Consider the following 144,179-nt stretch of genomic DNA (forward strand, 5'->3'; position numbering starts at 1 on the left):
TTACGACTAAACGGGAGATGCTTGTGGATGCCATGTTACGACTAAACGGGAGATGCTTGTGGATGCCATGTTATGACTAAACGGGAGATGCTTGGGGATGCCATGTTATGATTAAACGGGAGATGCTTGTGGAAGCCATGTTACGACTAAATGGTTTGAGCACTCGAAAAAGTGTACACTTTTGGCTTGGAAACATCTGATCAAAGATTATAATTTGCTTTGCGAATATAGGCTAATTTTTTAGATAATTATTCGGACATCACTTGTCAATCCCATTGAAGTACCAAAGATCGTTAGTTAGATTATCACGAATCAATAAAATTCATTTACTATACAATCATTCTAAGTTTCACGAAGATGCATCTATGGCAGTCGATCATCGATTTTGCATAAACTCGCGTAGAGCAGTGAAAGGGTTAAAATAAGGGGTTAAGTTTTTATTAAAATATGAGTTTAGATATAATAGCTAGTCCTGCTTAGCAACACTGGCTAGATGCTACTTGGGTAAAGGGTATAAGACTTTCTATCCAGTAAATGTTGCAATATTCTGACAGACAAGAAAATAAACATTAAGCACATACCGAGGTGCTACATGTTGCTTGTGCGACGGGTATGGTACTGTATAACACTTAATAAATAAAATCTCACTATTTTAATTAAATTTTATCAGATTTCTACTTAGAGTTGGAACGTAGTGATATCACTCGAGTTGCTTTTATGTTTTAGAATGCAAATATGATACCTCCTAGTTTATACGCCATCAAGTGGTTCATGCAGTGCTTTCTAGACCGGGTAAGTCTATGAGTATTTCTATTGCTACATATGCTGAACTAAATTACCTTTATGAATTTATGAAACCATCTTAATGAGTTCTTACTTTAATCAGAACACGAGAATCATAAATTTAATGGCATCTAATGTTGCAATATTTATTATTACATTATTATTTATTATATTTATTTATTACAAATAATACTACTAGTTGATGTCAGGAGGTTTTGTTAAATTACTGCTTAACGACTAACTTGCACAAAATTTTATCAGAAAGTGTCGGTATTTTTTATCATTTTCGATTGTTTTTGATGTTTGAGGTGATCTGACTGCCAGGACATGTTCAAGATTCAAATTGACAAAACTTTATCACGATTAAAATGCTCAGATCAAGCGAAAGTACGATTATGACATCTATAGTTGCAAAGAGACCGACAGATTATGTACATGTAATGGTTGCAACTGGAACACAATAGCCGATATTAACTATTGCAACTGTAACTAGTGATGTCATTTCGCACGTGTTTTTCTTCTGAGTGTTTTAATAGCAATACATAGCGATCAAGTTTTGGAAATTTTAAACTTGAAACATTGCGGCAGTCAGATAACCTCAAACATCTAAGATAATAAAAAATGATAAAAAGTACTGATAATTTTTGATAAAATCTACTAAATTTTAGTGTAGGCTCATCTTTAAACCGTTGAAACTATTAAAATGTTGTGATGTTTTTTCTTTTATAAGTTATTGTTATTATTTATGTTTTCATACTGGCTGATGTTAAAACTAAAAATAAATGGCAAAACTGAAGGTTGGCTTAACAATGCAAAAAGACCAGATGCAACTTCTGTGATCTGTCAATATCACTGATAGTACCATTCCGCCATTGATACTCACAGACAAAATGGAGAGTAAACTTGATAGGGTTTATTTTGACCTGCTAAAACTTAATTGTCATTTTAACTGCACCTCAAGTAAACTGCGGCGTAATATTATCATCTTCAAGTATGACTATTTTGTTTTTCAATGGAGTGACTGGTCCTGTGGCACTTATCTGTTACTTGTCATTTGTAGTAAGAAAATTCAAAGATATTTAGTCATAAACTTTTGTTACCGCATTATGTATGATGGTATTCCGCTATTGTTAACTTAACCATTACACTGTGGTATTTAAAGTTGTGTTTCTATTGTAAGCACATCTCTAAATGCCAATATTGTAAGTTGTGAACGAATGAATGATGTTTATTATGGAATTTTTGACAGAGGATCAGCTATCCTACTCAAGACTCTATGACCAAATTTATAGCATCTCTTTAAAATCTGATAAATATTGTTTTTATTTTGTTTCTGTTTATGTTACATGGCGGTATAGTTGTACTTAGTATTACGAGAAACATTGTTAGTAAAGCTCTATTTTGAGAAAGCTTTTGGTCAAGTCATTGCTTTGGAACTGCCTTGGTGACTATGCGTATTTTACGAAAACCGAAACAAGCAACAAGGACAGCTGCTGTTTAATTTTCACTACTTTGTTCGTTTTATTGAACGTGTGTTGTATTTTTGGGCTTATCTTGTAAATTAGCATGATTTCAAGGGAGCAGATTAAGGGTGAAGGTGATTGTAAGAGAAAATCTTAGGCAACTGTCATTACACGAAACAGTTTGAAACAAAATGGTAGATAGTAGGAGTTATTCTCTCACAGATATTGAGAGGAGGCGACTATTCAGTCTGTGTAATTATGTTATTTAGCAACCGTGGCTGTTGTTTTGTAGACACCTTTTCCTCTGACCCTTCGACTTTGGGATGTGTTTATGTTGGAAGGGGAGCGAATTCTAATACCCATGGCCTACACCATATTTAAATTTCATGGAAGTGAGTCGTAGTTAATCCTAGTTACTCTCTACATACATTGACTGCTGCACTTATCTCAGCAGCAGTTCTGCATCATCGGTGCCGTCTGTTTTTATGTTTACAGAGAAGTTATTGAAGATGCCTATGGAAAGATTCGTAAGGTTTCTACAGCACGATTTAGAGCAAGATTTTGGGTTTAGTGACGATACAGTTATAGGAAGTCTAGAGGTTTGTCAGAGTCATCTTTGTTTCACATGGAATTGTCTGCTCTTTATTTACGACTGTGCAACTTCTAACCAGTCGCTCTATATCCTCCTTTGAGTAAACGAGCTGCATTGTTATTACAGAATTCCTTCATTTTTCTCAGTTAATCGGGGCTGGCCGTCCCCCACCCGCGAAAGTTGAAAACTTGAGAAATAGATACTAATGAAATCATGACTAATAAAGTAACTTTTTCATCAATCATAACATTTTAATCTTTTTCTTCGGTGCATTAAATAATTTCAAAGGTCAAGGGCATTTAAGAGATTTGATGAAGTGCTTCACAATCACATTGCGCCTTTACACTTCGCAAAACAAAAAAAAAACATGGAACTCTGACGAATTCTATCACAATGGTGCTTGTGGAGTGATCTTACTTGGCCAGAGTATGAGAGAAATTTGTTATTTGTGCAGTTTTTTTCTGGTTTTCTTTAATTTTCAATGAATATTTTTTATCCCACAAATTACTGAAGCCACCAAAACTTAATCATAAAGTAGCAAGGAATTACAAGGTTGTAATGTAAGCGTATTGCGTTGTGTGAGCTTATCAAACTAAATCTTTTGTAGAGTTGTGTTTCTTGGCGTTTCTTTGTTAAAATTATTTTGTTAAAAAAGACTTAACTCATTCGCACCCGACTAATTTCTAGGCGATTAGCCCAAGATACCGCTAATTTTTCAGGAAGTTGCCGTAATTCAAATTACTACTACAGAAGACGGACTTGAGATAATTTACTCATTCAAATTTCACAAGAACCAGCCAAGTCTCTTCTTTCAAATTATATTATATTTATATAGACAACTCATATCTCTTTTATGTAAATTAGTGCCTCAAAGAAGGTAGTTTCAGGAAATCTCCAATTTTGAAAAAATTGTCATTTGCTGAAACAAGGTTAGATTTGCACCATAAATGTTGCAAAATACACAAAGTTTGACTGAAATTACTTATTTATTACACACAATACATAGTTATGAGTATTATTGATACATATGAAGTTAGTCATGAACATGAAAATCATGAATCTCTAACTTTTCCTCACGAGTATCATCCTTCAAACAAAGATTTATGCCATTATAACTCAAATAAAATGTCATAAAAATGTTTGAAATAATAAAAATATGGTCAACAACTCTGTTCTTGACTTTTCAGAATTCATAGACAGCTCTAAGAATCAATATGATCCATTCGAAACTGAAGGATAACGTTAGTCTGACTGCGGCTGGCAGCCTGAAGATTGCATTTTATTTGAGCATAGCGATTCAATTTGGCAAAATTAAAAGTTGATAAAAACTTTGAAACATTAAAAATAATGTTTTAATTTAATTTATGCAGTCTTTCAATGTCTTACCACTTCTGAATCTGCATATTTACTTCTGGAGTTGAAAAAAAATTATCGCGAACGATAGAATTTCAAGTCGGCAAGGTGATTTCCGGTTTTGGTAGATATTGAGATGGGTGTACTAATTTGGTTATAACTTTTGCCAGAGACATCATAGAGGCATAATTTAAAGTTTCTCTGATTGGCCAGACGTTTTTCTTTCTAACTAATCAAAAACTATTTTCTATAATTTGAAAATAACGATGCAAGGAGTCGGTAGATTTCAGACGCGAGTTTACTCGCGTTGGGTGCTCAGCAACGTTATAAATAGGCGAGTTAACTCGCACCTGGGTGCTTAGCAACGTTATAAATAGGCGAGTTAACTCGCGCCTGGGTGCGAATGAGTTTAACCAGAGCATTTCAGTTTTGGTTCAGGTTCATCATGTACAAATTATTGCAGTTGCTGGCTTTAAGATAGTCATGCATCGGTTTTAAACCATAATTCATTCCAGAAGGCTGTTTGAAAAATTTTTTGTTTCTATTCCAAAATGATTTTTTTCATTATAATTAATATAAATAATTTTATTCTTTTTCAAGTCTAGTAAACAACTTTTTGTACAGCTTTATTTACTATTTCACACCATAAATTGTTACCCAGTCTATGACATAGTTTATTAAATTATGAGTCTTTGCTTCTGATTTAGTAATATATAATATATATTTAGTAATATATAAATAGCAGTTTGTACATTGAGCAACATATTAGTATTAACACTACGTTGTGTTTTTATTTTTTTAAAGCTAGAGAGACTCCAGTTAATTGATGCAGGGATATTTTTCATGCTCTCAAATTTGTTCTGTCATGAGAAAGCAAAGGCTAGCATGCACTACTTATGTCAAAAGGTCAAATTGATGCCTCAGTACTGACTATTACAAGCATAAAGAATAACAAAGAGTAACCAATTATTCCTTTGCATGGTTACTCTTTCGTGTGGATTCATTTTTATGCCTAAAGTTGTTTTATATGTTTGAATGAAAGCCTGATAAGATATGTATATCTCTGTAAATCACAGTGTCTGTCTTTTTGTTATATCCTGTGTCCAGTTATAGCAATTAAATTCTACCAATGAAAATTCCGCACGGTGCTGGATTTGATCTCGGGACCTTCAAACTTAGAGGCGGCGAAAATAGCCATTAAGCTACCCGCAATACAATGAATTCTTTGGGCAAATAGTCATTACATTGATTATGATACTCAAGCTTAAACTTTAAAAAATCACTATCCTGCATACGAATGGTCGGAATTGTCTGCTTTTTAGAGTCGTGTGACTTACTTGGTGTCAACTATAAATATAGCATTATCTCCGCTTAGTTTTTGCGTGTTTAGAAAAAATAATGTTCTAAGAAATAAGTGGTGGCCAAATTTGACATGCCTTCTTAGTTTAAAATTCTGTAGCGTATTTACACACATGAAAACCTCGACTTCTTATGAATTTTTGCCATTATAGGTTAGCATTGATAAACGACCTTGGGTGGTGGTGTTATTATTATCCAATCACGGTGCTGGAATTTGATTTGATACTTGATAAAAGAGGTGACCTTTGTGACTGGCATGTAACAGGTAGATCACTGCTTCTCTTGCAGTAATGTAACTTAAAGGTTGACTTGCAACAAAATTCACATTACAGTTATTTGGTATCAAAAGATTCACCATGTCTTACTCTGTTGTGTTGTAAGTGCCAAATATGTGGAAATGTGATTACAAACTCTTAAAAGCTAAAAAACGAACAGAAAATCGCAGCCACACAAGACCGCCGTAGATTGGATTCTCTTTCCAAAACGGCTCAAATGTGATGTAGTTGTGAGAGATGGTTTCTGTTTACACTTTCATGCAACCTTATTCATCGAAATATTTTCACAAATATACTTCACACATTCAATAAAACCATGTCTATTGTTCTTACGCGTCTGTTTTATCGTCATCGTAATGCTGTCACTTTTAGCAGTGATATCTTATAACTTACCGCTACTTTACAGTTTTGTTTCGGCCTGGTCTAATCGGCAAGTCGTAATCTGATCATGTGACCCAATACTTCGCAAATAATTTCTGCAGCACTTTTTGATTCTCACAAGTGACCAACGGGCTCGTCATGATTATCAGACAATGATATGTACTCCTTCAAGCTAAGGCTAAAAAATTAAACGAATTTTTACGGTAAGTTCTAAGATATCACTGCTAAAAGTGACAGCATTACGATGACAATAAAACAGACGTGTAAGAACAATAGACATAGTTTTATTGAATGCCTGAAGTATATTTGTGAAAATATTTCGACGAATAAGGTTGCAAGAAAGTGTAAACAAAAAACATCTCTCACAACTACATCACATTTGAGCCGTTTTGGAAAGGGAATCCAAACTACAGCGGTCTCTTGTGGCTGCGATTTTCTGTTCGTTTTTTAGCTTTTAAGAGCTTGTTATCACATTTCCACATATTTTGCACCTACAACGCAACAGAGTAAGACATGGTGAATCTTTTCATATCAAATAACTTTAATGTGAATTTTATTGCAAGTCAACCTTTAATAAATCATCAAAGCATCTGCTTATTTGTTGAGTTTAAAATGGGAAAACTCTAGCAATAGTTATGTTAGTGCACATTGTTGACAAGTTCAGGATGTTATAGCTGCCTCCCCACTTCATGCAGAAGGATTAAATGGTTTGAGGACAAATGGATACATTTTTAGTAATTGCCACAATCTGTTTAAACGAATTTGTGCTATTGTCTACATTATCGCTTTTATTCTTTTCTATTTTTGTTTTTCCAAATACTAGTATGCTTGAGGCGACCAAGTGGTGTAGTGGTAGTATGCTTACCATTGAATCTGATCCCCTCGGTTTGATATCTGCGCGAGGCAATCTTTTTTCTAACACTTTTAGCATGGTTGTGGATGGACGTACCCAGCTCTTATTATAGTAAAGATAAAACTTTCCTTTTTCTTATTTTTGCTTGCTAGATTTTTGAGCCACTCTGCTTACAAGGGACTGTTGTTGGTACATATTTTAGCCAAACAGAGAAGAGCTGAAACGATCGAGGATGGATGTACCGCCGCCAGGAAATCCAGAAGAGGAACAGCCTCAGAAGCCGTTTGGCTGTGTCACCTACCCGACTGAAGAGGAACTGCTCGCACGGCAAAGTGGGCAACTGCATCTCAATGATGATGTGGTAGGTAATATTTACTAACCAATGTGTGAGTCACTTGTGTTGTAACATTGGTGTAACTATTCCCTGGTATGAAGCACTTGCTTTGCCATTACACAATTATGCAAAGATTCAGCCAATGCAGCAAAAATCCACAATTAATTGCCGATCAGAGTATGATACACGTATAACCAGTGAGCTATGACAGTAAGATTTAAGTGTCAAGGACACTTTAAAGAGCTCGAGCTATTCTTCGGGACAAACTGAGTATAACAAGAAGTTGCCAACCGGCTATTTAAACAAGCAAATGTCGGTAAGCAATTTTAACAAGCAAATGTCAAAAATAATTTATCATCAAGCAATTTTAGCAAGCATTTGTAAACAAGCCATTTTGACAAGCAAATGTCAACAAGAATATGTCAGCAAGCAATTTCTGCAAGTAATTGTCAAAGATCAATTTTAATAAATATTTGTCAACAATAATGTGTCAACAAGCAATTTTTGCAAGGAGTTGTCAATGAGCAATTTTAACAAGCAAATGTCAACAAGAATATATCAACAAGCAATTTTTAACAAGTAATTGTCAACAAGTGCCTATATTACAAGTTGTGAAAGTGCTTAAAGGTTGACTTGCAACAAAATTCACATAATAGTTATTTGGTATCAAAAGGTTCACCATGTCTTACTCTGCTGTGTTGTAGGTTCAAAATATGTGAAAATGTGATTACAAGCTCTTGAAAGCTAAAAAACGAACAGTTAATCCGCCGCCATCACGAAACCGCCGTAGATCGGAATCAGTTTATCTCTCTGGCGTACACAATCCATTTGGTTATTGTTTTGACACATGATGTTATCACACAAATTGAAAGGCCAATAAAAGGCTCATAATAATGCTTTTCGTAGCACTAGTTTATGACGAACACTTTGGGTTCTACCCAGAAGCCCTTATCAAATATAGATGCTCGCCATTTTACAGTTTTGTTTCAGCTTGGTCTAATCATTTAATCATTATCTGATCATGTGACCCATATTTTTCGTCAAATGACGCGACCAACTTCTGCAGCACTTTTCGACCATCACAGGTGACCAACAGGCTCCTCATGTTTATCAGAGGATGATATGAACTCCTTCGAGCTAAGGTTGAAGAATTAAACAATTTTTTTTGGCTAGATTTTGAGATTTCAGTGCTCAAAGTGACAGCATTACAATAATAATGAAATAGACATGTAAGGACAATAGACATGGTTTTATTGAATGCGTGAAGTTTATTTGTGAGAAAATATTTTGAAGATTGAGGTTGCATGAAAGTGTAAACAGAAACCATCCTGTAACAAATACGTCCCATTTGAGCCGTTTTGGAAAGGGATTCCAATCTATGGCGTTTTCATGATGGCTGCGATTAACTATTCATGTTTGAGCTTTTAAAAGCTTGTAATCACATTTCCACATATTTTGCACCTACAACACAACAGAATAAGACATGGGGAATCTTTTCATATCAAATAACTGTAATGTGAATTTTATTGCAAGTCAACCTTTAACAAAAAGGCAATAATAAGGTGTTTCATAGGCAAGCAATTGGTATGAAGCAGCAATATTATTTGAATCGAACTCAATTCTTTATAAATATGAACATCGTTTCAGCCTGAAGTTCATCTCTAATTCGCTCTGTCACATCTCGCAGTCTTATTGTCTCACGAACCAGCCACCTGCATGGTTTTACTTCTGCATACAGAGTTGCTTTGACACTCTGGTCATTTTCAGTTACCGAGTGCTACATATTCAAAAGCTGATAGCATTGTGCTGGGTTGCTTGTGTCCGCTAGCAGAGAATTTCTGTTTATCATGTTGCTGTCATATAGTAATTTCACGCCTACAAATTGGATACTGTCAGGTCTTGGTATTTTCAAACGCGCTTTTTTCCTCTTTCTGATATCAAGTCATTAAACATTGAACTCTGTCAATCTGCCAGTGTTGAGCGACATTTAGGAAACATTTGAAAGTCAGGAACAAGTATTCATTTGGTTGGTAGTTTTTCATCATACTCTGGAACGCATTCAATTAGCCCTGATAGTCACTTGTTATCATTGATGATCGGAAAAGGAACTGCGTTTGGACGTAGCAACCGAGCTTTTTTATGAGCTGCCGTTTTTGAGATCAGCTTATATCCATTGTCATGCAATCTTGAACTTTAAGTGGTCTTTACCAGGGACCACTTGATGTTATCAGGTACCTTTGAAGTTGTCTTCTCATGTAACTAATTATTGGTTTGAAAAAAATGCATTGTACCTGTGGGTCATTTTGTGAGTTGAAAGTAAATGAAATTTTTAAATATCTTAAAACAATTATTTCAGAAAAATCCCTTATTGCACGTCCAATAGGCTTGAATAAATACCAAGAGGTGTTAGCGGTAAACCATTGTGAGTCCAATGGAAGTTGAAAAACCAGCATCTATTAATTTTGAAGAAATCGGCTGTTTTGGTGTATTTCAATCCGAGGAGGAAATCATGTACTGGACTCCTTGTGACACATTAAATCAAAAAAACCTCTCCGTATGTACTGCCCTCCTCGGATTTCACTCGTGTAAAGTTTTTGGTTTCCACATTCCATGGAAGCTGAGCTGAACTATTGCATGTACTAACAATATAACTAGCGTCTGTTCAACTGTGTCTGCTACATTAATTGTATGCTCATAGCTGTGCGGGTTGAGGAAACACTTGGCACCTGGTGTACACCTACCCGCTTCTGTAAACATATGTTAGCATGCCTCCTCTCTATTTTCTCTCTAGAACATTGCAGCATTCGCTACTAAAACCATTTCGTGAGAAGGTAATGACCGCGTACATGCATTGGTAAGAATTTCACAAGCAAATCACCCAACTTCTTCGCTTGACTCTGTTCATGAGTTGCTGTTCAGTTCTGATTAATTCTATAATTTCTACCGTGTGAAGTTTTTCTCTCTATAGACGTGTGAATAACATTTTAACATTGCATATGCATGCGTGTGTTTGCGTGGCTGTCTTTCCATCCCACTCCCTCAATTTCACTCATTGGCTGTAATCTATGATTTACCATTTAAATTTATAACTTAATTATCGAAATTGCCCTGGTAGGAGGAGATAATTGCACAAATTGTATATCTTCAAATACAAGTACATGTTGAGTTTTTATTGTGGGAATCATTTATCGTTAACAGGGCTGCCCAATTTGTATCTTATTTTTATGTTTGCCATTCATATTTGTTTCTTTGAAAACCTGATGGCGGCAGCCGCGCTGAAACTTTGAAATATTGTCAAATACTACAATATTACTCAGAGTTTGTAAAAGCAGTAAAAATATTACATGGTCACACCTTTTTCTATAATATTAGCTCATAATTTTTTTATCTTTGCAATTTCCATTTCAACATATAATTGTCAATTACTAATCCCACTGCGTAAAACAATTGCCAATTTTTCTGTGTGGGCAGACAACTCTTATTTCCCATCACTCAATCCCATCTAGTCTCCGCCTGTCTCTCACACCCTAAATAACCCTTAACAGAGTGCGTCTCACATTCTTGCTAAGGCTATGGAGTTGCCCTCCTTGCTCATTTTAGATTTTTATTGGCTGGTTAGCAGTAGCAATAGCATAGTAGGGGTGAATAATTGCTGGCTAGCAGCTGTCTCACTTTCGCTCTTTTGGCCAGTTGTTCTAGATAGGTGTAATTGGATGTCTGTTGTATTTCAGTCAGATCATGTACTAGCCAGTTTTTATGTTGTTCTAACTCAGCTTGTTAGCTTCAACATGATTCGCTAGCTTCAAATGTTTCTCCAATTAAATTTTAACGCTTTTTATTGGTCATAGAATTAGCGCTGTTTTTATCGTTAGCAGCACCAGCATGGTAGTCATCGCTACACGTAGTAAGTACGCCTTTGAATCGCCCAAATATGGGTGTGTACTGAATCGGCCTTGTTTTGGAAAAAACAGGTTTTTCAATTTTTGTTCGATGCCGCCTTTAGTGAAACTTGGGTAACCAGTGGTGGCCAATCAAATGCAAGTACTGCTACCAAAGAAATTGCTTTGAAATATTTTCTAAAATTTGTTTAGTTGTTTTAAATAATTAGAAAAGTATTCTTCAAAATAAATCTTTCTAAAGTCTTTTTTATAAATGGTTATAAGTGGACATTTTGTCTCCTTACAATGTCTCTTTACAAGTTTTTATCTGGTGAGCATAATACACTCATTTCCATTGTCATTATAATACATCTTGTCAACCGCTCACAAGTACGGTGCATCCTCGGGTTACGACGTCCCTGTTTTACGGTTTTTTGGTCCTCACGATGTAGACCACGTTTTTTTCGTCCACCTCTCCATATGGCGTTTTTCCACCATACGACATCAACAAAAATGTCTCTTGAAATTCAAATTTCGTCGATGTGCTGAATACATCGAAATAATGAAGATGACGATATGTTATTCGTATAAATCTCTCCCACAACGCCCACAACTGAAAGAGATGTGATGCTCGCTCTCTCTGTCAGTTCAGCGTTATTCGTTATAAGTTACAACGAAAATGAAACCACAAACTTGTGGAAAAACTGAGACGACGACAAAATTAAAGTTTAGTAAAATACATACTAAAACTTAGCTTCAAGTGTCTGTTTAGTAAGTTAAATTTCGTTAAGTTAAAAGTTCATGTTATTAGTCCGCCTCGAAGGTAAGAGCTCCATACAGTACGTAATGTACATACTGCATAGTAATGTTAAATAAATACACTAAAGTTGCGGTAGGTAACTATAGTTACTAAGGTTAATATACTATTTTGTAATAATTTTTAATATGTACAGTACGTATATAAAATTTTGATGTTTTCACCAGGGGTTTGTTTGCAGTAGATACCTACTATGGGTTTCTTTACCACTCTAAATGATATTTTCCCCTTACGAAGCCAACACTGGAACGAACTAATGTCGTATGGCAAGAGGTCCACTGTATGTAATAATTAATACCTCTCACCTACGGGCTGAACAAGCTAAGACCGCATGATCGCATTTAAGCTCCTTACCTGCTATAAATATTTTGTGATCTTTTCACAAGCTGTTTGCCCAAAGAGCTGTTTCAAATGCGCTAAAAGATTTTTGCCTCTCGGAATCATCTTGATCTTGCTACGAGTGGCGATTTCTTCAAAGCTGGTTTGCTGTATTTATTCTGTTGTTGTTTGCCAAGGCATATCGTGCTACTACTTGTAAATGTTTCATCTGACTATATCTTGATTTAACTTGCATTGGGAGAAGTTTGAATGGAGAATTTTTACTTACTTGCTCCTTACTCTGTAGATAAACGGCAATTTTGGCTCAGTGAAACTACGTAACAAGAAAGTGCCAAAGCATCTCGTATCTAATGACAGCTTTCGCAGCCTCTATGACAATCACCCGCATGGCGGAGAACCCGTGCTAGTCCTTCCTCCCATAGACTATGATGCTGCTACCCCGTCAAATGATGCCGCTCGCAGCCTTTCAACGAACAGTCAGCTTAGCGCTGCTATCTCTCCTACAAATGGAGACCAGGTCGTTAACGTCTGCTCTGTGTCACCAGCTGGTGGGAATCGAACTTCTGCGCAGTCAATAACTCCCAAGCTAGTATCGCCAACCAGACAGGCCTATGTGCTAGAGACGCACATTTCTGTAGAGAGCAGCAGTCGTCCAGTGTCTTTTCATCACTCCAGTGAGAGTGCGGTCAGCGATGTGGTAGAACTCCGGCTTGACTTATCCGAGGACGATGAGATGGAGGCAAATCCGAGGACATCAATGACTCACAAGGAGAAACAAATGTTTGATGAAGAGCTCAAACAGACTTTGGCCGAGCACACACGTAGTTCAAGGTCAGCCAGTAGGTCACCAGAGATTGATATTGAGGACAACTCCTCACATATGTATACGAGGAATGCTGGCTTCCGTAGTCGAAACTTATCCCCTCCTGGACCGAGAAGTAGGCTATCTTCTAATGAAACTGAAATACCGGTCACTCATATGTCACCAGAAGCTGAGGCTGCTAGATCTAGTTTTGGTGTTGTGCCCCCTAGCAGGCTGCCTCTACGCGATGTGAGAATACCTGTCAGACATCTGTCGCCTACCAATCAATCTGGTGCAGTATCACCACGGTTTCCTACGCCGCTAGAGAGGCCCGCGTTAATTCCAGCAAGCTTCCCAGTTGTGCAGCCAAAGTCGACACCCGCTCCAACTACGCGTCCATTTCCTGTGCCTCGAAGTAACATCCCTGTCAAAAGTAACTCTAATGTGCGACATCATCGCACCCCTGAACCCGTTACCCAACACACCGTTGGTCTGCATATGGTTGCTCCACCGAGTCCCCAACAACGAGTAACCAAAGTACCCTCCCCTCCGCGACGACAGATGGCTAGTAGCAAAAGTGAGCATTTTTATCAGCATGCTCATCAACCGTCTCCCGCTAAAAGGCCACATGGATTTCATACATTCGGAGGGCGTGATAAGCGAGAAATCCCTAAACGTGGTGTAGCGAGTCCAACATCGCCATCTAATCAAACATTTGACAATTCTCAGGGTGACACCAGGCCTTATGTTATAGCTAATAGTTCTCATCATCAGACATTGCCGACGACTCATCGAACATTTTACATAGTCAGCGATCAAAATAAGCAGCCTAATAGCAGAGGTCCTGCTCGTTATGACTTCAATGAGGATGATAGCTCCCAGCATCCTGTATTACTGTAGTGTCTAGCAATCTCTCATTCGATACACTGAAATATTTAGGTGTTGTCTCCCTTGCTACATTAATTATTTAGATACAAATATCACTTGCACACTTTATAAATAATTGACAGAGGCAGGCTGCCGGTTGTTCATTTTTCAACTCTTTGACAAAAAAAAACATAATATTGGTGCTTCCATTGTGTGGCAGTCACGCGTGAACATTTTCATTGGTACTCATTTGTTCACTCGTATCAGATATATCTTAGAATGAGTTTTTTGCACTGCTGAATTACAGAATCATTACCCGTAACAGTCCAGTAGTGCAATATGGAGAACTGTTTCAGGAGTAAGCAACTCTTAAATTGTACTAGTGTTTTTGGCAAAGCACCGGGTAAATATTGGTATATTAAACACTAGTGCTGTTTTAAATGTTATTTTTGCTAGATATAATGTGTACTATACAGTCAAAATTCTAGATACTAGATTGCTACAAATATATTTAATTTTTTTCTAGTAATTAGATGATGTGCTCAATTGTCTATATTTGTGTGAAATAAATAAAAGTTGTTGGTATTCTTTTGCCAACATTTCCCTACCGACACCTTTGTATTCTTGTATAAAGATGCTCTATCGTTAGTATTTAGGAAAATCGATTACGAAAAAAGAATTTTCGTTGTTTGTCATGGCAAAGAAGAGAGAATTTGAAGTACTAATTTGATGGTACATTGGCTCTTTAAATTATTGTGGTATAATCAAGACCAAATTATACCAAACAGTTGGTATAAATTTATTGGTTAAATTTGTTCTATTCTAATGAATATTATGAAACATTATTTTACTGGATTTTATAATGTATTGCGTGGTTCCTAGATATTTTCTGCAAAATAAGCAACTGCAATCACTACCAACATCAATGGGAAACTAAGCTATATTCTACAGATTGCTCCGCCAACCTCAAGCTAGTATGTATACTTTCACACTTGTTCATCCTTGACATTGTTGGAGTCTATTATATACGTTGGTCTGTTTAATGGCTTTTAAGAGGGTTTTAATGTTCACTGGGTTTATGCATGTGTTGGTGTTGTCCATGGTATCATTTTACATGGAAACTGACTTACATTATCTGTATTTGCCTTCCAGGTTATAACATTACAATATGCAATCAGATAGTACAGGGACCATCTCAACGAAGTTTGTTAAACAATGTTGATTTACATAAATTCTGAACTTTTTAATATTAATGATATATAGCTGTTTTAGTCGCCAGGTTGTGTTGTAAAACTTATCATTTTTCATATGTGAAAATGAATGTCAACTACATTAATATTTCTGAGATTTTCTGTGCAATATCGTTTCTGTTTTATTCAGCAAGATTGGTAAACGAGCTTATATCCACGCAAGTACTACCCAAATCATTGATACAAGACTTTCAAGAAAAAACTTTGATAGTGGCGCTAAGTGTGAGACTATAGATAGAGTGTGACTCTAGTTTGTTCCATAATCCCAAATAATGGGCATCAGGTCTGAGCCCGGACTGTGAAGAGTGTATTACTCAAATATTTCGATAATGTTGGTTTGAATAATTACAAGAATTGGCGAAAACTATAACGAACACAGAAACATAAGTATCAAGACAAAGTTCTATATTGAGGCAATTTTGGATTTTCTATGTGTACTCATGGCCTGTACCCATGAAAAATGTCAAAAAACATCTATCATAGAATAGAACAGGCGATAAACATATTGGTAAATTCGGAGTTATTTTCTACACGCCTATTTAGTGATTTGTGACTGATAGTGTCAGCAAACCCTACCCAACTTAGTTGTTGTCCATTATTTCAAAAACTAGGTTGTAGCAAAAAAGGCCAGGGCTGGTCTGAGCATGACCTCCTGAAGACAAAGCAACACAAATTGAATGGAGTTCAAAGGGCACCTGGCATGAACCAGACAGACTGTATGCGGTTCATCAGTCAACAAGGTAAATAGATTATTGATTTGTTTTGCAGGAAACCAAATGAAACGACTTAACCAGGTACTTTGCAGAATTTAAAATACAATGGCCACTTTTCTTCGGTATTGTTGAAAGTCATAGTTTGATGGAGAAGAACTACAAAGGAGTTTGTGAACGTATATATTAAATTCTATTAAGGTATTATAAGCTATGATTTGTGTTGGAGAGACTCAATACCTAAAAATTAATTTTTTAAACTCAATTGGTGGGATGATTGCATGCGGGTGCCTTATTTAGCTGACGCCCAGGCTATTATAACTGTGTAGGAGGTAGTTTCATAGTTTTCTATGATTTGCAAACCAATCCTTTGCAAAAAGTATTGCTTTGTCATTTATGCAACTCCCGATGGAATTCCAGTCTTGTTTTCATTTTACATAAATCTTTGATATTGTAAAAATATCTTAAATTAAACTCTACCATTATAATATATTTATTTCTACTATATAATCAAGTAATACTATGTTATTAGAAAAAGGACTAAAGTTGCTAGACATATACATTGAGCAAAAGTGTATTCATTGCATCGCTCTTCAAACATCCCCTTCCTTGGTATTAAGAGCTAAGGCATGTATGTGCAGCAGTATGGAGTTATGCGCCCATGATAAGGCAAAGATATTTCTCATAGTTGAGCAAATACATATGAAAAGCGCAAACAAGTGGCTATAAAAAGCACTTCGCAGTGCAAATTGTTTAAACTGGAAACAGAAAAAAGGGGATGTTCTTCTAAAAGATGAAAATTCAGATTAGTTAAATATACAAATTTTAATATTTTAGTGGAACTAAGGCAGCAAATAAGTCATTCTTCTATTAGGTCAAAGGTCATTCCGTTTATCTGAAATATTTGCTAGTGCATATTTCTGATACTCTTTGCTAGAATTCATTTTAAGGTTCAACTTATACTTCAAATGACATAGGGTCGTGGAACCTGAAGGCTTTGAGGCATTTGAGGGTTGACCATGGTAACACTTCTCAAGTTGAAGTTCTTGTTAGTTCTATTGACAGGAAGTAGTTTTGTAGACTGACTTCTTGCAGTGGCATAGCGAGACGTCTGCATATCTAGAGGCTTTTCTGTGTATCCTGACCAAAAGAAATCAATCTTTACATATAGATGTCTTCATTGAAAGTGCTCATTCATTTATACTTTTTCTAATATTTGATATTTTGCATATTGTAAAGCCAATTTGTGGAGTGAGGTGAAATGATCATTAGGTTGATTCTCTGGAACTTGCCGGAGTTTTGAACCCAAATGTTTTAGCAAACAAGGTAAAGCATGGAGCATGTGTGTGTGAAGTTTAGATGAAATCAGCTAAAACATGTGGAAACATACCGGAAACACGTAGACTAACATGTTAGTCCACATGTGGATTAACATGTGTCTGTTAGTTTTCATAAACGCTATGCGCTTACGAAGACTAACAGACACACATAAGAACAAAGTGCCATATTTGTAATTATTAATTTGTACACCGAATTATAAAAGTTTTGACATCATTATTAGCTTGAGAACTTCCAATTTGATGTTCAGCTATCCACAGTTATACCACAATCATTATTGGTGGATCAAGTTTTTGCATTTCATAAAAAATTTCTAACATTCCAGATCGCACTGTTAAATTATTTATGATCATCTCCACCTGTAAGACTGCGATTATGGAGTTATTCTCTCACCTAACTGGTAGGTGGAAGTGTAATCTGATATGGTCTTCTCTTTCTCTAGCCTTGCTTGCTTTTCTGCAACAGCTTCTTTTAAACCCCAATTCGTAGCTTCTCCTGCAATGTGATGGCATGGGACTAAATAATTTATAAATATCTGCTTACATGAAAATGAATCCAATTGGCTTGTCAAGATTAAAAACCATGTTTTGCTGCTTTCTCAGCTTGGTTCATTTTTTAATGTTTTTGCCATGAATCAGTGTACGTAGACTGATCATGTAAATATTTAGTCCATGATACTATGATAGTATAAGGAGCAGAAATATAATGGCGTGTTAGTTGCTCAATTTTGAAATATCAGCTACAGAAAGTTCAATGCTGAGTTATTTATCCCTTTTATAAATAACAGCTACAAATAGCTAAATGATGTGTTAGTCATGCTTTTCATCAACACTAGATACACGTAGTCAAATGATTCATTAGTCGTACTTTTTTTAAACATCAGATACATGTAGCCGATTTGTATGTTCATCATGTTTTTTTCTATACATTAAATACAGATAGCTGAGTAGCGTCTTAGTCATGCGTGTAATCAGATACGTATAGCTGTGTGACGTGTTAGTCGTGCTTTTTGTACACGCCAGATACATATAGCTAAGTGGCGTGTTAGTCATGCTTTATACGCATACTACTACTTGCAATTTATTTAATTACTTTGTCTCCTTTTTGTTTTTTAAACTTCTCAATTAATTCACCTAATAAAATTTTTAATTAGTTTAAATCTCATTAAAATTCTTTTAGTCAGTCACAATAAAATTACAGTTTGACATATATAGTAAATTATTTAAGGTTTTTTAATTAAATGCAGTATTTTATTTTGTTAGCCGCAATCTTCTGCGTTGGGTTTCTGAAACAGCCAATTTATGTCTAGACCTTATGTTATAATATGTTCTAGAGATTGACTAAGCTCTCACCTTGTAGTGGATAATCAATTTTTTCAGGAACCCATGTCATGGTTTTGGCATCCCAGGATCTGACAGGAGGGAAAGCTTGTCGACCTGGTCTATCTCTTTTGTTGTAGTACTCATCGTAAATTGTAATCATATTATTGCTGTAGGCCTCGCCGTGGTGTCCAAAGACCATCTCCTTTGAAAGTCCTTAAATATATCACACAATATTTGCTTGTTTTTGTTTTACACACCGCATGCTGCTCTTAAAATATAATTTGTGATCTATATGTATGCATCTTGTAGTTGTATGTAAATCTCAGTGTTTGTCTTTTTGTTAAACTCTGTGTCCAGTTATAGCAGTTAAAATTCAGCAATGAAAAATCCCCGCAGCACTGGATTTGATCTCGGGACCTCCAGATCTAGAGGCAGCGAACTTAAATATAAAGCTACATGGAATACAATGGATTCCTTGGGCAAATAGTCATTACATTGGTTAAGATTGCTTGAGGTTAATAACTAGCAATGTTGACAGTTACGTGTAACGATTGTTAAGCTGGTCTAAAACGCAATAATGTTCAAGTATAGATTTTAGTAAAGATCTAGCTTTCCAAGTAAATTACTCAAATTCATTAAGTAATTATTCCATTACCCATGCAACACCAGACATTTGGTTATTATATATAGTATGTTGTGCCTTATTGTTATGGTATATATATATATAGGGCATTTGACTAGCATAGGCCCTATATATGTATACAGATGTATATATACATCTGTATACATACAGATGTATATATACATCTGCATGTTTGTAGTCGATTTGGCACCCGATGACTGAACTTGTTATGCCATTTCATTTACCTTTATTGGTTAGGAAGGCATTTCTTCTGACTTCAACATCTGGTCGTGCGTTGGGATAAAACTTGAAATCTCTTCTCTGTGTGGAGTTGTGCTTTTGTGTTGTTCTTTCAAACTGTGCAAGATTTTGATGGCGAGATTTAAACATCATAAAATTTGTGAAATCAGTTAGATTTGATCAAAAACCATAGATATACCATGGATGTAACCAAAAATATAACCGCAGACAACAAAACTTTGTTGCTAGGGTTTGGTTGCTACTAGTTAAATTACATTAAATTTTTTTTAAGAAGCTGTGCCAAATGCATGCCGGCACTATCATTTCTAAGCAAAATTTTCTAAATCAAAGTATTTAGTCAAACCTCAAAATATTATGATAAGGCCATGCAAATTATGCAAATTTTACAATTTAATTTTCTAAAAGTCGATGGCCGCATTAGACGTGATGTCACACATTAAAATCTGACCACCTGGCTCATTACATGATACCAAACATTAAGCCATAGTTATAATTTTTTACTTGTATGGCATCAAATGCTGTGTGGAAAAGCTTAAAAAATATGTGTTGTTTTTAAATAAGATTGAAAATAGAACATTTGATTTATCTTGAAGGTAATTTTCTCAGTAGATAGTCTTCTATTATCTAGGGTCCTTGCGCACAGGCAGCAGGACAGGTCAATGACAAACAACTTTTTTATTGTTATTTCTGTGCAGCTGCCTATCAACTAGGCTAGTTACAGGTTTTATACAATCGGTATTACAGCGGTCCAGCATCTCACCTGTATTTACTGTGTTTTATACAATCGGTATTACAGCGCTCCAGCATCTCGCCTGTATTTACTGTGTTTTATACAATCGGTATTACAGCGCTCCAGCATCTCGCCTGTATTTACTGTGTTTTATACAATCGGTATTACAGCGCTCCAGCATCTCGCCTGTATTTACTGTGTTTTATACAATCGGTATTACAGCGCTCCAGCATCTCGCCTGTATTTACTGTGTTTTGTAGAACCTTGCTTAAAATAAATTCAATAATACTTGAGAGAACAACTCCTACTACTAATTGGGTCCTGCGCTCAATCATTCATGAATTTCCCAAAAGCTCATCGCTAAAGAATTTGAGCTCAAATTCGGATTAACTCAAATGTGGCCCAATCGTATTTCTGAACATGCATTGCTGTGTGCATTATTCATTAATGAAATAGTCCTGATGTTTTGTACAATAACTGGTCATGGACTAAGAGTAGACAGCTTGCGACAGCATTAATATGGAGTCAGTATCTTTGCTAGTTTGTTTTCCAAGTCACTTATGCGCCTGTTTTGTTAGTATTGGCTACTATTAGTCAGTACTAGTACATTGACAATCTCGTGCACTGTGAGGGACCATCAGGTCTAATAACTATACGGACAGTTACTTTGTAATAACCAAGGTGGTGGAGTGGTGCAGATGGTAGTGTGCTTGAGTGCCAAGTGGAATAACTGAGTTCGATTCTCCTGCAGTGCAATCTTTTTTTGTCCCTAATGCTCTTAACGTTAATTCAAACGGATGGACATGGTTTTTATTATAATAAAAGTTAGTTAGTAGGTCCTGATTGTCAGTACAAGTAGTCATTCATAGTGATTAGTTAGCAATTACTAGGCACTGTTATTAGGTATACTTTACTGTTAGCTACTAGATGCTGCTAGTTGCTACTGATTTATACAAACAATTGTGACAAACAACCATCTCCTAAAAGATAAGGGAGACTCACCCTTCCCCTTTCCTCATGCCAGTTTCCAATAAGAACCTTTGGATCGTATCTCTGTTCTATTCTCCAGCCGGGCAAGCCCCATTTTTGGGGGTCATTCATGGCCCCAATCTGAGGTAAACTTGCCATTTTTCTAGCCTATTTAGTTGGTCTGAAGCCTCTTTATTGCTGAGCACAAAGCACAAATAAACTTCACTGATATGCGGCAAGGTTTGTGAGGATGGTCCCTTGGCAACCGATAGCCTGGGAAGATATTTCATGTCGTTGCGGAAGGCTAGACGGTTAGCCTCAAGTACCGCCTTTATCACGCTATTGATTGAATCGATGAAAAGCATGAAAGGAAATGGCTACTATTGTGTTGGCTATACTAGATCTGACTGTGTGATTGATAACAATCTGTCATGCGGAGCTGCGTAGCCTTTCAAATGCTAACATAAGGGCTAATCAGCTGATAACGGTCTACTAGTAGTTGTCTTACACTAGTGTTCAGTTTCGTCTTACTCTGTGCATTTGACCTTGTTATGCTTCAGGCTTTTACGTTTTTAATACATCATATTATATATATTATATATCATATTATATATATCATATTATAATATATGCTATATATCTCATGTTATATGTCATATTATATATATATTATACATATCATATTAAAATATAATATATGCTATATATATCATGTTATATGTCATATTATATATATATTATACATATCATATTATAATATAATATATGCTATATATATAGCATATTACATGTATCATATTATATATAATGTATATTCTAGGCCTATATATCATGTTATAATATATGCTAAATACATCATATTATATATATAATATTATATATATCATATTACATATATACATATTACATATATACATATATATATATATATATATATCAACTACACAATTTTTGGACTAAAGTTTCTTGCAGCAGCTACAGGGTTGTTTCACTCTTGGCACTCAGAGTAAGATGAGCCTGATGAGCGCCAAGCATGAAACAACATAGAAATTTTAGTTTTGAAAGTTTAGTTGAAATCTTAGTATGAAAAATCTTTTCTTAGAAAAATTAGTTTTAACCAAGATATACAACATCTACCATTCTAACTTTTAAATGGTGATATTTGTTCATTTCTGTGTGTGTCCAGCCAATGCATAATTTAGTTATTCGAAAGCTTGAGACAGCTAAAACATATTGTTGAAAAACATTTCTTACTTTATTTGCTACACATTTGCTCACCTTATAAACGGTGGCAGGTAATGGTAGTTGCTATTGGATATGTTTCTTCACCTAATGAGTTTGAGTAACTTAAAGGTTGATTTGCAACAAAATTCACATTACAGTTATTTGGTATCATAAGATTCACCATGTCTTACTCTGTTGTGTCGTAGGTGCAAAATATATGGAAATGTGATTACAAGCTTTTAAAAGCTAAAAAGCGAACAGTTAATCACACCACACGAGACCGCCGTAGTTTGGACTCGCTTTCCAAAACGGTTCAAATGGGACGTAGTTGTTACAGGATGGTTTCTGTTTACACTTTCATGCAACCTCATTCGTCGAAATATTTTCACATATACTTCATGCATTCAATAAAACCATGTCTATTGTTCTTACGCGTCTGTTTTATCGTCATTGTAATGCTGTCACTTTTAGCACTGATATCTTATAACTTACTGTAAAAAATCGTTAAACTTTTTAACCTTAGCTCGAAGGAGTACATATCATTTTCTGGTAATCATGACGAGCCTGTTGGTTACCTGTGATAATCGAAAAGTGCTGCAAAAATTATTTGCGAAGTATTGGGTCACGTGATCGGATTACGACTTGACGATTGAATAGTGCCAAAACAAAACTGTAGAGTAGCGGGCATCTATATTTGATACGGTGATTTCGGTAAAACCCGAAGTGTTAATCATAAACTAGTGCTACGATATTTTTTATAGGGAGCTTTTTATTGGCCTTTCAATACACGTGAGAACATCACGTGACAAGATGATAACCAAACTGTAATGGCAACGTCAGATAAATAAAGAGATTCCACTCTTCGGCGGCTTTTCGTTTTTGAGCTTTTAAGAGCTTGTAATCACATTTCCACGTAATTGGCACCTACAACGCAACAGAGTAAGACATGGTGAATCTTTTGATACCAAACAACTGTAATGTGAATTTTGTTGCAAGTCAACCTTTAAGTAACTAAATTTTTACAATAATAAGAACCATGTATGTCCGAAGCCAGGTGAGAGCGTTAAAAAAAGATCACACTTTACAAGAACTGAACCCTCACATTCAGATGCATGGATGCAAAGCCAAGCACACTACCACTAAACCATGCAGCCACCTTGTAGTCTAAGTGTGCATATAATCATTACACATCATGGTCTCCACCGGTGCACTGGACTGCAAGTGTGTGTATTTTAATCAATCGCTGTTAACTGGACATACGGCTAACACTTCTATTTATATTTATATAAATCTTAGTGTTTTCAACTAGCGGTCTGCATTACACTGGATATGATATCCAGACCTCCAGATCTAGAGGCAGTAGACTTAACCATTAAGCTACATGGAATACAATGGATTCATTGGGCAAATAGTCATCACATCAGTGAAGATACTCCCACTTGAAGCACTTGCTTGGGGTTAGTGACTAGCATAACTAGCACTGTTGACTGTAATGGTTGTTAAGCTGGCCCAAAACACTGGTACAGCTGTATTGTTTTAGTAAAGATTTTAGTAAATATCTAGCTTACCAGGTAAGTTACTCAAATTCATTTGGTAATTATTCTATTACCCGCGCAATGACGACATTCGGTTAGGATATAATTATATAAGTATATATATTGCTTTGTTAGCAATAATTTCATTTTATTTTGTTACAGTTTCCAAATTACGCCATACAAAAATTATAAAACACAGAAGAAGGGGAACAGGTAGTCAATCAAATCAAATAAATAGCCTGACATACATTGTTGTTTAAAATATTTTTCTTAATTAAGAAAGCAGTTATTAGGTAGAAGATTGCTACAGCAGTTAGCGATTATATTTTCAATATTTTATTACTATTATCGTATTATCTCTTGTAAGGTTCTATACTGTATTTGATATTGAGCTTGCCTTTTTCTGTCTATTGCTCTAAACTTGCTCAAATAACAGCAGAAATATAGAACATATATTCCTTCATGTTTCCATTGTTCCAGAACTATATACCCTCAACCAGTTCTAAGAATGTCTGGTACCTGAAGAAAGAATGGCAAAGCAATATTGATACTAATATTATTATTGTAGACAGGTCAAAGGTCGGTACAGTGTGATGGTGTTGTCATGATGTTAATAGTAGGAGTCATATTCAAACTCTGTCATACAGCTATCTCTGCATTACAAGCTTTGCAATAATTTGCTTAATTTTATCAAAGTATGGTAGTGTTTGCATACAAGACTCGGTTTCAGCCATGTTGGCGTTGAATATACAGGTGTAGATAAATCTTAAAGAAGAAAAATGGTAAAGTTGAACATTTGCTTAGAGAGACGGATTAAGAATGTCGGCTTGTCAAATATTCAACTTGCTTTGATACCAATATAACATGTTGTCACTTTGTTTCTTTTTCACTGGAAAAGTTAATAATGAGCATATTGCGGCACTGCTGACACAATTCACACTAAGCTGTACAAATTTCACTCTTTAATTAAACTGCTCATGAACTAATTGAGCTACTTAGCTTCCATATCTGTTTCCATGGTTACAAGCTTTTTAGTTTTTTCATGCATTTCATTTTTAGCCTTCTTGATTTTCAATGGCCAACTTTAAAGTTAAAAGTGTGTTTGCTTACCAGTTTCTATGGTTACAAGCCTGTTCGCTATGGTAAGGGTCTTTTTACATATCAGTTTCCATGGTTACAAGACTACTTCCTTGTTCTTCTGCTAATTTTAGGGTTTATTTGCCGCGGAGTTTCCGTGGTTACATGACTGTTTGCTTGTTAGTTTCCATGACTACAACCTTGCCAGCTAAACTATATTGTTTTTTTATTTACTAGTTTCCATAGTTACATTTGTACAAGGCTGTTTACCTAGCAGTTTCCATGGTTACAAGGATGTTGACTTACAAGTTTCCACGGTTTGAAGTTCACTTGCTAGTTCATTACTAACTCTTGAACCTGCTCAGTTGTCATATTTGTGTTTGTAAGCTTTCTGGTTCCCATAGCTACAGACCAGCTCACTCGCTTGTTGATTTGCTGATTTTTGCGCTTGCTTGTCAGTTTCTATGGTTACATAGCTATTCGTTCAGATTAATGTTTTTTTATTTTTCGGTTTTTTTGGTTATGAGCTTCCTTAGGAAGTAATTACTGCTTGTTAGTTGCCGTGTTTATGAGCCTGTTTTGTCAAGCGCTCAGCTTTGTAACCCTAGCAAGAAGGAATTTACCACTTGGTATAGTATGTCTGTACATTGTCTTATTAACTACAGTGGAATATCAGTTTACTAAACACTAATTATGAATATAATGTATAAACATATATTTCTCTTTTAGACTGAAACGATGCAAAAAACAACGCTGATCGCTTGATGCACAAAAAGAGTTCACAAAATATAGATTAAAGATAGTCAATTGCAAATCAACTTTGGCATCGAAAATTTTATGTACGAGTTATTTTAAAGCATAACACTACATATTGCATAACAGTGTACGTTCAGCCTGTGGCAGGAGTACAGCTCATGGCTTCAAGAATTACGAATAATCTATGTCAAGGATAACCTTGAAATTATAAGTTTTGCCCGGCTATAAAATACGAAATGCAGAATAAGCAGGCTACCTAAAATGTTTAACATGGAAGATTTGAGCAATAAATCACATCGCATCAATAACTGGACAGATTATACTTTTAACAACATAAACGCCATGGAATGAATGTCTTTGGTATAAAAGACATGCATAAAATGCATAGACTTCAGCAATTAGAGTTTAGCTGTCAGCAACAAACATCATTTTTTATAACGAATTGCATAAACCATACTATTGTATAGGCTATTGGTGGCTTTCAAAATTTTTCGTACTAGATATGCACTAATACTAAATTAATAGTCTCATGAAATTCTGAGCAAAGAAATCTTTCATAGTGTGATATTATTAGCGGTTTTGGGTGACCTCAAAACCTTTGTTGCGGGGGTGGATAGGCAGCGGAGCCGGAAGCATGTGCTCTGCGAGGTGCCGAGGGTGTTATGTTAGAGGTGGATGGCACAGCGTTTGGGGGGTTGGAGTAGGAAGGAGGTGGTAGATACCTCTGTCCCGTAGCAGGGTTATAGTAGTTGACTCGGGAGAGTTGTTCGCTCTGGAAGTCTGGTGAGCCGGGATACGATGGAGGAGCAGCTGAAACAAATACAATAAAATGTTTCATCCTGCACCCAAATAAATTGCACAAGAAATGTTCACGAGTGCTACTTTTATTGTAAATAGAGGTAATCCTTAACCTGCATGTAGTTGTGTCGGTTTACAGCAAACAGTAATTTTAAGATTTTGTTTGCACATGCAGTATTCATAAATTGAACATTACATGTACTAGCTTTCTGCCAGTCTAGTGTACCGTGAGAGATCATCAGGTGGCTCAATAAGCACAGAGGATAAGTATGTACATAAATATTCAGAAACCTATGAAGGTGAATGAGTGATGCCATATGTCCTGGGTTCAAATTCACTACAATGCAATCTTTTTTCTAAACCTCCAACCACGGCTTGAGCAGACTTATTATAGACAGGTCTTAGTATAGTAAATACTATTTTAATGCCCGGCGTTGCACGGTAATAAAAAGTTGTTGCATAGAAATTTTATTTTTAATTGGTTAAGTTTATTGACCCAATAAATTTGAGTAACTTGGGCTAGTTTAAACCTTTACTATAATAAGATATGCGACCTCTCTCAGCAGGGTAAAAAAAAGATTGCGTCGTGATCTCTCATGCAATCATGATTTTCAAGCGCACTAGCTGAAGCTTGACGCACATTATTTTAGCCAATCCAATTTCCACCAATATTTCAGAGGAATTTTAAACTGAAATTTTAGTTTGCTTATTTGCTTACTTACTATGAAAGCACTTTCGAAGTGTTTCTAACATTAAGCAACATTAATTAACATGCATTAACACATGAATTAACGCATAAACACATCTGGTAACTTTTTCAGCTAAAGAGATGTTTGTGTTTTGACTAGGGTGAACTCGTTACTCAGGTTCTGGAGTATTCTAAAATTTTAGTTTCAAAGGATTAAGAAAATTTACTTCAGCCTTTGCGATATCCTTAGAACAAAACTTACATAATAAATAACCAACAGTTCTATTGAGTATTCTAAAATTATTGAAGACTGGTATGCTTAGCGGACAGGCGCACGGTGAGAGATCGTCATGAGTATGCGCATAGTTATTCCGTGAAGTGGCAATGTGGCTGAGTGATGTAGCATTTAGCGCACCGGTCCTGCAAAAGGGAATATCTGAATTCAATTCTCGTGGCTTCTTAGCTTGGCTTTGGGCAGACGGACACGGCTCTTATTATAGTAAATATTTCTTTTTTGATCTATGATCATTCTGACATGTTGTTGCTGCTCTGTGATACAGCAGTTTTCACAGCCCACACACTATGTTGAGACACAGGAGCAAGTTGAGACAAAATACTTTTCCTGACGTACCGTAGCAGGTATTGAACCACTGACCTCCTACTTATCCATCCAAAATGCCAAACACTAAACTACAGGTTTTACAGAGATTGAACAGGTCTATTTACAACCATTCTCAGCATGCAATTCACCAGCCGATCTAAATTATAGTTACTATAATAACAAACGTGTCTGTTCGTCTGAAGCAAGCTAAGAGTGTAAAGAAAAAAATATTACACTGCACAGGAGTTGAACCAGGGCATTCAGATTCTTAGGCAAGCATGCTACCAACTGCACCACTTAACCACCTTACTGCATCTAAGAATAATTATGCACATAGTTATTACACATGACAATCTCTCATGGCTCGTGGGATACCAGTTTAAGATAAATTGCCAAAAACATTTTTGCATCAATGACAGAGCCACTAAAAGCCATTTGAATATACTTATTGTCAGGAGATTAAAGACAATTAGAAAAAACGTAAATGCAATAAACTGGGATTGAACCACAGGATGGATTTTTGTTTAGTTTAATTAAGAACATTTACCCAACTCAAAAAAGGTAAGCAAATCTCCTGAATAAACATGCCTTAAATAGAGTTGTGGTTTTGATTAGAAACTCTAAATTACATTGATACTTTGGTAGCGAACGGATTTAATTAGATGATTAAAAATCATCAATGTGCGCTGCACATAAAAATGTACGGCTATACATCTCAGTAGAAAGAGGTCATCACCTTCTATCAGTGAATCACACCTGGCATTACATTGATTGAGTAAGACCCCAAGCAGAGAAAAGATGTTTAGACAGAAATGACACTCTTAAAACCAAGTTTTATCGAAGGACTATCTGTGCTACCCTGCGTTGCCCGGGTAATAAAAAAATTTTTGCACAGAAAATTGATTTGTATTTAACATATAACAACATTTACCATTCTAACTTTCAAACTACATATCATGAGAAAAGTGTTTTGTGTAATTGAAATAATTTAAGAGAGAAAATAAAAACAACTGTAAAGGTTTTCAAACTTTGTCAAACAGCTTTTAAACCTCATATCATGAGAAAAATGTTTCGTGCAGGTCAAATACTTAAAAAAAAATAAAATGACTATAAAAAGGTTTAGATGTAAATGTGAAATAATTAGCAAGTAATAGCTAAATTAAGTCAGTTTTGCTACGATTACAATAAAGGTGATTCGGTAATGATACAATTAATACGAACTGAGAAAATAAAATAAAAATCCTGAATATGTAGAATTAATAATAGCAATTCTTGCATCGAAGTGTGTGTGTATAAAAAAGGTTACTGTTCCACCAACAGCTATCCATCAAAACTTTGAATACGACGATACTGGTACCTCTCGATACCGGTGCAAATGTAAAAATGAGATATCGTACTGTTTTTGTCTGGCCTTTTGTGTCTGGCTCTTGCCACGGAGACATCATAATTGTCCTCATGCGAAGATTTGGCTTTGACCCCAGATATAGTAATTGAACTTTACGAAAAATATTTCTTAACAGGGGCATTGTAACCTGTGGCCGCATCAGTAAAATAATCAGCGTGCATAATACATGTAGCTATAGATGGAATGACACACAGATCCACATACTTGGAGAAATATATATATATTTGATCAAAGGATACTATTCTTTGAAAGGTGCTGCAATTCATCATGATCAGTGATAGTATAATAGAATATGCTGACTTACCGCTCGGGTACCTTGGTACTTCTTCATACATCGGGGGGCGTACAGCTGGCCCGTATCCTGGAGCTACAAATTAGTTAAAAATCATGAAATTGTCAGAGAAAGCTATTTCTTTGTATAGATAATAAACTTTCTCAGTCATCAAAGACCAAGGACTAAAGGTGAAGGACAAATGAGTGGCGAAAAATGAGCATTTTAGTCATGAGGTCAAGAAAAAAGGTATTGAACTTTGCTGATGCCACTGATCTGACCACAGCTGCCGATGTACAATAAGAACACTGTCGACTACAGTCAAGCGATGAAAGCCCTTTAGTTCGATAGCCAATTTAAACTGGTATTGTAACTAAGTGAATGATTCGTTGAAAAAGCTAGAAAGCTTGAAGCTGAAAATGGGAGTGGTTACGCTATACAGTTTACCACAAAATTTAGTAATCTTTGACATGCTGAATTGAAAGTTTCTACGCAGCATTTACCAATAGTTTTTGGGCATCACAAATAAAGCCCTTTGAAGACATTCTGTGTTAGAAAAAAACAGTAAATTTTAAAAATAATTTGGACTCATAAGAAATCATTTAGCAATAGTATAGAAACACGTGCTAGCATGAAACATAAGCATACAATCTTCAAGTTAAAAGCTGGAGTTATTTGAAATGCAAGCATATTTACTTCAGATCTGACACTTCTTACAACAGGAATTGCAACAGCATTCAAGGCAGCCAGATTTTTTTAAAGCTTCATAATAAGAAAGCTTTGTGTTCAGTTTTGGTCTAAAGAGCAAAATATTCTGGGTAACGCATCATAAAATTAAATAACTTCTTTTACTAATTTATCAATCCCAGTTGGACAAACTAGCAACAGACAAGAAGTGATGAACAACTAACTCTGATCAGTTAGCAACGAACCAAAATTACAACTGACAATAAACAGCTTGCTATGAACCACAAGCAACAAACAACTAACATTGAGCGACTGACGAGGAGCGACGACTGATGAGCGACTAGCGATGAGCGATTAACGATGAACGATTAGTGATGAACTACAAGCGATGAGCAACTAGCAATAAATAACTAGCGATGAGCAACTAGCGATACACAGCAAGCGATGAACAACAAAGGGTGAACAACTAGTGATGAACAACTAGCGATGAACAACTAGCGATGAACAACTAGCGATGAACCATTAGCGATGAACCACTAGCGATGAACAACTAGCAATGAACAACTAGAGATGAGCCACTAGCAGTGAACAACTAGCGATGAACAACAAGCGATGAACAACAAGCGATGAACAACAAGCGATGAACAACAAGCGATGAACAACTAGCGGTGAGCCACTAGCGATGAACAACTAGCGATGAGCAACTAGCGGTGAGCCACTAGCGGTGAACAACTAGCGATGAGCAACTAGCGGTGAGCCACTAGCGATGAGCAACTAGCGATGAGCAACTAGCGGTGAGCCTTTAGCGATGAACAACTAGCGATGAGCAACTAGCGGTGAGCCACTATCGGTGAACAACTAGCGGTGAGCCACTAGTGGTAAACAACAAGCGATGAACAACTAGCGGTGAGCCACTAGCGATGAACAACTAGCGATGAGCAACTAGCGGTGAGCCACTAGCGATGAACAACTAGCGATGAGCAACTAGCGGTGAGCCACTAGCGGTGAGCCACTAGCGATGAACAACTAGCGATGAACAACTAGCAGTGAGCCACTGCGATGAACAACTAGCGAAGAGCAACTAACGATGAGCAACTAGCGATGAACAACTAATGATGAACAACTAGCAACGAACAGTTATCGGCAGTTGGAGGAATGAGTATTTAGCGACTAGCAAAAACGATGAGTCATAAAGTGAGTATTTTGTGCAATAATATACGAATAACAAAACTTGCTCGCACCTTGCAGTTCCTACTTGTTCTTGTCGCAATGCTATAAAGAACTAGAACTTACTGTTTTTCCAGGGGGAATCGTCTGTCCCATCAGCCCCTCTTGGAATATTGTGACCAATTTGCATTTGCCGCATTTTGTAATGTCGATATATGCCGATGAAGATTCCAATCCCTATTATAATTATCCATGATACCCCAAACCTGAAATAAAATATAAATAAAAATATAGTTCCTATCATCAAAAAACACTGAAATAAGTAGAACACTATCTTGTACATGTATTTTACAGATTTTCCAACTGGAATGGTATTGTAATGAAAGAGTATATCTATGAATGTGGTAAAATATTTCTATGCCTCAACAAAGCAAGGTTCCATAGTCTCATTCAGATCTGATAGATTTCAGTTACAAATTCAGAGGCCATTTGCCTTTAAGAAACCTTTGTGTTGCAATATCAAAATTTTGGAAATTTATAGCAGTGCAGCAAATAGATGCTATCGATCTAAAGGAATATTGATACAAACTCTGCAAATCTTTCCATCCTTTTGGGCATTGCTTCCCCATGCTATTTGTTCAAGACGCATTAAAGTGACACTGCACCTTAGGTTGAATCTTTATGCTATTGTCCCTTCTGACAAGCACCTGCATTCACATGTCATTGTATCCTACTTATTATTAGTGTGAACTAGAGTCAAACCTCTACATATAAACTTTATTCATTCTAAGACCAGTTTTAAATCTGAAAGCCATTATATGTAACTACAAATATGCACTTTAAATCACTCTCGTTATTTTATAGCCTCAAAACTTATTATAAAAATAACTATTGGAGATAATCACTGATACAATCACTAAATCATAATCACTAAACAGATAAAACCAATACAACAAACGCATTAACAGGAAAACAAAAAGAATGAAAATTTTAATTCATGCAAAATTTATCAATAAAGGGTTTTTATTGTTACTCTGACGTAAACATGTGAAGATAACTCTAATTTTTTTTAGGTACAAATGTGGAAATGATAAAAGTATGTGGTGTAACTTACTGGGCAAAGCTACCTAATTTGTATTTTTGTTAATTTAAAGTTTAGTATTTACCCACTCTCACCTTTTTTACACAAAACTGAAAGCTTAAAAAAGCTTTGAACAGTTTTAAATTATTCAAATATTTTAAACTATTCAAATACTTGAAAGTTTGACTGTATTTGTTATAGACTTTTTATTTTAGTAACACTAAAACAAAAAGTCTATAATAAATTAGATATTTGCTAATAGAATCTTTGTTGAATGTAGCAGAACAGAGGCAGCATTAACTTACCATATATACCAGGAGTAATACCAGCTGCATCCAGCGTAATACGTGTAGCAGCCCTAGAGCAAGGGAAAGCAAAGTGAAGAACACAGTGAAACATGAAACAGACTCACACGTGACAACAACAACAAATATAGAGCAAATTTTATTTATTTGCAGATTATGGTAAAAGAAGTTGTCCTATCCTGTCAAGTATTCCTGCAAGTCGGGAAAGCACTGCAACCATGGTGACGAGATAACGCTTATTAAAACCAAACAATAATGAGAACTCAACTTTGTATATCTGCAATATTTACCAGATACATATGATATCATTGTTCATACTAACAAATGTCAAAACGTCATTGATAATTTGTTCCGTTAACAAGTCAGCAAAGTCAGCGCCAGGATATGGCTGAAGGACTTTGCTATTTTAATTTTAACAATTTTAAATTCTTTAAACTGTGTTTTACAATCTACATTGTAGCAACCCTGCACCCTATATTTACCCATGTTTACCCTATATTGTTGTTACGTTAGGCTATAATCATAAAATAATTAATCGCTAGTAGGCAGTGAATAGAACTTGTGGAGTTGAACAATCCACTAATACGTCAAAGGTTGCCGTTTGCCAATGCTGTTTAGTTCGACAGCAATTTTACTGTAAAGTGTAATTTAGACTAAGCCGATTAGGTTTCCTTGTTGTCCTAATTGTCCTAACAACTGAACTAGTGAGAAATACAAACGATGAAACAATGCTAGTTGGCAAACTCTTTAGCCTAGCGTAATCGTTTTACCCATAGATATATATACCTATGTATATATATATATAGGTATATATATCTATGGTTTTACCTTTTCAAGTTCTCACAAGTTCAGCTGTAATCTGAGACTAAAATATGACTACAAAGGAACCAAATCAGCTCAGGCTGGATTGAGCTTTACTAGGTATAATTGCTATTAAACAAAACTCATTAGCCTACCATGTCAGACATCTTTAAATTCCATCAAACTCTTCTAAATTTATCAAATGCAAGTCATCTATCGGTTTATAATATCATGTTAAATGATAGTCAACTAAATTTAATGTAAAAACCAGTCGATGTCAGTTCATGACAGCCCCATATGATGACTATCCAAAGTTTTTCACAAAAATAAAAGTTGTTAGGTTCAAGTTTGAAAGATGCTTTTCAATGTTTAACCTCCTAGCCTGACTAGAAAGTTGTTTTTTGACCTTTATTTGGTATTAATATCCTCAAATAGAAATGGTTTTTTATAATGTGCTATTAAAAACATAATTTAAACAAAAGAAAAGAGACAAGTTAGATTGTATGGAAGGAACTTTCCGAATAACTCATATTTTTGTATTTTGGCAGTGAGAGAAATGTAGTGTGTCATTAGGATGGGAAAGCAAGCAGTTGTCTCTCCTTGAAAAAAGATGCTGGCTATTATGTTGTTCTTTTGTTTAGAAGACAGAATCTATGGCCGGTTTTGACTTTCAAAATTGTACAAACCTTCAAATATCAGTTTATATACAGTTTTATCATTATAGACAACATTTAATATTTTTATGTGAAGTATATAAATAAAGTGTTTTGCGATGACTCATAAACAAATAACAGAAATACATGTACTTAAAAACTAAAGCATATACAAAGGCTGACGCTGCAACCTAAGACAGCAAGAGCTGAACTGAAAAAAGCGAACAATTTAACTAACACGGCAGCGAATACATGAACCTTACCAGATGTACCAATGAGCATACATGGATGGCTCGCAGACATAATTTGAGCCTACCAGATAACAGGTAGTTGCCTCGGCCAGCTTGTATTGACTCTGCGAGAAATACACAAGATCTGTTTGCTCTTTCTTTATTGGTTTTCAAATACGGCATGCCGCTGTAGAGCTGTTCTTACCACCAACGGATGGCTACCTGACAGTCACCTCAGATTTGGTTTGAAGAAGCAGTTACAAGATTCAAATCCAAAAGCTTGAAACCGAACAGTTTTGGTTTAGCCCAGCCCAACTGGAACTCGCGTTTGATTGGATGTTTTAGCGAATATAACTCATTTTTAAGTGCAATAAATGAGATATGAGGCACCGTAGTTTGTTAGACAGGAGTTCGTAGAGCTAGGAGTTAAATATTTTTTAATTTAGTTTGAGTCGATTCGGCTGCCATGTGGTGGCCTCTAAAGAATACAAAAACATCCGATGAACAGTTGACTGTTTGAGAGCTCCATTCCCGATAAGACTGCTGGCAGAGCAAGAGATTAACAATTTCTCAACGAGCTGTCTGAAAAGGCTTTCTCCAGCCTGGGAGTTATCGAAAATCAATGTTTTTCATTACCCAAAGTATTGTATTTCCAGATTGCAAACAAGTTAATTTTTAGCATCCCAAGCTCTGCAATTAGCAGGTATTGGCATTCTGTCTCAGAGTAAATGTGTGCTTAACATCAGTTGGCTAATTAAACAAAGCTCTGTCCAGGTTATTTTCCATAAAACGAGCACTTTTTAATAAACTTTCGGAATAGAAAAGTTTTTGGTTTAGTATTTTAGGCTATTTGAGTAAAATGTTTAATTTTGGTCAAGCCGATAATTTTGGGGAAAAACTAAACCAAAGTTCGCCTATTTTTAGATAAATATTTTTGCTTTTCATATTTTCAATTGGGACCATCTCTGAGCTTGAGACACGCAATCCAATAGAAGCAAGATAGCTCAAAAATACCTTTTGCTAGCTCATATCTATTTGTGAGTTTTGTTGTTACAGCCATAGCTTTCGGTAAATCTTTAGCAATCTTCATGAAGCTTGACTGTGAGAAACCCATGTAAAAGCAAAATTTCGTAAAAATATGCGGTCAGGATCGGCAGCATAGAAAGTTCTCTGTATATTGGTGGCAGCCAAACTGCTGCTAATCAAGGAAACTTTGAATAATTGTCAAATTTGTCATTTCGTAAAATATATATTTAATATGGAACAAAATGTTAGCCATTTTCCTTGTAAGCTGACTCAGTCCATAAGCTAGAAAACACACTAATACACAGTATTGTTCCTACAATGGGCTGCAAATATTGTTTATTATTGCCAAATAAGATGCCCATATCAACATATAAACCCTTTTTAGGCTTCTCTCATAAAAAAACATATCATTTACGAAATCGAAGGTTCTACATTTATTGTCAACAATCACACGAAAAATATGCTACACTTACCTGCACACACTGCAACAGAAACGTGTAGAGTAGCAGATTACAAGCAATCGCATGGTCAGCCATTTTGTATCTAGTGTAAACGCTGAGTAAAGTCAATACGAAAGCGAGCTAGTCCAGGACTAGGGTGGCAGACACGCTAGTTATTGATTGGGCTACGCAAGGTTTATAACAACAACATCGCTCCTGGTTGGTTACTGTATATCCTCAAATATTGGCTATCGTTATGCCAAATTCAATCACATCTAAGCTACAGTATATTACATCCATCAAGCTTCCCTTGGTAAGAATTTCACATGAGGGACTCTACTGTGAAGGTGACTGTAATCTTTAGTATTGTGATATTGTTGTAATAGAATACCGGAATAACAATAATTATTAAAATTACCAGCTTTTCAACCAAGATGACCATTGGCTGGTAAACTTGCTGATGGTCCATTCTTTGAATCACCCTCATAGCTTTAATTTTTAAATTCCTAAAGTTAGTACCAAAATTTTTAAGTAGTGAAAACAAAATTGTTCTCCTAGCAATCATTGAATAACACCACATATATTAATATGTACATGTATATTTTTAATAAACAAGACTATTGTGATATAGGAGTTGTGTTCTCTCACTGAACATGACGTGTGGGGTTTTGTTTGGCTGTTTTGTCAACTAAAGACCTTTTCGACTAATTATGTAAACCCATTGTTTGTAGGCTAATGGAACGAGGAATTCTTGTTCCATTGAAAAACTTCTCTAGACAATTGTACAAATATTGTAGAGCTTAGAGCTTTTCTTTTAATTGTAGTAATACACTCTTGGAATAGTTGCACAGCCTGTCATGCGTTTTCCATTTAGGATGCCACATAAAATATTGTCACTAAACACCATAACCAACAAGACGCTGCACCACCAAGTAAAGCAATTTTGATTGTGTAAAGTGTTGGTATAGTTACCCACCTTATTATGTTATGTTACATACCCTCTTATGTTGTGTTACACACATCATCTTGTGTTACACACTCTCTTATGTTATATTACATACTCTCTTATGTTATGTTACACACATCATCTTATGTTACACACTCTCTTATGTTATGTTACACACACTCTAATGTTATGTTACACACACTCTAATGTTATGTTACACACACTTTTATGTTATGTTACACACATCATTTTATGTTACACACTCTCTTATTTTATGTTACACACATCATCTTATGTTACACACTCTCTTATGTTATGTTGCACACACTCTTATGTTATGTTACACACACTCTAATGTTATGTTACATACACTCTAATGTTATATTACACACACTCTTATGTTATGTTACACACTCTCTTATGTTATGTTACACACTCTCTTATGTTATGTTACAATAAAGCGGATTAATAGAGCCACTATTGTGAAATGGGTGGCCCTCCAATGTTAATAAAGAACTGCATTGTTAAAGAAGCTGTAATGGGCTCGTTACATATTTAAAAAGCGACTGGCGTCATCTGGTCTAAGAAATGTACATGTATTTTAATCCAGGCGATTGTTGACCAAGATGAAAAGACAAGGTGAAGCGTGGCACCCACACTCAAGGCAGGCCACCATCTTGGGTAATATAGCGAGGGGTCCGATGAACTCATTATGGGGTGAGAGAAACATGACAGGCAAACACCAGGCTGTATAATATTTGAGTAGAAAAATAATATATAATAATAATAATATATATATATATTATTGTTATATATAATAATATATAACAATTCTAGGAATGAAGAACAAAGAAGAATAAAATATCTTTTTTGTGTGTAATTTTTGTCAAGTTTTGTTCATGTAGGTATGTCGAATGTTATATGATTATTATTATATAATATACTAGAAATTCCACTTTCATACAGCCCACGACCAAAGAGATATTGGAAAAAAAGAAAGGGTACTGATGGTTGAGAAATGCAATATTAGCAGTCAAATTGCACTGCAGTGCAATTGGAGAACTGCAATGGTAGCTGTAATGTACTGGGTGTTATTATATACAACAAATAGCAATAATGAAAGAAAAATATTAAATGTTTATATCTCTCCCCCTGCAATAGGAGAAATGCAAAATTGACCAATATTAAAAGTAAAATGCACTGATATTATTAAAATAACCAATATTATTAATATAGTAATAATATAAAACCAATGCACAATTTTGTTTACATTTAAAAACGTCATAGTTTTTATAATCTCATGAGTATAATCTCATAATCTTAAAATCTCATAAGAATCGTTAGAAAAAAATATCATCGTCATTTCCGTTACTTACACTGCGTTGTACATCAGTTAGAATACCGAAGTACTCAAGAGTCTAAAATGTCAGTTACTTTGAAATCGGCAAAAATGAAACGATTTCAGTACTCCTACGTTAATAACATAAACCTTTGACAATGCTATAGACTGGTGAAATGTGCACGTTTTTTTTTTCGCGAAATGCGCACGACTTAATCGTTCTATTCTCTGTCGCTCGGCGTTTCAATTTCCGGTCTTAACTTTTATTAAACCAAGCTTTTCAAGGGTTTTGTGACGATTTTCGGCCAAATTAATCTGTCTATTTGTGTATAATCCGATCAGATGGGTAAGTTTTAAGAGAATTTCGATAATTTACAAAGACTTGGTAACATATTTAAATAGGTTTGTATGTGTTTTGTATCGTTATTATACTTTAACTAATCTACAAAGCGATGGTTAAATTTGTTGATGAAATTTCAAGACAAGGGTTCGTCGCATTGTTGATGAATAATTTTCGTAAGTTGTGTGCACATGCATTTATCATAAAAACTCTCATAGTTCGCTTCCGCTCATTTGTTCGTGGGAATATATATTATTATATTTGATACTAGGCCTACAATAAATTATGTTTCGATAGTATCCAATTCTATGTACATTTTGATTAGGTAGTAGCTCACAGTAGCAGCATATGCTGGACCACTTTTCAGTTAAAGACCCAGAAACCAATCCGAAACTCTCTTTAAATAAACACCAGAGGTTTTGCCTACCAGGTCAGTTTGCGACAGTCTGACAATAACAGCAGTTCCGAGTCTCACCAGGATCATCATCATTAACCAAAGTAACCTCTTGATGCGGCTCAGTAAGGCATCTAGTGGGCGCTGCCTTAAGGCTGGCTCCCATATACGCCGCCAGCGCGGCGACAGCACTGCAGGCTATCAGTGGTGAAATGTGAACCTAAGTAGTTGCCGGTGGTCAACGCAAGAGTTCAGCGCTGTTCAAATTTCGCGAAAAGCTGCAGGCAAAACCTTTCCAAAAATGCACTGTACAAGTTAAGGTCAGCATTATCGAAACGGCACGGCGAGCAGACAATTTTTATGTGATTATTAGTAATGCAGTGTCATGTGAACAGAAGCCGAGCCTAGCGTCGCGAGTGTTTTGCTGCGCAAGATTACCGCCGGGGTCTCGCAACCGATATGGGAACCAGGCTTTAAGAACTCTTGGCTTTCCATTGGTTTACGTCCAGCAAACAATTGCATGTAGGACTAGGAGAGACACTGATAGAGAGGAAATTCTAATAAAGCTTTGCTAAAACCAATGTATCTTGGAACAAATATTTCTATATAAATACAATGAAATTTGTTTAATTTGTTCCAAAATTCAAAAGTTTAAGATGAGGCATAGCAAACTTATGAAACTATGCAAAAGGCGGAAAGGAATGAAAAAAACAAAATTAACAAGGTGATAGTCAGTACAAAGAGATTTTTGTTGCTTCACTTCAGAGATATGTAAATGTAAGTGTAAACACGTCGATGTACAGTTTCAGATGAAGACATGCAGTGTAACTTACTCTAGCTTAAACTACATGTAGGTAAAATTTAAACTAAATTTGCCTATTATATATATTATACATATTATAATATATTTTTATGTTTATATTTTAGTGAAACTTACTCGAATCTAGACTGGTTGAAGCTGCCTAGCGTTGTGATTTACATATGATAACAGATCTCCAATCAGTTCGGTAACAAGTGGTTGTCTATTTCAGTATTCCTAATAACTATATACCAAAAGCATATGTTAAAGGTACTACAGTACTACTAATAATTGTATGCCAAAAGCATATGTTAGGGGTACTACAGTACTACTAATCATTGTATACCAAAAGCATATGTTAGAGGTACTACAGTACTACTAATAATTGTATACCAAAAGCATATGTTAGAGGTACTACAGTACTACTAATAATTGTATGCCAAAAGCATATGTTAGAGGTACTACAGTACTACTAATCATTGTATACCAAAAGCATGTACATGTATTAAGGGTACTACAATACCGTGTGCTCTCGGGTCGCGATCACCCAGTTATGCGATTTTTTCGCCCTTCGATGTAGAACACACATTTTCGTTCTCTCCATACGAAATATTTTTCGCCATACAAAATCCACAAAAACTTTTCTCGAATTTCAAATTTGATAGGTGTGCTGATTACATTGGAATAACAAATATGCCGATATGCTATTCACTGAAATACCTCTAACAGCGAATGAAAGAGATAAGATGCTCGATCTCGCTCATTTTGGCATTATTTGTTATTAAATATTGTGAAAACGAAACCAAAAACAGGGGATAAAATTTTAGCGATAAAAAAGGTATTTTCAACTATTTTACTATGTCAGTAAAATAGTTGAAAATACACACTGAAAATTTGCTTCAAGTGTGTGTTTAGTAAGCTAAATTCATTCAAGTTAAATTCAACGTTTAGGTATGTTATACGTTTGCCTCGAACGTAAGAACTCCGTACAGTACGTACTGCATTTACTGCACATAGCGCATTGTAATGTTACATTTTATTGCAGATCATAACCTCTGAATACACCAAAGTTAAATATGTTAGGGATACTACAGTACTATTAATTAGTGTATACCAAAAGCATGTTAAGGTACTTCAGTACAACTAATAATTGTATACCAAAAGCATAGGTTAGAGGTATTACAGTACTACTAATTATTGGATACTAAAAACATACATTTCCCTAACTACGTATCATATTACTAATTATTGTTTACCAAAATCATACAATGTTTTTATGCTACTAACTACTACTTAGTGCTATGTACAAAGGGCACATATTAGGGGTTCTACAGTAATCATCACAGCATTACAAAGGCCTCATTTTCATACATTCATTATTAGCTATAGATTTTTGCTGACGTCAGCCCAAGCACAATTAATCTTCTCAATAGTTTCGAGAACACGAGGCTGTTGCTGCTATTACTCTGGAAATTCAACAGTGGAAAGTTCAAGAGAAACATAACTGCTACTTAGGCTGGTGAGCTGAACGTTCAACAAGTCTGTGGAAATATGACGAGATGGATTGAAGCAATATTAGCTTCTACACTGATTGAGGTAAGACAGTCAGTACATCTGTATCATGTTCTAAAGATTACAGGATGCTGATAGCATGAGAGTTGATGATCTAGGTGATAAGGCAGAAATGAGAAAGTGGATTTAGGGCAATGTAAAGTAGACAGACAGCTATATAACTTCAGAGAATTCGTTTTATGATATTGTGAGAATTCATGGAAACTCGAAGAAACATGCAAAAACACAGACACAGAGAAACAAGGAAACTATCCAAACAATGTACTGAAATACATAGATATTACATTAGGCGATGAAGAAGTGCCAAGAAACGGACAGCAGAGATTACAGAACGCAGTCGATTGTGGGTAGACATAGTGTAGGTGCTGCCTCGAGCAGTAGGTTGGTGACTAAACTTACAGTAAGGAACTGATTGGGTGTTGATCATCTTTCTATCACAAACTGTTTGCTGCTGCCAGCGCTACATTCATCTACGAAAAACAACCTTGACCAAATATGGGCACATATATCATCAACCTCCGCGCCCACAGATTTGGACAGAAAAATATTAAAGCTCATTTAAGTTGATAGTTTTTTGTTTCCTTTTATGGATATCTGTAAGTCTTATAAGAAGGTAATAAAAAACACAAATGGAATTGTTATTTTAGCACATTGCTTTGGCCAATACCAGACATCATACCAATAGCCTTCAGTAATGTGAAACATCTTTGGCATTATATTAAGGGGGAGGGGGCTGTCTAGGTTGTCATGCACCACTGAGCGTGGTGCCACGAGAAGAAAAAATCCTTTGGAATGCTTTTCATGAGCATCAGTCATACAGCTCATAACATAACTAAACCACAAGAGAGGTATGCAATGTTGCTCTTTCGGTTAGGAAAATGTTTTGTTATGCACATATGTCAGTTTTCGACCAGATTTTCAGTTGCTAGCAAAAACAATACAACTTCCTTGCTTTAGGAAACAATCTAGACTCTAGAGCATAACTCCATGCCAACTCTTGATAGTATGAATACTTTTACGGCATTTGGATGGCTCAACTAAAATTTAATAGTGGTTTGAGACGTGTCAAAGTTTTTTAATCAATAACTTGACTAGAGGAATCCAAGACTTCACAAAAATGTCAAGGTCAGTCTGTTCAATATAAACACCAATTTATAAATTGCTACAGTTTATTATTTGTGTTCATTGCTCAAAATCACAAAGGCTAAAACAGACATGGAAAATATTATTAAATTCGAATGCACTGATGCCCCTATGCTTTGGTGCAGAAGTTCACGACAACAAAAATTATGTTTTATGGTTATGCTACCTGATATGAACAGTTATGATCACCGTCTAAATGTCCTTAATGCCGATGAGTTAACTTTTTATTAGATATTCGCTGTCTGAAATACTCAGATTGTATCTCCAATCTGCCTGACCACCCACTACATTCCTATATCCCTAAAAAACTGTTACACCTTATACCAAACACCAGCACCTCGCCAATCCACTTTATAGAATAGCGTTATGTAAAAAGGTTTTTTCTTCAATACTTTACTGTTATTTTTTTGTCTTGTTGTCTAAATTGCTTAGAATGGCGTTGACCAGTCAGTGATAATAGAATTCATATCTATCTGTCTAACAAATTCATGCCTGTTTCATCTGGTTATCTCCCCATCAGTACGTTTTACAATCAAACTTGCAGTCCGCAAAGAGAAATAAGTTGCTAATAATAATTTCTCAGTCGATTTTAACATACAAACGTCCTGTTTGAAACATGTTTGGAAAGTATGATTAATAACAAAGTACTTATAAAAAATATTTATTTCAATCATCTAAACATTATCAAAACACACTTCATGTTTTGCTATAATTCTATTACAGTCATATGTACCTCGACGTACGAGCTTGATGTGTTCTGGGACTGAGATCGTATGTCAAGTTACTCGTGTCTCAAGGCACTATTTCCTATATAAAATAATTAAATATAAATTAATCCGTTACCATACTATGAAAAGCCACATAAAACTGAATGTCATGGCAGAAAAACGTGTTTTTAATTATTGTAATTTAGTGCCTATGCTAACGAAGTAGCATTTTTAAGTACCTATTTAGCTGTTAAAATCTGCATCAAAATGTAACATTACTATGTACACTATTGTATGTTTTACCTTTGAGACAGAACTGGTGGCTGATAGCGGTCTGAGAGACTTGACAGCAACATGTTTGGTGCACTAGACTTTTTTGACGCTACGTAACAAAAAATATGAATTTAACTTACTTTTACTTAATCTTTTACTAAACTCACTTTGATTTTGTCGTCTTAATTTTTTATTTTGTTTGCCGCCTTGGCGCTTTTGGCCGGATCGGTGCTATAACTTTTGAAAACTTTTTCGAGGAAAAGGATCGAGCGATGCTGTTATTGAAAGCAGCCTCTCGCATACTTGGCCATATACTTGCCATCGAGAACCGGCTCGTATGCTTGCATCTCAAAGATTACTTGTATATTAAAGAAGAAACTTGCTCAAAACACTGAGTGTATCTCAAATTTTCTCTTTCGTATGTCGAGGTATGACTGTAAATAAATGCAAACTGTCATTTTGTGGAAATCAACCAAACAATAGAATTTGGTAAAATATTTGGTTCCTTTTCTAACAAAGTATAGATGCCTTCTTCATACACTTTAAACTGTGAACTGCTAGAGTGACCTTTTGTATGAACAGACAGCTCAGAAGATCATCAGCTGACCATTTGGGTTCCTTGACCCTAATGTTTGTAGTAATTAGAGATGTTCACCCTCACCTTCAATTGTTAGCCAGTTCCTCAATCTCTTCGCCTGTAAGCTTACACCCAGTCAATGGGTCACTATACTGTTTCACTCTATGATGCAAACATGGAAGAATACACAATTAAAGCAAATAGTCCATGGAAAAAGGTGGACAGATGAGACTAAACGGAATGTTACAATAATTTTCTATGTGGTGCATAGATTTTACTTCAAATATTTAAAAAAACAAAATGCAACCTCTATAAAATTTTGCAGATTCAGAAGATAATTTATTTATTATTTGTTATATTTTGAAGTAATAGTTATTAACGTATCCTTCATGTTTTTGTGACATCATTTTATCATTGTTGGCCATCTTTATAGACAATTTTATCGTTAAAAACATGAAGCTTTTGCAATGAATGTTTGAAAACGATGCTTTTGTTTGCAATTTTTTTTATTATGGTATCAAAACAATACCAAAAAGTACTATTAAATAAAATAAAAATGATCGTTTTCTACAAATATAGCTGCTTTTTCGTGAACGAGCGCATGTGCAAACGGCTTGATGACGTCAAAAAGACGATGGATTAAAAATGCAGTTTAAAAGTAACTGTCGACATCAAAACACGACATCAAATCACGTATCTAAAACAGAAATAAAAGTATTAAAATTTTAAGGTGCTAAATACAATCAACCTAAACACAGAGTCACAGTAAGGAGATCACATAGCATCTTTAAGAAAAACTTCTAAACTTATTTTTATTTCCAAAAGTGGTGCAGTTTCAGCTTCGAATCATTCTAATCATCTCTTTAGTAACGAATAAATTATGTTGCAAAAAATATTTTATGGTAGTTTATGGTTTCCAACCGTACAAGATCGTGAATCATATGAAAAAATATTTATCTAGAAATCACAACAAAATTGTTTCGTACGGTTACGTTCTTCAGCTGACAATCACCGATTTTCCGCTGAAGAGCCCAAAACAAGTTTGTAGTGATTTCTAGATAATTAGTTTGTTCTTTACCTGTATTATAATATACCTTTTTACAGCTGTTTGCTTTGCTGGTTACTCACCCCTCTACAAACATACTTGAGATTTATTCAATCATGAGGCTTTAAGGGCCTTTGTCACAGCGTTGGAGTTTCACTCCCTGATGTAATTTGAAACAAAACAGAAACTGTATACATTATACAAACGAGATTCACACATGACTAGTTATATTGAAATCAAGCATTCAGGGGTATTTAAATTGATGACTTGGTAACTAGATGCACTAACTGGTTATGAAAGTTCAAACAATCTGAATATAGCAGCCGAAGAAAGACAATTCTGACCTTTACATCTTTGTGAAATCTGATGTGCCTCCGATCGTATTACTGATTTGGAAACTCGTACATGTCTCAAACCACTATTAAATTGACTGGGTTACCAATAACGATGAACTGGCACAAAAATTTAGTAGACTATCAGAAAGTATCGCATTTTTATCATTTGCAATTGTTTTTGATGTTTGAGGTGATCTGACTGCCAGGATGTTTTAAGATTAAATTCTACAAAACTTAATCGCTGTTAAAACTCTCAAATCAAGTGAAAGTACGATTAGGTCCTCTATATTCGCAATGACACATGCACAAAAAGTGCGAGTTAGATATTGCAAATGATAAACAATTACCGAAAATTTCGGATAAAATCAACTAAAATTTTTATACGTTCGTCTTTAAAGCTATTCTTATAGCAAAATTAAAGTATTGTGTAGATTTCCCCGATATTTTGCCGAGCATCCTCAACAGCTTATACAGTGTGCACCATTTTGGCGATAATAATTCGCAGTTGCTGATAGCGTGATTTATTTATTTCCGTTTATGACCGATGCTTCGTGACTAGTATTTGATTGAAGTACACGAAAACAAAGAGGTTTCTTTTCGAAAAATGAGAACGCCACATCACGGAGTATTCGCTGATGCAAAGGCGAATAGGTTTGTGAAAGTGTGAACATGGTTATTGCAGATGATCACCGAAGTATTATGGCATCAATGCTGAGATAGTGTGAACCAGCCTTTAGCTGGTTTTCTCTAACCAGATTGTAGCGTAGTTATTTTCGCTAGTTGTCGGAGAGCAGAAATTAGTTTTTTCCCATCATCACAAACTCAAGAGGAAATTTAACTACATCAATCGTTGCATTGAGATTAAACACACAGATCCATGCAATAATGTGAAAGGCAATAGGTAAAAATGCAACTAAAAACCTGTAGTCTACCTGCATATACCTACAGCGATGATCAAGATTATTAATTATTTAGTTATATTAATTATTCATCATTTGTTAAGCATTTATAAGATGAATTATGTCAATATGCACATCAATGGAAACCTACGGATGTTCTACGTAAGAATATTATTAAATATTAACTGATATTCGCTTTTTATCATAAAATTGGTGTAACATACATGCAGCGATATTTGCACAATGTGACCACAAATCCAATAATAAACAAGTTTATATTTGTCAGCGAGAATGGGCGAATTTAAAATGTTTGTTGAACATATATATACATGTAACAATATGAAAGTAAATTGGTGGCCTCTGGAGTATTAGTAACATCTTAATATTTAGTTCACCAGCCCTTATTATTAATCACAGAATAGGATAAAATGGCTGCCCAATAAATAGATTGTTTCTTATGAATAATTTTAAGGGCAGACAGAGTGTCAACAAAACTTCATTCTCTAATATGTATATTATGAATGGTCTGAGAAAGTAAAGGAAGTGAGTTTATGTCATAAATGAAAAAGGAGATAAAAGCAATTACTAGGTCATCCCGTAATTATGATCACTGCTAACGGACTAGTAGATAGGAAAGAAGTGGTAGTCAATTGAGAAGTTTCTAGAACATGTGGAGGTTTCAATAGCCTTTTGGATGTCAGCTGCTGGATTAAGGTTTATTTTTCAGTTAAATGGATGCAATCTTCCATCTTTTCATTCTTTCAAGCAATGCTATCGCCTTAAACAGACCGAGTATGAAATGAGTGGAGAAATCTCAAAGGAAATGGGTCACCAGAATTATCTACGCACAGTTGGCATGAGCCTGAGATCTTGGCTTTACGAAACTATGTATTGTTGTAGGGAAGTAAAGGATTCTGGTGGGTCAACTCCTCAACAACAGAATATATTTTCGCCTCAACAACTGACAATTTCTATGAAACACTCTCTTTCTCCCTCAATTGGTGAGTTCAAAAAGTCTTAGGTTAAGATTGTCTCCCCTTAAGAAAGATAATGGCTAGCTTTTTCTTTGAAAAAAGCTATTGTACAAAAATTGAAGTTGGCTATAAAGCGAGGAAAACCAAACATTCAGAACTATTAAATCATTTATTATTTTCTTATTAAGAATGTTGAGTCATATTGATGTATTTTTTAAAATATATCCAAAGTCAATTAGGAGTATTCTGCCCTCGCGTCATGACCCTCTCTCCACTTGATTGAATTAAAAAAAATTTGACTTTATTGGGGCAGGGCTACTGACGTCTTCCTCAAGTTTTCTGTATCGATTTGAAACTGGACACCTTTTTTGACATCTTGTAGCTGGGCTCAAACTCCTGACCTGTCGTTTGCAGTCCAAGGGCCTATCCTGGTACACCACGGCTGCTCTTCTAAAAATAGCTGTTCTAAAATCCGACTTGAGTCATTCTACCACATTATGAAGTGGTTCAAATCGACCATGATTTAAAAATAGCAATATTACCAGCCTTTACTGTTTGGTCAATGCTGAACAAGACTTTATTGAATATAGCTATCTGTCACTCTCTAACGAACAGAGTAGCTACTTGTATCAACCGTGTACCGATGAAAGCAGTGTCTGAAAGGTGTGTATAGCTTATAACTGCTTCACACTATATCGTCGTGTCACGGTTGTCCTCTCGGTGATAATTCGTCGCCGACTTGCAACATAAACCGATGACATCACTGAGGCAATGCGCATATGTCAGGAAACATTGCAGCTGTCAAACTTTCCTGATATTTCTCCGAGCATTCATGATAGTCTGTGCAATATGCGATGGTGATTACTGTCGAGGGTTGCTTGGTCTATATTTCCCATCATTTTAGTTGCTGGACAAGTATTTCATCATTTCTGCGACTGCATAATGCGAACACATTGTCGCAGAATATTGGCCGATGTAAGCGTGGATGGGTTCGTGATAGTGTGAACATGTTATCACAGACGATCACTGATGTATCGAGCGATTAACGCCGACATACGGAGATATGGTGTGAACCGACCTTTATGAATATGTGTAGGGCTATGATAGGAGTCCTTATTGCATAACTCAGTCAATATAGATTTTTTCTCCTGTGTCCCTCTGGGCCATGCATGGAATTGAAAGCACCGTCACAACTGGCCTTGACTCAGCAGGCGCATGCTATACTCAATTGCTATACTATATATACTATATATCTATATATATATTTCTCACAGTATGTCCGTGTGTATGTTGTATGTCTGTCTGCATTTCGGTTATAGCTATTATTAGAATAACTGCAGCTGGACAACAATGCTGATGCAATTTCATGGAGTACTGGCATTAGAAGCCTAACAGCTTACTGCAATTTTCCATTGACAATGTGCCAGGCTAACAGCTTAAAAGTTACAGTTGTTTGACAAAGTTTTAAAACCTTTACAGTTTTTTTCCTTTTTTCTCTTAATTTATTTCAACTACACCAAACACTTCTCTCATGATATGTAGTTTGAAAGTTAGAATAGTAAATGTTGTTATATATTAAATACAAATCAATTTTCTGTCCAGACATTTTTATTACCCGGAAAACGCCGGGTAGCACAGCTAGTACTATGTATACAGCAATTAGAGTGAGCCATCGCTGATCATAAGAGCCTTGAGGCAGCAGCCGGTACATGAACATTCATACACTAACTAGTAATTAGTACTAACAACTGGAAAAGTGCTCCTCTATCAACCAATTATGATTAGAAGTGATCCTATAACCTTTGGAATGCTGCTGCAAGTGTCATCCCTGTCAGCAAGGAGTGGCTGCCATGCTAAACTATTGAACTAGTTACCTGTGTTTTTAGTAGTTGAAATCATCGTGCCATTTCACAAAGACTTACACAAACGTTTAGTAGATTTTAGCAAAACATATCGGCATTTTTCTATTATTTACGACTGATTTTAATGTTGGAAATGAACTTATTGCCAGGATGTTTCAAGTTTAAAATTGACAAAACTTGATCACGATTAAAATGCTCAGATCAATCAAAAGCGCAATTAATCTATAATCGCAGAGGCTGACAGAATAGAGACTTCGACTTGAATGCAATAGCCAATATCAACTATTGTTATGATAGCAACTAGTGACATCATTTCAGTATGTATTTTTCTTCTGAGTGTTTTAACTGCGATCAAGCTTTGTCGATTTTAATCTTGAAACATCCTGGCAGTCAGATCACCTCAAGCATCAAAAACGATTACAAATGATAGAAAAATACTGATACTTTCTGATAAAATCTATTAAAATTTTGTGTAAGTTCTTCTTTAATATCATAATTTTTTTAAATTTAAATTGTCTGCACGACCAAATTAAGTGAAGGTCACGTGTGTGTAACATCACACTTTGAATAAATAATACATTGAATTTCAACCAAAATCCTAAATCTATGCATAGCCTTAGTTTTTTGGGTAATGGTGCATCTTAGGTCGGTACAACGCGCATAAAACGCATGCGCGTTGTAAATTATTAATATTAATGTGTAATAATGATAGTAATAATATTATATTATTATTCAATATTATATTTATATTTATAGTCTGTTAATAAAGCAGGTCTAAAGCATTACACAAAGTATTCTATTTATTTTCTATTGACCGTTGTATGTGCGTTGTGATGATAGTGTATGCGCGTTGTATCCACAATGTTTGTGCATTGCAAGTGCCTTGTATGTGCGTTACACATACATTGTATGCGCGTTGTATCAACCTAAGATGCACCATTGCTGTTTTTTGTGATTACATTTTAAAAACCCAGCGCAACAATTAAGCTTATTCAAAGAAAGCTCAGCCAACTCGTAACCTTCACACACAAATGTAACTTGTTGCAAAAGCTGCTTTTTATGAGTGAACTATCAAATGCTGGATCAACTATTCTCATAGTAATAAACCAACTTATTCCGTTCTACAACTCGACATAAACTTTACCTCCTTTATCAGTACTGCAGATAATCCATCGTTTTTTTGACGTCATCAAGCCGTTTGCACATGCGCTTGTCCGCGAAAAGCCGCCATATTTGTAGAAAACGATCGTTTTTTAAATTTAATAGTACTTTGTGGTGTTGTTTTAATACTATAATAAAAAAATTGCAAACAAAAGCATCGTTTTCAAACATTTATTGCAAAAGCTCCGTGTTTTTAACGATAAAATTGTCTATAAAGATGGTCGACCACGATAAAATTATGTCATGAAAAAAAATGAAGGATACTGCACAAATAAAACATTGTATTATATATACTATTTTTATATTATATATAAATATAATATATCTAATAATATAAAAAATATATTTATTATTTATATTATATGTATGTATTATATAAAAGATGTAAAATTATTTTAGTAAAGAAGTAATAAATAAAGATGTTTTACTGCCACTTACGTTCGAGAGAAATCAGTGGTTGACATGTTGGATTTGGACAAGGAAAATTTTTTAACTCACTCTTTTCCTTAAACCTAGGATCATGACAACTTAACAATTCATTTAGACAAACTTATAGATGGCTTATGGCCTCATTCTTCTGTGAGAAAGCTAATTGAGGTCTTTTTCTGAACGGGTCTACAAACTTTGTACAGATGCAGCGCATGAGCAATTGTGGTTGGATGCTCTTCCTAACACCATCAATGGTTCTTTCGTGACTTAAACCATTCATCATAAGTCAGCCTCTCAACCGCTGACCCATGGCCGCTAAATTATCGTAGCATTAGTTGAAGAATTTTCAGAATAACGAGTTCCTAGACAGAAGTTTGACTGTATTCGAAGATCTTAAAAAATGTGAACAACTCTAGCTCTCTGTTAGTAACAAACTGTCCTCTTGGCCATCATTTGTCGACTATGTGCTCCGTAAACCGATGACATCGCCGTGACATTGCGGATATGTCGGGGAAAGATTGCAGCTGTCAAACTTTCCGATATTTCACCAAGCTCATCCCCGTAGCAAAAGAATTCTATAATTATTGTTGCTACTGGCAAGGAGTATTGATTTTTGTTAGTGCTGATTGTCACAGCCATTGGAAGGAAGTGGATCGCATGAACGCCTTGCATCAGAAAATGACTCAATGGTCTGTCAGCTAGTCGATAAACCAATAAACTTCAAGGTGATTTGAAATGAGCGACTAACCACTGCCTGATCGTTCCTCTAAAGGTCTGATTACTAGTCACTAAACATCGCGCAGCCTTCCTACCTAGACTACCTGTCACTACCTGTTCCTACTTGTCACTATGTTTCCATGACGTGGTTAATTCGGGAGTTTGTGTCATCCGCAAGATGGGTTTTGTTACGCGCAACCTTTTACCGAATGTCTCATGTTTGCAGAAGATGGAAATGACACTAGCGAATAATGTGCACGCTATTCCATTTTAAACATTTTTTACCCTTCAATCATTCCTATTTCGATTTGAGCAGTTTCAATTGAGCCGATATGACCTTTAGCTTCGAAACCCCTATCTTTTATACAAAGCACCCACGCTAATCCGGAACATCTGAATGTTTTTTGCAACATATTGAAACAGTGCGCAATACTGACTATAAAAGACAAAATTCAGGAGTCAAGGTCGATTTGTTGCAGAGACTCATTTGGTAATATAATGGTAATGAGAATAATCTAATCTAATGCTCTACAATAAAAAAGACAGTGACAGGCCTATGGCCCTTAGATAGGGGTCGAGCCCACAACCAACCTTGAAGGCTGTGATAAAAACGCCCCATAAAAATATTAAATTTTTTTCGAAGCTTTACCAAGTCAACCTTTAATTAAGTCTCTTGAGCCATCGCATTTGTTACTAGCCAATAGCCACTAGAAAAAAGTACTTGATAAGAAAATACAGTCACATCTCCACAAGCAAAGTTACCGTAAAACATTTATATGAAAGCCACCTCTATTTGAACGCCACCTCCAATTGACCACCATTTTGAGAGAAGGGTTGAAAAATTGAGCGTCGTGGGGTTTAATTAGAGGTTTTATGGTAATCTATTCCGATGTTTGTTTCGTATGGTAGACCCGTTGTATGGTGGAACACATTTTTTTATAAGAATACATTGTAACTCGTTTAATTCGTCCCAAAGCTCAAAAGGTTGGTTAAACCTCCAAAGAACATAATAAATACTTAAAGTAATCTTTACTATGAGAAGAACCATGTCTGTCTGCCTGTCCATCTATATGCCTGAAGCCACGGTTCGAGGTAAAAAGATTGTTTTCTCATAAAACTCATAACATATAACATTAAAACAGACGCAAAGTAAAAAATTAGGTAAAACAAATACAAAATTTCAATTACAAGTAGAAACAATAAATTAATAAAGTTTTAATCCGTAAACAAATAGATTTTCTGTCACTTTACCTTAGAGGCCGAATAATGGCTTGAAAATACGTTGGTTCAGTATTGGATTTGGTGATAGATATACGAGTATAGCTTAATCTAATCTAGGCTAAATTTATATCTACTTGATTTATATATTATTATTATTATTGCTGTTATTATTTTTACGTTTCATTTTTAACTTTTATCAGTTTTTAACTTTTATTAAAAACTGTCACATATTCTGAATGTCATATGTTAAAAAATGGCTAAAATGTCACACTAGATGTTGGAAAAAATCGTATGTCAAGGTCATCTAACGTTAAACCGTGTACTTTTGAGTGATACCAGAACCAGACTAAGTACCTAATTGCTATCAATGCAACCAAACACCCGGTGAGAGTAAGAGATGCCTCGGACTACCTGTTAAACCTAAGACCCGTTGTATCACATTGTCCTGCCTCCTTTGTAAAAAAATAAAACAGAAACAACCTGTGGTAACCGGAATATTGAGGTTTGACTGCATGAAAATGATACAAGTGTTCAAACAGCCTTTAAATGCATTCATACTAAATTTTTGACATAAAATGGGCTTCGGTAGATGCCAGTTATTTCGACTTACTGCTCAACTAGCCTTTTGAAAACCCCATACTGTATGGAATAGTCCTAATATTGATCAGTATTGATTATGTGAGTCATGACAAATGCCCAAGCACCAGACTAATAACTACAAGTTGAAGCGGTCCAATTCCTTCAGTGGTAGTTGTGTTCTCTTGACTTAATGCTCCACGTTGACCCAATGGCCAGAGAACTGGTAACTGAAAACTTATATAGGGTCATAAGCTTAGCACTGAACACAACATTCACTTCTAGTGAGTTTTTCCTGCATACTTATTTTGATAACCGAAACACAGTTGACAAAAAATTACAACAGAATAAGTTTTTATTTTGATCGTGTCACTGGTAAACACCCTAAGAGCACAAATAGCAAGTTATTAATTACTAATACTTTTTCAACACCAAGTTCAAAAACCGCTTTCCATGATAAGATTATAATTATAACTTTATAATTATAATTTTTTATAATTTTTATAAATGTAAGTACATAAGTTTATATATAATATATATATAAGCACCTTTATAATTTTTTCAAGGTAAGTATTTAAGTTCTATCTCTACATTCGTTGCAAACTGTTCCATGATAGACATTAACTACAAGAAATAAGGGAATGATGGAATTTCATTTATTTCTACATTTTGCTGCATACACTAGCTTTTCATGAGTTCAGTATTCTTCGAATCATTTGTCTTGCATCACCATAAAGAAATACAATATTTTCTCAAAAAAGGTTTCTGGACTCATAAAAAATATACATGTATTTACTATTTATATGCGTGGCCTCTGACACCTGCACAAGGGTTACTTTAAACTTCTACCCAACAAAGCGTGTGATTTATAAATTATATATATCATATTAACTTTTCATAGCTAAATATGTGAATAACAGTGGTTTTTTATGCCTCAATATAAGCAATATGATTGCTTGCTATCATCTCTAGTCAGCAGGTCAAGGACAGCAGTGGCAAAATTTTTACCCAGTTCACCTAAAACTCAAGGACTGCTTATCTTAGTAAATTTAGGCAGTTGTTTGGTGAGCCGATTGCAATCTAACCACAAACTACCATCCATTACTAGCTATCACACATATAATTAAGCATTATCTTCTCTTACAACGAATTGATCACTATAACGAGGGCAGACAAATCGTAATAACATATTTTAAATGTTACGCCAGCATTTATCTGAGCAAAAATTCTGATAATCTTTTAGTTTTAGTGTTCACTGAGTAAATTCTCGACCTTGACCTTCCCTATTGATAACCTTCCACAGCCCTTGCTAGCCAAAATGCTAGATCAGCTGCCAACAGCGGAAACAGCGCAAAATCCTAGCGTCAATAAGTAACTCATTTCAGGCTTGATCAATCTAATACTTAAGCCAGTCTTTCTCCATTGAGCTTAGTTTCTGTATAAAGTGTAGGTACTATGTTAAATCAATATTTTGTTAAGTGTGTCACTTTGTATCATCAAGTCCATACACTGCCGTTTTCCACTTCTACTCCCAGAGAAAAACGCCATCGCTTTAATATAAATTGATTGTGTTTGTGCAACTACTAGCCAATTCACACGGAGTCAAGAGTTTTATGATTGACTAAATCAATTTCTACTTCAACTGAATCTTGCTTTTCGTTTGTCTAATAACTCGCTTTACATACGTAGAGACAAAATATCATGATTATGATTTAAATGTAATTTTAAAATGCTGTCAGGTAAGCTTTAATAATCTACTTTAATTTAAACTATCGAGTTTTAATGAAAATTCAAGATTAAAAACGCCTTTGCAATCTGAACAGAAACTGCCTTGAAACAAAAAATAAAAACAAGCGCATTCACCAAAAGTAATAGAAACACAAAATAATACATAGGATGAATAAAACAAACTACTAGTGTAGATAAAAATAGTATCAGAAACTAGTTTATATAGAGATAGAAACAGAAACTACCAACTAGTATAAAAGAAACTATATTCTATAGAGAGATAGAAACAGAAACTACCGACTAGCATAATGGAAACTATACTCTATAGAGAGATAGAAACAGAAACTACCGACTAGCATAATGGAAACTATACTCTATAGGGAGATAGAAACAGAAACTACCGACTAGCATAATGGAAACTATACTCTATAGGGAGATAGAAACAGAAACTACCGACTAGCATAATAGAAACTATACTCTATAGGGAGATAGAAACAGAAACTACCGACTAGCATAATAGAAACTACAGTCTACTGAGAGATAGAAACAGAAACTACCGACTAGCATAATGGAAACTATACTCTATAGAGAGATAGAAACAGAAACTACCGACTGCATAATGGAAACTATACTCTATAGGGAGATAGAAACAGAAACTACCAACTAGCATAATAGAAACTATTCTCCCTAAAAGTAAAAACTACGTAACAGAGAGATAAAACCTGAAAATAACTTGGGCGGGAAATACAAACAAAATCTTAATTTAGAGATGGTCTTAGTAACTACTAGCTAGAAAGTGAGATAGAAATGGAACTATGCTATGTGAAGAGCTACTTGTAACAGACACTACTCACTAGAGAGAAATCCAGAGAAACTGCATAAGCAGAGAAAATCTGAGTGTTGGTGAACTTCGGTTCACAATTGGACACCTCATCAAGTAAAAAATATTAGTTTACCAATGTGAGTGTTGTGACAACTTTTTTGAAAGCCAAATACAGAGCAAGATCAGATTAATTATTCAATAAATTATTTTTCAATTGATTGAACTTCAAATAATCATTCTTTACATTTTGCAGGTTGACAGTTCCATTTTTTCTATTCATCATGGTTTTGGGAATCGGTTTCTGGTATCGAAGATACAAAATTCGACAGCATTTCTTATCCGAACAGAGATTAAATAATCCTGCATGCGTGCGTTACAACGGCTCAGTAATTGGTGTTACTATCCCTCCAAATGACAACTCGGCATCAACGCTGCCCCCATCAGCCTACCCAAGACAACCAACTCAACCTGCCAACCATAACATAGGACTACAACCAGAATTTTCTTGCCCACCTTACCAAGCAGAACCGCCTGCTGATGAAGCAAACTTACCACCTTGTTACGAAGATGCTATTAAACAACCGGTTCAAAACTAATGCAGCAACCAAACGGGTATTATGGCATCAGTGACACATTTTATCTGCTCAATCTTCTCTGAAAGTTGTAAATTTGAATTTCTTGGGCAATAGCATGCTTCAATCTCTTAACAGATCATCACCTTTGGCTGACTTAAGTTGCTTCTCAGTAGCTATGCAACTATCACAATTCTATTTTGAGATACATAATTTTATGTTTGTCTATCGTTTTTTTTTCAAAGACGAATTTTTAACAATAATTAAATTCTGAAATACTTTATTTGGTTTGTTATTATTTTTCTATTTTGTGGTGTGCTGTTCCAAGAGTTAACATTAGCCAACTATCAGAAAATGCTATGACTAGAAACTGTTTTATTTATGACTATGGCAAAAACTCAAAGATCAATGTATTTATGATTATTACTAATACAGACCACATTCCATTTGCGATGTGCGCGTCCTTAATGAAGCTAGTTGCAAATCTCCAATATAAAACACTGTTGAAGATAATTAGAAAATGATAAACATCTACGTCAATACATCCCTTATAATATGTCATAAGTGTGTCTGTCTGTTAGTCTGCATAAACACTATGCGCTTCCACATTTCTTTCCGATTTCATCCGAACTTATCACACGTATGCTCCGTGAACGAGCCTGTTACTGTGAACGAGCCTCTTAAACAATCATCTGATTAGAAACTCAAAGATGTACCTTCACATGTATTAAGGACACTTGTCTTCAATGGTCGCCTTCCGCAGGTGGTTGGCGTGAAAACAGTTTAGCGATTTGTGTTAAAAATCTACAAGAATGCCGAAGGCTATCTTGTAAAAAATGAAAGAAATTTTGGGCAGAGCCAGGCTTGACGCTATTCCCTAATAAATTTAGGAATTTATATGTTACATGAACTAACCAACAGCGAAACATGAAACAGGCAGAAATGGTGAGAAAATATGAGTAGTATTTACACATATTTACATTATTTAAAATCTACATGGAATGAATGCTCTTGACAGAAAGAGAAGATAATAATTCCACATAAATTACAGCATAAACAGTAAAGCAGATGAAACGGTCATACCAACAGCATTATAAAAAACTTAACAAAACACCAGATATTATTGCGAGGTCTGTTCAAGTTCATAGAAAAACTTCCAACTGTTGCGATCATCGGAATGACAACTCTGAGATTGATGACAATCATTACGAAAGAATAGAGGTAACTACTGAAAATGAGGACTAGAGTTGACCACTTGACATAAAGTAATTGGGCTAACTCCAGCTGCCTTATATTTCATATCCAGCTATTATATTGTATTCTTCTTTATATGGGGCGGGGGAGAGATAGCCTCAGTGCCTCCTACTTATGTAAGATATCATCGCGTAGCCAACAACTGCTGTAAATCCAAAGAATATTGGGCTACATCTGTCCACATTGTGATATGACGACGTTTAGCTTTGGCCTATTGTTGGGCCCAACAGGTACATTTTCAATCTTTCTCACTACCAACATTCCATCTATAACTCTACCTGCAACAAACAAACAGATGATGGTTAGCGAATGATCTTTTAAAGACTACGTAGCTCATGAAAGATTGTGAGTAGCTTGGTGACTCGATAAAACAATATCATTCGATGTGACAATATATTTCAGTGGATGATTTTATATTTGGTCAGTTTTCAAATCGATATGAATATCGAAGCAGATATTTTATCGTTATATCATTCATTGATTACTGGAGTTGTCTAATATCATTATTGTAAAGAGGGGACAACTCCTGTTTTTCAGCCGACATTACCCTAGGACACTTATGTATTCGTTTCATCTAACTTTCGCGTCTTTGCGAAAGTTAAGACCACCAAACTTAGCTTCCAAGTAGTTGGATTACAAGAGTGCACCACCACTCCCACCATCCTCTCATGAAAATTTCATGAGCGAAACTAAACTATCATAACGAACGAGCGAAAACGCGGAATTAAATAGCTTTGTTCATTGATAGTCTAAGAAAAAAATACCCTACAGGATGAAAATATTTGTTGGTTATAAAAATTCGCGATTTCGCGAACAGTCAATTCCGCGAATTATTAAATTCCGTGAATAATTAGTTCTATTTTTAATTACAAGGGAGAATAACTACTGCATCAAATTAAAAACTAGCTGTTAGGCTAGTTTTTAATATAAATACTAAACGTAGCTGAGTTCCAAAACATTTTTAATATCATTGCCTGGGCTTTGAGCTAACACCATTACCAATGCATCACATTTCTTTACAAAATTATTCAAGGTTGTCACAAGATATGCAGAATGGCATCATCGCAAAAATAGCCGCTAGGCAGAAGTACTAAACGTAGCCGAGTTCCAAAACTTCTTTAAAATCATCGCCGGGCTCGAGTTTTATTGCCATTGCATCAAACTTTACAAAATTATTCAAGGTTTTCACAAGTTCTTCGACATGGCTTCGTCATCGCAAAAAATCTCTCCTAGTCTTTTTACATTGAAATCAACTCCATCAATCTCTAATACCGAAGTTGAGGACGATCATGATTCTGATCTGGACATTATGGTATGTATTTGATTTGCAGTGCAGATACGTTTTTTTCATAATTAACTGCATTAGTTAATTCTTTTGTTTAAAAACTGATCGCTTTCATTAAATACTTCAGCTATTGTTTTTGTACTTCCTTAACACTTATTAATATTTTTTCTTTTTTGTGTTTACTGCAGATTGAGAATGAAACAACCTACTCCAATTACAAAAACTAGAGACAAGTAGTAATATTCATCAAGGCAGGAATATTGGCAGAGAAGCAACCAGTCAACCTAGACCCCTTCATTGACAACACTTTGATGTCGCTGCAGCAAACGTGATTAAATTATATATTTTATTTTAGGTATAGATATATTATAATTTATTACAAACTTGAGTGTACAAATAAAATATTTCAAATACAAATAAAATTTTACAAACGATGAATGGAGTAAATATAAACAGCTTAGTCTATATGGCGGTTGCCTAAAGCAATAAAATTAAACTGATACTCTTGATAAGTGAATACTAGCGTGTAATGGTGCTCTCTGACTAGTTATTTTGGTAATAGCAGCTCTATATCGCTGTCACTGTCTTGGGTAGATGTTAAAGGCGATTCTCTCGCTACTACATGGCTGGTAAGGAAGTTATCATCAGAACTCTCCTCGTGGCTTACTATTGCAAAGTTCTGCCGGTTGGCCAAAGATTTGTGCTCGTAAAGGCGTTTTTGTTCCTTTTTTTAAACAGATATATTCTCCTCGTAAGTAGCTGCAGTCACTTCTACCTCAATTTCCAGACCTCCCTGAATGATTGGTGATCTTCTAAGAATGACATATACCACCCTTGCAGTCATGATGCTTGCATGTATGATGAAAAATTTCTCTCTCACACTAAAACAAATAATGAAGCGGTAGGGATGTAAAAAATAAATATTGCGTTTTACCGAAGAACCAAAGTAAAATTCAACTAATTTAGTAAATGGTTTTGAAAAAAATTCATTTCTTACCACAAATTGTTGGTTCATCAAAGGCCTCCAAATCTATGAATATTCGTAAAAACCTCTGAACGCAGCAAAAAATTTATAGCTTAGCACGATTTACCCGTAGTTGTAAGCTAAATAGAAAACGAAACACGCAATGCTCGCATGCGTAGGGTTAACTCTATTGGTAGACGTAATAGAGTTAACTCTTCATAGAGAGTGACAGATTTTAGCCGCGAATAAATTAATCCGCGAATATGCATGAAATGGCAATTTTTGCGAAATTTAACTCCGCAAATAAATTCATCCTGTAGGGTAGCAGCAAGCGATCAAATTGCATTATCAATATCGGCCACACAATTCTACCTGCGGTTTACAATTACAAACTAGTCACAAATTGAAAAAATTTTTCTTACAGGTGAACTGAACCTGAGGAATCTAATTATGTTTGTTCCGGTGCATTTATTTTTACATCACTATATTTTCGCACTCATCAGAGCTGCGAAATTAAGTTGCAGCGAAATTTTACTCTGTATGCTACTCATGAAACTAAATACTAGTGAAATATAAGTGTCCTAGGGTAACCAATATTTTTTCATACCGTTCATGGTAAAGTCTAACACTATATATCAATAGAAGACAACTACAATGCTCGATATTTTTCAATATTTGATATATTTAGAGACCAAATAATCAAATGTAGGCTACATGCAAAGACACTATGCAGCACTAATTGTGAGTAGCTCGCTGAAGTCATTTAGAACAACTGTGCAAGATTAAGGTATTTGCAAAAATTGCTAGTAGATTTTTCAGATGTGATAACAGACTTACTGAGGCTTTCGCTGGTTAAAAACGGACGGAAAATGCTAAAAGAGGAGGTTTGACAGCAACAAAGTTTATGGGTTTTTTAAAATAAATTTTCATAGGGCAGATGACTTCACAGCAGAGACAAGCAGTTCTCCAGAAACTAATACTTTCAAAGGTACCATATTTATTCGAGTATAAGTCACATTTTCTATGCAAAAATATACCCAAAAAAGTCAGATACACGAATCAATTGTTCCGAGGTATTGCCTTGTTATCGCTTTTTACAAGCTATAGCATGTGACACTCGTACCTCATTAAACTTACCTTTGCTCGTGACTATGACATTACACACGATTAAAATATAGCAACAAGCGTTTCATTTGCAACAATTTCTTGACGTTATCGCTCCTTTTAAACCGAAGGTCGTCGACTTTACGGAAAGACATGAAAAGGAGCGGCAGAGCGTAAATATACAAATTCGGAAAAACCTTTACCAGATTGGAGATAAACAATGTCGGAAAGGATTTTGTGCTGTTTATCATGTCAAATATAGGGGTGCATATATACACGAATAAATATGATTACTACTTTTCATCCAGTTCATTCTAATAGTTACTGTATCCAGTCTGATAAAATTTTATATTTTACAAGAAGGGCAGATGAGATTTGAGTTAAGTGTAGGATCAAAGGCTTTGAACTATTTTCAATACCGACAACATCATTAACCTCTCATTATGGTAATTTGAGGCTCCAAACTACACACTAAAAATCATTTACTACATCAAAATCTTGTACTGCAACTGAATGAAACCGATACGAAAACTGGATGATTGGCCCCCCACATTGATTCTATGAAATCCTTCACCGCTGGTAGACAGCAATGCAAAAGTATCCGATAGTAAAGTTGTTGCTTCAGTGCAGCCACACCGTGGATCTTGTTAAGGTTGTCTATACAATTGACCCATAATCAACACACCAATGATCTTGTACAGGTTGTCTATACGATTGACCCATAATCATAACACCAATGATCTGATCACCTCGATGGTCAGCAATGCTCTAGAGCAAACATGGACTGGCGGCCCACTTGGTAACATACAGCCATCGATATGGTACCACTTTGGGCCTCTACTTTTTGGAACTTACCAAAGACGACGTGCTTGTTATCAAGAAAATCACAAGAAGCGCAAGTGATGAAGAATTGACAGCCATTAGAATCGGGACCGCTGTTAGCCTATAAGCGAGAGAGGGAAGGATGGTAGACGCATCATCAGCATAATAATGGATACTTACCAAAAACACTATCAAGTCATAGCCTGAGCACCAATAAAAGATTTGATCTTGCCAGAAATAGATTCTTACCACAGGTCAACAAGGTCTCTACAATTTAGTTATTGTGCGCAGTGGTGTACACAAATTATCCAGAAATTTACCACAACTCTTCAACAATTGTTAGGGGTATATGACACGCCATACACTTTCCCATGCGCATACTAGTAGGGCATCCGAAATCACCCCATAATGGTTTGGTCTAGCCGAAATGTATTCCTTTTTAGGCCGTGACTATGTACACATCCTCAATCAATGCAAACAATACGAAAGAATTGATAATTTTTCTTTACCTTAAAGCTACAGTCAAATTTAATAATTCGATTCGACAAATTGTTTTGGTATTACTATCAGTGACACCAAATTAATTGGTGGATATGAAAATATTTTGCCTCTTTAACGCACATAAATTACATAATTATTTTATTATATATTTCAACACATCAGAGTCTTGGCTTTCGAATGAGCCTATATTCAATACGCAAAAAATAGAGCTATAAAAAACGGGCTGTCAAAAGTATGTCCTGCAAAAACAACACTTGGTTCAGGTTCTCAAAATGTGATGTCACAATTATCATTTAGCCTTAGGTAGTCGATCCCTTTCGCTGCCATTGAGGCTGCGCTTTTCTGTGACAATCGGTGCTGTTAAACCTAGAGAGCACTAATAATAAACTAGGATTCTAGATAATCAACAATGCCCGGGATCGTGCTAACGCCCGACCACTACAAACACATGTTCTGGGTTAATTAATTATGCTTCAATAAATGTACTGTCGTTGATAAAGGTAATGAAATCACATCGATTAAATTGTGACCTGCGGTTGCGTGGCCCTAGGACTATATGTCAATCGCACTTTCGGAGATCACGCAATGCTTGAAACTAATTAGTCTCAGTCGCGACCCTCAGCATCACAATAAAATGAGAGGGCTAGTGCATAATATAATCGGAAAAACATAGTATGGTGCTTGGAATCTGAGTTATTTATCATAGAAATAATCTGTACATGGAGAACTAATGACACTGATTCCTTTGTCATCTTCATTGGTTCTGGAGCTGTCCTATCTTTGCCTGACATTAGCATCATTATCGTAGTTGATAAATATAAGCGATAAGCAATAAAATAGGCGGTAGGAGCACACAACACCGCATATGAAAATTGTGACGTCACAATTTCCGAGCTTATGCCAGTAAAAATTTCTGCGGTAGAGCTCTGGGGAAATCCTATAAACACCAACCAATGTCTGTCTCACCATGGCAAACAATAGCTCATTCTAAAGCCAAGACTCTGATGTATTGAAATATACAATAAAAAAATTATGTAATTTATGTGCTTTAACTAAAACTGACATGTACAATAGAACGTCTACTCATAAAATTAATTTGTTCCGGAAGCCGTTTCGTAAGCAAAAAAGTTCGTAAGTAAAAATACATTTTACCACATAAATGCCCTAATCCATTCCATGGCCTCATAAAACTCGAATATAATATTTGTATTTACTGTAGACACATGTAACGGTAAAAACCTGTAACAAATACATGTTAGGTTTATATCACTACATAATAAATAGCAAAAGTACACATGGAGAGAAATAAACGAAAAGAAATGAATAAAAACTACGAATGGTTTGTTTGTTTACTTTTGGTGTGGGCGGTGTAGAGGCGGTTAAGCAAAGACCGTGGGAGGATGGAAGTTAGAACAGGTGGGCGTTGTACAGAATAAATGTTTTTAAAGGAATAAAAATATTTGAGTACATCGGCATGAATCGGCAAAAAACTGTGGCACCATACAAAAAACACAACGTCAATTCCTAAAAACAAAAGTTCTCCTACTCTAAATGTAATATATGACAACTCCAAAGTATACAACAAAAAAACAATCGCCGTCTAATGACTCTTGAAAGTGAAATCAAACTGAGTGAGACATGCTGTTCGACATACCCACGGTACGCAAATGGGTCAAGACTTGAAACAAACAAATGCGCCGAAATACGAAAAGCCTTCTGCTTTCGTATCTAGAAATATATTTCGTTAAGCTGAAGCACAATTTCTACTAAAAGAACCTTCGAAACTTAAAACTTTCATAAGTAAAGTTTCCGTTGTATTAACAATACGTGATAGATGTCAGCATGACACACCTATGAGTCATGAGATGGCTTTTTAGATGTATGAAAATCAAATGCTAACAAACAATTGACATCACCAAATGAAGTAGATGTCAAAGTACTAGTGCACTACAGATTGAAACAGGAACTTAGTATGGCTTGGCAGACATATTTCTTCTATAGACCTACTAACAACTAACAGCAGGTTATATAAGTTATCTATGATCACAATATCTTACAAGCTAGTCCCTCAGCACTTCATGACAGGTGATCTTTGGTCATCGTTCAGCCAATTAAAAACAATATTCAAGCATTTTAAGACATATTTGAACAAAACTTTTGTAAAGAATGTATACTTTCAAAAAAATTGTAGATGTATACTGCACACATACTTTCTCACTCATAGAATCATTTATCAGACAAAGAAATGAATTCATCTGTTTGTATGATCATTTCAGCAATAAAACACACATGTGGTGGTCAAACGAGTTTCCTGTTGTTTACACTAAAGCTGTTTTGCTGAGCTCGCATTTTATTGTTGCTGGCGTTTCTTCCGGGTGGCCCATACTGTCATTGGACCGGAATATGGTTCCAAGTCTGGTGGGACCAATAGAAGAGTAACAACTGAATAAATATCTTTGTTTTGCCCTATATATTTTACCTGCACTCACCCTAGGCTGTCTGGTTTTGCTAGCCATTAAAGAAATTTAAATGTTCTTACAAACTTCATTTAACATTTTTTATACACTGCTGTATTTATCAAGCATTTTCAACAAAGTGCTAGAAAGAAGGCAAAAGGTATGTGTATTTTATTTCTTCTGCCCCTTTGTTTACAATGTAGTGATCATTGAACTGTGCTTAGCCTTGAATGTTTTCACACGACTCAACTGCTTGATTGATGTAATTTGCTAGAAGAATGCCTGTGTAATGTCTTGGCTTGATCACTTATTATAACCAATTACTAGTTACATAATATTGCTGTTTATATTTAGTACTTGGCATAATAATTTTATGTTTTCAGACTCCAGGTGCTGGTATTGGTGATTGTCATTGTAATAAAGTAATAAAGAAATGTCCAGTAACTGCATCATCATCAGTAAAGTTCTACGCCAAAAGTTCTAGCAATTTTAAAAGTTCAAAAAAAAAACTAAAACTTTAAAACAACAGATTTTAGCCAATTAAAAGCAACTTTCACTAGCCTTCAGCGAGTCATGATAGGCGATCTGTGGTCATCACTTGGCAAATTGAAAAACAACATTCAAACATTTAAAAACATATTTTAATATTAATTTGAAAGAATAGGCTTTTACAAATTAAAAGCCACCTTTACTAATGACGACAATTATGAGTGCCGATTACAAGCGCCTGAGAACAGTTGTCACTTGCTGCATGTAATTATACTCACCATAGAGAGAAGGCCTGCACTCGTATGTTTAGTTCTAAAGTTCTCATCAGCGAATTTTCCTCCATAGATACTGGCCAATCCCGTACCATCATTCTAAAAGCACAGAGCCATTTAGCACCTGCCGTTTGCTCCTAAGTGCCTACCAAGTTCTACAAAAAATATGTTTTAGGAACGAAAAATGCTGCTAACTTTGACTTTTCTAAACAGTGTAACAAACAGGAAATCTCAGGTAAACACAAAACTAAAAATCCACAAACTTGGTTCCTGCACTGATGAAAGTACATTCTGTCAGCTAGTACAGAATACAGTCCAGAATTTTTAATGTTCTAGGCTTTACACTTATCAGAGTTTGAACAAAAATGCCAGATTTTTTTGCTTAGGGTGCCAAACAGAAATTCTGAAGTCAAACATTCCCAAGATAATGCGAGAAAATTTGATGATCTTGATTGCCAACTGATACTCACAAATTATCTTTGGTATTCAAGCTCTGTAAGAGCATAAATTTACTGTAGTTTGCCAAATACTGACAATATTGTACTATTTTCATACTTTATTGGAATAAGACGCACAAGCTATTTCTACATTATTTGACATAAAAATCTGAGGAAATGAGTCTGGGGTATATGAGCACAGATACAGCGATGCACTCATGAGGCTACCTACTCAATAAATACAATATTTATGAGACATTGCATGTACTTTATGTATTACCTTCTCTCTTCATATATCATTTGTAATGTGGAATAATACAGCAATGCTTGAACATGTTATCTTCTGGTCTTTAAGTAGAATAAAACTAAACACACTAGTACACTGGCAGTCCCGAGGGCCATGAGAAATCATCATGTGTAATAAGCATGCGAATAATTATTCTAAAGTATGGCAAGGTGGTGCAGCGGTTAGTGCGCAAGCCCACCAATAGGAATATCCATGTTCAACTCCAGTGTGAGGCATTGTTTTCTTAACTCTCTTAGCATGGCTTCGGACAGACAGACATGGCTCTTATTATAGTAACGACTAGCTGAATGCCCGGTGTTGCACTAATGCTCAAATTACCTAATGAATTAGAGTAACTTAAGCTAGTAACTTTAACTAGTCTAAATCTTTGATATAATAAGAGCTGCGTCTAAAACCAGCTTAATAATCGTTATGCATAATGAATTCTAACGCATCTAGTAGTTAACAAGCTAGTAGCAACCAATAGTATTTTCCCAAGCGTATTTTAATTGATGTAATGACTATGTGCATAATTAATTGATTGGATCGCAAGTAGCCTGTTTGGCTTAGTGAATAGAAAGGCTGCCTGCAGATCAGGAAGTTCCGAGTTTAAATCCTGCGCGAAGTGAATGTTTTTGTTCCTAAAACTTGATCGCCCCATCTGGACATACAAAAGACAGACAACAGACAAACGCTGAGATTTGTATATTTAGATTATCTATAATTAAAAGTAAAATAGATTTTTGACCACATCCTTGTTGGAAGGACGTGGTCAAAAACTAAAGTCAGAATATGCTATGGTCTACCACAACTGACTATACTCAATCTATTGGGTTCGTTAATCTGTATACAGTCAAACTCGGAAAACTCGCCCTCGGATAGCTCGAACACATGGTTAACTCGAACGGATTTGTTTGCTCCATTTCCACGCAATGATAAACTGCTTTAGATAAGTCAAACTTAGCATAATTAACTCAAAGAGTATTTTGCCCAACGGCTACCGAGATGGTTGTTATCGCTTTAGAATATCACTTTATTCCAAACCATAGAGATAAACATCAACTTTTAGTAGTTCTTAGGCGTCGTCGTTACCATCATCGGCAAAATATTTTTGTCAACTTTTCTTAAGGTTTGCAGAAAATCAAATTTTACCAAACATGCGCTTTGCTATGGCCCTTCGAAAGCAAGGAAAAGCGAGGTAACCTTCGGATAAACTTAAAGTAAAATCAAATTGGCAAAATTGATCTCGATTGAAACGCTCAGGAGAAAAATATGTCTTTTTCTGAGCGTTTTAACCGCGATCAAGTTTTGCTAATTTTAACCTGAGAACATCCTGGCAGCCACATCACCTAAAACAACAAACAAATCTCAAGTGATAGAAAAATATCTATTCTTCCCTAATAAAATTTTTTAAAGCTTTACATGAGAGGCCCTTTAACTTGCAACAAGCAATCTATGCTTTTAATTTATATATAGTTTGTATGTGTACATGTATCTACTGATAAATACTTGCACTTGTGACAGTTTTTCTGATAACTTGAACGCTCTGATAACTCGAACACTTTCGCTCGGTCGCGTGAAGTTTGAGTTATCCGAGTTTCGCTGTATATATAAACTTATATGTATATAAAAATTTCATTGTCTGTGATTCGGTCTGTTCGTCTATAGCTATTAAATTCTTAGAATGAAAAATCTGTATCGCAGAAGATTAGATCTGGGAAACTCCTGTTCACCAGGCCATAAACCAACCCAGTGAGCAATGAGACATGCAATTGATTCATTGAGCGATATGAGTTTCTATCTAGGTTAAAGTTCTCATAGCGACTCTGCTTTACACAACGTCACTAAAGCTTGCTCTTATTAGTAAGTTTAGCAATACAAGATTACTTAAATTAGCCATTGGCAATGTGCCAAGCTTATGGCAAGTGGCAGGCAACTACATTACCAGCCATGGTTTATAAACTGTTTTTAATACCCAAGCAACGCTGGGCGTTCGGCTAGGATTTACTAAAATAAGAGCTGTGTCCATCCGTCTGCCTGAAGCTACACTTACAGGATAGGAATTGGTGCTACTTACCGCTCGCACCAATCGACTGCCTACCGCATATGGGAATAATTGTGCAGCTAGTTATTACACCCGATGATCTTTCCCAGCACACTAGACTGCCAAGGTGGTCCTAACACTCATAGCACTGGAAATGTGTGCGACCACAATTGCTGGGAGTGAGTTTCAGCAGCTATAACCATAGGTTAGGAATTCAAATGTTGTCACTATTCACATACAGGAGTTGTATTTCCTCAGCTAAACACTTCAGTGCATAGTTCATAAATGTTGCAATTCAAGGGTTGACAGCTTGAAAGGGTTAAACTTGATGCTGGAATTATTTTGGAACAACAAAAATTATTAAAGGTTGACTTGCAACAAAATTCACATTACAGTTATTTGGTATCAAAAGATTCACCATGTCTTACTCTGTTGTGTGGTATATCTATAGGTGCCAAATATGTAGAAATGTGATTACAAGCTCTTAAAAGCTCAAAAACGAACAGTTAATCGCAGCCACACGAGACCGCCGTAGTTTGGATTCCCTTTCCAAAATGGCTCAAATGTGATGTAGTTGTGAGAGATGGTTTCTGTTTATACTTTCTTGCAACCTTATTCGTCGAAATATTTTCACAAATATACTTCACGCATTCAATAAAACCATGTCTATTGTTCTTACGCATCTATTTTATCGGCATCGTAATGCTGCCACTTTTGAGCACTGATATCTCAAAACCTACCATAAAAATCTGTTTGATTTTTTAATCTTAGCTTGAACGATTGCATATCATCCTCTGATCAACATGATGAGCCTGTTGGTCACCTGTGATAATCGAAAAGTCCTGCAGAAATTATTTGCGAAGTATTGGGTCACATGAACAGATTACGACTTGCCGATTAGATCAAGCCGAAACAAAACTGTAAAGTAGCGAGCATCTATATTTGATACGAGGACTTCGGTAAAACCCGAAGTGTTGGTCATAAACTAGTACTACGATAAATTTTATATTGAGCTTTTTATTGGCCTTTCAATTAAATGAGAAAATCACGTGAGAAGACAATAACCAAAATTCATAGCTACGTCAGAGAAATAAAGAGATTCCAATCTACGACGGCTTTTCTTTTTTGAGCTTTTAAAGGTGTAAACACACTAGGCGATTTTATCGCGAGCGTCATGAGGAGGGCGGAGATATCGCTAGCGTGTGCATAAACACACTTGAGCGATTCACTAGCAAGCGATATAATGGGCACACCCACAAACTGCCAATAAAATTCCGTATCATTAGTTTCTTCGGAGTTGTTAATAAATTTAGGTCAGTCAATATGGCGCCGTCTAGGCGACAACGTAAACAACTTACGCATTTGTTATTAAACCTATCTCACTTTCACGGATTGTACACTGCCTACACTACAAGGAGACATAAGAAAAACGATTATTGCATTTTTAACTGTAATATTTTTCACTATTTTTATACATATTTTATTTTGTAGTGGTTTTTTATATTTAGGCCTAATGTATTAAATATTTACCGTTCTCAAGATGGTCAACCTGTGCAACGATTGATTCCAAATGTTGGTTTTCAACTTGGATTTTTTTGTAATTTTTGTTTGTTACGGTGCACATGACTGGGAGTGCTATTATTACATTTATGAACAATTTAGTGCTCGTTCTGAAGATGTTTCAATATTAACAAAATAGCAAATTGTCGCTGCTGTACGTTGGTGAACATCGATAAGAAATAATTACCCGCCATAAAATTGCATTCTGGTAAAATCCAACCAATCGAAATGCATCTCGCTAGCGATAAAGTTGTGCAGAGAAAGTCTAGCGTTATCGCTCTGAATGAGCACGCTGGGTGAATTCTAGCGCAGATTAGCGCCACGCAGCGCGATATCGCTCTAAATATCGCCTAGTGTTTATACCTTAAGAGCTTGTAATCACATTTCCACATATTTGGCACCTACAACACAACAGAGTACGACATGGTGAATCTTTTGATACCAAATAACTGTAATGTGAATTTGGTTGCAAGTCAACCTTTAATAAGCCCGATATATGATTCACTATGAGATTGTTTATGAGACATTACGCATGTTGACTTACTGTTTAAACCACAACTGTCACGTACAACTTTTATCGTATTTACTAGGTAAATCAGGCACGCTGATTTCGGTTTTGTACTCAAAATAAAGATTGGTCCGCTAGCTTTCAGAGTAATGAAGGCTATTTTACAGCGTTTTAATATCGGTCTCGAAAACAACACAGTCGACACAACAAGCTCAGCCCATAAATATGTGACGTAACCTAGCTTTTTAGGAACGGAGGTTAGGGATGTTTAGTCCGATTTAGAATGATAGAGATCGGTGTCTTAAAACCCATTATTATTTAAATTCAGCCTTTAAAATAATCTCAGTTTTTTTCTGAAAGGTAGATAAACTATTTAACATTGCATATTTAGAAATGAGCTCAAAAAGCGCAATAACAACGCTAGATTGTGATAAAATCGCGCTTTTTTGAGCTCATTTTTCTCAGCGTTCAGCCTATTAAACATCCTATAACAAGCTACAAGCAATTTTAAATAGTTTATCTACCTTTCATAAAAGACATTATTTTACAGGCTGAATTTACATAATAATGAGTTTTAAGACACCCATCTCTATCATTCTAAATCGGACTAAACATCCCTAACTTCCATTCCTAAAAAGCTAGCGTACGTCACATATTTATGGGCGGAACTTGTTGTGCTGTTTGCGTTGTTTTCGAGACGGATATTAAAACACTTTAAAAAAGCTTCATGACTTTGAAGGTTAGTGGACCAATCTTTATTTTGAGTACAAAAATCGGAATCAGTGTGTCTGATTTACCTAGTAAATACGATAAACGTTGTACGTGACAGTTATGGTTTAAGGTGAGATTTTTTGGTAAGTAAAATAAAAATAAAGTTTTCATAATTTACAATTTAAACAGAAAGTAGTACTGCTAATGTTTACTTAAACCTTTTTAGGAATTTAGACTAGCATTTTGTAAACAATAAAAGTGTTTTTTTATCGGTCATCAAGTGATTGGTTAGTATGGTAGGCCCAATTGTTTTTCAGGCCGAGGCCAAATATGCCATTTTAGCCAATTACATAAAAATTGATGCTTCAAATAACCTAAAATTTGCTAGTTTCACATGTATAAAAGACTCTGCTCAACAACAGGGTGATAACAGATTGTTTTATCCGACCTAAAGATAAGACAGGAGCCTAACGGGACCTTTCGTGGCCCTTCCTAACAACGTGGTGGCACCAATACTATTTCCAGCCATCAAGTAAAGGTTTGTGACACATGATAATGCTTAGAAAGTTAGTTAGCGCAAACTGTGCTAACTAATAGTTATCGTCAAAGACAGTTCCATACAGTGTGATTTTTTTTCAATACTGACGTTTAAAGGTACGGCCACATGTACCGAATTTTTCGACTGAAATCACCAAATAAACAAAAATACTTGCCTGAAACTCATAGAATTGTCAAAGTTGTGGTTCCAAATATTTTTGTTTATTTCGTGATTTCAGCCGAAACATTCGGTACATGTGACAGTACCTTTGGCCATTACATCATTGCATAGTTTGGCTATACCCTTCTATGATATTAAAATGCTGTCGATAAACAATTAATTCTGTGACGGGTAGGCCTACTGATAACAGAAAAATGGACACCAATGTAATGATCATTCATAAGCAAAAAAATCACTTACATGAACAAAGTCTCCACCTTGTATCATGAAGTCTTTGATAACTCTATGAAATGTACAGTTTTTGTAGCCTTGTGGAACTCCATCTTTTAAGAACTCTCCTGTGCATAATTGCCTGAAGAGCAAAAATATAACCTTAGAAAGTCTAAAATAGCCCCAGTGTATATTTAGCTCAAAATTGCAACTCAAACTTTAAAAAGATTATATTATTTTAACTTCGTAAGTATAAAAAAATTGCATAAAAACCAGGCTATGACGTACAAATATGAGCTCAAAGATAGTTAAAATGTATTTAAAACCAAATTTTTAACATATATGTAAAAAAATATCTGTTGCACAAAGTGTAAATGAAAGCATGCAAAGCATACTATTCTATAAATAAACTATTACATTTGGCGATATAAACCTTAAAGGTTGACTTGCAACAAAATTCACATTACAGTTATTTGGTATCAAAAGATTCGCCATGTTTTACTCTGTTGTGTAGTAGGTGCCAGATATGTGGGAATGTGATTAAAAGCTCTTAAAAGCTCAAAACGAACAAAAAATCACAGCGACACGAGACCGCCCTAGTTTGGATTCGTTTTCCAAAACGGCTAAAATGTGACGTATGTGTGGGAGATGGTTTATGTTTACACTTTCATGCATCCTTATTCGTCGAACTATTTTCACAAATATACTTCACGCTTGCAATAAAAACCATGTCTATTGTTTTTACGCGTCTATTTTATCGGCATCGTAATGCTGCAACTTTGAGCACTGATATCTCAAAACATAGCATAAAAATATGTTTAATTTTTTAAACTTAGCTTGAACGATTGCTTATCATCCTCTGATGAAAATGATGAGCCTTTTGGTCCGCTATGATGGTCGAAAAATGCTGTATAAGGTGTTCGCACCATATGGCGGGAATTGTAAGTCACATGATCAGATAATGGTAGTTTCAGTTCAAGTTTGATCTATCGCAAATAACAGATACGCTTTCTCGTATTAAACTTGTTAATTTCAATTCGTCATAATCTCTAACGCGCCACATCGTGTTTGTGCAGCTGGCAAGCTGAGAAGCACCTTTTTTCTTGGCCAAAAGCAGAGAAAAGACCAGACCTTCACAGGGCGTGGAGCAACTGGGTGAAGCTGGATGTGACAAACTTTATTTATTCGCCTGCTTACTCTTACCTGTGTTTTCGCCATTTCAAAGACGACATGTTTTCTAACCTGTTTACATACTCCACATGTCACCAAAGCACGTGAGTAATTTATTTTATGAACCACTTGTATTAGTAGTAGTAACTCGGGTTATTTTCTAGTATTCTCCTAATACTACTGTATTAATCTATATTTAATATTACAATAATAATGTCATTTAATTGTAATATGATATTATTAGTATTTTATCTTTTTAATTATGTGTATTATTCTTATTATAATAACAAAACTAATTCATACTGCATATCTATCTGTAAAACGTAATATATTAATCTATAATTGATAAAATAATGTTATGTTTCACGATTAATTTCGCCAAATTTCTTAACCCCACTCACTTATAGATATGTTATATAAAATAGTTATTGTCATTTTCTGGTATCATCGTTAATAGCATATTAATATTATTACATGATTATTATTAGTATTAGATGATGAAGAGTTTGTGCCAACCACTGAAGACTAGGAAGAGTTTGAGCGCTATGTTGGCCAGCGTCAAATGCTCTCCAATTACATGTCAGATAGAGCTGAACTTAACCAAACTTTACAAAATATAAAGAATATCCATAGAGTTATTACTCACATTTTTATGTTTACAATATCATGGATTCTGATAAGGTTTTGTAAAATCTGTGTCATGATTGCATGGCTATAAATTTATTCTTTTTCTGATAAAGCAAATATGATATAATTACAGGAAATGATGTTGTACAAATCTTATTGCAAGTCAACTATTGTGTTGTGATTTCAGACCCGAATCCTCCTTCAAAGAAGAGAAAATAATAGTAAGTGTGACAGCACTCCAGCGACTATTTCACTGCCACGCCTAAGCCCTCCCCTGCTCATTCACGATGGTGCGAGAAGGTGGATGGATAGAGTTCAAGGTTACATGTGCCTCCTGTCACCAATCGTACACTTGGGAAACAACTGCCAGGGTGAACAGAGCTCACGTCATCAACCCCCTGCTGGCAGCTGCATCACTCTTTTCTGGCGGATGCCTTACGCAGAACCTCCGTTTTCTGTCGCTCCTGAACATCGCCATACCAAGCCACAGCGTTTGCCTCTACCAACAATGAGAATACTTACATGGTGTGAGTGTTAATATTTACCCATAAACTTGGAAAATGTGAGTAAAAGCTTGACAAACTAATTGAATAACAACATTTAGAAACAATTTTTTTCTTGAAATGAAAATATGTCATTCTTCAAGCGAAATATATTATAATTTAAAATTCTGATTCTTCATCATAATATAGCACAAAAAAGGGGAAGAGGATTCTACATTCTTAGACTAATGATAATGATACAAATTAATCTTGTATAATGAAGTTTTACAATATTTTACAGAGTATTGCTGAGCAGTACACCCTGCATAACGAGGGATTGATGGCAGCAATCGATTGGGAGCTTGATTAGGCAGGTGACGGTAGATGCAATAGTCCGGGGCATTGCGCACTATACGGGGCCTACACTTTGATGGATCAGAGCTGCGGTTTAATAGTCAGCAGCCATCTTGTCAAGGTAAAACTTTGACAGTTTTTACTTCACAGCCTGACAAAAACCCAAATTTTTCTAGTAGTTATCAATACATAAACATGAAGTGGCTGATCTAGCTAAATAATTCATTCAAATAATGTGAAAGTGATTGTTGGTCGTAACTTTCTTTACTTTGCAGTCAACGGAGACCACCAGCTCTAACGCCATGGAGCTGGAAGGCTTCAAGCGATGCCAGTCCGATCTAATTTCCCACGGCCTGAGAGTGAGGTCCATTACAACGGATGTTGTTACAGAGGTTGTGTGCATACCGCAAGCTTGTGTTTTGGCTTATGCCGCAAATTCGTCGCGGTGAGCGGCGGCCTCTACCTGCCTGCTTGGTGTCTAAGATTCGGGCACTTTTCCCACCAACAGATGATGAAGAAGAGTTTGCAGACTATGTGTTCAAGGGCTTCTGCTATGGCGATGAAAAGACTCAACGACTTTGATTGAGAATTCTAGATCAACTCTATATCATAGGTGGTACTCATTTTTATTGCATTGTCATTTTATTATTTTACTTTTATTCAGGCTAAGCCACATGGTGACTACACACTATGTAGCTAACAAACTAATTTTTGTTAGTAAATTGCTGTTACATTGCTTCCATATTTAAAATCACATGATTAATGTGCATAAACCTGTCATCACTAATTTTATAAAATAAAAACAAATACATAGAGGAACGCATATTGGTTTCACCGCTTACCAAAGTCGTTGAGTCTTTTCATCGCCATAGCAGAAGCCCTTGAAGACGTAGTCTGCAAACTCTTCTTCATCATCCGTTGGTGGGAAAAGAGCCCGAATCTTAGACACCAAGCAGGCAGGTAGAGGCCGTCGCTCACCGCGACGAATTTGCGGCATAAGCCAAAACACAATATTGCTGTATGCACACAACCTTTTCTGAGCATTTGGCGATGGCTCTCCAAATGGGAATAGATTATCTACCAAAACAATTATTGAAAAACAATAATTGCTGATCATCAAAATAATCTCGATCTTTATATAATAAAATCATAAAACTAATACACTCTACACTGTAGTAAGTGTACAAGCCAAATATAACAGTTCTTGTGTTCCACGAGTTCAGAATATGTGTGTTCAACCGATGCATTAAATGTGTAACACAAGAATTGTAGTTAATGCTTGACACATTAGCATAGCTTTGGTGTTGTTGGCATTAAATGAAAATCCAACTCACTATAATATCGCAGGTAATTATTCCATCCCAACTCAAGGGGTGCAGGCGCCACAAGTTCGTCCACACCAGGATGCATACACAGGCATTCATGCTCTCCGCGGTCATGGAGACGATGCGCAAACTCAGCATCATGGCAGCACAAACATTCAGGAAGAGATGGCACGTCTTGACAGCGCTTGCAGACACACTACTCTGTAGCCGATGGTATTAGCTCCTAAAGAAATAAACAGATATGTCTATGCAACCATAGCTAATACATCAGGTCGATGTTATCCAACAGTATATCAGTGCAGCCCTAGATTTAAATATTAAAATTGTTAATGTTGTTATTCGAGAAAAATCTGTAATTATTTTTTCGCAATATGAAGCGATAATTATCATCATTAAAATCCTATACATGTACATGTATATAATAATAATATTCGTTCTATCACTCTCAAGCTAAAACTATTACTACTAGCTAGCTTGGCACATAAGAGCTGGCTAGTGGCGATGCTTACTTGCTTGGAGGTTTGATTCTGTTGAGGATCTTCTTCAGATAAAGCGTCAGACTCGAAACGCCAGTCTTAACTCTTCAGAATTTGACATTTTTTATGATCGCAACTCGGACATGTACGCGTATGTTGAATGTCGGACGGAATGGCCAAGCTGAAACTGTAAAGTAGCGAGCATCTATATTTGATACGGGGTCTTAGGTAAAACCCGAAGTGTTTGTCATAAACTATTGCTACGATAAGTTTGATATTGAGCTTTGTATTGGCCTTTCAATTCACGCGAGAACATCACGTGACAAGACAATAACCAAAATCAGCGGATACGTCATCGAAATCAAGAGATTCCAATCTACGACGGCTTTTTGTTTTTGAGCTTTTAAGAGCTTTTAATCACATTTCCACATATTTGGTACCTACCACACAACAGAGTAAGACATGGCGAATCTTTTGATACCAAATGGCTGTAATGTGAATTTTGCTGCAAGTCAACCTTTAAGCTGTTGCTACAAACTCTCCATATAATATCAGCACTCATAGCCACTCATGATGGTATGTTTTGTAACTTCTACCCCCAGGGGGTTCACTCTCTTTTATTCATCCCCACAGGCTCGACGAAACAAGCACGTTTTAGGGGTGTTTTTGGTAGCTTGAGGCTCTAGAGTGCTGTCATTAAAAATGGTATGTATGTTTTTTTAGCTTGGTACATGAATATCCCTTTCCCCACAGTTGAAAGGGGTATTTATGAGCAAAAAAGGGGCAATTAGTCTGTAGTGATGAAATGATAACAGTTAGTTTTTTTATTAATGTGTAAGTCAGCAGAAAGGGTGCATTTTTTAACATCTCAGACTAACCCCTAGGGATGAATAGAAGAGAGTGAACCCTATGGGCTTCTACCATAGCTTGTTTTTTTTTGCAAATTCCAGATTTTGCGATTCAAAATGAAAAGATGGCCTACCTGAAATTTTCCGCCGTCTTTGGTACTACATCTGCAAATAGTTCAAACTTCACTCTTCCCACTTCCTAAAGCACAAATATTTTTTCATACATATATGTATTATTTGATTATTGTTAGTTATGGATTAGCGAAGTTGTCACATTTGACAGCTTTTAATCAGGTCTGTTTGTTGCAAAACAAATACTTGCAATTAAAAATAAACAAACCGTGCTAAATGTAATAATATATCACTTATTCGTTACACATCTTTACCAATCTTAATTGATGTTAATTCTAAACAGTAGGCCTAGCGATTGCTACCTCGAGAGCCCGGGTACTACGCAGTAACCGTGCTCAGGAACGATCTAGAAAGCGAACATGGCAAGTTTTACCGTTTTTGACAAAATCTCCAGATTTCTGTGTAACAGCTTACCGTTGAACCAATTGAAACGTCAAAGAACACGATGGGATTATCTGGATTTGGGGTTTGATCCATATCTACAGTTTGAACAGCGAATGAATGGAATCGTACCGGAAGAACCCTTATCGAAGAGATCTCGGTATGAACACCGCGGCTGGATTATTTGCCGGCGATGATTGGATCGTCAAACACGTGCTAAAATCAACATGAGGGAACAACTTGTAAATGACGATGCTTTTAATTTGTTGAAACATTTGCTTTTGTGACCGATTTTAATACCACCAGCTGTTTTGTCGTTTATTTATCGTAAATTTTATGTCAGTAAATACCCGTGTACGCATAACACATTGCTAGATTACTCAAGTTATACGGTTACACTATACCTTAAATTGTTTAATCTATTCTATCCCTTACCTGCTTATACAATTAGCATACGCTATTCACTACTCATATCATATACTCCTTCAAGTTTTATTTAGTTTTTTTCTTTTCTAACATCAGTGAGGTCGATAAAATTGTGTATTTCCATGCTAACCTCAATAAATATTATATACAAGCAAACAAATGCGAAAAACTGTCATATACAGCGGTTGTTTTGCTGACTGTCAGATCCGAGTGGGACATGCACTATATTAGATGAAAGTACTTGACTAAATCGTTAAAAAATCATTATTCTGATTGAAAACATCGTAATAATTTATTAAATACAATGAAACACCATCAGTCTCCGCTAAACTCTGTATAGGCTAATAGGAAAGTACCTATAAGGCTATAAGAACCAACTAGTAAAAAAAATATAACAGAAATAGCATTAGCGCGTGTGTTTTAGACATTTACATAGTGACTAGAGTAATGAAGAGTAAAGAACCTAAAGGTCAGAAAGAATCATCACAGAATAACCAACAGAAACACCAATCATATACCAGAAGGGCTAAGACGAGCTATAAAGTCCAATATATACATTTGTAGCCTAATTTCCTCAGGATCTTCTGTTTCGTAGAAGCCTGCAACACCTGCTTTCATCAGAGTAGTCTGCTGCGATCGCACCTACAAATTGGCATTTAGAAATTAACAAATCACCTACAAGAGAGAAGATAAATTCACTTTTGAATTTGTTTTCACACTTGTATAAAGGAGACAGTGTTAAATATGACAAATTTGAATATAAGTAGGTTCCCATAACAGTCTGATAAACAATTCAAGAATTTTCGATGTATTATCAGCATTTTACACGCAATAAAAATCAACAAATGAGTTAACTGATGTTCATCACCTTTGCAATCGGCTAATCAAATAAATGAATGTAGAACATTTGTTCAGTCAATCAACACACCGGCCTAGCGCAGTCAAGATTGATTGAATCGCTTTCCTCCTCCAACAGTGATATACAGTAGATATTCCTTAAAACCTCCTTATGTAAATTCCCCATAACGTAAAGAATTTATGTAAGGTTGTTGCTTCGTATTACGTAAGAAATACACCATAAGGCGTCAAATCGTTGCAAGTTCTCTAATTGGATATAAATAATGATATTTTAAGCCATGATATCATTTTTTCTCCTGACACATTTCGGAAAACAAATGACATATAGTGACAAATCTTTCATATATACTAGTACACTGACAGTCTAGGGTGTTATGAGAAATCATTATGTGAGTTGATAATGCACAGAGAATATGTAGCTGCACGATTATTCCAAAAAACCTAAAGATGGTTGATTGGTGCTGGTGTTAGAGTGTCGGTCTACCAAGTCGATGTCATGAGTTGGAGCTTCGATGAAAGCAAAATTTTATGCTAACCTCTAACCGGAAAAACGAACATGAATACAATTTTCTCAGTATAAACCAATATTATCAAAATTACTGTAATTAAATTAAATTAAAAAGCTCCGGTTAGTTTTTTTCCTATTTGAAGGATCACAAGGGTGAATTTGGGCCAATCTTGGAACGGATTAGGCAATTTACATGAATTTTATGGCACTTATAACATAAAACTTATAGCGTGAACATTCTCGAACTGTATTATTTACATTGTACGAGGGTCTACTGTACATAACTGATATATGAAATTCAATAATTTTAGAAGTTGTCTACGTTTAAATATTTAGCAAGTGACCATAAAAATTGTTCAAATTCACTAGTTGTAACGACAATTGCAGTTGGACGAGGAAAGCAGTAGAATTAGCCTGTCAAGCTGTTGTTTTGCTCGCTACGCTCGACGGCGGACAACTCCGGAAAATACAACAGTTTGTCAAGACAGGCTGCAGTAAAATGAACTGTCAGTAAACCATCAACTTTAGCCCGCGTTGTTTACAGTAAAAAATAACAATTTAGGTCCAAAATTAGTCAATTAGAGAGAAGCATCTAGAACAATAAGTAAACACAGGCAAATATTTATGTTGTAAATCAAATGCCCGCATAACATTTATTCTTGAAATTTACTTTAAATGAATGGAGGCCACTTTCATTATTTCACCAGAATCCACTAGATGTAAAAATCAATTTGTAACACAAGTTCACACCAACCTGTTGAAACTTGTCACTAGTAATAATAGCCTTCTAACCAAAACAAACCTTGGCATCCAGTTTTTCAACAACAGTCTTGTCATATCGAAACAATTCATCGCGTTTTTTTCTCTCGAAGGCTTCCAATTCCTCTCGATTTTGCAGTTCCACATGCTTGAGATTATGGGTTGCCGACTGACATTTGTAAATTCTTTCTTTATGAGTGGCTGCCATCTTCTGTTTCTCCTCTAAAATCAATTGCAATCTACAGGTCTATGAGCAGAAAAGCTTGTTCACATTCAGCAGAAATTGTCAACAAATCTTTGGTTAATTTTAAGTAAAACAAGAAACTGTTTTTGGTCGCCTTTTCAGAAACCTAATCTGAATAGCCAATAAGTTCTGCGATTTGTGACCATCATTTCTTCTACTACTAAAATTCATGACAGAATTTAGAAAAGTCAAGCAGACCTTTAACGGTAAAGTGACGTTATTGCAACATTGAGAGGAACAGATAATGCCAATGGGCCTTTGTTCGTCAACTTTATACATCTGTAATAATAATAATATTACTTATATTATTAAATACTATAATTTATATTAATTGTAAACAATAGTAAATATGTAACAACTTCTGATAGGAATCAATGACCCAAACAGCGAGCAGTCAGTGATAAACTCCTTTCAGAGAATGAACAGATGATGTACAAGATATCTTGTAATTTGAGCACCTGAGAGGTCATTGATTAGTTTTTTGCGCTGGCTGAAGAGATTTTGTTCCTCCATACGCTGGATATCTGAGCTGCCAGAGACGATCGCGAAGACTGTAGTATCGAGGAGTGAGCTAGCCAGACTGACAAGCACGTCTGATGAAAGTCTTTGCTGGAATTTACTAAAATTATCACTCAAGTCATTATATTGGTCTAGAAATGGACTTCTTAGGAATTAAGTGCACCGTGTGTCGTCACATCGGTCATCACAAAGAAATGAAGCCACGGTGCTACAATCTTGTTTCCTATTAAAAACAAATTGAATGCCTGACATTGCACGAGTAATAAAAAAGTTTTTGCACAGAAAATCAACATTTATTCACCATTTAACTTTTAAATGAAGGTGTTTTATTATTTCTGTGTGTACTATAAGTTTGATTACGTTTATGCTATACATATCGGTAAATTTATAGCATTTTGGGGAAGTGTGGGCACATATCTTTTTTCAGTACAAATGTTTTCTAGTAAATTAGTTCAAGTGAGCTACTGAAGCGTGAAGTAGATAGATCATCTGCCTCAGACCTGGAGGTTTCGAGTTCAACTCTTGTGCGAAACAGATTTTTCATTACCAAAACTTTATCGCGGTAACTGGACACGGGAATGACAAACAGACAAACATTGAAATTTATATATACCGTATATAGAATGATTGGTTTTTAGTCATCGATGGTCAGCTATTGATTCCTGATAATAACTTGTGTAAAGATAAACTGAGATAGCGATTGAATGCTAAACAACGATACAACGGCAACAACTTTAGCCTGAAGGCGTAAAAACATAACCATAATAGCCTTTACACAAATTTCTTAGTCTTTACGCAAATTTCTTAGTAGCCACTTTCTTACTGTTTATTCCTTGATTTATTTTGAATCAAGAACTGCATGCTCGTATTCAAGTGAAACATTTATTAATTGCAATTCCAAACAGTTACATTGGCGAGATGAAAATCAATGCGCTGATCCTGAACATGAAAACTCATTTACTTGTCTTAGGAAGGTACTTATATGGGAAAAAGTATCTTTATCAGTGAATAAGACCAGGATTGGTAGATGCGAAGTAGGCTCCAAACATTAGTTACAAACCTAGCTTTGTTCACTTTTAGTCGCTAATTTTAGTCAGTCAAATTCAAAATAAACATATAACCGTTTATTATTGAGAGCTCCTACACAGGTAATATCTTTAAAAAACAAACAATGGCACATTCTAGAAGTTCTTTGTTTTGTTGCACATATACATATATACTAAAAAATTCACAACCTGGGTAGTTCTCTGGCCAGACTCTGTAATTCCCTGAGGAATTCATACTGACGTTTCTGACGCTCTTCTCGTTTGTTCAACTCATCAGTGACAGTTGCTAGTATACCAGGATCAATATTAGATACCTGATATTCAGACATGATCGGTTTACTGCTCTCCAACTGCTAGTAACTGTGAGGAAACCCTTAATCTAGGTCCATCTAAAACCAACCAGCGCAAGTGATCAGTTGATCAAATATGGCCAACTTCTAAGAGAGTCCCTAGATTGATTCTCAAACTTTTATACCTACTTATTGTAAAATACTATAAAACCTATATTTGAATGTCATGGAGTTTTATTTTTTAAGCCTTCCTCTATAGTGGCGGTTTATTAAAGGTGATATTCAAATAGAAGGTGGCGCTGCAATTTTCGATGAGCTCATCAAAATTTTAGAAGTCAAAGTTAACCCCTTTACGGGTGAAGCGATGCTAATGTCGCCTATATTTTGGCTTCTCCTTCGGGCGGAGCAACATTAACGCCGTGGGCCTCAGCATCTTGGCTAAAACCAATTTTTATATACATCAAAGTATCAAACAGAATTAAACAAGGAACTACTTTGAGTAAAAAAGTATTAGCCAGATCCAGTTATCAATTATTTTGGTTTTCAACCTTTTTCCTTCAGTGACATTCTATTAAAGGTGGTATTTTAAATAAAGGTGGCAATAAATTAGGTTTTAGGGTACATCCGTTGGAGAACATTTTCTTTAGTTTCAGAGCGCGGCTACACAGCCTATCTTTGCACTGATTTTTGTCAAACAGGCTTGTGATGGCATCAGAATTAGGCTGTGTATATTCAATGTTTATTGGAATACTTTAACAAGTCCATCCTTTTGGTTAGTCTCGATTACCATTAAGAGCAATTTATTTATCTTGAAGATACTGGAAACCTTTTTGTGACAAAAAATTGAAAAATATTAAAACTGGTCATGAGTGAGCAAATGCACAGAACTATAATCTCTAAGGCAAAAATTATTAAAGTGGATATATTAAAAATGATGAGTACATCATGAAAAAATCGTTGGCTTGCATGATTACCCTGTGGAACCACTTGCCAAGCATCGGTAGTATTAGCGAATTACTTTGTTTTTTTTTAGTGTAATTGTGTAATTAGTTCTTAGTGTAATGCAATTCCTAAGATGGTTACACTAATCAATAATTCACTTATCTGTGATTTACTTATCTGTAATTTATCATCATTATTCTTGCAGTTTGGTTGTTAGTTGAGCATCTAAAGTGTTCCCGCTGTAAACTGTCGAAAAACGGTCTAGCTTGATAAACCCGCCTACCAACTTTTTCACAAAAAAGTTTTTTGAACTGTAGATTAGTCACAAAAAGGACTATTCTCAGATTATGATTAGAATGCAGTTAGTTACACACTAAAGTGATGACACCATCATAAGCTATCGGAATGGAGGAAACATTTATATCATTGTTATTCTTATACAGCCATACTGAGCTAGATATATCAATGTTTCATGAAACTCAGCCATAGCCTTTAACAACTGGCATGACACAACACAATGTCGAAAATACTAATGCTAAGACTACTCAAAAATACATATACTAATAAAATGTAAGCCAGGCGATGTGTGTGGACAATCCTTTGATGATCGACTACGATATCAGCTTAGCTTACTACAAGCAGAGGCTGTGCGTTTTTAAGAGCATCATTACACAAACAATGGCTCTGTTATCCTAGCTGGACATATCTGAGTCCAGAGGTAAAGGAACCTTAACGACCGGAGACAAACCCAGTTGCAGAGAGTAATTTAAAGTTGAATGCCATTCCTATTACTACCATTGGCCTTTCTTGGGTATTGAACCCAAACCTGTTGTTTGCACGTCAGGCATTTTAGAACACAACTGCTCTTAACATAGTGATAGTAAAAGCCAAGCAATAGTAGAACAAACAAAAACGGAAAGGACCTTGAAAAAACAGACTTGAAAACGATGTGATACATTTACGAGTAACCAAAGGGGATGACAATTAAGTGAGCTACTTAAAAAACAACAATCAACATCGCAGCACTTCAGGCACTCCTAGAAATCATATAAAATGAAGGGTGAAAAGAACAGCTATGGAGATCATTGAGAACGCTATATAGCACTTAAATGAGAATCTTAACATTATTATAGTAGCTTATTATTTCGAGCAATCTTTATTGCAATAAACAATAGTTGCATTATACAATATATTTTTCACAAAGTACCACAGCAAACAGACTAAACAGCAGTATATAAGCTGAAAAAAGCAACTAATGAGTGATCCACATAATATAATGTTGGAATTGAAGGATTGATATGAGTTTAAACAAAATGGAGTCAAGAATAAACAACATAAAAATACTTAGGCAAGTTCCTTACAACAGAGTTCTAATTATGAAAACAAAAACATCACGCAGACAAGTTAAAATGGGTGAGGCTACATGGTGATTGCTATTAGTAATCATAGGATAGTAAGCATAGTTTGAGTTTTATTTTAAAGGATTGCTTGTACGAGCACGCATAAATTTGTTATATCTGATATTAGTCAAATACAGATAGACATAAAGAGAATAACAAGTTACACGGCTATTGCAACTTTCATAACATATTCTCATGGAGGTGGTATCAACAAATTCCGGAGATGGGATAATCACCATTACAAGCCAACTTCCAGATTTAACCCATTGTACTATTAGGACATTGAGAACTTGGCATAAGAAGATCTTAGATAATCACCAAAAGATTCTAGTTATAGTCTGAGACTATAACTACTTGTGTCAATATCCAGATCCACACCTGGAACCAATTTACACCAAACCTAGGATTATGATTAGATATAAATCTCCGCTGACAGAAAACAACAAAAAGTAGTCACAAATCCCAAAACTACAAGATTCAGAAGCAGAGACCTGAAACATACGGTTTCACTCCTGGACCCTAAGGCTAATGCTGAATCAATATGAAAGGACAAATATTCACTCATAATCTTTACTCTTTCAATACAGTTTCATCGTGGCAGACATACGTGTCAGCAGAGCAAGCCAAAGAATCGATTACCAACAAAACGATAGGGTGACTATATTTTCAGTCTCGGACATTTACTTTCTGTTCTCATAATTTAGTCTAAATGTATAATTATTATATTTTTTTTTATAAAAATGAACAGAGAGTTATGGGAAAACCCTTTGACATTCTTTAATTTAGAAATTTCATTTTCTTTTGAAACGCTTGTCAAATGCTATAAAAAACAAAAACTTTTTTATCGTTTAATGAAAACTCATGAAACCAACTATAATGTTACAAGGTACAAAAACACGGAAATATAACAAAAGGCTCGAGTTACAACCTAAAAAGACATATCTATATAAAACCCTTTATAAACCATTACTGTCAGGGGATAGCAAGGCATTTTACAGACACCTTAAAAAAGCAAAGCGCAACGGTTGTGATGTTATACCCAACCTAACTCTAAATGGATCTACATCAAAGTCATTAACAGAAAAAGCTAATATGCTCAACTGCTTTTTCAGTCAGTGTTTGTTGTTGACGACGATAAACCTTTGCAAACTGATTTTGAGAAATATGATGTAGATGATTCTGTCTTTGAAATAAAAAAGAAAGGTGTTCTGAAAGTTCTCAATGACATTAAAGTTGCTAAATCATGTGGTCCAGGCAACCTAACTGGCATACTTCTAAAGACTTTTTTTGCTTGTATTGTTCACGCATTAACTGAAATATTTAAGTACTCTCTGACCTCGAGCTCTCTTCCGGATATATGGAAGCTTGCCAAGGTGAAACCAATTTTTAAAAAGGGCGATAGAAAGCAACCAAACAATTACAGGCCTGTCTCATTGACTTGTATTACTTGCAAGCTACTGGAACACATAATAGCTTCCAACACTCACCAATTTTTTGACAAAAACAAAATATTGTGTGACTCTCAGCATGGTTTCCGTAAAGACAGATCATGTGAGACACAACTGATTCATACTTTCAATGATTTAGTTTTAAATAAAGAGAAACATCATATCACAGATGTTTTGATACTGGACTTTTCGAAGGCCTTTGATTCAGTAAATCATCAGAAATTGCTACTTAAGTTAGAAAGCCTTGGTGTTCACCCTATATTTATATCATGGATTAGAAATTTTTCAATTAGTAGGAAGCAATTTGTTTCAGTGGAGGGTGTTGAATCACATTTTTGCGATGTTCTCTCTGGGGTCCCTCAGAGATTGGTTTTGGGTCCGCTTCTGTTTCTTGTTTATGTGAATGACTTGCCAGGCAAAATAACATCGGAATGTCGTCTGTTTGCAGATGATGCCCTTGTGTACAATTTAAGAAGTGAGAGTGCGGTTTTAAATGAAGATTTAATGACTCTCGAGGAATGGTCCCGCATCTGGCAACTTTCTTTTAATCCTTCAAAGTGTTCAGTTCTTCCCATCGGTGAACTGAAATCTCAGCAAGACTACTATTTACATAATGTAAAGTTAACAAATGTTGACTCTAATCCATATTTAGGAGTTGAGCTGAGTAGCAAATTAAAATGGGAAAAACACATAGATAAAATTACATCAAAAGCTAACAGACTAGTAGGAATGTTACATAGAGTTCTTAAAACAGCTGACACTAAGACAAGATTAGTGGCATACAAGACTCTGATACGATCAGGCCTTGAGTATGCTTGCCAGGTGTGGGACCCACATTGAAAAAAGATATCAAGAAGATCGAGAAAATCCAAAATAAATGTCTGAAATTTGTTTACCGCATAAGAACACCAGTAAGGTTTTCACAATTAAGGGAAAGCACTAACATAAAATCATTACAAGAACGTAGAAAATATGCCCGAATAAAGCTATATTGCAAAGTGTTGAGTTCTGGTGTTATTCAAAACACTTTTACTCTTCCCCATAATCCGCACGATACAAGACAAAATAGGGAATTGTACATGCCATCTATAAAATCAGGGCGATATTTTCACTCCTTTTGGCCAAAAACAACTAGGGATTTTCGAGAGGATGTCGAGTGTGCAGATGTTTAGTTTCTTTGATTTAACCGGAGAGATTTGTACATGTATATACGTCAATAAATAAATATATAATAAAGAATTAAAAAAAATATAAATAAATAAAAGTAAAAAATAAACAAAAAAGGTTCTTGAAACTGAGTTTTCACGTCTTTTTGCCTTTGAAGGCTCTCAGTGAGAACAATCTGATCTTTGCAACGGTAGTTTTAATGCGCAGCATCTGAGAAGGTCAACTGTAAAATCTTAGTTGCATTAATTAACAAGACAAATTGATTGAGACAGTCGACAGACTTCGACTTCGACCTTGACCTGAGAGGACGTGCCACTAAGTGCTTCTCAGATTTTAGCAAATTTTTCTTGAACTTTTATGAATATTTGCCTCTTTTATTACTCTCTTCTCCTTTCTGATTTATATTTTATACTAACATAACACATTAATATTGTTTTGAGATCAGAGGGAAGGTAGTTTGGCCGCCTCAGGCACTACCAGGTATATGACACTGAGTGGGATCTTTTTAATTTTTGAGTCCCTACTTTTTAATTTTTAATTACTAGACTCAGTGGTCATCATGGCAGGTGGGAAACAAAAAGCAAGGAAAAAAGCAATGTCAACATCAGGTACTGGCAGAGCAGAGCCATGTGCAAAATGTAAGAAGGACATAGATGAAAGTTTGGAATCCTCTATTGAGTGTGAGGTTTGTCATCTTTGGTTTCACAACTCCTGTGTTGATGTTCCTGAGAGTCTTTTAGATCTCCTGGGTACTAAAGGGTTGCACTGGTTCTGTTCAAAGTGTGATGGTCAGGCTTCTGGGCTACAGCAAAATGTAATGTGTGAAAAACTCTCTGGACTTACGTTAGAATTGCAAAAAACTGTTGACAAAGCAAAAGCTCAATTTAGTGAAGTGTGTAGAAACCAAGATGTTTTTAAGACGACTCTTGCTGAGGTTACTGAGACATTAGAAACAAACAGAAATAAATTCAATGAGATGAATAACCAACATCAGACTCTTGAAAAGTCGTATGCAGATGTTGCAAAAGCTTTGGAGCAAAATAGTCTTAAAGTTCAAGAGAGTTTTGCAAGGCAGGCTGGTTCCTTGGTAGCCCAGTTGGAGGATAAAGAAAAGCAAGACAGAGACTCTGAATTTAGAGCCAAGAACCTGATCCTTTTTGGAATAGAAGAGAGTGACAATAGAGAGGAATGGGCACAGCAAGTAGACAAAATCATTAAAGATTGCCATATTGACATGAAAGTAGAAAAGAATAACAGCTATAGGTTAGGTAGGTACGATGCTTCAAAGCACAAAGAGCGACCTCGCCCTCTTAGAATATCCACCAGGTCTGAAAATCAAATGTTTGAGTTGTTGAGCAGGATTAATGGCATGAAGCTGTCAGGTATTTTTGCTAGAAAAGATCTTTCTAAGAAAGAACAAGAAGAGGATTTTCGGCTTCGAAAGGAGTTGAGAGAAACGAGGGAGGCAGACCCAGATTCTGCGTACAAAATCAAAAAAGGGAAAATAATAAAAGTGAACAAGTAATAACATCGATTAAAATCTTGCTGCTCAATGCTAGATCTGTTAGAGGCAAACTGAATGACATCCAAGTTCTGTCTTCGGAATATGATATATTGTGCATAACCGAAACCCATCTTGATCCATCATTTAATAATGAAATGATTCTGAGCTCTTCTCAAAAAATTATATACAGACATGATCGAGATTGTCATGGTGGTGGTGTTTTGTTAGCTTTGACAGCCAGTTTGCCTCAAGAACAAGTCTTTTTCAAAAGATCTTTCTTACCCGTTGAGGCTGTTTGTGTGAAAGTTGGATGTCCTAGAGATGAAAATGAATTTTTTGTTCTTTGTTGTTATGTTCCGCCTGGGCTGGCGAGAGAGGCAGTTGCACCACTTGAGGAATTGCTGGATTTTATGACCTCTGACTTTCCAGGGTCTAATGTACTAGTTGTGGGGGATTTTAATTTTCCAGATATAGATTGGTGCAACCTACAAATTCGATCAAACTCAAATCAAAAACAATTGCATAGATCTTTTTTGAACTGCATCTTGTCTCATGATATGCGTCAGATTATAATGGAACAAACACATCAGCTAGGAAACACTTTAGATCTAGTTATGACAAATAAGTCTAGTTTTGTTTATGACTACAGGATAATCAACCCCGGTATCAGCGATCATTTTTTAGTTGAACTCTGTGTAGCAGCAAATTTTAAGACATCTCATGAACAGCCTTCTTTTATCAAATTATACCACAAGGCTGATTCTACTGCTATTAAGGAGCTTTTGACTGATTCTCTGACAGATATAGTACAGGCAATTGAAAGTAAAACGAGTATCAACTCCGTCTGGCAGATTTTTGAGACGTCCATGAATCTAGCTGTCAATAGATTTGTTCCTAAATGTATCCCTAAGAAAAATGATAACAGGGAGCCAACATGGTTTAATAACTCAGCCAGGCGTGCAGTGAAACAACAGCGAAAACTTTATGACAGAAGTAAGCACACTGGGTTAGAAGTAGATTTCTCCAAGTATAAACAAACTAGGCGTACCAACAGAAAGAGTTTTCGTAAAATGGAGCAGGAATATTACCACCGAGTGCTGTTTGAACCCTTGGAAAGGGGTGATAGCAAACCATTTTACTCTTTTTATAGGCGGAAAACTGGAAAAAACTCACAAGGCACTGCGGTTTTCAAAAATAAATCAGCCTTAGAATCATCTGAGATTTGTAACGAATTTTTTCAGGGTGTTTTTTCAAATAGTGACTGTTTTTCCACAACTCAAACTGAACTTTCTGCAGATAAATGCCCTATACAAGTAACAAGTGATGGAGTTCTCAAACTTCTAAATACTCTTAAGCGCGGGAAAGCCCCGGGCCCAGATAAGTTTAGAAAAGAAGATCTTTGCCTAGAACCTGAAATTATTAGTAAGATATTGGCGAGCATATTCCAGTACTCGTTGAACATTGGAAAACTTCCAGATATCTGGAAAGTGGCCAATGTAGTTCCGGTACATAAAAAAGGCAGTCGGGAAGATCCGGGAAATTTTAGGCCCATATCTCTGACATGCATTGCTTGCAAATTGTTAGAACATATTGTGCTTAGTAACATCAATAAAGATCTGGTAAATGTCATATATTCTAACCAACACGGTTTCAGAAAAGGCCTATCTTGCTCCACCCAGCTAGTCTCTACTGTGAATGAAATAATGAAATTAGTAGATAACAATAATATAGTACATGCAGCGGTACTGGATTTTTCTAAGGCATTTGACAAGGTGTCTCACGGCTTGTTGATCGACAAATTGATAAAATCAAACATAAACCCGTACATGGTAAATTGGATTAGGGACTTTCTGTCAAACAGACTCCAAAGAGTAGTGATAGAGGGTGCTGCATCTTCTGACCTGCTGGTTTCATCGGGCGTTCCACAAGGGTCTGTCCTCGGGCCCACCCTATTTTTGGTGTACATAAATGATATCTCCGATAATCTAAATTTTTCTACTATCAAGCTTTTTGCAGACGACGCTTTACTTTTTTCTCAGGTAAACACCCTTCAGGATTCAGTGAATTTCCAGGAGGATTTAAACATATTAGACCAGTGGACCTATAACTGGAAAATGAATTTTAACACTGATAAATGCCAAATCGTTCGTTTTGCAAGGCAGAGTAGCGGAAACCCAGATGTGGTGTATTACCTAAGTGGCAGACCTTTATCTGTAGTAGACAGTTTTAAATACCTCGGAGTTTTTATATCAAATGATTTTAATTGGGATTTACATATAGACTCAATCATATCTAAGGCAAGTCAGCGATTGGGAATGATGAAGCATGTTTTGTTTGATGCGCCGATGAGGGTTAGAAGGGTTGCATATCTCACTCTGTGTAGACCAATATTGGAATATGCGAGTGAAGTATGGGACCCTCATTTGATGCGACAGGTAGCATCATTGGAGGCAGTTCAAAGAAGGGCGGTTAGGTTTATATCTGGTTTGAAAGGTAGGCAGAGTGTTACGGAGGCAAGAATTTTTATAGATCTAGAACTTTTAGAACTAAGACGCAAACATGCAAGAATGTCTCTCATGCTAAAGATTTTATCTGACGACTGCCATGAATCTCTTATCGAAAGTTTTAACCAAATACAAAATGTTCTTCACAGTCATGAAACAAGACTGGTTACGGGGGGTGCTCCTTCAGCTGTATGTGCAAACACCGGGTTTTATATGAATAGTTTTTTACCTAGAACATCGCGCAACTTGCGCGGCTTACCATAATTTTATGTTTTATTGACTATTTTTAAATAAAGTTCTCAACGGCCTTCTTTTGCCCGATTTCGGGATTTACGGGTTCTTAAAACACCTAGACCTAGATTAAAACAGTTAATAAACAAGATCAGGCCTTATCTGGGAGCTATTAGCATTAACTACTTGAAGAAGTCCATCCGCATTCAATAATAAACTGAGCCGCTCCAATACGCCGTAGAGCAATTGGTAGGATAATCCAGTTCTAAAAATGTTGTGTCTTACTTTCACCAGTTAATCACCAACGCAACAAAGTATTTGAAATGTTAATCTTAATGGCATTAGCAAGTAAAATAATTAAATCTGGACCAACTGTATTACATGAAATTTTGTGTCATCTAATTTTAAACATTTAAAGTTCCAACTTCAACCCTGTTAATAACTTACTAATAACATGGGTAACATTGGGCGCGCGATTGTACGTTACAAAACACAGAAAAATGACTCATTATCAAACCTTAACTCGATAATATCAGTCTGCAAATATATCGGCAGTCGTGATAACTTGAAACATAGTAACGTTTCATGAGCAGTCTATTGTCAAAAGTTTTTAATGTTTGGCGCCTAATTTGCTTAGCTTTTGAAATCTGAACTACCTGTATCCTAATTTACAATAGGAAAACCGAATAAAAACATAATAGAATTATTGATGAAATTGTAGTTTTTTATTTTTGCTGCTTTTGGTATGTGGTAGGCTATTTCTAAAAAAGATAACAATAGTGTGCTAGTAATTATGACCTATAACGTGAAACCGAAAACGTATCTTATTCCTACCTTCATTTCAATTTGTCAGCGATTGTAATAGAACTCTTTCTGTCAGTTTCCGCAGCTATCGGTCCGAGAACTACTTTTTACATTCCTCTGGTATTTTAGAATGTATTATATATAGTATATACTACCCGATGGCTACCGTTGGAAATAGAAGAGGTCAGTTTTCAGTTCGCTCAGGAGAGCAAACAAGCACGGATGACGATAACTGTCGGCCAGCAGACGGAAAAGTTGAGAACGGTTCGAACATTACATATAGTGCCAACCTGCTTGCTTGTCACAAGATTATGTAAATTGGTCATAATTGCTGAGACAGTGAGACTGCTGAAAATTTTGTTCAGTTTTTTAAGTTTGTGTTGTGTTAATAATTGATAATCGTGCCACTTTTGACAGTATCGCTATAATCAGGAATTTGTCGGCTGCTATCTAAATTAAGTTATTTTAGATAGCACTAATAGGAGACCATCAAGGTTTAAATACCAAAAATTACTTCATCATTTGAAGCTCACACTTATTTGCGTAGGTCATTTATACAAATAATAGTTTAACTGAAATATTTACTTTGGACCCACCACCGACGGCTTCTTGTGTTTAGATTCACAATGATTAGGATAGGAAAAAATCAACTGACGCTATTTAAAAATAGTCCCACATCGCTTCATTATGGTCTTGTCAAATCACGAGCAATGTTGTGAATTTAGTGGCTCCTAATTAGTTGAACTGTTTTTTCAGATTACTATCCTTCTACTGGCTCAGGTAGGCTGCTTGTGTGCTTACACGATTCTCTTCTATTTAATTGCTGATCAAAACTATAGTAGCTCGCTCTGACTTATGTTCTTTGCTAAATGCGCTCGTTTTTTGGTAGATCAGATGTAAGTATTAGTCAAAATAAAAACATGATCTACCATAACTATCCCACCACACCAACTGTTTTTCTTGTTGCTAAGCAATGGCAGAGCGTATATGAATCATTCTCTTGATGTTTATTGGTGTATTACAAAAATAACACGAAGGAAGTTTTAATTAATTTTCATAGAATTATTTAGTACTATTAGTTGGAGTTTTTGTGAAGATGATTTTGATGACTAGTTATGACATTAGTTTACATTCAGACAAAGTATCTAGATGTGTTTTCTCAATGCTTCGAGAGTATTCTTCAAATAAAACACTACGCACGATCTGACTATCATCAGCTTTTTTGGTGAATGATGCTATATCCTCATTATAGATGTAAACATGATTTTTATGATTTTGTTGGTCAAACAGCCATAGAGTCTGCTAGATGTTTTTGCAGCGCATGTTTATGTTTGTGATAGGTTCAATTATTTCTGACTCAAATTACGCTTATAGAACTCAATGTCTTGGCTAGCTTACACTTTGCTAAAGGTTTTGGTTAGCTGACATGTGAAGGCCTCATTCTAGCCTGTGCTACTCAGCTTTAGTACTACGATTATGTCAAATTGACAGTGAAGATTGGGTCTATAAGGATATGCTCTAGCCTCCGCTATTCATAGCATATATTTGGTTTGAATATATGACAGGTTGTAGGTGGTGCTTTAATGCTAACCCGGGAAACTGAAGCTTGGTTGAAGTTAAATATATTGGATTATATTTGTCCATGGTATAATGTTCATACATGAACAACTTAATTCAATGATTCATGCTGTCTACATTTACATGTAGAACCCAGTCATATCGTAGTACATTAACATGCTTCAGTCGGGGTTTGAGATGAGAATTAAATTAACCTACATGTTTTTTCACCTAAAATGTAGTTTTTAGATTAAAAAATATGAGGATTTCTTTGTGAAATCACCATATACGAGAAAAATGATGGTTTTCAAATTTTCGGAAATTTTTCAGCTAACTTGGCAATTTTTATATTAAATTAAAATTTTAAATGCCACATTGTTACACAAAATTACAAATACCATGTAAAATATGCTCAATATACAAACTACAATGTAATCCTTTTATGAGGAATAACTGTAACTCAGCAGTAAATAACTGTATTCAATTTCAGTATTCAATCATGCACAAACAACTATAATTGAACATGTAATGCTAATTAGTGATAAAAGGGTTTACGCATTAAGTTTTGCATAGGTAACTGGCGGACATTGGGTTTAGCAAAGTAGTTTTGCGAATTTTTATTAGTGATTAGCTATTGCATTGCTGTTTGAATTTAGCTGCGTAGTATGTCAAGGACACCTCGTTGACATAAAGCAGCCGACAGGCAACAGTTTGCCAGCCGACATCTTCAAACAACTCAAGGGCAAAGGTTAATGATATTTTCGTTGGCGCACTGAAGCCAGTCAGTAGCTGATTATTTTAGGAACTGGATGCCTGACCAAACATTCCAACTGCTGTTGCTCTTTTGGTCGATTTGTTATTTCATACGAAGTGAGGTAGTTAGCTGACTAAGCTACTTTGGCACTATTGTTATAACTAGTAATACTCTGACAGTCCGTGAGCTGTAAGGGATTGTCATATGTAATAAGTCTGTGCACAATGATTCTTAGATGTGGAAAGATGATTGAATGGCACAGTTAGTAGCGGGCTCGGGTTGGAATCTTAAGATCTGGGTTCGAACTCTTTGTGGGCAGAGGGACATGGTTCTTATTATAGTAAAGGTTGTGTAGCAACCAAGCTGAAAAGATAGTCCTTTGCTAAATACACTATTGAATGATATTGATATATACAAATGCTCTGGTTGACTGATCGGGCTTCTGATTATTGGCCTCGGGTCTACAGCCGATAAGGAGTCCCTCAGATGTTGGCTTTCCTTGAGAGATAAAAGTCACAGTTGTTTAGGCGCAGTTAGAAATTTTATGAGAAGTGTTCTTGTTGCACAATATTGATGTCATTTAATGGAAAAAATGGCTGAAATGGATTTTGCAGTTTCTTATTTTAGGGTCACTCACATCAAATCAAAAGATTTTATCAGCAAGTATCAATAGTTTTTGTTCCATTTGTCATTGATTCAGTCAGTCAGTGATCAGACTGCCAGGATTTTTGAAAATTAAAATTAACAAAACTTGATTGCTGTTGAAACGCTTAGATTCAAGTGAATGTGCGATTATGATGCCTATAGTTGTGATTCGGCGATAAGATCGAGACATTAGAGACACCTAATGTCGCAACTTGAACGCAATTGTCAAATTCAACTATAGCAATAATAACAATTAGTGACGTCATTTCGTCACATATTTTTCTACTGAGCATTCAAACCGAAATCAAGCTTTGTCGATTTTAATCTTGAAACATCCTGGCTGTCAGAACACTTGAAACATCAAAAACAATCACAAATGATAAAAAATACCAACACTTTCTGATAAAATCTACTAAAATATTGTGTCAGTTCATTTTAAACACCTGTAAAATTACAGCCATGTTAGCTATAATTAGCTGTTGGCTAAACAGACCGCAGGAGAGGAAAAACAAATCTATTCACCAGTTTATTGAATCTGTTATATTGAATTTAAATTTATTGAAATACACTGGAGTTAATTTAAAAAACCCTGTTTTATATCACTTTACTTTACACTTAAGCTGTTCTGTATCATACATGTCTATACTAGACAAGCACGAGTGGTATGATGTCATTTAATTGGCTGTAGCATTGAGATATGGTGAATGTTATTTGATATTGTTGAAATCTCGATGATACAACTGGGTTACATTAATGTCATGTTACGTGACTATCCAGCAGTAATCCTGTATGTGTAAGGCCTGATAGAATCAATAGGACTTTGCAATGATTCATATATTTAATGCGGTCCATCTGGTATTGTAGTGGTACGTAAATGGGCCGTATATGAAGATAGAGTCCTCGCTGACAGGATTCAGAATGAAGAGAGTAAGTTGATTACGTTTACTTCCCTTCCCATAATGCTTTGCTACTAAAACGCTGGATCGCAGTATGTCGTGGATTGTCCTTTCGAAGGTTATTCATAGACTATGTACCATAGATCAATGGCATCACCGAAGCAATCCCGATATTTTGGGATATATTGCAGCTGTTAATCCTTACCGATAATTTGCCGAACATCCACAACAGTCTCTGCAATGCGCACTACTTCGGCGGTCGTAGTTCGCTTGCTCTAGATTTCCCATCATGGTAGTTGCTGCGGCAATAGTATTTTATAATTTCCGCATTATATAATGGGAACACTATTTCGTAGACTATTTGCTTATATAAATGCAGATGGATTTGTGATAGTGTTAACATTGTTACCACAGACGATCACCGATGTATTGCGTGATTAACATCGACATCATGAGATGTAGTGTGAACCAGCCTTTAGGTCGCATGTTTCTTTGCCATTTCTGGCAAATTTTTCTTTAATACAATTCATAAACTTGCTGGTGGAATTTTCTTTTGCTATGCGATCAAGGCTGAGGTGCATCGGAGAAATATTGAGCAAATTCAGTCGATATTTTATTATTGTTGCTGTGGCTAGCTCTGTCCCACATATTGGAAGCGGGTCATATTATGTCTGCCACTTTGTCATGATTGGCTATTTGGTTGTCAGCGAGTATGTTTTCAACCGAAATCTAAAATACAGAAGGAAAGAGTAGTTTGATTTATAATAAAAACCAAGTCGTTCTAAAATAGTGTACTGATTTCAAAATTGAATGTATTTTAACAATTTTATTATCAAAATGGAGTACTACAAATGTCTAATTCATATTACAAGCGCAATAATAAAAGTGAAGTTGCATAAATGTCAAGCGCAAAAGATAACGCTTGCATTTGACATCCCCAGTGTGCTTTGCAAGGCTGATGTTTGTTTCATTTTCAATGTTCTGCTGTCTTTGTCAACCATTTGACCTCAAAACCCTAGATAGCATAAGCTTATTGTTAAGGTGAATAGGGCTATACTAACATATGCAGAGAGTGTTTGGAGGAAAACTATGTGTAGGTAGTTTCCTACAGTAGTAGGATGTTTAGTAGAGTAGACTGTGAGTAGTTTCCTACAGTAGTAGGATGTTTAGTAGAGTAGACCGTGGGTAGGTTCCTACAGTAGTAGGATGTTTGGTAGAGTAGACTGTAGGTAGTTTCCTACAGTAGTAGCATGTTTGGTAGAGTAGACTGTGGGTAGGTTCCTACAGTAGTAGCATGTTTGGTAGAGTAGACTGTGGGTAGTTTCCTACATTAGTAGGATATTTGGTAGAGTAGACTGTGGATAGGTTCCTACAGTAGTAGCATGTTTGGTAGAGTAGACTTTGGGTAGTTTCCTACAGTAGTAGCATGTTTGGTAGAGTAGACTGTGGGTAGTTTCCTACATTAGTAGGATATTTGGTAGAGTAGACTGTGGATAGGTTCCTACAGTAGTAGCATGTTTGGTAGAGTAGACTTTGGGTAGTTTCCTACAGTAGTAGGATGTTTGGTAGAGTAGACTGTAAGTAGTTTCGTACTGTAGGAGGATGTTTGGTAGATTAGGCATAGTGGTGGCAGATTTCTACGTGTCTCATGTGTCACCTGTAACTATCTACCCTTTTTTTAAATCATCCACTTTTTGCTGTAATTATACAAATAGTTGAAAAAAAAACATGTGCTCAGATGTGATATACATTGATCTTTCCATCACTCTTCCTCTACTGATTAGTTCAGTCAAATGTAATCATAACACAGCTCACTTTTCCTGTCTTTTGTGTTTTTGCCATTCATTTCTTAAGTGTCTTTTATGAGCACATTCATGACGTATTTCAATCATTGTTGTCTCGCTTGAAGTTGTCACAGCTACCAGGTTATTCTGTGTCATATATACTCAGTGTAGTAGCTCGTAGAATAAGTCTTGTTTATATTAATGGTTTCATAGACGAGATGTTTGTGTTTATTCCTAATCTAATGTCAGAGTTCTCAATCAGACAGCATTTCTCGCTGCCTGCCGCTCTGGCTTCATGGTCAGCTTAAAGAGTTGTCTTCTTTCGATACTACTATAACTGTATTTAGGAATAAATTTTGAACAACGATGTCTGTGTGAAACAAAATCGGTAACAAATTGACCTGCAGTAGAACATAATGAAAATTTATTGAAGGTTGCTGGTCTAAAATCTTTATTTTAAACAGCAGTTCCTAACAGTTCTACTAGTTTATTACAGGAAGTATGAGTTCCAGCTCTTTCTCCACAGCACTCTGTGCATAACTCTGCGCCAATATTCAGATGTAACTCCAACTCAATATTTAAAACTGCCTTTCTCCCAGTATTGTAATTTATAGCTTCCACCTATTTAAATGTTAGCCAATCTTTACATTTAGGGCGCTTCTGGGTTCTTTATGGATAAGGGCTAGGCGATCAGGGTGTTTGGATTCTAATTGCATAAACCTCAAAATCATAGAAGTAGATAGCTTTAGCCTTTGTACACAAGGGTACTCGATAACAAAGCCCCGGTAGGACTCACTAAAGGTCGTGGCCTAAGTTCTTCATAAATATTTTAATGTTTCCAGGCTACGTTAACCGTCTAAACTAACTGAATGATTGCTTCATAACAGAAGTGTTTAATTGAATGCTAAAAAGATTTTGTTGGTTTCTTTCACGGGTCATTCATACAGTAACCACCTTGTCAATCACATAGTATGATAGTAGTGAACGTTACATGGAGAGAATAATTCTAATTTTATGTTTAATTGCAGTACTACATAAATATACATGTATTCCAAACCATATTCCACAATTTTAGAAAAATGATGGAAGTTTTGCCTTGAATAGGGTACAATTTGGCAAGACATTAGGTGACATATTTTGGATACTGCTAATGCTGTGTTATAGCTGTGTTTTTGCAAGTTTTATCAGTAATAAATGAAATTTCTCCTATCACTCACTATGTAACCAAAACCTTTTTCATTATTTTATTTCAGAATCAAACACAGAGGGATGTTTTTGAAAATGATTGTGCTTTAACTTTTCTTGTTCATTTTTAAGGTACATTATTTGTTATCCTTCAGGCTAGGCAGAAGTAGAAAGACGGGCATAGCACTCGCTAACACTTTATAATATTATCTTGTATATATATATACAGGCAAGTTTGTATGTACAAGACTACTAATTTTTTACAATAGGCCTACTAACAACTTTTTTCATCAACGGTCAAAGCACTTAAGCTAGCACTGAATATTATAATGAATCTGTAAGCTTGAAGAAAACATTGCAAGGGTTTGTAGAACTAAAAGACAAATATAAAATATATAGAAATCAAATAGAGTGAATAGTATTTTCTCACACTCTTTCAAAGAAGTGATATTTAAGAGGTAACAGAAGAAACATCATGATTGCAGTACACCGAGTCTGATAGAGTGTGTATATTTGTTATACAGAAAAGCAAATAGTTTTAATGTAAATCTCTTGTTGCTGAGGGGAAGGTGTTTTTTAGCTTTATTTCTAAGGTTTTATCACCAAGAACTTCAACCAGTGTGTCATTAGTAACTAATGTCCTATCAGCAGCCATTTTTCTCTTCTCGGTCAATTTGAAAAGCTCTTTTTGTTTCGACCATAAATTGAGAATCGGTAATTCAATCAACTGTAAATTTTAAAATTATCCTCAAAACATATCAAGCGCAAAGCAGCCCAAATTTTGTAACCTTACCTAAACTGGAAGTGAGGAAAACAAAGTGAAACTACACAACCGCGCTGCCTTGGGTGTAGAATTTGATGAGAAAACAACTCCCAGAATCATCTCAGGCCCTTTCTCGGTGTTTAATGAATGAGTTATAATGAGTTCATTGACCTTTTATGCATGAAAAGCTATTCTACATAAATATATACATCCTCTTGCTACTGACACCGCATTATATTATGCAAACAAGAGAGGCTTGTTAGTTGCTTCGCTCAAGGAAATGTTTCCGATTATTATCAGGTCTAGCCAACTTCATAGCGATCTCTACTAGTACTATTACTAGACAAATAAGCTATAGGTAAGATGATATGATAAGAATATTAGATAACAGCAGCATCCTTTACAAGTACCTACTTGTTCTTGAGGATAGAGATTTGCTCAGCCCTTTGCCTGCTAATGATTGTGATATCTTAGACTGATTCTATTTATGGATAGTTCTCACTTAACAGCGGCGTTACGTTCTGAAGACGCCATGGTTAAGCGATTCCTTCTTTGTATGAATCTTCCCCTTTGAGCCTACATTCACACTGTACTGTACTCCTCCACCTTTTTTTCTATTTTTATGGCTTTTTAATAATAAGTGTAAATTTTTAGCTAGAACATTAAATTTTAACTCCTATTATTTAGCTTTTGTGTCTGCACCCGATACCGTATGTGTATAAAAACAATGCCATGGTTAGCACGCTTATGTAATACTAATATATTCATGATTACTTTGATGGTTTTAAAAAAAACATATTTTTGACGATTTTCACAATTTTTAACATGGTGTCATGACTACGAGTTGTTGTCAAGCAAGCCTGTCATTACGGACTATCTGTAATGAGCGATACTGTACATGCGCATCATGTCTCCATGTCTAATGCATCTCATAATGTATCGTTTATGTCCCTTAGAGCTTCACAATATGGTGATTTAAATTTATTTAATGGTTAGGTGTCGATTTGGTGGCGATTTTTAAGTTGGGTGATTTGAAAATTGCCCCATTTTAAGAGATATTGCCAATCGTGAAATCGATATAATCGTTTAATGGCAATTTATCTCACACCTGACGATTTTCAGAGTGTGACCGATACTGGAACTAAAGCGCACAGGCCTTCTAGTCGTATAATAAGCCCATTTCATGGCTTTCCACGCACTCAGGTATTCATGACATAAATATTTCTAATCAGTGTGAACACAAAACAGTTTTTTTAGGTTAAAATATGCAGCAAATATTTACAAAAATTAATAATTAAAATTAAATAATAATATCATGAATCGTCTATTTGCAATATCGAATCGTTTGGAATTCGTGAAGCTCTACCATTATTTCCCTTTTCTTTAACTTCTATTTGTACAACAGTTGAGGCAGTTCTGATAGTGAAAGTCCATCTACACGAATAATTGCCTCGTTACAGTTGAGCAGCATTACAACAAAAATCGTCAGCACCGACGTACAGTGAGAGAAGACATTCCAGTGGCGAAGGACATCAACAGCGAGGAGACAGCTCGTGCTCAGTATGAGAGAATGAAACAGTTGGAAGAGCAGCGCAAGATGTATGTATTATGTGATCGTATTCATGGTCAAGATGTGTTGCGTTGTTCTAGTCAAACTGCATCTCGGTATTCCCAGCCTCTTGGCATTTCATTTTAAGCATTTTCATATCATAATCATAACTATTGTTGCTATTCGCCACTTTATTATAATTGTTTTATTCGATGCATCCTAAATTTGCCAGATCCTATTAAAACACTTAGCTTTATTCTCATTGAGAAGGGACTAAGGCTAGTATGACATTTGAGCTCTAATCAGTTCCATGTCGGCACAACTCCTCATATTTAACTGGAATTGCTAGCAATTTGAAATTTGTACAACTACAACTTGGAACAGAACTTCAAATAATTTTATTTTGTAAAAATTTTATTTTTAAGATAATCATTTCCTTGCATGGGTGGTCTATCATTGATAATATCCCTCATTGGAGACTTAGCCTGAGGTCTGCTATTTCGTCTCCAGCATTGCTGTAACTATATTACTATTTTGCTCTCTCTAATAGAAGTACGGTTACAGCGCTACTATTTTATCTCTGCAGTGCGGAGAATGATGAAAGGTTGGCGAGGGAGCTGCAAGGTAAACTTACAGACGCAGAGAGAGAAGAGCAACGTCGCAAACGACTCCATGATGAGGTAGGTGACATCACTTCCTGACTATTCTTCGAATGCGGTTTATTTAGGAATTGATGTGTTTAATTTTTGTCTGTTATTTTTGTGTCAGAAATTTCAGGATCAATGGAGACCTTAAACATGGCTTTTTATAGTTGAGAGAACAAGAATTGAATGTTTCTTGCTCAATTATTTTACATGGCAACTTTGTAGCAGCCTTCTTCTGTGTTTGGCTGCAATCAAGTCATCACATGAGCTCATTATATTATTAAAATATAACAATATTTGTATAGTATATTATATGTATAATTCAGTTATACATCAAGTTTTCTAAGACAAATCTGTCATAGACTTCTGTATACCGTTTGGCCTATAAGTAATAAACCTCCTTTGGAGTTTATGGTGTTGAGTCTATGAGATATAAAGGAGATGCTAGAGATTCATTCAGCACGTATTTACATAGTTTCCATCTATTAGGTCATCTCTAATCACATGCGTCAAGTGAGGCAGCAATCTCAACGCGCTCAAATGCATGGTGGCCCTGTTGCTGAGGACCGCACACGGGGTCCACCGCAGGTAAAAAAAGTTGCTTACCTGTGCTAACAACGAGCTATCATGCCTAATCATTCAATTTTCACCTCTGCTTTTGCCTTCCAACTTCTCGAGTGATTAGCTAGGGTTTTCTTTTGGTGGCCATTGATTTTGTACAGTAGACGTAGTCAGCTGTGATATTATATTTTGTTGTCTACAAAAGTATGATGATTCAATGAAATGTTGTTTGCTAGGAAAACAATTTCATGTTTGGAATTACACTCCCTTGATTTCAGAGTAGTTCTATGACACCAAAAGCTCACTAAACATATATTTTTCTGTTTCACCTTAGTAATGAATAAAATCTTGCCTCATAATAGATGGCGGCAGAGGCTATCCCTGGGTTAGTTACGAAGTGCATATAGTATTTATTCAGCACTAGTAGATAGTGAGTCTCTCTGTACTAGTAGATAGTGAGTCTCTCTGTACTAGTAGATAGTGAGTCTCTTTGTACTAGTAGATAGTAGTGAGTCCCTCTGTACTAGTAGATAGTACTGAGTCACTCTGTACTAGTAGATAGTAGTGATTTTTCACAAGTAAATAGAAGAGTGCCTCCTTGTGCTGCTTGTAACAGTGAGTCTTGTCCAACACTCATCAGTAGCTGTCAAGTGGTTATTACAACACCACTAGATATGCTGTCAAAGCTGATAGCTGTTTTAAGATGATGCCATTCTCAGATTTGTTCATCTATATTTGGTTGGTTCATTTTGGTTTCTCAGATCATTGCATTTAGTTTATATGGAAGACTTTAATTTGGGATTAGAGACTTCTCTAACTGTTCTGGCTGGTAAATGTGTGGAACACTCGCTTTGTCTTTGGGATTGTTTCTGATTTTCCTTGATCTTCTGTAAGCTAGAGTAGCTAGCATCTAATGATAAGGTAATTAATTCCTTTCAATTGATTTTGGTGTTAGAGCCTTTCCTTCCTTCTTGCAACTTACTCATGGTAATAGCGCTTTTTTATTTTATGATGAAACAATTGATCGATTATAATAATGCCTCTCACACATTCGCTAGGAGTCCGATTTAGATGCTTTTTAGTGGACCCCATGTTTAATGTTAGTGTGTGTACAGTGCATGAGCATTAGCTAGAAGGTCGATTTTTTGTGGAATAATCTTTTCTTTAAATGGCATTTTTAGTACTTCAATTTTTTTTGCAAAAAATGCAAGTACACTTATTATTTCTGTAATAATAATTTAGTTTGGCATATCGAATCTTTTGATCTTTGCCAAAATCTTTATGAAACAGTTCTGTTAAAATGAAAAACTTTGTTAGCCGTCATTATTGGTTACTAGTACCCTGGCAGTTTCGTGTGTCGTGAGAGATCAACAGTTGCAATAATCAACTGTACAATTATTCTGAAATGTGGTAGGTTGATCAATTGGTGCAGGTAATAGTGCAGTGGTCTACTAGGCTGAAAGTTGTGAGTTCAAAACCTGTAAAAAGCAATCTTTTTTTCAACGTGGACTTCCAGTGGACATAGCTCTTATTATAGTAAATGTTTTCATATAGCTATCCTTCCTTAATCAGTGATTGACTAGTTAACATTAAGAGTTATCGGTTATTGAGCAATCTGTTAGCCATAATATATATCTTTGTAAAGGAAATCACTGAAAGCACCCAATCAAAGTTTCTGTCAACCGACTTGAGACTCATGGGTCACCCGCATGCACTTTATAACACCCTTCCAACCTTCTGTTAAGGTGTTGTGGTTAGTTTAATCATGTCTTTCTGCAAAGGTTGTATTGCATAATTTGGAAAACAAAATTCAAAATAAAATTATTGGCAATAAAACATTAACTATCTGCTGGTGTTGTTTGGGTGTAAAATTAAACATTTTATGATTGAGTGTTACTGCCAGAGATTCATTTTTGCGATTCAGGATTTTGTGTATGTAAAACACACTTTTTGTAGTCATCTAACTCCATCTCATCAGTTATGTTCGACACGCTCTTATAATAATCGTTATACTGTATTTTAAAATGCTCAAACTTCTAATCGCAATCACATCGGCATACTAATTTTCTAACATGTTCAAGCAAGTACTCGATTACAAACATAAAGACATCGCTAGCATCCAGTGTTCAAAGTTTTTCAAAACATGACGTCTCATAAGTGAATATAAGGAGACTGGTGAAAATTCAGAAGAAAATGCTAACAAACGCAAAAAAAACCAGATATAATAAAGGCTATTCACTACCTTTACCCCAGGTCTTCGCAATGCGTGTCTAAAGTAAAATGACCATAATACCTTTATTTATTGATTATTTATTTATTGATTATTATGTAATTGCTTTTTTATTTAGATACTATTTATTTTATAATTAATGCTTTATATAGTTTTAGATGATACGCTTTTCATTCTGTGTGCGTGCGTGCGTGCGTGCATGTATATATATATATAGGAATTATCATTGGTTTTTGGCTTTTATGCGAGTTGTAGTTTATTTGCTTTAACTTATGACATATGTAACATATGAAGCAATTTCTGAAACGAATTAATAATACACATTGCAATCTGTCCGTACATTATAAAGCGCTGAGCGCAAATTTAATAGTTATCTTCTCTTTTATTGCAACATTCAAAAAAGAGTAACTGAGTCTTATTTTAGTTTGCAGTTTTTTGTATGACTTATTCTATTATAAGATTTGTTTAGGTTTTTTTATTGTTTCCTATGACTTTATATCGTATGAAAACAACATTTGTAGGTATTGATACATGTAAGATGGAGTTGTGTGCTCTTCTCAATCATTGCACGTACTAGGAAACATAACTTTGTTTATCCAACATCTAGTAGCCTTTTGTGATAAATAAGCAAGCTATGTGATTGAACGAAATTTATGTGCTGTAAAAGTTATATAAATGTAAATTTTAAATACAAGTTATATTTTAATTATTGTAATATAAATCATGTTATATAGAAATTATATGTTATACAAACTAGAGAGCATATGATTGTAAAACAATTTTCACTAATAGGGTTTCAGATGTTTTGTGGGTTCATTAGCATTACTGGAATGGTGCAGAGATGAACAACACATTTTGTTGTAGCTAGACAACCCTCCTCACACCTCTCATGTCGTGTTTTTATGAACAAAAATCTGAAACATTTGGTTCACTGTGCCGGTTCTGTCAAGTATTTTAAGGGACCTGACAGTTATTTATAAAGTAAACTCTTGGTTGTGTTCCCAAATAATATTTATGCCATCAGTACCAAAGCTGTGATCATAGTTATAGTATTTCTCTGGCATCAACTCTTCCTTTTGTTGGAGTTTGTTATAAAAATATAAACTTGTGGAAGGATCAGAAAATTGGGAGGTGTAGGTGATAAATCTCGCGAAGATTTAGTATCATGTCTGCAAGCGAAGGCTGAGGCAGGTTTGTTAAGAGAATTGTTGGACAAAAAATTGCCCCGTGATCTTGGTTGGACATGTCTGAGCTCAGCAGCAAGGGAACCATGTTGGCTGGAGACATCAGTTGGAGAGGGCAATTTAAGGTGGGATGTCATTTTTGTCACCACCAGTCGCCTTTGTTGGGAATTGAACCTCTACCCTGTTGTTTGCAGGTCAGGTATTCTAAACCACTAGATCACCTAGCCAAACACATGGTAGTGTCATTTGAAACTGAAATCACTAAATCATTTGAGACTGTCTTAGACTAGCAAATGACTAATTATGATTCACTAACTATTATTTATGGAAGTGTTTCTTGCTGCAGGAGTTTGCACGGCATATGCAGGAGCGAGAGGCGAGGAGGAGGCACGAGCAGAATCAGTACGTTAGCTCTCCAGAGCAGTCTCATGACAGGAGATCTAGCCAGCCGCCTTTAGGTCCATCCAGAGAGCATGTCTCTACTCAGGGAGAGTCTGGTGTAGAACAGAGGCATGGGGACACACCTGCTGGCGACTATCAGCAGTTAAGTGAGGTTGGTTTGACAGCTATGGTCAAAAGGGTTTTTAATACATCTTTCATTTTTGGGTTTTGGCCAAAGTTTTATAATTTAAGATTTTGAGCTTTGTATAATGGCTATGTGAATGCCTGTCATCGCTCGGGTAATAAAAAAGCCTTTGCACAAAAAATCATTTTTATTTAACATCTACAACGTTTTCCACTCCAACTTTTAAATTTCATATCATGAGTAAAGTGTTTTGTCCAGTTCAAATAAAAGAAGAAATAAATTGAAAGAAAAAGTAAAACAGCTGCAAAGGTGTTTGAATGTGAAATAATTAGGAAATAATAGTTAGGTAATCTGTTTTGCTACAATGATTACAACGAAAATTGATTCGGTACTGATACAATAATACAAACAAAGAAAACAAAATAAAAATCATGAATATGTTGAATTAATAAAAACAATTAGTATTATTACATAGAAGTGTAAATATAAAAAATGTTACTGTTGCTGCAAAAGTCATCCATAAAAACTCGGAATATGACAGTACTGGTTTTCTCAATACAGGTATAAACGTAAAAATATAATATCAAAATTAAATACATCAGTAGAGTGCATGAAGGTACATTGTCTGACTGAATGGAGAGAGAATGCAGAGGCAAACCCTGCTCGTGAGTTTCCATGGGAAGTTTTCAGTTTTGGTAAAAACTTAAAATTGACGTATGAAATTGTGCCATTACACATTTGAAAACCAAAAATTACAAGAGGTAGTGATTAAACTTAAACAAACTTGTAAAAGAAAAACAAATGCTGAAGAGAGCAAATAAATGTAGATGTGGAATAAATAACAAGTATGTAAACTACAAAACAGATGATTTGGTAATGATAGAATTAATACAAACTGAGAAAATCAAATAAAAGTCGTTATTTCGTCATAATCAGTACAACAATTGCCAAATTTTTATTTTAAAAAAATTTTTTGTTGATATCGTATGATGAAAAACAAATTCGCCTTAGAATGGCGAGGACGAAAAGCAACATGTTTTATAGAGATAGGTGAAAAATAACTATCAATTTTATAACAGGGACATTATATCTCGTAGGCGCAATGTATCAATTGATACGTCATTTAGCGTGTAAAATCAGGAAAAGAGTATACAGTATATAGTGAGAGCATTGGCATTGTAAGAGTCTTCGTAGTCTTGTAGTTAGATGATTGGTTTACAAACATGCGGTTGCAATCTTCATGAGTTCAAATCTAGTACTATGGCAACTTTTCATTCCAAGATTTTAAGAGCTGTAGCTGGACACCGATTCACAGATGGCACTTTGAGAAATATATATATATATATATATATATATAGATTACGATGCCTTTGAATCCCCTACAAGTACCTTACGAGGATGTTGCATGTGGCAAAATGTTGCAGAAATATTAATCGTGAAATACCAGTAATTACAAAATGAGAATTCATGTAATTTACGTGTATTCATAAACTTGGAGTTATCTTCTTTTTTCAGCAGTTTGTGATTGACACAATAATTACTCATCAATGACACACAACTGAATCCGATAATACATTTTAGTATACACCACATATGCGTGGCGTATGTGTACTACGTTTGCTGTATCTCTTAAACTATTGCATATTTAGCTGTGATTTTTTGTGAGCTTTCTCAAAACACATCCAGACAGGATCTGACAAAGTCTCATTGTGATGTAAAGTTTTTTAGAAGCATATCTTTATTGACAAACTTTAAAACATGAAGCCCTGTTTTAAGTCTCATCTTATATAATGCGATTCTATATAGCGTTCAGTAAGAATTATTGCCAAACTTATACCATATTTTGATAAGACAATATGTCATTTTTCTAATGCAAAAGGCTTGAACAAAATATGACAATTCTAGACTAAGCGATCACTTTTAATGCACACTTGTCTTGATATAGAAATTGCATGAAAAATTAATAATAGGATTGGAAAAGATTAAAAATTGATTTAAACTTGGTATAAATTGGTTTAAGTTTGATGAAACTTGATATGACTTGGTTTAAACTTAAAACTTGATATAACTTAAGTTAAAACTGAAAGTGATTTAGTGATTTAATTTTTTGCCGTGCAGTCTCTATAGTAAACTAGTACTCTGACAGTTTAGTCTGCCGTAAGATATTGTCAGGTGTAATAACTATGTGCACACTTATTCCTACATTTGGTAGTTGATTGGCACTGGTGCTAGTGTGTCTGCATAGGGAGGTGAAAGTTACTATTTCAAATCCCATTGAGACCAATCTTTTTTGTAACATCTAAGCCTGCTTTGGCTGCAGCTTTTATTTCTAGTAGAGTGTCAGATGGTAGCTCATATATATTTCCCATTTCTGGTTGGCTCACCCTAATTCTCAAAATAATTAATGATTTACAGCAAGCCTGACATGGCACTCAAAGGATGATGCCTTCATTTAACTAACTCTACCCTCCTTCTGTTTCTACATCTGTGTTGTTATCGTTTTGATTTTGTTTCTTCCCTTTTACAGGCGGTTGGTGGCCCTACACTGGCCAGCCTTCAGCACACAACCACGTACAGTTCTCAGGCTAGCTACCCTGATGAAGAGTTTGATGATGAAGCTCTGGAGGCAGAGGATCGGGTAGGCTTCGAGTTCAATCGAAAGCATTATATCTTTGTCAGTACCAGTACCCTGGTTGTCTGGTACACCGTAAGAGATCGTTAGATCACCAGTACTAGTACCCTGGTTGTCTGGTGCACTGTAAGAGATTGTTAGATCACCAGTACTAGTACCCTGGTTGTCTGGTGCACCGTAAGAGATCGTTAGATCACCAGTACTAGTACCCTGGTTGTCTGGTGCGCCGTAAGAGATCGTTAGATCACCAGTACTAGTACCCTGGTTGTCTGGTACACCGTAAGAGATCGTTAGATCACCAGTACTAGTACCCTGGTTGTCTGGTGCGCCGTAAGAGATCGTTAGATCACCAGTACTAGTACCCTGGTTGTCTGGTGCGCCGTAAGAGATCGTTAGATCACCAGTACTAGTACCCTGGTTGTCTGGTGCGCCGTAAGAGATCGTTAGATCACCAGTACTAGTACCCTGGTTGTCTGGTGCGCTGTAAGAGATCGTTAGATCACCAGTACTAGTACCCTGGTTGTCTGGTGCGCCGTAAGAGATCGTTAGATCACCAGTACTAGTACCCTGGTTGTCTGGTGCGCCGTAAGAGATCGTTAGATCACCAGTACTAGTACCCTGGTTGTTTGGTGCGCCGTAAGAGATAATTAGATCACCAGTACTAGTACCCTGGTTGTCTGGTGCGCTGTAAGAGATCGTTAGATCACCAGTACTAGTACCCTGGTTGTCTGGTGCGCCGTAAGAGATCGTTAGATCACCAGTACTAGTACCCTGGTTGTCTGGTGCGCCGTAAGAGATCGTTAGATCACCAGTACTAGTACCCTGGTTGTTTGGTGCGCCGTAAGAGATCGTTAGATCACCAGTACTAGTACCCTGGTTGTCTGGTGCGCCGTAAGAGATCGTTAGATCACCAGTACTAGTACCCTGGTTGTCTGGTGCGCCGTAAGAGATCGTTAGATCACCAGTACTAGTACCCTGGTTGTCTGGTGCGCCGTAAGAGATCGTTAGATTATTATTATCCTGTACTGCAGGATAATCTTAGTATATCATACGGTGTGCTGTACAACCGTATGATATACTAAGAACTCTGCGTTATACAATCATAAGGTATGCTATGACATAATTTGAGTACTGTGCTGTACAACAATATGATATACTAAGAACACTGTGTTATACAATCATAAGATGTGCTATGATATAATTTGAGTACTGTGCTGTACAACAATATGATATACTAAGAACACTGTGTTATACAATCATAAGATGTGCGATGATATAATTTGAGTACTGTGCTGTACAACCATATGATATACTAAGAACACCGTGTTATACAATCATAAGATATGCTATGATATAATTTGAATACTGTGCTGTACAAGGATACGATATATTAGGAACACTTAGTTATACAATCATAAGATGTGCTATGATATAATTTGAGTACTGTGTTGTACACCAATATGATATACTAAGAACACAGCAGTATATCTAAAGCAGTATATCTTTGTCAGTACTATTATCCTGGCTGTCTGGTGCACCGTAAGATATCGTTAGATCACCAATAAAGCACAGAGACTAAGTACGTGTACAATTAATCAGAAGAAAAATACATGCCGAAATTACGTCACTAGTTGTTATCGTTGCTATAGTTGATATCGGTTATTGTGTCTCAAGTTTCAGCGGTACGCGTCTCTATTCTGTCAGTCTCTTTGCGACTATAGATGTCGAAATTGTACTTTTGCTTGACCGAGTGTTTTAACCGTGGTCAAGTTTTGTCAATTTCAATCTTAAACATTCTGACAGTCAGATCACCTCAAACATAAAAAAACTGCAAATGGTAGAAAATCCTGATAATTTCTGATAAAGTCTACTAAAATTTCATGTAGTTCAATCTAAAGCAGTAGATCATTATCTGTACTGTAATAACTATACACACAATTATTCCATAATATAGCAAGGTGGTTGAGTGGGCAGATGGTAGCGTGCCTGGCGGCTAAGCCTAATTTTGGAGTTCAAGTCCTGTCTGATGCAATCTTTTTTCCAAACTTTGGCTTCAGACAGATGGAGCCGGCTTTTATTATAGTAAAGGCTAGTAGACAAACTTAGATTATAAACTGGTCTGTCATTTAGCCTTTTAGTTGACCTAAACAAGTGATTCAAAGAGGTTGGGTGGTTGTCAGGGTAGCATTCGATCAGATTGTCATCAGGCATAACACAAGCTACTATTAGAAAAGGTGGTATTAAAGCATAAGTCACACCACTCACTCTGTGCTCTCATTTTGTGATGTCGGCAAAAAATTCAACCGCTCACAAACAGAATGAAATGAGACAACTCAGACTATGCAGTTTCACTTGTATTTCTCTGTCAATCATACATGCAGCTACAAAATTTGAAATAACTTGGACAAAATTACTTTTTACAAACTAAAACTTAATATTAATATTAATTTCAGCTATAACTTAAATAAAATGAACGCATTTAATTAAGCATTGTGAGTTTTCTTTTGGATGGCAGCCACATTTGCATGGGTATGTCGGAGGAGTGCGTATAGAGAATGCAATAATTTTACTTACACCTCTCGTTTAATAACCTTGGCAGCGATGCTTCAACTGAGCTTTTCTTTAGGAATATTTCATTCACAGCTTAAAGGATTTCAAATGCGCGATTTAACCATTTACTAGTTTGGATTATTACGGTAATAATTGGTTGAATGAGGATATCACACGATTATAGGTGCAACCAGCTTATTTACTCATTGATGTTTGCAAATTCTTTCATCTCTACAGTGGTTGCACTTTTAATGATTAAAAGTTGTTATAGGCCTACATGCTGGCGTACACAAGCCTTACTATGTAAGTTTGTGTCACGGTTAAGAGGTCTTACGCCCATTTGTTGAAAGCATCGTCGCCTGCACGTTGCGTCATTGATACAAGATTTTATGTCGATATTTGCTGTCGTGTGCTGTAGGAGCTCGCCGTTCGTCTGCAGAGGGAGGAAGAGGAGAGGTATGAGAGGAAGAAGCAGCAGAGAATGTTAGCTAAGGAACGAAAGAGGCTGGAGCGACTAATAGAGCAGTCGAGACGCCAAGGTAGGCCAGTTCATCGTTTGTTTAGTTTATCGTCCTGAAGTCATTAAACATAATTAAAAATGAACTTTCAAAAGCTTTTAGTAAATGTTATCAGAAAGCATAAGTATTTTTATATCACTTACGATTGTGTTTATGTTTGAAGTGATCTGACTGCTAGGATGTTTCAAGATCAAAATTGACAAAATTTGATCGTGGGTCAAATGTTCAGATCCAGCAACACTGAGCTTACGATGTATATAGTGGCAAAGAGACTGACAGAATTCGAGACGAGTAGCACGGAAACTTACCATCAACTATAGCAATGACAACAACTACTGATGTCATTCCGCACATATTTTTCTTCTCAGCGTTTAACCACGACCAAGTTTTGACAATATTTATCTAGAAGCATCCTGGTAGTCAAACCACATCAAATACAATTGCAAATGGCGGAAAAACACCAATATTTTCTGATAGAATATACTAAAATTTGGTGCAGTTCATCTTTAAAGCAAGTTGACACCAAGATGATTTGTCGGAGTTATTTTTTTGCTGAGAGAGTTGGGATCCTTTGATTTTTCGTGACGTCATTCTATCGTTGTCGGCCATCTTTGTAGACAATTTTATCGTTAGAAACACAAAGCTTTTGCAATGAATTTTTTAAAACGATGCTTTTGTTTGCAATGTTTCTATTATAGTATCAAAACAACACAAAAAATGCTATTAAATAAGAGAATGACGATCGTTTTCTACAAATATGGCGGCTTTTTCGTGAACGTGCGCACGTGCAAACGGCTTGATGACGTAAAAAAAACGATGGTTAGCTTCTAGTTTGTTTATGATTTGAAATATGTTTTTACAAAGACTTTATACCAACTCAAACTCCGACGATATAAAGTGGGTCACCTTTTTAGCCAATGAAATACAACATCGATATCTATTCCATTTGGCTATATTTTCAGCGCTATTAACATTGCGAGATATGATTGCTCAATTTCATGTTGCACTTCGTCAACGATGGACAAACACAGTACGCAGCATTTCGCCGATCTTGTGTAGCTGACTGGGCCAAAGCCATTTTTACAGCCCTTTTTCGTTGTACACCAAACAGACTCTGTTCACATGGAAACTGCTCTGTCGGGTCTAGTCGAAGATTACTGAACATAACTAGGAAAATTTGTATGAAACTCGAGGACAAAGAGTTAAAATATAAAGGGGAAAATACTAACTGTTAAAAGATGCAACCTATGCATACGTAAATGAAAATTTCGTAATCGTTTGCAAACTGGAGTTGCGCTCTCTAAATGTGAGCAGACTTGGGTTATTCAAAGATTTATTTTCTCAGTCGTGTCACTCAAAGCCAATTGATTGCATATGTGTAAGGATTACTAAAATAACTCTGTTAATTACATTTTAAGAAGTTTAGAATGCAGACATTTGGGTCTCATATGAATAGAATATTAAAGCAAGCCCATCTTATGCCACAAATACATATACAGTCACCGCTACAACGTAAATTATTCATTTTGGAAACGTTTCTGTTATAGAGGTTTTATCTTAGACAAACAGTAAAACACATGTAAACAACCTAATCCGTTCCAAGATTGTCCCAAACTCACCATTTTGGTCCTTCAACATGACTTAAAAAAACTTAACAACTTCTTACTTTAATGACAGTAACTGTGGTATTATTGGTTTGTATCGACAACTGTTTCTTTTTTTTTATTACTTACAATTAGTTTAGGATGTGATACCCTTTTATGTCAAGTTATCTGAAACGCATGCTGTTCAATTAAGTGTTAATTAAACAGTGTGTGTTAACTTAAATGTCAATTTAACTCCTTTTTGGTCTACAACAAGGTCTATGCTGCGAGAAAAAGAAAAATATTGCGTTTGCTATAGTTTGATATAGTCGCCGCAACGTTATGTGGAAGATACATAAAAGGAGGTTTACATTATAGGCACAACTATTGTATACACGCATATACTAATGTGTATACCGGAGTATATGTGTGACCTGGCAAGGTCTGAACTGACATGGCAATGTTCTCTCACCCGCCATAGAGGTCGTAGGCATTATATAAGCAAGGACTACCAGGAAAGCGAGCAGCAGGTGGGGATCAAACCTGGGACCTCACGGTCTCCAGCAGACACCCCTACTAACTGTGCCAGCTGTCCTAAATTAGGCAACAACCAACACAAATCAGTCGCAAAACGTGTGCTATTGGGAATGGCTAAGATCTTGAGGGGCGGCTGCTCAAACTCCCAGGTCTATTGTAAGGGATCTGAGCTTGACTAGACATTACTACCCTACTTGGATTAACAGGTGTGAGGAATTAGTTTATATAGTAATATATATATATACTATTATATAGTAAATAATATTAATATTTATGTATTAATTAATATATATTATATATTAAGTAATTGATATTATAACATTAATGTATATTAATATATTAATAAGTAATTAATATATATAGTATATATATATAATGTATATATAGTTTATATATGGGTGTATATAGATTCTCCACAAAAAAGATATTAGGTTTTCCATTGGTCTACGTATTTTCCTGTTATTAAGAATGAGTTCAAATACTCTACAGTGCAATCTTTTTTTACAACCTTCAACTATTGCTTTGGATGGACAGATGGACACGGCTCTTATTATTATTATTATTATAGTAAAGATTGTAGCTGCTAATGCTATAAAGGATTTTTCATTATGGGAAGTTTTATCCTGTCTTGTGGCCGCCTCAAACCATTAAATATGCCTGATTCTTGATGATGGCTTATTTTCTCTAGAGAGTGGAGGGCTACGCTACCCCGCCGCCCCTTCTCGGGCCAACGATAGTGACTTCAGTGACTTCTACATCCCGCCTGATCCTAAGATGAACCCTGAGCAGAGCAGGAGACTGCAGGAAGAGCAGGACGCTGAGCTTGCCCGTCTCATGCAGGACCAGGAGCAGGTGCCACTCTTTGCCTCTTGTGTACTTGGTCATACCCTTTCTGCAATGCAAATAAAGTTCTTGTTCCCATTTGTTCACGCACATCTGATCAGCTTTGTTATATGATCAGTACCATTGTGTCAAAAATGTTTCCTTTATGCAGCATGTTCATATGTGCATAAGTGTATCACCAACTGACATGTATAGCTGACTATTTGATATACCTAGGTATTGTCATGCATGTTGTTTTACTGTAAGGGTTCGGGCGGTGATGACTTGAGGGCACGACTAAAAGAACTTGAGGCACAGGACCTCGAGCTTGCACAAATAATACAAGAGGAAGAGAATCTGAGAGCCAAGAGGAGAAAACTACGGTATCAACAGAAACTGTTGCAGCAACAGGTGAGTTGATCTCACTGTCTGGGTGGCTAAATATATGTGCCTCTAAGATGATTATTTTCATGTGTATATAGGCTAAGTATGATATGTTTTGTGGGTGAACAAAACTTTGGACTATTGTTTAGGCTCAAGTCTGGTTTAATGTGGTATCTGTACCTTTATTTACTTAGCTGGGCGTACTTTAGTAGTTTGAAGTTAACGTTATATGAGATTGTTCAAGAGCGATTGAGTTCATTTTATGTTTAGACCACTGACATTGTCATAAAGGGATCGTCATTACCACCAAACTAACTCATAAGGTTTTCATTAGGTTTTATATGGTCTTCATTATTATCCAATCAAATTATAAGGTCTTCATTGCTAGCCGATCATATTATAGGGTCCTCATTATTACCCAATCAAATTATAGAGTCTTCATTATTACCCAATCAAATCATAGGGTCTTCATTATTACCTGATCAAATTACAGGGTCTTCATTACTACTCAATCAAATTATAGAGTCTTCATTATTACCCAATCAAATTGTAGGGTCTTCATTATTACCCAATCAAATCCTAGGGTCTTCATTATTACCTGATCAAATTACAGGGTCTTCATTACTACTCAATCAAATTATGGGGTCTTCATTATTTCCCAATCAGATTGTAGGGTCTTCCTTATTACCCAATCAAATCCTAGGGTCTTCGTTACTACCCAATCGAATCATGAGATATCTATTATTATCAAATTAAAGGGTCTTCTTTACCACTTAATGAAATCATAGTCTTCATTATTACCCTATTAGTAGCAGAAGATAAAGGCATAAGTTTAGCTCTTGTACTTTTTGTCCATGTAGTTCTCTATTCTGTACAAAATGCCATACATTTAACACTCCATAGAGAGATAGCTGTTCTAATAAACATCTATTATACAGCATAGTATTTACACTCAAAATATCAGAGAAAGATATTCAGGTCAAGTTATTAGGTCCCAAGTGCCAGTTAGAGTATTAAGTCAGCTCAGGATTCATATTTACCTTATATGGTGTCTCACTTGTTGTCATAGAACCCAACCAACCCAACAATAATGAGTGTAATCATGTTATCGTTGTATGATAAACAACAGGGAATCTTGGGGTGCAGTTTAAAGGTGTGTAGCAAGTGTTTGTTATATTTCTAGAAGCAGCCGGTGAGTGCTGAAGACGAGGTATTTGAGTAACCACCGGCATTTCATATTCACATAGCACTGTTGTAGCCCGCCATCGCTTCACCTTAGCGCTTATTAAGTGGCTTGTGGCTTTGCACACTTGTTATTTTCTTTCTAACCACTGACTAGGTGGGGATTACCTCACATATGGAGTGTTTAAAATTTAGTTCCTCGCATGATACCAACACTCAATGGAACCGGAGACCCTTAGTGCTGCGTGTGAAGTTGGTTTCCTTTCTTTGCAAGGTCTCTCTGACATACAGCTATGTAAATGATTTACATAAAAAAATTATATAAAATTAGTTAGGTGTTGATATATAGTAAAATAAGAAAATGAAGATTATATGTTTTAGATTTAGGCTTATGGATTCTGTAAGATGTTTACCTTTTATTTCTATCTTTGTACTGTTCCGTTTATCAAGGTTCAGTTGAGAAATGTGTTAGTTTGTTGTCTATGAGAAGTGATATTCATATGGCTTGGTTTGAGAAATCATTCTACTGAATGGTTAAACTAGTTTACAAATATTATAGCCAAATACCACGGTATTAGTCTATACGTGTTATGGAGGCATCCGTGCTTTGCATGCAAGCAAGATGACGACCTATATAATGTCACTTGCTTGCTAAAGAGTTAACTTCTGTTGAGTTTGTTGATTTTTGACTGGTTGAGTCTGGCTATAAGCATGACCATTGTTCCTGCTTGCCATCCATGCTTCATGCTTGCAAATCTCTTGTTTATGCGTTCAAGTTTTGTTAACATTTTTCTGTTATTACCTCTTTTTTTTTCTTTTGAACTCTTTCTAATATAAAAGGTTATGGTATGCTTTAGACAATCTTCTTGTCGTTACATTGACAGTTATCACCGTGTGAAAAATGAAAATAGTATAATATAATATAGCCATGAAATATATCATAGAATGTTATAGTAATATAATCAATCATAGTGTGTTGCAGTATAGTAATATGATGTCTCATTGTCTAGTATATTAATAGAATATGTGTAATATAATAATATATTATATTATACTGAGTTAATTTATATTATATTACAGTATATTATAATATAGTCATATAATATATCATAGTGCAGTATACCATTTGTCTGCATGCAAATTAGTTAGTATACAAACCAACATTTTGCAACTAGATGAGTTTGCTTGAAGGAATTTTTTTATGTATTGAAAAATTCAAACAGCTGATCTATTGCAGCCGTTCTTTTTTAACCAATAAATTTTTTTTTTGGCTGGTTTGTTGCGTAACATTCTCTGGTGTTAATTTTCATATAAAATGTTATATTTTATAATAGGAAAGTAACTGTTTATTCCTACAGTTCATGTTCACAATTGTTAGGATTTGGATGTGATTTTTGATGGTAAAACTGAAAGGAGTTGAAAGCCTGGCTTGTTCTTGCCCTTTCTTTGCTTTATTGTTTCTATTGAGCTATTGTTAGTATAACTTCACTATAAGTTCCATTCAGATTACAGAATATCAGAATTAAACAATGCTCTTTGTGACCAGTTTATGTTTGTTGTCAGTAAGCGTACTCAAGGGTCAGTCAACGTTATTAGATATACAATCATTTACTGTGTTTCCATGCTTCGAATGGGTTCAGAGTTGCTGCTGCTGATGATTTCAACGATTCAAAATTGCACTGTCTAGATCTTTCCATGATTCCCAACCTATCCGTCGGAACATGTTAAAGTAGACTCGCTTTCGAGTCACTTTTCAATCGTGTATAGTCAACTAGTTGCACTAACTAAGCCAGGATGCTTGATCGCAATGCTATAATTTTTTGTTACCTCCATTGGGGAGAGTTTCGCTGAGTATTATCAATTCAGACCCATCAGCGCTGAGCGTTTTTATGATGTTGAATAGTACTCCCACAGCTAATGCCTTTGCACAAATCTAGCGAAGCCAAATGGCGTAAAATGCATTCAGATTTTGCCGCATGTGTGATGTGGAGTGGAAGCAACTTTTAACCCATTCAAAGCATGAACACGCAGTGATAGTCAAACATTATATGAGAGGTAAATTGAGTTGATGATAATATTCTTAAATAAGTTTCTACTAGCTGTTGTACATGATAATTCACTTTAAAATATAAAACTATCAATAATGGGAGCATTATGTTCTATATGGTTTCTGGTCCTATGAATCTAGTAAGTAATTGGAGGTCTGATGTTTCAGAGAGAAGTAGCGGAGAGATTGGCCTCTCAATCACATAGTCCTAGCCAGACAATAGTTAGCCATTCTTCTTCACAGGCAGCGCACATGCCTTCAGCAAGACCCTCAGCTGACACGAGTATGAGTCAGGGCAATAATAATCGGGCAGCAGACGTTCATCAAAATTCTACGTCTGGTTTTGAGCATTCACCAGGAATTGGCCATTCGACAGTGTCTTCCACTGACAGGGGAAATGACTATCAACCAGCTCGGCAAGCTGGTAGATCCGCTGGGGTTCCTCCACGTTCAGATTCGCACCAAGAAAATAGGTTGGAAGCATCTGCCGTAAACATGGATAAACGTTCGGAAAGAGAAGTTGGGCACATCCGATTAGATCATAGCAATGTTTCAGCTAGCGTAAGATCACCAGATGTTAACCGACATTCTGATGCAGATTCTACAAGTATGCATGTCACTTCTAGGGGTACTAAGACCAGTGTGAGAGCTCCAGACTTTGGTAGAGAATTAGATAGGAACACCACAGTCACCAGTAGTGTGTCTAGAGATTCTACAGCTGTCACAGCCACTTCTGCAAGTATAGAAGCTAGTTTTAAGGGTTCTAAAGTTAATTCAAGGGGCTCAGATTTGGTCAGGAATACTGATAAATATACTGCAACCAGTGGTGGTGTGTCTAAAGGGCCTACAGCCAATTCAAGACAACCTAAAATCCCAATAAATCTTCCAGGAAGGATGATGCAAAACACAGATGCTGATGCTAGATTGAATAGTCATAGAGTAATGAATGACTTGCCTACAAGAGATGCAGAAGGTTCAGATGGTCATGTGTCTAGACAAGACAGATATGCAGAGAAACCTTCTGTTGGTCGTGGTGGCAGGTCACCCAGCAAAGATTCTCGAGGTACCTGAATATTTAAGTAATTAAATCATGGCTCATTTTCTTTAGTAAATCCAACTTTAGGTTGTCATTTGTTTCACATATTGTATCTTTCATCAAAATTATAGTAACTGCTGAATTCAGAATAGCCAAACTCTTACTGTGATGATGTTTAAATACCTAAATTTATTTAAATAACTAAATGTAAATTTATGTTAATGTTTTACACCTCATTTTCATTCGCTTCAACCATGTGTCAGTGCGAATGGATATTATGGTAGCTCATAAAATGGAATTGTCACAATCCATCTTTTTTTTTGACGTCAACAAGTCGTTTGCACATGCGCTCGTTCACGAAAAAGCCGCCATATTTGTAGAAAATGATCATTTTTCTTTGATTTATTAGTACTTTTAAGTGTTGTTTTGATACTATAATAAAAAAATTGCAAACAAAAACATTGTTTTCAAATTATCATTGCAAAAGCTTCGTGTTTCTAACGATAAAATTGTCTATGAAGATGGCCGACAATGATAAAATGACGTCACGAAAAAATGAAGGATTGTCTGATTTGAATTTTAACTGTTCATCGTGTAGTTGAACAGCTGTAAGGTCTCACTTTAAAACTAAAGTCTGTCAAAATTGAATTAAGCATATAATTCCTTCATACATTTTATGTGCAAAACTCACAGCAATTAATTGTTATCTTAAATGGTATCCTGCTTATTTACTGTTGTCTTTTCTTGCCAATGATTAATTCTTAACAATTATGTCATGGAGTTTTTTATTTCAGACTGCGTAGTCTAGCGCAAATAGCAAGAATGATTTACCTTGACTCGTTAGATCTCTATTCACCACTATACGTTTGTATGTAATTGAACACTCTCTTTTGCTGCGGCATCATGTCGGTTTAGTCACATACAAATGAGGTAGAAGATCACACATTTCTGAAATAACATCTTGGTTTAAACAAATACATGTAGTACGCGGCGCAGCCAACACTCTTAGTGGGTGGTTTAATTTGTTATTCATTTTAATATTGATTTGTACATCAAGGTGCTCATATCTTCTAGATCTTTCTCCACCCGGACCAGCATTACCCGAAAGGCGGTACAGAGATCATCATCCATCACTTTCACAGCAAATTATTCAGCAGCAAGGTGCAGTACATCATTCTGCTGTCAGTAACCAATCTGATGCGTATAGAGGTCATCCACATCCCCTGACAGAAGCTAATGTCAGAGGTCATGACCGGCAACAGCCTTTGCAGTTGGATGTAAGAGGTCAAGGTCAGCCCATGCCTGGACAGGATATGAGAGGTGTTCAAATGCCACCTTACAGAGGCCTCCATCCTCCTCCCTACCCCTCACACTACCATTCTTCTAATGGGTAATTGACTTTTCTGAAAAAATTATTACTTGTGAAGTTTTCCTAGGGTTTTTTCATGTCTTTTCTCAAGAGATGTCTTGTGTCTACATCTTAAAAGCATACCAAGCATTCAAAGAAAAATTCTGCAATTTGGAGAGTTTATTTAGAGGAATCTTTGAAAAATCCAAACTGGCCGATGGTTTACTGCATCCGTTCTTTTTTAACCGAGAAATATGGGTTTTTTTAGCTGGTTTTGTTGCTTAATATTTGCTGATGTCAGTTGAAATGTTAAATTGTGCATTTTATAATAGGAAAGGAGTTGTGTATTCCTACAGTTCGTGTTCACAATTGTTACTTATCATTACTCATGTTACACAATAGTTACACTTGTTGTGTAACTGGCTCCATAGTACATCGAGCGCTATTTCTGAGTGCGACTATGTAAAACACAGAATTATGTACAGGAATCCCTCATTTTTCACAGATAGTCGGGACCAGCGACCCCCCTCCCCACAATACGTATAAGTCCACGAAATAGAAACTAAGAAATTCATATCTCATAATGTCACACTTTTTAATTGTAAGCATTCTCCTTTTTTTCTTATGTTCATTAGATGATTTTGAGAGTCGAAGGCGTTCAAGAGACATGATGAAACATGACTTTGCATTTTTACTTTCACAAAATGTAACAGAAAAAACATCGAACCTTTTTCGATGTTTTTTCTGTTACAATTTGTGAAGAGTGAAAGTGCAAAGTGTTTGTGATACCTTTCACCATGTCTTCATTATATATATATATATATATATATATATATATATATATGAATATTATGTACTTGAGATTTTTCTCTTATTTTTTCTATTTTAATGATTTTTTTTCCCCTCAAAGTACTGAAGCCACAAAAGCTGAACTACTACATAGCGAGGATTACTGTATACTTAACCATTATTATACAACTTATTGAAGGATACACTGATCTCCTCACGTACCAGCAATCACCTTCACATAAAGTACTCTGCCGAACTCGTTTTTATGTTCACTACTTTGCTAGCAGCTGTGTGTTTATGTGAAGGTCGCACGAAGGTCCCCCTTCTAGCCCAAGGAGTGCTGACACACACTATGACGCCCCTTGGGATATGTCTCAGTTAGAGAGTCAGCTACTCAGGGATGCATCGTTCAACCAGTCGCAGCCAATCATTCCTCGACAGGTCAGCCCACCCGGTAGGAATGGTCCAGCGGCAGCTCACCAAAGTCCTCCTCTGTAAGTAACCATGCTGTGTGTGATAGTTGGAAGCCTTGGCAACTTACCTCCATATATTAGCTCTCAAGATTTATTGTTTTAAAATATGGTTAGTTTGCCTCTTCACCGTCTTGCCATAGAATAACTGGCTTTTACTGTTTTTTCATAAAGGGCATATTTTAAAGATTTCATTTTGCTTGTTGGGTGATAGTAAAATTTACGCATTTAAAAATCACTTAATGTAATTAAAACAGTCAAAGTAACTAGTAACTAGTACTAGTAACTAGTAGGTTTAGGCCTACCCGTTAGGCCTGCCACTAAAGCCTTGCTACGACATTGAAGGTCAGTTATCTCTGGAACCACCCATGACTTCGAAATGACCTTATGTATAACTTCAGTTCTTGAAGGTCCTGTTGGGCTATGTTCAGGTGACACAATATGTTAACAACATGTTAACAACCTGTTAACAACTTGTTAACATATTGTTAAGCAGAGTCTTTTATGTCAAAGCACCAAATTTCAGGTCATTTGAAGCATTAGTTTTCTTATAACTGGCTAAACGTTCAGACATGTTTTGTTATGACTTGAAAAATAACTGGTTTTGACCATGCATTTGCTGATGTGTAAAAATAATTTTATGTATCTTTTGCAAAATACTACCCAATATGTCAGCAGATCTCACTACAGGAAATTCTTCTGGTCATTCCTTTGACATACTCTGTTGAGATGAGTGTTACACTGCATAATAGTTTTGATTCAGAACTAAGTGGTTACATCGCTGATGTCATCTTAAAGGTTGACTTGCAACAAAATTCCCATTACAGTTATTTGGTACCAAAAGATTCACCATGTCTTGCTCTGTTGTGTTGTAAGTGCCAAATATGTGGAAATGTGATTACAAGCTCTTAAAAGCTCAAAAACGAAAAGCCGCCGTGGGTTGGAATCTCTTTATTTCGATGACGTAACCACAAAATTTGGTTATCGTCTTGTCACGTGATGTTCTCACGTGAATTGAAAGGCCAATACAAAGCTCAATATAAAACTTATCGTAGTACTAGTTTATGACAAACACTTCGGGTTTTACCGAAGACCCCGTATCATATATAGATGCTCGCTACTTCACAGTTTTGTTTCGGCCTGGTCTAATCGGCAAGTCGTAATCAGATCATGTGACCCAATACTTTGCAAATAATTTTTGCAGCATTTTTCGATTATCACGGGTGACCAACAGGCTCGTCATGATTATCAGACAATGATATGTACTCCTTCAAGCTAAGGCTAAAAAATTAAACGAATTTTTACAGTAAGTTATAAGATATCACTGCTAAAAGTTACAGCATTACGACGATGATAAAATAGACGCGTAAGAACAATAGACATAGTTTTATTGAATGCGTGAAGTATATTTGTGAAAATATTTCGACGAATAAGGTTGCAAGAAAGTGTAAACAGAAACCATCTCTCACAACTACATCACATTTGAGCCGTTTTGGAAAGGGAATCCAAACTACGACTGTCTCGTGTGGCTGCGATTTTCTGTTCGTTTTTGAGCTTTTAAGAGCTTGTAATCACCTTTCCACATATTTTGTACCTACAACACAACAGAGTAAAGCGTGGTGAATCTTTTCATATCAATTAACGGTAATGTGAATTTTGTTGCAAGTCAATCTTTACGTATATGACGCCTTAGTTTGAAGTGAACTGCTTACAACTGCGACAATACTATCAAAATACTCTCCTCCGCATACTTGAAGAAATTCCTAATAATCGAGCTGCAAAACTCATATATATTTTATGTAATATAATATTACATTGATGATTTATGTCAATTTTATTGTTTCTACGTGGGGCTTTACTGCACTAGTTTTTTTTTACATGCAATAACAACAACAAAACCTTTCTCAGATCTGTTCCACAAGAATTATTGATAAATTAAGTATTATTGTCTTTCACTTCAACCTTTCACTGCTGCTGACTGTAGTTGTCTGCTCATTTTCGCTGAGAGGACAACTTATATTTAAATTAAATGCTGGTCTGACAAAGGAATAATTTTTGCATATTTGGATTTGTCAGAATCAATTTCAGCTTGGCTTCCTTCCACATCTCTTTTATTCAATGAGATGCTATAGAACTCATATTCTATACACCTTGCTGATGTTTATTATGATTTTTTTCACCAATTCAGCTAATTCTGGATTTCAGTCTCTCCATAGAGCCATACGTGTTTGACTGTTTCTTTTCTTGCCATCCAACTAGACTATCAACTCAAGCTCTAATTCCACTCATAAAGATAGTTGTAAAACAAAAGGGCCCATCACTCTTTTACCAGAATTGTAGATTGTCCATTTGTATTACGCAGCTCCAAGCAGGTATTGCTTTGCATCACAAACTGTTAAATTAGAACGATGTCAAAAATTATGCTTCAGAGTTGTGCTACCTGACATGGACAGACATGGTCAGTTACTACAAGCGTTTAAATCCCCTTAATACTGAAGAGCTTAATGTGTTTTTAAATATTTCCTGTCTAAAATACTCAAATTGTATCTCCAATCTGTCTGACCATCCATTGCATTCCTGTTTCCCAAAAAAGCCGCCACACCTTACACCAGACCAAATATTCCTTGCTAATTTACATTACAGACCAGAGTTATGCAAAACGAACTTTCACTTCCAATAAACATTATTTAATTCACTCTATTTTTCGTCTCATCGTCTAATTTGCTTTAAATGACCTTGACCTGTGTAAATAAGGTTAGCATCTATGTCCTATTGTTATGAAGCAGGATAAATCTTTACTGCTTGTCTACTGTTTATAATCAACAAATGTTACAGCTTTGTCAGTAATCATTAGCTAGCATGGCTCCAGCTGGGCAGCTCATAAAGTTTCCACATCTGATATTTGCTGTATCACCGTGAAGATCATAGCAAGATAAGTTGGCGAGGGATTTGTTGTCATACTGGCTGCCATGGTGATGGCGCTGCCAGGGAGCGATGACAATCCCTCCTACTCAACAGTTCTTCAAAACAGGTTATTGCCAAATTGATTACGTGCAGATTCTCTGATAGGAAGACTGACTAGGTAATGGTCTGTGTAAGCATGTTATGGCTTCGACCTTTCTACCATGAAGGAGGTTCAACATTGGTCAGGGTGGTTACACAATTCATGTTATGCTATGTGAAGTTTTTTTCTAGAATGTCAGTTTCTCATCGCTATAAAAGAGCAACATTTTAGTTTTGTCAGAATGTTATAAGCTCATCCAGGTTTAGCAGCGCGAAAAGACATTGTTGTGGACTATATTAATCACGTTTTTCTGTATGAGGTAAAATTTTAAGTAGTAAGTCACATATAGAACTATCGCATTGTACGGTGGTGTTAAAAAAAATTAGAACACTGACTCACTAGTTCTTTGAAGTTCATTTTCTGATCTCATGAGTCTAAAGCTGGCAATCTTTACCATAATATGAACTGTACCTGTCTGGGCTTACAGGTTAGAAAAAAAGATTACTTTTAATGGAATTCGAACTTGGTACTCTCAACATTTTAGACCAACACTCTACCACTTGCACCAATCAATCGCCTTGCCACATTGTAGGATAATTGTGCAGTTAGTTATTGCACCTTATGATCTTCCACAGCACAATGGATGGCGATGGTACTAGTATTCTTAGAGACGATTGGCTTTATGTCGTTAAAATGTCCCCTTAGATTGGTAAAATAATTCCTTATTCATCTTCATCACAAGCTTAAAACTAAATTTTAAGATTTTTAATTTTTGCATGCGCCTGCTTATGATATTTCAGACAGGGGGAGGGTGGTCGTCCACTCTTAATTCAGAATGAGGATGGACAGATAGTGATGAATATAGCTGAGATGATCGACCCGACTTACCAACGACGCAGCGGGCACAGGTCTGACCATCATTCTCAAGGTTTGTTTTTCCTTTATGCGGTACTTAGGTTATTAGAACAATTACTAGGCCCTCACAGTTTACTAGGAAGATAGCCAAGACTTTCTTAAAATCTGTGGTTATTATGGGTTCTCTAGCGTAGAACTCTGCCCTCGCTAGTTAACATTGACACGAGTGGGGAAAAGAAAAAATGATTAGGGAAATCCTTCCGCCTATTCAATAAATGATCGATAAAAACGATTGTTTTGAACAAGCATTAGTGTAAGTGGGATGAATGACCATGACATGACATCCGCTCTTTTATAGAATGAATGTGAGGACAACTCTTAATTTTTGTGTTTTCACTTGGTAGTGTACAGTTTTTATACATGTACTTGGGATCCTCTTATCAAACTGCTGCCATAATTAGCTGAAACTCATTTTTAAGCATTCAGAACTGGTATTCTTTTGTAACTACCAAAAATCTTTGCTGTTCAACGAATATACGCTGCAATTTAAACTTTTTGGAAACTGTAGTTCCTTAACGTTTATGAAATGAAGTCAAGTTTTGGCAGTGTTTTTTGTAAGCCATTCGCTGGATACAGAAGTACTTGATGCATAGCAATGCAATATACAGCACTTCATACTGAATGTGATAGGAGAAGAGGGATATAAAAATTGCATTAACTATAAAGATTAGAAATATTCCCAGTTTAGGTAATGTTGAACTCTTTGAACATTGGCAGCATTCCTTATAAGTCAAGACATTTTAGCCAGCTAATATTCTGATATGATAAAATTTCAATTATGTGTTATTGTTTGCAGGTGTCAGTATCTTGACTATAGCTGCAGGTGTCAGTATCTTGACTACAGCTGCAGGTGTTGTCAGAAAACTAGTTTATATTTTGATCAAAATTTAAAAATTGAAATTGAAAGAATAAGAGCAGTTTTTGTCTTATTTCTTACCAAAAAAAATTTTTTTTATTTTATTTGAGTATTTCTGCGAATTCGACAAGCAGATGGTTTCCATGAGACAATATTACAGCAAAGATTCAGTTCCGTAGGACTTAGAATTGCGTCACAGATGAGTTAATCCGGTGGTCTCTAGTTTTTTCCTTTGAGATGCCTCTTACATCTGGGTTGTGTTGTACTTTGTTTATAGAAATGTATTACATCGCTACTTTGAACTCTTAGTAATTCAAGGTAGAAAAATTACTTCATGCGGGGAAAGAGAAAAGTAATAGTTCTTTATGCCAACAATCATTGTGTAACGTTTGAGCATGGAAGTTCGACACGGTTTCATGAAATTGCTTCATCAATGTAACATTGTTTCATTGCAACTTAAAGATTATCCATAGCCCTGGTAGTATCTGTCACTGGCAGCCTGTGCGTCATTTCTACACATAAATTCTGTTGAGTTTGGCAGGGAGCGATGTTTGTTTGGGCGAAACAAGCCAACTAATTATAAAAAACATTAGCCAGGGTAAATTGACACAACATGCCATAATAATTGCCTGGCTTAGCATTTTTAGTACCATCAGCTTGACATCGGCAGCATTGGCTGTAGTATTGGTTATGTGATGCTCTGTTAAGTTAAACCTGATATATTTTATTTTATATAGAACCGTAAAAAAAGACAACAAAATATGGCTTTTCGCCAAAAGGTAAAATATTGATAATTTCTTAAGCCGTAGCTGCGATGGTATGGAACTTAGTGCCGTCATCGCACCATTCAGAGTATAGTGCAAATAAACAGACATTTTGTACATATAACTGAACAATATGTATATGTGACTGGACAGTATGTACATGTAACAGACAATTATGTACATGTAGTTAGACAGGTTGCGGCAGCACGTGATTAAGATTTAACATGTTGGGTAGCGATTCGCCAGATAATAGATGTGTTGTGTTCCAACTAGTATTTCATCGACTTGACCAGTTTCTAGGCGCCTATATAAAGTGCTATTGTTTACCATTCAAGATCATGCCAAAGGGTAACTGAAGGTCCTAAATTTAAGATTTCCTTTCATTTTTTTGCTAACATAATACTTACTGAAAAATAAGGTCATGATGACCTATTTTCACCATTCTTCCATTTTGCACCTGACACCACCAGAGTCTGCATCTTCCTGTTTGCTGCCTACTAGCCTGTCTGGAGTTTGTTGTTGCTCTCTGAAGTTGACTAGCTTCTGCTGCCAAGAATTAGGTCTGCGGTTTGTTTGGGCAGTTTCAGCTGACTGTCAGCCCATCATTCTTTGGTGCAATGTATCGTCTTAGCGCTAATCACCTGCCATAATCTGTCTCCAGCCGTATAAGCTACCTTTTCTTTTATACATTGAAATGTTAATGCTTAACTTGATGTAGACACACATCAGCAAGTGCTCTCATGCTCTTTATTGCAGATAACTAGGCAACCGTAAGCCGGTGCTTCTTGGCTATTTGTTGTTGATGCTATCACATGATGTGTCTGGTTATCTAGACTGGAGTCAGTAGCTCAGATTTCAACACTTGCCAGGCACAAATTAACAGGATGTTTGGAACAATAGGCAACTTTTGGTGCCATCCACTTTAGCTTGTCATTTTTAATGCAGGTTTACTAATTCTTGAAAGGCTCATTGTATTGTGTGGGAGGAGATCTATTTGGTTTGGAATGTTGTGGTTGCAGCTTTTCCCTTAGACAATGTTCCCTTTCCCCTATATGTTCTAATTTTTACTTTCATAAAAGTTCAACGAAAATTCTCTGGTCAGTATTCTGTTCAAATTCATGATTTTACCATTTAAAAAACGAGGCCTTCTGCAGATATTGACAGAAACGGTTCTGGTCAAGAAATATTTGAAAGTAGAGTAAATGTGAATCAATAAACTCATAAAAGAGACATATTGGTAAAGTCGTATATATCTGATATATTATTTAAGTTTACCAAACAGTTGACCGACTAACAGTCGACCCTTGTTTTTTTCAACTAATACATTCTGGACCATTCTGTGCCCTTAAAAAAACCTGACCTTAAAAAAGTCTGGACATACGAAATTGAGTACTCTACTGCACATTCAAATAGCATATATTGTTTTGTACACATACTTCTAGGTTACAATAAATGTATGGTACAATATACATATACAGCATACATGAAAGAGTAAATTATGGTTATACCTAAAATAGGGTACAGTATAATATTAATAACAGTAATAATAACAAATGAAATATGATACAATATACATATACAGTATACATGAGAGAGTAAAATATGGTTATATGTACTTTCAATAGGGTAGAGTATAATATTAATAACAGTAATAATAACAAATGAAATATGATACAATATACATATACAGTGTACATGAAAAAGTAAAATATGGTTATACCTGCAATAGGGTACAGTATAATATTAATAACAGTAATAATAACAAATGAAAATTCAGTAAAGCACTCTGGTAGGAAACTCATGTGCACATGTCGTTTGCATCATCTGCCGCGTGGGATATCTTATGGGCCAAAGTTGTCATTCTTCAGTCATACACGGCTGCATGGGACAGACACTGCTGCATCGGACAGACACGGCTACATGGGACAGACACGGCTGTATTGGACAGACACGGCTGCATGGGACAGACACGGCTGCATCGGACAGGCACGGCTGCATGGGACAGACACGGCTGCATGGGACAGACACAGCTGCATCGGACAGACACGGCTGTATCGGACAGACACGGCTGTATCAGACAGACATGGCTGCATGGGACAGACACGGCTGCATGGGACAGACACGGCTGCCTCGGACAAACATGGCTGCCTCGGACAGACACGGCTGCATCGGACAGACATGGCTGCCTCGGATAGACACGGCTGCATCGGTCAGACATGGCTGCATCGGACAGACACGGCTGCATCGGACAGACACGACTGCATCGGACAGACACGGCCGCATCGGACAAGTGTCTGGGCGGTTGAAAGTTCAGGGAAGTGAAATCAGAAGAAGCGAAAGTCGATTGTACTGTTGGATATTTTTCTATTTTAACTTCTGTGGCATAAATTATAAAACAAGTCAATGTTTCCAATTAACAATGCTAAGAGGATTCCTTGCACTCAGCGAATGCACTGTAATCAGCCATTTCCTCTCCAAGTTTGGTTTTATAAACATTTCTAAAGCGTCTTCACTCTTGCAACCCTTTGCTTCAGTGTCAATCTCTTGCTTGCTCCAGTCTCCGCAATACTCGTGGTTTTCCTCAGAAATCCAAAAGTGGACTTTTGTATCATTCTACAAATAGCTAGGTAACCAGTTTGTTTCTTTTATGAGTGGCTCTTCATGTCATAACATCTCTTTTCTCAGACTCTCAGACACTGTTTTGGCTCGCTGTTCATTTTATTATGTATTATAGTAACATAGTATGTTGCGTCATGGCATCTGTCGTACTGCTATACAATCATGTGATTAGCTTGTAGGTGTATTTGTTTGTATAATGGGCAGGTCTCACCTCAAGCAACATGTTCTCAGTGTGAATAGGTTAGTGCTAGATTTGTATCATGCTGGAGAAATATCGACCGAATTTGTTAGCGAATTTGCAAGTCTTGAGTTTAGCCAGGTCGGCAGCTAATGCTGGCAGCTTTGTGTGCGCAAGATTTGCTCGATATCGTCGCTTTATCAGGCTGGTATTTAGCTTGCTGATCATTGGAAAATAGGTTTTAAGACGATACCTGGAATGTATTAAAAAAGTAGTGGGACTTATACCAAAAATGCAGCCTTTCTAAACTAATTGAAGAAGGGGCATTAAAAAGTCTGTTTTCAAATAAAGTTATTAAAAACGAATATTAAAAAATGCACAGTTTGTATTGAAAAATTGTAATAAAAATGTGTAAATTTCACGAAAAAAACATAATGCGATGTCTGAGTTTTTCTATCGTGTAGCCTCTTCTGTCTGTATATAAATCCCAGTGTCTGTCGTTCGTCTGTCCAATTATAGCGAGTTAATCAAGGTTTTAACTCATTCGCACCCGGCGCGAGTTAACTCGCGTATTTATAACGTTGCTAGGCACCCAGCACGAGTTAACTCGCGTATTTATAATGTTGATAGGCACCCAACGCGAGTGAACTCGCGTATTTATAATGTTGCTAGGCACCCAGCACGAGTTAACTCGCGTATTTATAACGTTGCTAGGCACCCAGCACGAGTTAACTCGCGTATTTATAACGTTGCTAGGCACCCAACGCGAGTTAACTCGCGTCTGAAATTTACAACCCCTTGCATCGTTATTTTTAAATTTTAACAGAGTATTTTTGATTAGTTAGAAAAAAAATTTCTGGCCAATCAGACAAACTTCAAAATATGCCTCAATGACGCCTCTGGCAAAAAGTTATAACCAAATTTGTACACTTATCTCGAATTCTACCAAAACCGGAAATCATCGTGCCGACTTAAAATTTTATCATTCGCGATCAATTATTTTTTAACTTCGGAAGTAAATATGCAGATTCAGAAGTGGTAAGACATTAAAAGACTGCATAAATCAAATTAAAACATTATTTTTAATGTTTCAAAGTTATTATTAACTTTTAATTTTGCCAAATTGAATCGTTATGGTCGAATAAAAATGCACTTTTCAGGCTGTCAGCCGTAGTCAGTCTAACATTATCTTTTAATTTCGATAGGATCATATTGATTCTTAGAGCTGTCTATGAAGTCTGAAAAATCAAGAACAGAGTTATTGAACATATTTTTATTATTTGAAACATTTCCATGTCATTTTATTTGAGTTATATTGGCACATACATTTGCAATGCTTTTGTTTGAAGGATGATACACATGAGGAAAATTTCGAAATTAGAGTTTCATGATTTTCATGCTCAAGACTAACTGTATATGTATAAATAATATTCATAACTATGTATTTTATGTAATAAATATATAATTGTAGTCAAGCCTTGTATATTTTGCAATTTTTATGGTGCAAATCTAACTGTGTTTCAACAAATAACAGTTTTTTCAAAATCAGAAATTTCCTGAAACTACATTCTTTGAGGCACGAATCTACATAAAAGGGATATGACTTGTCTATATGAATGTAATATCATTTGAAAGAGTTTATGTAATATCACTTGGCTGGTTCTTGTGAAACTTGAATGAGTAAATTATCTTAAATCTATCTCCTGTAGTAGTGATTTGAACTTTCCGAGAATTGAGCGAGGTAATCGCCTGGAAATTAGTCAGGTGCGAATGAGTTAACGATGAAAAATGTGCTTTGTGCTGAACACTGGAGGTGCATTTGAACACGGCACCTCCAGTTCTAGAGGCGACGAGCTTCTACATAAAAGGGTTTACATAATAGTTTAACCATTAGACTGCATGTCCAACTGGGTGTAGCGATTGATAATAGTGAAAATATTGCATCGGGTAAAATAGGATAGCGACGTTGTGTCATATGTAGCGATTACCAGCTGGCCTCGTGACTGAATGTCCGGCATTGCATGGGTAATAAAAACAGCTTATAAACAGTTGCAGGTAATGTAGTGTAAAGTTAATGTAGTAGGTAACATAATGTTTATAACCTGTTTTTTATTACCTGTGCAATGCAGGGCATTCAGCTAGTCTTAACTATAAGATCGGTCATTCGTCTGTCCGAAGTCACGCTAAGAGTGTTAGAAAAAAGATTTCCTCACACAGGTATTGAACCCAGATATTCAGATTCCATGCCAAGCGCGCTACCATTCATGCCACTTGACCACCTTTACACGTATAAGAATAACTGCACGCATAGTTATTACACATGATTATTAATGCAGCAGGGCATTCAGCGAGTAGTAGTATAGTAATTGAAATTGTTATTTTATTTGGATGCCATTACCTGCTTCTGTTGCTTTTTGAGTAAGTTTTGATGGTGCTGATCTAAACAAAGCTGTTACTATGTTAATATATTGCCGAGAGGCATAGTCATTCTCTCAGGATACCCGAGTTTTACATCGCTTCAGATACTAAGAGAATCTGAGGCTTTTTTAGTGATATTGTTGTGTTTCAGTTCAAGGTTTAACATGTATTGTTGAAAAGGTTATAGCTAGCTTAACTGCCTTGTAAATCTTATTTAAATTAGCAATCCATGTGATGTATATATGTTTAGCCGTCAGTTTGCAAACCAAAATTTGTCTATTTGGCCATCCTTTCCATAGACATACTTCTCTTACTTCAGAAGGACCTAGCGATGGGGAAATAACTGCTGTTGCTGGTCAAAGGCGAAGTGGAAAAAAGAATGCGGGAAAGAGGGAGTCTTGCAAACAACAATGAAAAATGAAATCCTATTTTCCAAAAGGACAATTCTTATGCTTCGTATGAAGTTGTGTCATCAATCACCAGAGTGTAGCCTCTATGGTTAGTGAGTTTTAGATACAAAAGTATCTGTAGATTTGATGTCTATGGGTTATGGGCTACTTTACTTAGATTTATGATCATTATCTATTCTGTACTCGGCGTGTTTCTTAATACGGAAGCATAATTTTGTATTATTTTCCCATTTTATATATTACATTATTTTAATTCCGATGTTTGTTCCCCTCAATGTTATTCTTCCCAAAAAAGTTTATGCTATAAGTTTATAATCAGATCTAAGATGAATTTGTGGCTTTCAGCGCTGACTAACCATCAATGACTAACTCGCACTAGATTTTGTATTATTGCCATATTTTTCTGCTGACTTATAATTTGATGTCAATTTTTTGCATATTGTTCTTGTGTGATTAATTTAACAGGACTATTTATCTTTGTAGATAGTGTATTTAATGTATATTATCTTCACTTATATAATACTAAAACTGAAGCCTTCCGACAGAAAAGTTGACGTCCGCATCAGTGTTTTCTTTAGTCCAAGAGGTTCAATTGTTATACAGCTAGACGTTTGTAAGGTCAGCGACCTTGTCTCAGAGTCAATGAACTTTGTAAATGCTAGCCGGTGTCGTTGCATTTAAATTTACGTACCAATCAAATTTAGATTCCAAAAAGCAAACAAGTCGTGGATGGACAAGTAGGAAGTTCCGTATTTAATGACTATTAACCTCTGAAGGCAGCAGTCTGAGACCAGGGTCCATCAGTCTGGACTTGGACACGTAGCGGCAATGTCTGAAGGCCGGCATGAATTTGATTGAGATTTTGAATAGTTGGCATTGGCGGCCAGTTACTGCCAATACGGCAGTAACTGGCCGTAGCTTTTGCCAAACTGCTGCCTACAAGGTACAAGTCTCAATAAAAAAAATCGAAAGATAGGTTGAACCTTGCACGTACTGAATTAGCACATATTTAGCATTTTGATCAGAAATTTCTTCAAAAACATTTGCAAAAGTTTTGCTCGATTTTGTTCTTTGGCATATTAAAATATAAAAAGAGCTGTATGTTAGTTGCCCAGAGTAGATACCCAAAATACTTATTGCTATCAAACTAGCAGTTAGTCCATATTTTATTCCAGTCTTTGTGTCAAACAAGTCTTTCTAAAGGCTGGTTAACACTATATCATCGTATCTGGGCGTTGATGCCACAATACTTGGTGATCATTGATGATGACCATGTTTACACTATCACAAACCCATCCGCGTTTGCATCATGAAGTACTTCTTGACGTAGTGTTTTCATTTATCTTTTTAAATTTTTCGTGAAAAAACCTCTTTGTTTTTACATGCTAGAATCAAAAACTAGTCCCGCAGCGACTATCATAAATGGATATGATCAAATCACTCTATCAGTGACCGCGAAGTACCATCGCCGAAATGTTTCACATTTGAAAAGCGGTCGTCGATGCTCGGCTAAGTATTGGGAAAGTTTGACAGCTGCAAACTTTCCCGGCGTGTCCGTGATGCTTCGTCAATGCCATCAATACACGGATCCCATAATCAATGATGAACACCGAAAGGGAAACGCTGACAAACAGCGATTTAGTGTGAATCGGCCTTAAGGATGATTTCTGATTTTCTGCATGCGCTCTACAGCGCTACACATGATAAATTGTAGAAAGAAATATTTACAGTCAACCCTCGACATTTGAGCTTAATGCATTTTGGGTCTGAGCTCGTATGTCAATTTTCTCAAATCTCAAAGCAATATTTGCGATATATAAAATAACTACATACAAATTATTCTGTTCCCATACCATTAAAAACCATATAAAAACAGGATATTATGATGGAAATACGTATTTAATTGTTGTAATTCACTACCTACGCTCACTAAGTAGCAAATACCTATTTAGTGGTTATAATCTGCAATAAAATGTAACATTAAAATGTACAGTACTGTAAGAAGTCCTTACCTTTGAGACAGATGTAGTGGTTAACAGCGGTGTGGGAGAGACTTGACAACAACGCGTTCGGTACACTCGGCTTGTGACGATACATAACATAAAATTTTGAATTTAACTTAACACACACTTAAAGCTAAGTTTTAATCTTTTACTAAACTCTACTTCAATTTTGTCTTCATTTTAATTTTTGATGATCTTTTTTTAACTTTGGGCTTTTTGCCTCGCTTTCACTATAAATTTGCGCCTTCTTTTTTAAAACCTTTTCAAACTGAAAAACCTAGCGATGCTGTTCTGGAAAGCGGCCTCTCGCATACTTGGCCCCATTGACAACCGGCTCGTATCTTAAAGGTTTCTCATATCTGAAGGCAGAAACTTGATCAAAATTTTGCTCGTATCTCGATATTCTCTAATGTTGGGCACTCGTATGTTGAGGTATGACTGTACTCTAGAATGGGTACAAGATAATCATGTGTAATCCTACGGGTGTCTATAAAGTCGGAGTTATCTTCTACATGCCAGTTTCAGTGATATGAAAAGGACGCCGTAATTACTCCATCAACGACATTCGCAGTTAGCCCGATAAAATGTTTTAGCAAACACTGAATGCATTTGTCATAAGGTAAGCATTTGGTTATCATAGCCTAAAGATATTACCATATTTTTAAAGACCACAGGCTTTGGTTTTTCCTACGTGTGTACTTATCCAGTGCCATCATGACTCAGTCATCATGTACCATCATGTATCCCAATCAAAGGTAGAACTACCACATTGTTCCTAAAATTATACGAAACTAGCTGAATGCCCGGCATTGCACGGGTATTCAAAAATAGCTTATAAACAGTGACAGGTAATGCAGTTGTCTGCCACTTGCCATTAGCCTGGCATATTGCCAATGACTAATTTGAGTAAACTAGTATCTCTATTGCTAAACTTACTAATAAGAGCCTTGAGAGCAAGCTTTAGTGATGTTGCGTAATGCAGTGTTTTGCGTGTTTTAACCAAACATAACGACTCATATCGCCTAATCAATTCATTGGATCTTGCGTAGCTTATTTGGTGAGATTGTCACTTGGTAAACGGAAGGTTCTGAGATCAAATCAAGCATGAAGTGGATCTTTCATTCCAAGATTTAATAGCTATAGCTAGCTGGACACACCGAACAATGGATTTTGAGATTTACGTGTATATTGATGGAAGAAGATAAGCTATTATAGTTTGAACTTCCTTTTCTGTGGGAAATCCTAGAGCACCCTAAGATGTTGCTAACATAATATGCAGTAATATAGATAAGATCTGAGTCGCTGAACTCAATTTTTGTTCTGTAAACGTGAAGGAAATTCATCTTACTTGCCATGGTAACTGATGTTCTCTCATCGATTCGGCATGTTCAGACTTCCCATCCTTGTCTCTATCTTTAAAGGCACATTTTTTATAGATAAATGACCCGACATACAGGACCAATCGTTGGTCATACTCCATTTTAAATCAGCTCACGATAGCAGATTTCAAAGCAAGAAAGCATAAGTTTTATGAAGCCATAAACAGTGAGAAACTTTTGCATGCAATCTATTTTTACTTTGTATTTTTTACTAACAGTCTTACGAATAAAGTATTATACCTCCTAACATTCGTTGGTCTTATATGTATGGATCTTAGGCTAAAAGAAGACAATTCTTATGTTGGATTTTATATATAATTTTAAAACTAATACGGTAGCTTTCAAACTAGTTAAAACTGAACTTTTGTAAGTCAATGTTTGTAATTTCATTACGCTAGATGATTTACTGTTTACTGTCCTATAGATTTATCCTGTTTTCACCAAGCAGAATGCTGTCGTAAATGCTGCCACACTTTTGATTTTCACCTTAAAAAGCAAAGTCAATCTTAAAAAGACAGTAGAATTAATTGGTTTAAAGTAGACACCCCTGCAACATAAAGAGTCCGATTTGAGAGTGTTTACCTTGTAGGAATATTAAGTTATACGAACAGTAAAATACAGTACATGTTAATTGCCTAATCCACTCCGAGATCTTTCTCAGCACTTTGGACCCTCAATAAGGAAAAGGCTAGAATTAACTTTTCAGTTTAATAACTGTACAGTAACTGAAGTATTATTGGTTTGTTTCAGCAACTTTTCTCTTTTTTTCTTATCACATTCACTTGATTTAGGCTTCATTATTGCGGTAATTTTATGTTAAGTTAAGGAGAGTGCACACCTGCAATGTCAATTTTAATAGATTTTTCACTTCTCTTTTAGACAAAAAAGTTTATGTTGGCAAAAATAAAATATAACAAAAATATGGCTTAACTATAGTAAAAGCAGTGTCTGTGTGTCCATTTTTCGAAGCCATTGTTAGAGGTTAGAATAAAATTTTGCTTTCATCGAAACTCCAACTCATGATATTGACTTGGTAGACCGACACTTTAACACCAGCACCAATTGACCACCTTCAGATTTTACAAAATATATATATATTATATATATATAGGTTTTAGGTTTTTCAAAATATATATATTTTGTTATATATATATATAAATCTGTTTTAGGTTGTAAATAGTTTTTAAAGTTTACAGTTCTTAATACATTTTATATATATAATGTATATATATATAATGTATATATATATATCATGTATATATACAATAGATATATCGCTATACAATGTATAGCGATATCTCTATTATACGAAATAAATATATTTCTAATAATAGAGATATCGCTATACATTGTTCTCTCCAAAGTGTGACAAGAGAGAAAATGTTTTCAAGGCTGATTATGGGACTCACTTTATTCAAATCGCATTTGAGATTTTGCACCGACTTAACGCTTTATGTTACAAGGAGTTACTTACAAATTATGAAGCAAAAGCTTCACAAAAAATTCTTTGTTATATGAGATTTACGTAAAACAAGGTTTATGTTATGACTTGGCTGTCAAGGTGGATTTACCTCAAATATATTCCATTACTCAGCATGCCTAGTACATAACAGTTGTTTGCGTATACAAGCCAGTTACAGGTAATCAATTAGTGAAACTAAAGAGCTCAAAGTTCAACATGCTAAAATTGTTATCATTAACTAAAAATGTGTGACTAGAAATACAAGACTACTTTTCATTATTAAATACTTGATTATTCTCATTTATTATTATTTCATTGTGAAATAATAATATATTCGAGATCCTCGGCTTTTGTTGGGTTTCACCCTTTTCTATGTGTTGTTCTAAAAACAGGTGATTATAGGGAAACTTTTCCAGTTGAAATATTTCTTAAAGTGCAAAGTACAACGCATAGCTTCTTTCTACTATGCAGGATGTCTCTCTTGGTATGTGCACAGGTTGATTACACAAACAACACATTCTCTAGAACATACGCAGAAGTTAATGAAGGAATGACAAGTTAATAGTTTACCTTTAGCGCTGCCGGCATCCTTGGCATTGTGCCAGCATGTCTAGTCCGCGGCTAGATGAGCTATTGACATTGAAGCTGCCTCGCTGCGCAACTTCCAAGTTCAACACTCAGCCGAGGAGGGCATAATGTCTAGTTTTTTGTCATCAATTCCGCTTTCTCCAGTCTTATGTGCCAGACTAGATGTAAAGCGGTGCGCATGCACTTTACTAAATGAGAATTGTTTGAGCGGAGTATTTCATTCTTTGAAAACTGTTTTGCAACCGACCAACTGTTATATCAAATTGCTGATAAATATTTGCTGATATAAATCTATTGATAAACTCCGTTTGATAAGTCCGGTGATGCCCAAAATTTATTTAAGGTTGACTTGCAACAATATTCACATTACAGTTATTTGATATGAAAAGATTCACCATGTCTTACTCTGTTGTGTTGTAGGTGCCAAATATGTGGAAATGTGATTACAAGCTCTTAAAAGCTCAAAAATGAACAGTTAATCGCAGCCATATTTCATATCAAATAACTGTAATGTGAATTTTGTTGCAAGTCAATCTTTCATGTTCAATAAGATAACCTGCAGGTGGGTGTTAAAGAGGCTGCTTCTCAGAAAGCAAGGAGAGTTTCAAAATAAACACTTTAACTGACCTATCAGAAGATCAGGAGCATATGCATACAAAGTTGGGATGAAATCAGCCAAAAATTGTAGAAACGCATAGCATTTTTGTAGACTAACAGACATACACAATGACAAAAGGGGGATTTGCCAGTCACTGGAACTAAAGGTTGGTTCACACTATATCGCTGTATCTTGGACTGTTTGCGATTAAAAGGCTGGTTATCAAGAGCCAGATGAAGTTTTGAAACCAATTATTTAGTAAACTGGGGGAAGGCACAGGGTATATGTCTGTAAAGTTAGGATAAAGCAGCCAAAAAACTGGAAACTCACAAAGTGTTTACACGGACTAAAGGCTGGTTCACACTATCTCAGCATTGATGCCAGAATACTTCAGTGATCGTCGATGATAACAATGTTCACACAATCACAAACCCATCCGCATTTGCATCATCGAATATTCCATGACGTAGTGTTCTCATTTTTTGCGAATAAACCTTTTTATTTTCGGTGGAATCAAATACTAGTCCCGCAGCAACTATCATAAACGGAAATAAATAAATCATGCTATTCATTACTTTGGTGATTGTCGATAATAGCAATGTTCACACTATCACAAACCCATCCACGTTTGCATCAGCAAATATTCCATGACGTAGTGTTCTTATTTTTCGCGAAGAAACTCCTTTGTTTTCGCTCGCGCTAATCAAATACTAGTCCCACAGCAACTATCATAAACGGAAATAAATACATCACGCTATCAGCGAATGTGAGTTACTATCGCCAAAATGGTTCACATTGTACAGGCTGGCGTCGATGCTCGGTGGAGTATCGGAAAAGTTTGGCAGCTGCAAACTTTCCCAACGTATACGCGTTGCTTGGTCGATGCTAGCGATCCCCGGTAAACGTAGTCGACGATGAGCGCCGAGAGAACAAATGCCGACATACGGCGATATAGTGTGCACACACAATGACAAAGTGAAATTTAGTAATATATGTAATTAGCTACAGAGTAAAAAGAAGCCTACACTGGAACTGGTGTGAAATTTGTGTTCAAATAAACTATCACTGCAAGAACGTGTGTGTAGAGAAGTCGCTGTAGATGTTTCCAAACTCATTCGGTTTTAAAAACATTTGCAAAGTCTCTTTCTTCATTTTGGAGTTATCCATTAAATATTTCAGCTTCTCCATTTGTCACAAATTCTCAAGTCTGTGAACCCAAATTACATCACAGTTCTAAATGTTTCAAAAGGTAAAAAGCTGTTTCTGTCAAGTGATCATTTTTAGGATGGAAATTTTTAAACCTAAAAATGTTTTATGTTTTCCGCATGCTGCAGTTCTGGAAGATGTAAAAGCGATAAAGTCAGTTACATTGCGTACCAAAAGTCTGTAAGAGAGCTGTTTCCATATATTTCCCTAAGTTTGGTTTCAAACATTTTTTGGGCACTCTTTATTCATTTTGGAGTTATCTACTGAATGATTTGGCTTTTCTATTTGTTCAAAGTCTGTGAACCCAAATTATATCAGAGTTCTAAGAGGTTTCTGTGCAGATTTCGGCATTAAAAACTTAACACTATTTTAAACCTGTAAAATGTTTGATGTTGTACACATGTTAGCTCTGGAAGTGTTTAAAATCAATAAAGACAATTATATGGCATACTGTCCTTAACAAAATTTTGCTGCTTGTTTAGAATCGTTAAAATGGTTATGTAGTCTAGTTTCTCATCCTTTAAGAGAGACGCCATTATCTTCTATGCAGAGGCCTCGATAATGTTCCTGCTGAAAAATAAGGGTTACGATATTATTTTCACGTGACATTCACATGATATAGTTCTCCTTGTGTGAAGGCCTTTCAGCATTTCATGGCAATGCAAGCCCATTAGTTTTTCCTGTTTCCTTTGCTAAATCAACTCACAAATTTCAACTCTATGATTATGACCTTCGACATACTACGCTGCCGAGTGCAACCTGATGCCACGCAACTTTGAAATGCTTTTTGTTGCTTTTATAAACTTCAGGAAGTCCTTGAAAAGATACCGGTAAGCATTTTGTTTTGATTTCATACCTGAATTAATGAGAAATGTCTGTGATGTTCACGGTGCAAAAGAATTCAAGATGTGGACTTCGTAGCCTTAGGTATGAGCTTACAAGCTATGATCATCCTGAAAATTGGATCATGGTTAGATATATTAGGGTTTCTTTCAAGTTACAACATAGTTTACAGTGTATTTGTATATTTATATTATATATATTATTATATATCTATAATAATTATATATTATATATTATTATTTATATTATATATACATGTATATTTGTGTATTTTTACTATTTGTCAAAAGCAGTGTAATACAGGAAGGAATAGCACTCACTAAAAGTTGAGGCATGTGCCAGTGCTTTGGAGTTGTCTGTCTACCAACTGCATGGCAAACAACAAAAAGCTAACTATTAATGTACAACTATTTATTGGTATTAGTAAATGATCAATAAAATTATATTTATCGTTACACGCCAAAAACAAAAATGAGAGGACAGAAATCAGGAATTAGTGAGTTGAACAAAAGTGTTTTAAAACTTCATGCAATTGCACGTGACTTACCTGTACCATGCTAATATACCATGACTTACCTGTACCATGCTAATATACCATGACTTACCTGTACCATGCTAATATACCATGACTTACCTGTACCATGCTAATATACCGTGACTTACCTGTACCATGCTAATATACCATGACTTACCTGTACCATGCTAATATACCATGACTTACCTGTACCATGCTAATATACCATGACTTACCTGTACCATGCTAATATACCGTGACTTACCTGTACCATGCTAATATACCGTGACTTACCTGTACCATGCTAATATACCATGACTTACCTGTACCATGCTAATATACCATGACTTACCTGTACCATGCTAATATACCGTGACTTACCTGTACCATGCTAATATACCGTGACTTACCTGTACCATGCTAATATACCATGACTTACCTGTACCATGCTAATATACCATGACTTACCTGTACCATGCTAATATACCGTGACTTACCTGTACCATGCTAATATACCATGACTTACCTGTACCATGCTAATATACCGTGACTTACCTGTACCATGCTAATATACCATGACTTACCTGTACCATGCTAATATACCGTGACTTACCTGTACCATGCTAATATACCATGACTTACCTGTACCATGCTAATATACCATGACTTACCTGTACCATGCTAATATACCATGACTTACCTGTACCATGCTAATATACCATGACTTACCTGTACCATGCTAATATACCGTGACTTACCTGTACCATGCTAATATACCATGACTTACCTGTACCATGCTAATATACCATGACTTACCTGTACCATGCTAATATACCATGACTTACCTGTACCATGCTAATATACCGTGACTTACCTGTACCATGCTAATATACCGTGACTTACCTGTACCATGCTAATATACCATGACTTACCTGTACCATGCTAATATACCATGACTTACCTGTACCATGCTAATATACCATGACTTACCTGTACCATGCTAATATACCATGACTTACCTGTACCATGCTAATATACCATGACTTACCTGTACCATGCTAATATACCATGACTTACCTGTACCATGCTAATATAAAGGTAACACAGGTGTTTGCACTGCCAAGGTTCTCAAGATCAACTCGCTGTTGAAGCCAGCATTACTAACCCTGTTGTGCGCTAAGCATCTATCTCTGTTATATGAAAAGACTTTTGCTGAGGGCAGGCTAGCTGACATACCGCAATTTGGTCACCCTATGTGACAAAAAACTCGTACACACTTTTTTAACACCTGCATGCCTTTTGTATACGTAATCGTGATTAAAATACCAGATTTTTGGTTGTCAAAAATATGGTTAAAATAGAAAAACTACCAATTGTTGCAATAAAAAACAAGCTGAAACATTTCAACTCGTATTGCCCTTATCCATATAATGAAAATGACTTTGTCATTGACAGTTAGCACAGAATTTAATAGTGGCTGTTGCTGTGTAAGGTTTGCATAATTAGTGACCTGAGATCTAAAAGTTGGTAATCTAATAGTATTGCAGAGGAGTCGGGATGGGGAATTGAAAGTTGTAGTAACAGAAAGTTCATATACTGAAACATATGATGGTGGATGTAGTATTGGTGTTGGTGTTACAGAATAAAATAATCAATTAATAATTGATGAGTTAAAAAAGGTTTAATTTAGTGTAATTCCAAATTA

General features: G+C 35.8%; 6 protein-coding genes and 1 long non-coding RNA gene across 9 annotated transcripts in view; 3 read left to right on the forward strand and 4 right to left on the reverse strand.

Moving 5' to 3' along the window:
* The window catches only part of LOC137408243 (USP6 N-terminal-like protein), a 51,712-nt gene extending 37,028 nt beyond the window's left edge, over window positions 1-14,684 (forward strand). Inside the window, exons 9-13 of the mRNA XM_068094671.1 lie at window positions 727-792; window positions 2,539-2,638; window positions 2,742-2,845; window positions 7,262-7,420; window positions 12,714-14,684. Of these exons, the coding sequence (XP_067950772.1) occupies window positions 727-792; window positions 2,539-2,638; window positions 2,742-2,845; window positions 7,262-7,420; window positions 12,714-14,129 (1,845 nt within the window). The 3' untranslated portion in view covers window positions 14,130-14,684. The remainder of the gene's footprint in view (window positions 1-726; window positions 793-2,538; window positions 2,639-2,741; window positions 2,846-7,261; window positions 7,421-12,713) is intronic.
* A 1,849-nt stretch (window positions 14,685-16,533) lies between these two features.
* Window positions 16,534-21,519, reverse strand: LOC137408492 (cilia- and flagella-associated protein 107-like). Its single transcript, XM_068095037.1, has 5 exons — window positions 21,332-21,519; window positions 19,584-19,695; window positions 18,747-18,929; window positions 17,788-17,889; window positions 16,534-17,196 (listed from the first exon to the last, which is right to left on the reverse strand). The coding sequence occupies exons 1-5, from the start codon at window positions 21,455-21,457 to the stop codon at window positions 17,021-17,023; spliced, it is 699 nt and encodes a 232-aa protein (XP_067951138.1). The 5' UTR covers window positions 21,458-21,519; the 3' UTR covers window positions 16,534-17,020.
* Window positions 21,520-25,891: 4,372 nt separating this feature from the next.
* LOC137408319 (uncharacterized) lies at window positions 25,892-32,996 on the reverse strand. The gene is made up of 4 exons (XM_068094807.1): window positions 32,894-32,996; window positions 31,634-31,773; window positions 29,687-29,749; window positions 25,892-26,700 (listed from the first exon to the last, which is right to left on the reverse strand). The coding sequence occupies exons 2-4, from the start codon at window positions 31,704-31,706 to the stop codon at window positions 26,480-26,482; spliced, it is 357 nt and encodes a 118-aa protein (XP_067950908.1). The 5' UTR covers window positions 31,707-31,773; window positions 32,894-32,996; the 3' UTR covers window positions 25,892-26,479.
* Window positions 32,997-41,289: 8,293 nt separating this feature from the next.
* On the forward strand, window positions 41,290-56,906 carry LOC137408714 (uncharacterized). Its single transcript, XR_010980119.1, has 3 exons — window positions 41,290-41,465; window positions 47,318-47,413; window positions 56,157-56,906. It is a non-coding gene; the product is annotated as an uncharacterized lncRNA (long non-coding RNA).
* A 334-nt stretch (window positions 56,907-57,240) lies between these two features.
* Window positions 57,241-78,057, reverse strand: LOC137408318 (peptidyl-prolyl cis-trans isomerase H-like). Its single transcript, XM_068094805.1, has 6 exons — window positions 77,925-78,057; window positions 77,513-77,577; window positions 72,127-72,238; window positions 65,629-65,721; window positions 61,938-62,025; window positions 57,241-58,007 (listed from the first exon to the last, which is right to left on the reverse strand). Exons 1-6 carry the CDS (start codon window positions 77,985-77,987, stop codon window positions 57,898-57,900), a joined length of 531 nt encoding a protein of 176 aa, XP_067950906.1. The 5' UTR covers window positions 77,988-78,057; the 3' UTR covers window positions 57,241-57,897.
* A 593-nt stretch (window positions 78,058-78,650) lies between these two features.
* On the reverse strand, window positions 78,651-82,641 carry LOC137408533 (protein DGCR6-like). The gene is made up of 4 exons (XM_068095093.1): window positions 82,441-82,641; window positions 81,145-81,305; window positions 80,486-80,664; window positions 78,651-78,959 (listed from the first exon to the last, which is right to left on the reverse strand). The coding sequence occupies exons 1-4, from the start codon at window positions 82,578-82,580 to the stop codon at window positions 78,828-78,830; spliced, it is 612 nt and encodes a 203-aa protein (XP_067951194.1). The 5' UTR covers window positions 82,581-82,641; the 3' UTR covers window positions 78,651-78,827.
* Window positions 82,642-92,630: 9,989 nt separating this feature from the next.
* On the forward strand, window positions 92,631-134,422 carry LOC137408316 (caldesmon-like). Of its 3 annotated transcripts, XM_068094801.1 has the most exons (16): window positions 92,631-92,805; window positions 93,298-93,321; window positions 96,362-96,424; window positions 101,586-101,724; window positions 102,261-102,354; window positions 102,808-102,906; window positions 106,640-106,846; window positions 109,347-109,457; window positions 112,420-112,540; window positions 115,328-115,491; window positions 115,729-115,872; window positions 119,243-120,137; window positions 121,185-121,500; window positions 122,553-122,741; window positions 126,522-126,649; window positions 133,791-134,422. In XM_068094801.1, the coding sequence occupies exons 1-16, from the start codon at window positions 92,700-92,702 to the stop codon at window positions 133,883-133,885; spliced, it is 2,895 nt and encodes a 964-aa protein (XP_067950902.1). In that variant the 5' UTR covers window positions 92,631-92,699; the 3' UTR covers window positions 133,886-134,422. The 3 variants fall into 3 exon arrangements, with proteins under 3 accessions (XP_067950902.1, XP_067950904.1, XP_067950903.1); XM_068094803.1 differs by lacking the exon at window positions 102,808-102,906; XM_068094802.1 differs by lacking the exon at window positions 93,298-93,321.
* The last annotated feature ends 9,757 nt before the right edge of the window (window positions 134,423-144,179 follow it).

The sequence above is a fragment of the Watersipora subatra genome, chromosome 11 (genome assembly GCF_963576615.1).
Source record: "Watersipora subatra chromosome 11, tzWatSuba1.1, whole genome shotgun sequence".
In the NCBI taxonomy this organism is placed as follows: Eukaryota; Metazoa; Bryozoa; class Gymnolaemata; order Cheilostomatida; family Watersiporidae; genus Watersipora; species Watersipora subatra.

Excerpts from the sequence above, each read along its gene's own strand:
- LOC137408492 (XM_068095037.1), bottom strand. The coding sequence starts at position 21,457 with ATGGCAAGTTTACCTCAGATTGGGGCCATGAATGACCCCCAAAAATGG. Across the intron at positions 19,696-21,331 it reads GGCATGAGGAAAGGGGAAGG|TTTGAAAGAACAACACAAAA; the intron begins GTGAGTCTCCCT and ends AATCTTGCACAG. Across the intron at positions 17,890-18,746 it reads AATTGATTATCCACTACAAG|GAGAAGCTACGAATTGGGGT; the intron begins GTGAGAGCTTAG and ends ATCACATTGCAG.
- LOC137408319 (XM_068094807.1), bottom strand. The coding sequence starts at position 31,706 with ATGCGGCAAATGCAAATTGGTCACAATATTCCAAGAGGGGCTGATGGG. Across the intron at positions 29,750-31,633 it reads CGATTCCCCCTGGAAAAACA|CTCCAGGATACGGGCCAGCT; the intron begins GTAAGTTCTAGT and ends ACTAATTTGTAG. Across the intron at positions 26,701-29,686 it reads AGTACCAAGGTACCCGAGCG|CTGCTCCTCCATCGTATCCC; the intron begins GTAAGTCAGCAT and ends TATTTGTTTCAG.
- LOC137408318 (XM_068094805.1), bottom strand. The coding sequence starts at position 77,987 with ATGGATCAAACCCCAAATCCAGATAATCCCATCGTGTTCTTTGACGTT. Across the intron at positions 77,578-77,924 it reads ACGTTTCAATTGGTTCAACG|GAAGTGGGAAGAGTGAAGTT; the intron begins GTAAGCTGTTAC and ends TTTGTGCTTTAG. Across the intron at positions 62,026-65,628 it reads GTGCAGGCCTTCTCTCTATG|GCTAACAGCGGTCCCGATTC; the intron begins GTGAGTATAATT and ends TCTCGCTTATAG.
- LOC137408533 (XM_068095093.1), bottom strand. The coding sequence starts at position 82,580 with ATGTCTGAATATCAGGTATCTAATATTGATCCTGGTATACTAGCAACT. Across the intron at positions 81,306-82,440 it reads CTGGCCAGAGAACTACCCAG|TAAATTCCAGCAAAGACTTT; the intron begins GTTGTGAATTTT and ends TGATAATTTTAG. Across the intron at positions 78,960-80,485 it reads TTGAAAAACTGGATGCCAAG|GTGCGATCGCAGCAGACTAC; the intron begins GTTTGTTTTGGT and ends GCCAATTTGTAG.
- LOC137408316 (XM_068094801.1), top strand. The coding sequence starts at position 92,700 with ATGGCTACCGTTGGAAATAGAAGAGGTCAGTTTTCAGTTCGCTCAGGA. Across the intron at positions 92,806-93,297 it reads AGACGGAAAAGTTGAGAACG|ATTACTATCCTTCTACTGGC; the intron begins GTTCGAACATTA and ends CTGTTTTTTCAG. Across the intron at positions 102,355-102,807 it reads GCAAACGACTCCATGATGAG|GTCATCTCTAATCACATGCG; the intron begins GTAGGTGACATC and ends TCCATCTATTAG.